The 144,179-nt window shown below is 42.2% G+C and overlaps 2 protein-coding genes, 3 long non-coding RNA genes and 1 other non-coding gene across 19 annotated transcripts in view; 5 read left to right on the top strand and 1 right to left on the bottom strand.

Annotated features, from left to right (window-relative positions):
- Positions 1-1,595, top strand: part of LOC139036353 (uncharacterized) — an 8,264-nt gene extending 6,669 nt beyond the window's left edge. For 2 of the 3 annotated variants that reach the window (XR_011489100.1, XR_011489098.1), the window contains 2 exons: positions 308-448; positions 874-1,595. This is a non-coding gene — a long non-coding RNA (uncharacterized lncRNA). Of the gene's footprint in view, positions 449-873 lie in introns of all 3 variants that reach the window. The other variant, XR_011489099.1, reaches the window with a different exon arrangement.
- A 30,673-nt stretch (positions 1,596-32,268) lies between these two features.
- Positions 32,269-104,224, bottom strand: CDK8 (cyclin dependent kinase 8). 6 transcript variants are annotated; one of them, XM_020903005.2, is made up of 13 exons: positions 103,683-104,224; positions 80,615-80,690; positions 71,464-71,574; positions 67,578-67,718; positions 52,125-52,182; positions 49,714-49,845; positions 42,826-42,969; positions 40,291-40,360; positions 39,416-39,488; positions 36,771-36,868; positions 36,027-36,105; positions 35,751-35,909; positions 32,269-33,552 (listed from the first exon to the last, which is right to left on the bottom strand). In XM_020903005.2, exons 1-13 carry the CDS (start codon positions 103,808-103,810, stop codon positions 33,427-33,429), a joined length of 1,395 nt encoding a protein of 464 aa, XP_020758664.1. In that variant the 5' UTR covers positions 103,811-104,224; the 3' UTR covers positions 32,269-33,426. The 6 variants fall into 6 exon arrangements, with proteins under 6 accessions (XP_020758664.1, XP_020758665.1, XP_070327803.1 ...); XM_020903006.2 differs by having other exon boundaries at positions 35,751-35,906; positions 103,683-103,907; XM_070471702.1 differs by lacking the exon at positions 42,826-42,969 and having other exon boundaries at positions 103,683-103,907.
- On the top strand, positions 36,099-49,288 carry LOC110143401 (uncharacterized). Its single transcript, XR_002315572.2, has 5 exons — positions 36,099-36,745; positions 37,874-38,051; positions 41,313-41,386; positions 44,653-44,846; positions 47,343-49,288. It is a non-coding gene; the product is annotated as an uncharacterized lncRNA (long non-coding RNA).
- LOC110143400 (uncharacterized) lies at positions 76,319-101,746 on the top strand. Of its 2 annotated transcripts, none has more exons than XR_011489097.1 (4): positions 76,319-76,446; positions 97,922-99,385; positions 99,553-99,613; positions 101,121-101,746. It is a non-coding gene; the product is annotated as an uncharacterized lncRNA (long non-coding RNA). The 2 variants fall into 2 exon arrangements; XR_002315571.2 differs by having other exon boundaries at positions 101,173-101,745.
- LOC139036410 (U6 spliceosomal RNA) lies at positions 80,418-80,524 on the top strand. Its single transcript, XR_011489202.1, has one exon. It is a non-coding gene; the product is annotated as a U6 spliceosomal RNA (small nuclear RNA).
- A 13,937-nt stretch (positions 104,225-118,161) lies between the features above and the next one.
- Positions 118,162-128,525, top strand: RNF6 (ring finger protein 6). Of its 6 annotated transcripts, none has more exons than XM_070471700.1 (6): positions 118,162-118,388; positions 119,038-119,124; positions 119,593-119,725; positions 121,689-121,899; positions 122,992-123,087; positions 125,715-128,525. In XM_070471700.1, the coding sequence occupies exons 3-6, from the start codon at positions 119,618-119,620 to the stop codon at positions 127,433-127,435; spliced, it is 2,136 nt and encodes a 711-aa protein (XP_070327801.1). In that variant the 5' UTR covers positions 118,162-118,388; positions 119,038-119,124; positions 119,593-119,617; the 3' UTR covers positions 127,436-128,525. The 6 variants fall into 6 exon arrangements, with proteins under 6 accessions (XP_070327801.1, XP_070327798.1, XP_020758659.1 ...); XM_070471697.1 differs by lacking the exon at positions 118,162-118,388 and adding an exon at positions 118,507-118,608; XM_070471701.1 differs by lacking the exon at positions 118,162-118,388 and adding an exon at positions 118,655-118,699.
- The last annotated feature ends 15,654 nt before the right edge of the window (positions 128,526-144,179 follow it).

The following is a 144,179-nucleotide window of genomic DNA, read 5'->3' as shown; positions in this document are numbered from 1 at the left end:
AAGCATTCCGTTTAGATTATCAAGAAAATATGAACAAGTAACTCTGCGTCTCTGGCCTGGATGCTGGATGAATCTGATGGGGATGGGGGAGCTGTTGACCAGAATGAGCCCCACTGAGTCCTGAGATGTCAACCTTGGGTCAAGCATTGGGAAGCATTGAATGACAAATGTCCCCTTTGACAACAGTCTTTCCTGAAGCAAAGGCCTGGGACCACCAAAGGGAGTAAGAGGGGCTCCGCTCACCTGGAGGGAGTGCCCTCTCTGAGTTCTAACCTTTCTGGTGACAGCCCCTCCTTCTGACCCCCAGCTCTGACCTGGGAAATATAACCAACCAACCAGACCTGGCAGAGGGACCGTTCCGATGTGCTGAGCAGCCAACCGAGAATAACTCTGTGTCTCTTTCACTATTACTTCACTGTCTAAACTCCCCCGGAATTTTCTTGAATACGTAAGTACTTCAACAAATGTGTTACCCTTTCTTCCTCAAAAGGACACTGTAAGAGCCTAGTTTCATTTAGTTCAGTCAGAAGGAAATGGCAACCCACTCCAGCATCCTTGCCTGGAGAACCCCATGGACAGAAGAGTCTGGCATGCTGCAGTCCATGGGATCACAAAGAGTTGGACACGACTTAGCAACTGAACAACCAGGCACTTACGTGAGGAATCATCTTAGGGATCTATCTGTCTGTCTGTCTCTGTTTACAATGCTTCCCCCAGCCCTGGAGGCTCCATTCTTGTGGTACAAAAAAATGGAAAATGTCCCATCAGTAATTTGAACATATATTGAAAAAATAATATTTCAGATATACTGGGTTAAATAAAATATATTAAAGTTAATTTCACCTTTCTTTTTTTGTTTGTTTGTTTTTCTAGTACCACTACTGGAATATAGAGAAGTCCATCTGACTGGGATGTTTCTATTGGGCAGCACTGGTCTGCGGGGCCCTGCATGGTCTGATCCTGCTGGCTCTCCTGGCTTCATCTTCTCCTCTTCTGCCTCACTTGCTTGTCCCCACCACACTGGGCTCCTTGATGCTTCTTCAAGGCATCCAGCAGGTTCCTGCCCCAGGACCTTTGCATGTGCTCCTCTATTACATACCCACCACATGTCTGTTCCCTTTCCTCCCATTTCCACTCCATGGTCAACTGCATAACAGTGGTGACTGCCCTGGCCTCCCTCTCTAAAAGGTCACCATCACCTCCAGAATTCCTACCACTCTCCCCTGCTTTACTGTTCATACTTAATATGTATCTCCAGCCAAAGTCGTGCTCACCTATCTTGTTTATGATCTGTGTCCCCATCAACAAGAAAGCTGATACAGGTGGGGCTTTTGTCTCTTTTGTTCCCAGCTGTACACTCTGTACCCAGAAAGAACAGTGCTTTGAACAGAGTAACATGCAATAACTATTTATTGAATGAGAAACTACAGAATGCAGGCTTTTAGCCCCAGAGTTCTCACTCCAAAGGTGAGAAGTCGAGTATATATAACAGATTAAAGATGGTACCATGGTGCAGGGACGGGGGAAGCAAAGGAGAGACCAGAGGTGTGGGGCAGGGGTCAGAACTCGGCCAGCTGAGGAGGCCTGGCCCCAGCCAAGAGGTTCTCATACCCACTCAGTCCTGCTGTCTGATGCTGGTGGGGGTGGGTGGAGGGCAGAGCTGGCTAGAAAGGGGGAAATGAAGAATTTGTATTTTTCGAAAACTTTCTATAAGATTTGTGGGGCTCACTCACTGAGACCAGCCCTTGGAGCTTTGGCTTGTCTTTACGGTGTGATTGAACACAGTGGAAGAAGAACAGCCTGGCTTGTAGGGCAAGTGGCCCAGAACTTGCTGCAAAGCCCACTTCAGAAATGCCGATTACAATTTGTGTTGCATCCCGTCCCCAGGAAACCCTGTTCATATAGCACCTCAGAATGCATTCAGCTCCATCAGTGAATGAATGAGCAGACAAAATGTGGTCCATCCATACAATGGAATATTATTCAGCCTTGGAAAGGCAGGAAAGTCTGACATCTGCTGCAACAGGGATGAACTCTGAAGACTTCACTCGGTAAGAGAAACCAGACACAAAAGGACAAACACTGTACGATTCCACTTACCTGAGGGACTAGAGCAGGCAAATTCATGGAGACAGAGAGCAGAAGGTGGCTGCCAGGGGCTGGGGGTGGGGAGAACGGGGACTTGGTGTTTAATGAGGACAGAGTCTCCATTTGGGAAGATGAAGTTTCATGCATGGATGGCAGTGATGGTTGCACAAGTATGAATGTATTTAATGCCACTGCACTGTACACTTAAAAACAGTTAAGATGGGAAATTTTATGTCTGTATATTTTACCAAATCTTATAAGAGCTTATGGGCTTCCCTGGTAGCTCAGAGAGTAAACAATTTGCCTGCAATGCAGGAGACCCACGTACGGTCCCTAAGTCAGGAAAATGCCCTGGAGAAGGGAATGGCAACCCACTTCAGTATTCTTGCCTGGAGAATCCCATGGACAGAAGAGCCTGGAGGGCTACTGTCTATGGGGTCACAAAGAGTTGGACATGATTGAGCAAATAACATTTTCACTTTCACAAGTGCTTACAAGTCTCTTGGGCTGGGGCCTGAGAATCTGTATTCCTAAGGAGGCCTCTGAGCTGATGTTACCTGCCTGGGGGAACCTCCAGGTTGTGTTGGCTTCACCAACACAAGTGAGTTCAGCACCACTGAATTCCCCACCTCACAGTTTCTGGGTCCAGTGTCCAACCAGGGACCAACGTCCTGTCTGCCACACGCAAGCTCAGTCCTCTCGGTTAGTACCAGTTTCAACAGTTCACACAAGGGGCACCCCCTAGCTCCCCACCCTGCCTTCAGGGAGGGGCCTCTCTCCTTTAAAGACCATTGGGAAGGAACCTGACTTCGATAGCAGTTTCACGAAAGCATTCACGCAGGAACTTCTCACATGTGTGAAGGGGAGTGTTCTCTGGGTAGAAGTGTGTAAGAACTGATTGTAGAAAGCTTGCACAAATCAACAAAAAATGAGTAACACCCTCACGGGAAAAAGGCCAAGGGTAGTCTTAAAGAGGCATTTGATAAAATATTAATAAGAAATACAGATGGCCAGTACGTGTCAAAAGTGATAAATCTCATGGGTAATCAAACAAATGGAAGGAAACATTACAAGAATGCATTTTTCAAATACTGGTTTGGAAAAAAAATTAAAAGAATAATAACCAGTATTGGCAAGGGTATGAGGAAAATGACTGCCTTTTCAGATTGAAGGGACCATAAACAGGTACATTGAAGGAACAATCTGGCGAGATGCAGCAAAAGTCCCTGTAAGGAACACAATCTTTATAGTATTCTCTTTCTGGGAGTTGTTTTGGGGAAGCAAGCAAACCTGTGCACCAAGATATAGGCACAAGGTGATTCACTGCAGTGTTGTTTAGCGTAGCAAAAATAATGCACACCTCCTAAATAAGTGGTAGAATACAGTAATCTATCTATGGTTGTAAAGGGGTACTCCACAGCCATCCTAAAGGATACCACGGATTCAAGTTCTCTCCTACCAGGAAGGATGTCCAGCATACGTGTGATGGAAAAGCAGTTTAGAGAGCTACACATATAATGCGAAAGAAATTTGTTTCTAAAGGACATTCATATTTACATTAAAGGTCAGGAATCCGGGTTACTGTGCTTATCCCTGGGTGGAAAGATTTAGATTATTTTAGTCAAATCTCTGACTGTTGCTTATCTGTAATATCTACTTTTTCTACAATGATTATGTATTACAAGAGTTTGTTGTTGTTTTTTGAATCTCCCATTTTGGCACATGAAGAGGAGCCCACAAAGGAAACCAGTTGCAAAGATGAAAGGTGTTTGTTGACCAGACTGAGTTCTCGTGTATCATGGGGGGCGGGGGTGTCACTGCGGGCGAACGGAAAGGCGGTAATTAGGCTGAACCTTAAGGGAAGGGGCATTCAGGGGAGACGCAGAGTAGTAGGCGGCCACCGAATGCCACGGGGACCCCAGGAAAAACAAACGCGGGATGCTGCGGGGAGAGGCAGCCCGCCTCCTGCCCCCCGCCCCACCCGCGGGCATCTCCGGACGCGCAGCACCCACGGGTCCAGGTGGGGACCTGGGCCCCCGGGGACGCTGCCCCGCGTGCGCGGGGTGCCCCAGCCTCGCCCGCCCCGAGGCCGCCCCTGCGCGCGTCCCCACCCCGCGCGTGACACCTGGGGGTGCGGCCCCTGCCACGGGCGCAGCACCCCACCCTGCCCTACCTCCCGCCCACAGGCGGGCTTGGTTCCCACGGTAACCTGGACACCGCCCCGCGCCGCGCCAAGGGAGCCGCAGCCCCGCTGGGGGCAAGGTCACGGTCACGGTCACGCTCGGCGCCGGGAGGAGGGGAGGGGCCAGCAGCCGGCTCCGCCCAGCGGCCGCTCCCCCACCCCCCGCCCCGGGGAGGGACGCGGGCACAGGGGCGAGTCCGGACTCTCACGGGCCCGCGGAGGCCACGTGGGGACGGCCATCCGCCTCCCCGGGGTGCGCGGTCTGCGCTGACCAAGGCGGGACTCGCGCCACGGCGGCCTCCGCTCCCCCGTGACGATCCCGCACCCTAAAACAGGGACGGCCGGCTGGGGACCCGAACTGCAGCTCGGTTACCCAGAACTCACCTTTTCAGCAAACTCCACCAAACCGAACACAACCAAGAACTGGTTGGGAAGCAGAAAAACCTGCCGTGGGGACAGGGATTTCTAAAGCCAGCCGTGAAAAGCGGTGGTGAGCCAGGGAGCTGGGCCCTTGGGAAGGGCCACCCCCGCTGCTCCCCGATGTCCCCTGTTTGCTGAGAGCCGCAGTTCTCGACAGCAGAAATTGACTTCTGCGGCTGGGAACGCTGGACGTCTGGGATCCGCGCGCAGCTGGGCAGGTTCTCATGAGGCCCTCTTCTGGGTTGCAGACCACAGACTCCTTGTGTCCTCACATGAGTGGGGGGGCTCTCTCATTTCAGTTCGGTCGCTCAGTCGTGTCCGACTCTGCGACCCCATGGACTGCAGCACGCCAGCCCTCCCTGTTCATCACCAACTCCCGGAGCTTACTCAAACTCATGTCCAGCCAGTTGGTGATGCCATCCAGCCATCTCAGCATATTGGGCACCTATCGACTTGGGGAGTTCATCTTACAGTGTTATGTCTTTTCACCTTTTCATACTGTTCATGGGGTTCTCATGGCAAGAATACTGAAGTGGTTTGCCATTCCCTTCTCCAGTGGACCACATTTTTTCAGAACTCTCCACCATGACCTATCCGTCTTAGGTGGCCCTACACGGCATGGCTCGTGATTTCATTGAGTTAGACAAGGCTGTGGTCCGTGTGATAAGTTTGGTTAGTTTTCTGTGATTGTGGTTTTCATCCTGGGGGTCCCTTTAATGAGACCACTCCTCCCATTCACAAGGGCTCCACTCTCCTGACTTAATAACCTCTCAAAGGTCCCACCACCTCAGACCATTACCTTGGAGGTCAGGATGTGAACATATAGATTTGGGGGGACACAAGAATTTGTGCATGATATCCCCCAAGCCAGTTTGGTTATCTGGTTTCCTGGCCAACACAAAAGCCAGGGGGCAAAGTGGAGCCCCTCCCAGACCCCTCTTATTTGGCTACACCCTGCCCCTAGCCTCCAGGAATATTGGCTGCTATGGACTCACAGGTGTCCCCTTCTTTGGAGACTTGTCTATGGTCAAACCAGATCTGACTCATCCTGGGGATGGTTACAAGCATCTGCTGTCCCCACCCCCAAGCAGCCTACAGCCAGTGACTGACTGGCGGAGGAGTGCCAAGGTTGGCTGCTTTGCGTCCAGGTGCAAGCTACTATATGCAGTCCGGCTTCAGGGCTCCCAGCCGAAACCGCACCTTTCACAGCCCCCACTGCCCAGCCCTGCTCCTTTTCTGCTGTCTTCCTGAGAGCTAGAAATGAGAGCTTAGAAGAGACTGTCCAAGCCAGTGTCCCCAAATCTGGCTGGACAGCTGCTTGTTGAAATGCAGATTCCAGGACCCACTCTAGACCTTAGGTGGTGTTAGTTGCTAAGTCTTTGAGACCCCATGGACTGCAGCACGCCAGGCTTCCCTGTCCTCTGCTATCTCCTGGAGTTTGCTCAGATTCATGTCCATTGAGTCGGTGATGCCACCCAACCATCTCATCCTTTGTCGTCCCCTTCTCCTCCTGCCTTCAATCTTTCCTAGCATCAGAGTCTTTTCTAATGAGTCGGCTCTTCGCATCAGGTGGCCAAAGGATTGGAGCTTCCGCTTCAGCATCAGTTGCTCCAGATCTACCATGTCAGAATTTGGTGTGGGAGGTAGGAATCTGTATTCTCAGCAAGTTTGCCAGATTATATGCTGCAGCTGGTCTGAGACTGGCATCTGAATGAGAGGATCTCTCCTCTGAAGGGAGGACCATACTTGTACTTTTTCATAACAATGCCTCTGAGAGATCAAGACACTGTTCGAAATGTCAGAGCTTCAGAGACTACCTTTCAGGGCTGCTCGCTCCTCGGTACGGCCAGCAGAGTCAGCCCTGCTGGGCCTCACGTTCAAGAATGCTGCTGCTGCTGGGGGTTACTTCCTGCTCTTGCTCCTGAAAGGTCAAGTGCACAAGTGCTGGACCCTGGCAAAGCCTGCACTGCTGGAATTTGGGGGGAGTCCCTGTTCAGTTCAGTGGGGGCTGGCATGGACTCACCTTGTGAGCACAGCCCTGGCCAGGGCCTGCCTCTGCCAGTGCTGGGGACAGCCCTGAACATCTCCTTCGCTCTTGAACTGATGAGGCTCTGGGTGCCTCCTCGGTGCGGGTGCCACGGGCCGGCCCGTGACAACTGTTCCTAATTGTGAAGGAGCTCAGACCCCACCTCCACTGGAAGAATGGCATAGCCTCCTCTGCCTCACAGCCTGGGTTTGCCTTCTCCTTAAAGAAAAAGGAGTTTTGACCTCCTGTCATTTAGTGTTTGAAAACAGCACCTCTCTATAATTACATATGGGCTTCCCAGGTAGTTCATCAGTAAAGAACCTGCCTGCAATGTAGGAGACACAGAGACGTGGGTTCGATCCCTGCTTTGGGAAGATTCCCCTGGAGGAGGTCATGACAACCCACTCCAGTATTCTTGCCTGGACACTCCCATGGACAGAGGAGCCTGGAAGGCTATGGTCCATAAGGTCACAAAGAGTCAGACACTACTGAGGACATACATGCACTCATAATTATAGATGGATAGATGATAGACATATAAAATGTGAGTGTAAGGTAGTTCTGTCTGTCTATCTATGTCTGACATTTATCTGACCAATTCCTAACCCATCAATAACATCTACTTTTCTTCAATCTATCACCTGATACAAATAAAAATATTTTTCATATCCATGAAGAGGCTAGTAGCAACAGCATCACCTAGAGGCACACAGACCAGTTTTACTTCTTAGCGTTTCATTTCATCCCATGATACACTGTGACTCAGAGAAACAGCTACAAATAAACATGGACAGCATTATTCTGAAGGAGCGCATAACAACTGGAGCTAGAGCCGCGGCAACCTACGTGCTGGGGGCAGAGAGAGGGAGGCCAGAGGGGGAACATCCCAGGGCTTAGATGTCCCTGGAGCTCTTTGTGGGAAATGAACCAGCGTCCAAAAGTCAGAAATCCCACGACAGCTGCTCGGGGCCACTGATGCCCATGAAATCCAACCGCCATAAATCCAGGGCCTGGGGGGGGGGGGGGTGTGTGTGGAGGGAGCTGGATGCATGAATTTGGAGGCAAAATGAGGATTTTCCAATATCAAAGCAACACACCCAGAGAGTCAGAGACTCCTTGGCGCGCTTGAAAAATCAAAGGCATGTGTAGGGTCCTGCTCACCCAGCACGCGCAAGGGCCCTGAAGTGTGGATTCCGCCCCACCCCCACCCCCCGGCAGTGGCCCTGCCCAGGAGCCCTGGAGACTCTGTGGGGCCCAGTCTTTGGTCTCAGAGAGCAGCGGGGAGGCGTAGGGACAGGACGGGGCATGCGTCATTCTGTCAGAGGCGTCACCAGCTGAGGAGTCAGCCAGGCGGGATTCCTGCCTCCTGGTCACCGAGGCTCCTTGGCCGACACCCTGAGGCTGGGCGAAGTCCCAGCCCCACAGGGCTGTGCCCTCTCCTCCTCTTGTCACCAGTGTTACAGCCTGGTGTGTGAGTCACGGCACATCACATCATCAGATGGGTAAGAGGGCGGCAATGGGGCCTTCCTTGCTGCTACTTCCTGCTGCAAGCCTCGCGCTGAGTGTTGGAGGCGGGGAAGGTGTGTGGACAGGACCAGCCAGGCAGGCTGCTGGTGCCCCAGGAGGACGCTGAGAAAAGCCCCCTTGCCCTAACATACCTTTCTCATTAGGAAACCGTGGTGTCTGAGTTCCTGCCAGGAGAGTTACTTATTCAATTAAGTTACTCCAGAAAGTACAGCTTAGCAAGGAGTAAGGAGTTGATGTAGCAATTCGGTGAACGGCCGTTTGGTCTCAGGTAGTTCACAGGATGAGCTAAACAGCAGAGCAGGTGAGCTTGGGCGGAGGGAGTCAGGACCGCGGGTGTGGCTGGGAGGACAATGAGAGAATGCGGCAACTGGTGGGCAGAGAATGCTCTGGGCAACTGGATGGGAGGGGGCAGAGGAGGCAGGGAACAGAGTTGTGGGGGGTGGTGGGCAGAGCTGGAGCTTCCCATGTGGCAGGAGTGGTAAAGAACTCGCCTGCCAAAGCGGCAGACTTAAGAGACACGGGTTCGTTCCCTGGGTGGGGAAGATCCCCTGGAGAAGGAAATGGCAACCCACTCCAGTATTCCTGCCTGGACTATCCCGTGGACAGAGGAGCTTGGCGGGCTACAGTCCATGGGGTCACAAAGAGTGGGACGTGACTGAGTGACTTAGCACGGGGGAGAGCTGGTGGGAGCAGGACAGGGGGAGTGAAATAGGCTCTTCTAGGCTTAGGGTCTTGCACAAACATAATTTTCATACAACGGTGATGTCACCTTCTATATGCAATTTCTGACTGTTAAAACAGGGTGGAAGAAATGCAAGCAGAATCAATCCAAAAAGCAGCACAAAATCACCCTGAAAAACAACTTGTTTTCATCCCCAGAAATCATCGGTTGATTGTTATGCTCAGGATCTGGACAAAAGAGTACTTTACAGCTTGCCAATCAAAGACGTCTAAGTAGGACACAGAGAGCAGGCAGAACACAGGCAGGGAGGTCACGGCAGCACGTGTAACTCTGGAATGCACAGCTGCACTCCGCAGCTGGGGGCTGGGAAGGAGCAGCGCGGGTCCCGTCAGCCCAGCCTGCCCTCTTTCCTGGCACCTTCAGAGCACCAGCCAGTTGCCGAGCCCCACACCCGGAGTCTTGAGGTGTATGAAGATGAAGATCTGGTCCTTCTCAGGAAGGTCACCATCCAGAGGAGGTTAAGGAATACAGGCTATGGAGTAGAAAGAGCACTGATGTGAAGGCTGCCATCAGAATTCAATTTCACAGCCCCACTCTGAGCAACTGTTTCATTTTCTGTAACAAAGAGTAATAATATATACCTCCCAGAGTTGCATAAACCTTGAAGGAGCTAATAAAAAGTCTTAATGCAATGATTGATCTAATAAATGTTAACTTTCCTCCTTCTTTCCACAAATGTGTCTAATACATGGCAGAATGTGATGTGTCGCAAAAGAAATGTGTTCTGAGGATTCAGAGAATAGAGGTGCAATTACTTATAGCTGGGGAAGCTCAGAACAGAGTTCATGTACTTGGTTTTGAAGATGAGTAGATTTAGAGATGGAGGAACAGGGGAGGAGGATTTCCAGGCAGAGCGACTGGCATCCAGGGACAAAGACCAGGAGCAGGTGACCACTGCCTGGGAGACAAAGGTGGAAGCTTACCAGGGTCATGCCATTGAGGGTCTTGATGCAAGGCTAAACCTCAGGGGTAATCAAAAGTATTTGAGCAGGAAGCTGAGCTTGGTCAGAGCTCTGCTTTATAATTATGATTGTTATAGCTGTTTCTTGTCAACTGGAAGGTAGGCTGTTGAGGACGAGAGGCTGGAAGCATGATCTCATGGTCTTAGACGGGATAAAGGAGTGAATATGTCCCCTAACCTGCCTGACTTAGCTAATGAGCTAATAAGCTTCGACTCCATAGCTCGGCGAAGAATGAGATTAGGTCAAACAGGAAAAACAAACGAACTATGCTTGAAGAAAAAAAAAATACCTTTACTGAAGCTGGAAAATCATGACTTCTCTATGGAGTGGTGTGTCATTGGGTTGTTGTATCTATTGCTTAGAAATGTCGTCATTGCCAGTATGAAGGCTCGTGGTGAATTCTCTGAGCTTATAGGAGCCCTTAGTCCCATCCCCAAGGGAGAAGCTCAAGCATCCGAACTCAGAAGAACTGGACAGGAAGGCTCCTTACGATTTGAGTTAACGTGACTCCACATGTAATGCGCTCCACAGTTTCTTACTCGGGAAAATGAGCCGTCCATTAATCACCAGAATGGGAGGTTCTGTGGAGACGGGAACCCTAAAGCCAGATTGGAAGCAGATTTTCTCAGATACGCTGTTTGAGGTTTGCTCTTCTTTTTTATTGTTTAATTGGATGAGGTTTGCTCTTTCCTCATATACCTATGACACATTCCTTGACCTTTCAGAATTTTTATTTAATTTTAAAAGGAGTTATGATAAAAATACATTTTATCCTAAACATGGTGGGTGTTATTAAAACATCGGTCATACACACACACACACAGATACACACGCACATGTGAAAAGGGGTTCAGAGAAAGAAATAGGCAGAGAGAAGCACAGAACAGAACGCTCTTGGCAGCTCTCAGGCCAGGACCCAGTTGTGATTTAAGAGCTGCCTGTGGGGTTTCCCTCATGGTTCAGTGATTAAGACTGCACACTCCCTACACAGGATCATGGGTTCTATTCCTAGCCAGGGGATTAAGATTCTGCAGGCTGCATGATGCAGCCAAAAAAAAAAAAAAGAGCTTTCTTTTTGTAAGAATATCGAGTCTCTCAGGTCCCCGCGTGGGCTGTTGAAAACAAAGGAATTTCACAACATTTCAGGGCTGAGTGGAGGAGAGGGCGACCAGCTGCTTCCTCACTTAACACGGAGTCCCACTGGCTCCGTTGCAAACGGCAGAAATGTCAGACCAACTCGGAGACAAATATCTGCCGAAAGACGTCCTCAGGGCAGCTGAGGACACTGGGCTCTGCTCGCCCCACGTCAGTGGTGTCTGTGACCAGCATGCCTGGCCCTCCAATGCTGAGATCTCCATCAGGGAGTCTTCACAACTCTACATGACACATCATCTGGCCCATAAGGGAAAACCTGCTTTTCTCTCCTTTGAGGATAAACAGTGTCATCAGCGGGCGGGGGAAGGACTTCAGTTCCCAGAGTAAGACAGAGCCCGAGATCCTGGGCGCAAAGCTCAAGGATGGGCCATCCTCCTCGACTGAAGGTTTCCATTAGGGAGAGCTTGTGCCACCAGCTCAATGTGAATGAACTTGACATGTGACACGCTGTGAAAAGAAGTCAGAACGGTATTGCAAAGAGGGGAATAACAGTCATAACAGAATCTGAAAAAAAACTTGAGGTGGGTGATGAGAGTGGCACTGTCCCCAGGGAGGAAGTGGGGAGGGTGACACGGTGTCTGATCTCCTTGGCATTCTTATTGGTGTTGGTGTTTTGTCGCGCAGTCGTGTCCGACTCTTTGTGACCCCATGGACTGTGCCTGCAGGCCCCTCTGTCCATGGGATTGCCTAGGTGTGGATGGGAGATTTCACTGGCTATAAATCAAAGCTTCCCACGATCCCCTCCTTCATTTGCTAGAGTGGCTCACAGAACTCAGGAAACCTGTTTACTCGTGAGATTATTGGTTTGTTTCAAAGGATATTAAAGGATGCAAACCAACAGTGAGACGAAGGGCTGCAGGAGGGCGAGCCCTCTGAACAAGGTGGCACATGGAAGGGTTTGGGCTCCCCAACCGAGAAGGTCTCTGAACCTCATCATTTGGGGGTTTATGTGGAATCTTTGTTACACAGGCACGACTGATCAAATCATGATTAAATCATCTGCAACTGAGTCAACCTCCAGCCCTTCCTCTCCCTGGGGATCAGGGGGTGGGGCTGAAAGTTCCACCCCTTTTCTGGTTTGTTCCCCTGGCAACCAGAACCCCCACTTCCAAGAGTCACCTCATCAACATAAACCCAGCAGTGGTAGAAAGAGTCTCACTATGCATAACAGGATACCCACTGCACCTTGATGGCTCTGAAGCAATTTCAGGAACTGAGGACAAAAGACCAAATATTATTATAACAAAAGATCCTCCCGTGGCTCGTATTGATCAGGAAATTCCAAGGTTGTCAGAGCTGTGAGCCAGGAATAGACGAAGACCAAAATACGAGTTGTTTGTGGTCTGCCTCTGCAGAGGCGTGAGGGCCAGAGACAGCTGGAGGGCCACGGGGCAGTGGAGGGGGCCAGCCCGGGGGAGAAGGGTCTGGAGCGGGGACCACAGGCGTACACCTGAGGGTGGCCCTGAGGACCCACTATTCCTCAAGGAACAGACGAGCTCTGTTTCCACCAGCAAAGCAAACATCTATCGAGGCACCCGCAAGCATTACTTTGCTCTTCAAAAAGCCTGCAGGTAAAATCTTTGTCCGAGTATTTTTGCCTCCCATCCTTCTCTCCCGCAGCGCCTTCGGACACCTTCTGTACAGCTCCAGACCCTCAGGGAATCTCATAAATCTCCCTTCTGCATCATGCTGCTCCACAGAACAAAATTCCTGGTTTATCTTATCTGGATGACGACAGTAGTCTTCGTTAAATACAAATTATTTTAAAGGTTACTTTCCATTGACAGCTATTACAAAATACCGGAATTACAAAATATTCCCCAGACATCCTTGAGCCTATCTTACATCCAACAGTTTGCACCTCCCCCTCCCCCACTCTGTTACCCCTCCCTCCCCTCCCCACCATAACCCTAGTCTGTTCTCAGCATCTGTGAGGCTTCTTCTTTTTCTTCTTCTGTCTTATTAGTCTTCTAATCAGTTTCTCAGCTTTTTTTATCTTGTTGTCCCTTCCAATCTGTTTTCCTCCCTGTCTCCAGAGTAATATTTACAAAACCCACAGCAGAATGTGTCTATTGCAGCTTCAAAGTATTCAGCCAGTCCTCTGTTTACAGGATAAAGCCTATGTGCCTGAGTACGTGGTATGAGACCCTACAAGCTTAACTGCCAACCACATTTTCACCTCCGGACATGCTCTTCCTGGAAACTTGGGTTTTAACTAACCACTTGCATTTCCTAGAATCTGTCTGGCTATTTCCAGCTTGCGAGGTGTTGTTCTTCTGCCCTTGCTGGCTGGCATTGTTTTCCCTCCTTTAGAGTTTTTTTAGTGTTAGTTGCTCACTCGTGTCTGACTCTTTGTGACTCCATGGATTGCAGCCCACCAGGCTCCTCTGTCCATGGGATTCTCCAGGGAAGTATACTGAAGTGGATAGCAATTCCCTTCTCCAAGGGATCTTGCTGATCTAGGGATCGAACCCAGGTCCCCTGCATTGCAGGCAGATTCTTTACCATCTGAGTCACCAAGGAAGCCCTTTATTACTTGGCAAATAGATATGTATCCATCTTTCAAGACTTGACTCAAATACTCTCTATCCTGCTCTCCCTTCTCTGGTTAGAACCAGCCTCTCCATCCTTATACAGATCTTTATCTGCTGCACAAGGGAAGACTTCATTTCCTTTGGTCAGCTTCCTTGAAATATAACTTACAATGAAGTTCACCATTTTTATTGAAACAATTCAGTGGGTACTGACAAATACACAGTTGTATACCAGCAACACTATCATGAGAATATTTCCATCTCTCCTAAAGTGCCCTCAGACCCCTCTGTATTCATTTCCTTCCTTTTAACCGCCTGGCCCTTGGCAACCCCTAAACTGCTAACACTATAGTTTTGCCTTTTGTAGAAGTTCATGTAAGTGAAATAAAAGAGTCCATAGCCTTTGTGTCCAACTTCTTTCACTTAATATATTTTAAGGATTCATTCACGTTAGTGAATGAATGAATCCATCCTTTTTCTTTTCTGAGTAGTATTCCATTGTATGGATATACCACTATCTGTTCATTCATTCACAGGTTAATGAACGTTGGAGGTATTGGGGCAGTTATGAACAAAGCAGATCACATTTGAATGCAATTTGCTGTGGAGATATGGTGGGAGTGGAGATGCTGGATCCCATGGAAAGTGTATGTTTAACTTTATAAGAAACAGCCAAACTGTTTTCCCAAGTAACTAAAATGTTTTTCATTCTGACCATTGATTCACAAGAGTTCCACTCACTCTAGAACCTTGCCACAGACTTTACTCTTAGCTCTTCTAGTGGGTATCTCATTGATTAACAAGGTTATAGCATCTTTTCACATGTTCATTTGACATACACATAGCTTTACTACTACATATATTTTAAATCTTTCATCTGTTTTATTAAAACATTGGGTTATTTGTTTTCCTTTCCTTTAGTTGTATGTGTTATCTATTGTGGTTGTTGAGTCCTTTGTCATATACATGCTTTGGAAATACTTTCTTCCAGCCTGTGGCTTGCTTTTAAGTCTTTTAGCACTCTTCTTTGAAGGAGCAAATGTTTTAAGTATTAACGAAATCTAATTTATTCATTTCTGCTTTCTGTGTGCTATTTAATAGATCATTGCTTACCTTAAGTCACTAAGGTTTTTCTCCTTTGTGTTCTAGTCAGTTTATAGTTTCAGCTTTTATTTATGTCTATGTTCCATTTCAAGCAAATCTCTGTAAATGGTACGAGGTAAATATATATATATATATATATATATATATATACACACACACACACACACACACACACACACACACATGGGCTTCCCAGGTGGCGTTAGTGGTAAAGAACCTGCCTACCAATACAGGAGACAAAATATCAGACACGACTGAGCGACCAAGCACAGCACAGCATGGGAGTCTCGGGTTTGATCCCTGGGTCGGGAAGATCCCCTAGAGGAGGGCATAGCCACCCACTCCAGGACTCTTGCCTGGAGAATCCCATGGACAGAGGAGACCGCCAGGCTACAATCTATAGGGTCACAAAGGGTTGAACACAACTAAAGTGACTTAACACATACACGCATGCACACACACACACACACAAACATACATATATATATTGCTGTCTGCTTGTTTTAGCATCATTTGTTGAAAGATTATCCTTTATCCATTAAACTGCACTGGCAATTGTATCAAAAACCCACTGGCCAGATATTGTGGATCTGTTTGGGGGTTCACTACTCTATTTCACTGAACTACTTGCCTGTTTCTACACCAGTACTATTTTGATTACTATTGCTTACAACCTGGGAATGTGAGCTCTCTAAGTTTGTTCTTTTTCAGAACTGTTTTGACTATTCAAGGTCTTTTGCATTTCCATCCAAATTCTAGAATTTGCTTATTGATCTATTAAAAAAAAATTGCTGGGATTTTGGTTTCGCTATTGCAATGAATATATATGTAAGTCAATATGGGAAGAAATGACAAAACTTTAGTTGAATATGTGAACTCCTTCTACATACAAGGTGCTTAAACCAATTTGATTTTTACAGGCCTTGATAGTTTCCAAAGCCAGTTCACACACATTATCCCATTTGATCTACCAAATAACCAGACGGAAATGTGGGCCTCACTTTGCAAATGAGAAAAGTGAACCCCAGGAGACTTGACTTGGTCAACTTGTGGATAGTGGTGGCGCCAGTTGGCCTGGTGTTTCATTTCATGTCTACAGTCTATTTAATACTTGATCTTGTAAATATTGATCTGGTATATCTAAAAATGTTGGCACGTCGGCCAAGGCAAGAAGCCCTGGCAACACTGCCAACTCAGCCTCGTACACTTTCACTCCCCCTTACTTGGGTAAAGAGGTAGCTGGACACCCAGTCACCCCTGCTTTCAGACCAGCCCTGGGGAGCTGGCTCCACCCTGTGAATCTCAAACACTCAGGGAGCTTTAAAAACACATGCCTCAGCCTCACCTCACGGTCTTAATTCAATTGTGGGGGCTAGGGCCCAAGCGTACAAAAACTTCCCAGGTGACCCTCATAAACAGCCAGGTTTGAAAACCTGCAATTCCGGTGTTTCCAGGGAAAGAGAGAGCAGGAAAGTCAGAAGATTTCTGAGACTTGAGCAAAGCCTGAGGGTCAGGGGTCACCGGCATAACCGCCCCTCCACTCAGAAAGGGAAGGGAAATGAGAGAGCCGGACAGAGGTCTTGCCAAATTCCTGAGCAGAATCAGAACGAGATACTAAACGCATGACAACTCCCCACAGGGACTGACCACCCCCCGCCATTCCTTTAAAAATATCCTTCACTCTCGGTGAATAATAAGAAATTCAGATCTCATGGGAATCAGATAAATTCATAACAGGAAACAGTTTGGGATTATTTTGTCCAATTTCTTATCTCTAGATCGGAAAACTGAAGTCCTCTGAGGCCGATGACTGCGTCAACACTGTTCTCCGCCCTCCACCCCCAGACGGGGCAGAGCCAGGGTTGGACTCCCCGCAAGCCTCTTTCCACTGCTCTGTGCAGCCTGAGCCATTCACTCACTTGTTTATGGGGCCTACTGGGGTGAGGGGCTGATTTCTGGGGTGTTAGGACCACTGGCTGGGAAGAATTGACTCACTGGCAAAGAACCTGATGCTGGGAAAGATTGAGGGAAGGAGGAGAAGGGGATAGAGCGTGAGATGGTTGGATGCCATCACCGACTCAATGGACATGAGTTTGAGCAAACTCCGGGAGATGGTGAAGGACAGGGAAGCCCGGCATGCTGCAGTCCGTGCGATTGCAGAAAGTCGGATCCGGCTGAGTGGCTGAACAGCAGCAACAAACGGCCACTGGCTCCCAACCGTGGTGCATCTAATCACCAGGGAAGTGAAAATAGAGATTCCTGATCGTAGCCTAGAAGCCAGCTCTTTGTGCGGGGGAGACTAGGAATCTGAGTCACACTGTTCCCCACTCTTCTTTGGCTCTCTCTGGGTCTGTTTTAAGTGTTTATGAATTCCAAGTTCTGAAGGGTCTGACACTGCAGTCCTTGGCAACCTCTGGGTTTAGTGATAACCTGTGAATTCACTTGTGGAAATGTCTCTGCCACCAGGGCATGGCAACCCACTTCAGTATTCTTACTGGAGAATCCCCATGGACAGAGGAGCCTGGCAGGCTACAGTCCATGGGGTCGCAAAGAGTCAGACATGATTGAGCGACTAAGCCCACAGCACTGTCCCCACTGCCATTCCGTCAGCTCAGTCGCTCAGTCATGTCCGACTCTGCAACCCCAAGGACGGCAGCACACCAGGCTTCCCTGTCCATCGCCAACTCCCTGAGCTTACTCAAACTCATGTCTATCTAGTCGGTGATAGTCGAGTCACCATCTGCAGGGATCTTGGAGCCCCCCAAAATAAAGTCTGTCACTGTTTTCATTGTTTCCTCATCTATTTGCCATGAAGTGATGGGACCGGATGCCATGATTTTAGTTTTCTGAATGTTGAGTTTTAAGCCAACTTTTTCACTCTCCTCTTTCATTTTCATCAAGAGGCCGTGGCCATTAGGAGTGAACAACACTAGATTTACAGCCTGATGCAACCAAGATTTCCCCCTCATTTTCACAAGAGCTAAGATACAAACTGAACATGGCAATCATTTTAAGGCCACAGAGAAGCTGACCAGAGCTTTGGGCTGCCACAGAAAGGGCAGGCCCTGCCCAGCACTGTGTATCTGTTTTGCAAGGTGGGTGGGCACTGCCCAGGTGGTGGGCACCCCCTGCCTCCCACCCTGCAACTTCTGGGAGCACCCACCCCCTTCCAGGCCCTGTGCAGGACTCCCAGCTGGGGCCCGTGGGTGCTCACCCTGGGTTCAAGTCCCCACACTGAAGCTGGTCAGTGGCACCTCTCAGGTCCCCATCTGTCAAAGGGGGGCCTCACCTGTAAGAGGTGTCAAACTACAGCTGAGCTCTCATGCTCAGCCATCACAGTGTCCTTGGAGCCTGCTCTTGAAGCCACCCGGCTGAAGGCCCCAGGCTCACAGAAGCAACGCATGCCTTCCTCCTCACACCAAGCCTGACGGCGATAGGTCTGAACCCACGTTCTGCCCACAGTCTGGGGGGAGACAGGTGGGAGTACGACCCATTATAATCCAGTGACCTGGTGCCGAACTAACAGGTTCAAAGATCGACGCGTGAGGGGTGGGCATCCTGAGCAGGGGGGCTATGTGTGACCCAGGACAGGCTCCTGAGGGCGTGGGGGTTGAGGGGGTGCAGTCCTGGGGCTCAGGGTCCCGGCAGGCTCCGCCGGACCCAACAAGGGCAGCTGGAGAGTGTGTATACCCAGCAGGCGGTGCTCTGTCATCCCCAGAAAACCAAGCAGACAAATGGTTTAGTGGTGGGGGTGTGGGGGGGCAGGCAGGAATGGGGTGAGAGATGCTGGGAACTCGGAGGTTAACCAGGGCTGAAACATCACAGGAGCTCTGACTGGATCTTGCCCCGTGACCCCCAGAATTACAAGAAAGGGTGCTCTCGATAACCAGGTTAACCTAAGGGAAGGCCACCTACACAAGGAAAGCATCCCAAGTGGTTAAGATGGTTAACTCTTCTGTTACATATGTTTTACCACAATGAAAAGGCGCAGTCCGAGGGAGGCGGAGGCTGGATCCTGGGCAGGACAGAGGGGAAGGCATCTCCCTGCGGCCGGCCTGACTCACCGCTGCTCACCCTCCACACTTTCTCAGGGTCACCAGCAAAGCACCCGCAAAGAGGTGCTGCCTGGGATGTGATGGTGAAAAACCTCGGGTTCTTTGCTTGATTCTGCGAGGTTCCTAGCCTAGAGCCAGAGCCTCATCTGTGGCGGGGAGAGACCTGTGTGCGGCCGCAGAGTCTGGCACGTCCGGCAGAGTTCTCACTGTCACGTCCCAGGCGGTGCCTCTGCGGGTGCTTTGCTGGTGACCCTGACTGCGCTGGGCTTTGGGAAGAGAAAGCGAAGGGGGAGCAGAGGTGAGTCAGGCCAGCTGGAGGGAGCTGCCTTCCCCTCTCTCCTTCCTACGGACTGCACCTCCTTCCTGCGCCTTCTCATTGTGGTAAAACATAGGTAACAGAAAAGTTACCATCTTAACCACTGGGATGCTTTCTTTGGGGAACCATCACCCCCTCCATCCCCAGGACTCTTGCCAAACTGTAATTCCCTCCCCGACCTCCAGCCCCTGGTGACCCCACCCTACTCTCTGTCTCTACATTTGACTTATGACACAAGAAAGAAAGCAAATTTCCGAAAGGTTTTTATTGACAAATTTACAACGTCCCAGGGTAAACTGGGTATGTATACTCAATATACTGAGTACAATTTCTCAGTAAATGAGGCAGGAGTGACTGGATCTGGGAGCCCAGCTCTCCACGGCCTTCGGCCTTCGCCTTTCTCTGGTGGGGGGGCGCTCACCCCTTTACCCCAAAGAGCGAGCAGTCAAAGGGAATTCCACTGAGGCCAGACAGGATCTCTTTGAGGTTCAAAAAGGCCAAGCCCGGTTCCTTTTTTTTTCTTTTTAATTAAATCACCTGATATATTTTTTAAAAATGAGGACTGTCAAAGCAGTTACAAAAATATTGGCATATTTTAGCATTTCACAGTTTAACAAATTAACGAGTTTGTCACACCTGCACACATACAATGCATTTAACTGTGCCAGACATGAAATAATTACTGCATTAAAAAGAAAAAAAACCAAAACAAAAGAGATTAATTCCTAGGGCCTGGTGGGTGTGACGAGTGGGGATAGACGCAATTTTAAGATTGCAGGATGAGCAGTTTCTACCCTTCGTCAGTTTCCTCTGGGGCTGAACTTGTGACTTTCACTGGGAGACAGCGTGGAACGGTCTGCACTGGACACTCCTTAGGCACCAGGGAGCCTGGGGGTGCTGCAGGCGCCCATGCACACCCCTGGTGAGCGAGGCCAGGAGACCAAAGGCCTGGCTTTCCAGCAGGTTCACAGCGGCTGCCCTGGTTCACATACTAGGGTCCCCATTTGCAACTGTCTGGAGGCCCTTGTGATCATCACATGTCATGGCTACTTCCTCCAGGAGGTCCTGGCCCTCTTTCATCCACAGGGGTGTGGGGTGACTCTGGCCTCCACTGGATGTGGCAGGACTTGTCACAGTGAGCAGAATTCACACGGAAGCCACCGGAGGGGCCAGGGGTCCGTGCGGGTCTGGCCCACACCTGGAGGACAACCTCAGAAGCCGAATCCAGCCACTCTAGGGTTTCCCAGCCCCTCCGTGGGCCTGCTTCTCGAGCCCCCAGTGTTTAAACACAGGATGAGTTTGCATTACAAAATTTCTCATTTTAGGAAAACAAGTTATGACAACATTTCTATGAATAAGAAGTTGGTTGAGAAAAACTTAAAATATTATTCAACTTGCAACACAGACCATTTCCCCTCCTCCACCCCCAGATACACAAAGGTATTCGCCTTCATCTTGGGAACCTAACTTGATGTCCAGGTGGTCTCAAGAAGAGAATGGGGTTTCAAGAGCAGACCAAGGAGACTCGAACACCATGGTTATTGGCCATCTTCCATCTTCACCCTGGAGACTGTGTGGGAACTGGACCCTCCGAAACCCTCAGAGGGTGCGGGCATGTCAGGGCCATGAGCAGAGTCATCTCTCCTGGTCAGGACTTCATCAGGACGTCTGTCCCCCTGGGCACACCTAGTTCTACTGTCCAGCTCACTAGCTGTCCTTATCTCTTGACAAAATCTAAGCTACAGCTTGAGGGAACTTGGTCCTCTGTGGGCCCTGGGGCCTGAGGCACTCTACCCGCAAGACCTGATGGTGCTGTGAGAACCTTCGTCCACCCTCGTCTGTAGGTCTGTCTTCTCCAGGCCACCCTCACCCTGGGCACTACCCCCTCACGACTGTCCCCCCTCGCCCACCAGGACAATTAGAACCACCCCGAGTGTCCCCATTTGCATGTCCAAGCCCTTTTCTGCCTGCACATGCAGTTTCCCAGGCAGGGTTGAGCAGCCTCCTCAGTGAACAGGCTGGCTGGATACCAAAGCTTTCCAGCATTCAGGCCCACCCTCTCCCCAGCCACAGCTCACCTGGCTTATGACCACCCTCCGAGGGCGGCTGCCTCCCGTCCCCGGGGCAGGGACACAAATCAAGTGCTTCCCGGTAGGCTGAGAAAGTGCGGGTTGTGTGTGAGGATAAGAGCATCATTGAGACGTAATCAGGGATGCAGGGGAGGCTTCGGCTGGGAGAAAGACAGACCTTTCTAACCCACCGCTGCTGTCTGGAGTGGCGGGCTCTCCCTACAAGGCTGCGATTGTACAGCTTGAGAAGAAGTAAATCACTTGGAAGGGAGCGTGAGAGGGCTTTGTGACCAGAGAGCACGCTTGTGACGCACCACCAAGAAATAAAACGCTACCTCTCTCTCCACATAGAGCAGGACAGTCTCATAAACGCCCAGGGGCAAGAGAGAAACACAGAAGTTAAAAGAGGGGGGAAAATATATTCACGAGAACAAAAGCGAGTGAACATTTAATCATCTACTGACACAGTTTGATTTCCAACTCGTACGTGATAAATATCAGTGAACACTTCATGTGTATAACCCTGCAGAAATGAAGCGCATGTGTAAATAATTAGTAAATGGAAGAGGTAGGATGGTAGGAGGGTCCCACACCCAGCTTGCTGGAGGACCCCACATGTGGCTTGCTGGTGTATCCAGAGTCCTTTCCACTGCAAATAGCCAAAAACCAACTCAGAAATGGCTTCAGGAGTACATCTGTTTACTGTTTACACGTGAACCTCTTTACGAAACAGAAACAGACTCATGAACATAGAGAACAGGCTTGTGGTTGCCCAAGGGGAGGGGGATGGAGGAGGGACGGACTGGGAGGCTTGGGATTAGCAGATGTAAGCTTTTATCTACAGGATGGATAAAAAACAAGGCCCTACTGCATAGGACAGGGAACTATATTCAGTATCCTGTGGTAAATATAATGGAAGAGAATATTTTAAGAAGTGAGTGTATATGTATGCATAACTGAATCACGTTGCCATACAGCAGAAATTAACACATTGAAAATCAACTGTACTTCAATTAAAATATAAATAAAAAAATTTTTTTTTAAAAAGCAGGAAAGCAAGAAAGAACTTCCTTGACTCAAAGGCAGCAGAATACTTTTTTTTTCCAACATGAAGGAACATAACATTTTTCTAGGATTGGAGACCAAAGCGACCACACCCAGATCAAGCCCTGAGAACCTGTGTGCTGTGGGGCCTCCCGAGGCGACAGGAGCAGGGGCAATTGTGTCCCTAGTTATCTATTTTGGATGACGTGAGGGGAAATTCTTAACTGTGCTTGGAAATGTCCAATGCTCTTAGTAGCTAGCAACAATAGAAAGATTTTTGATATTGAAGCAACATCCCCCAGGAAGAGAAAAAGCACTCAAAATCTATTTCAAATGACTGTAGAAGTGAAGACACTTGACCTCTCAGAATTTTTAGTTGCATCTGCTACTCCCTGCTACTTGCTGCTCCTGAATTCTGCTCACTGTGGGGGGAAAAGTCAACCAGAAACTAGTTGTCAACACTGCCGTCACAGATGAACTCGATTCACTGACAGGTAATCATCCAGTGCCCCTCTTTGCCCGCTGCCATGCAGGTCCCACCCCTCGGGGAGGCACACCAGGCTGGATTCCCGCTCCAGTGAAGCTTGCAGAAGGTAGGCTGGTGATGTGGACAGGGGGTTGCTGTGAGCTCAGGAGGGAGCCCGTTCCAGACCCTCTGGAGGCTCGGTTCGCCCACGCAGATGGTACCAGGGCTCTGGGGAGGTGCCAGCCACAGCCTGGGATTCGCCTGGCAGCCCTGGAGTTGCCGTGCATGTCTGTCACTCCCCACGCTCCCTGCTTCACACGGGGAAACCTGAGCCCCTCGCCACCCACACCCCAACACTGCCCCGAGTGCCCGGCACGGGTCAGAACACAGTCCCACGTTTCTTCCTCTAGAACGTGCATCCCCTCAGGCACAGAGCTGATGGCCCATTTTCAGCCTGACTCTGGACCACGGGTCATCCCTCAGTATAAAACGCTGTGAAAGAAATCAAGTAACAAAGGAGAGAGCTCTGGGCATCGTTTCAAGTTGGCTTGACGGTTACTGGATGAGAGGGGATGCTATGAACACATGGGCCCTGGGTGCACTTGCCCTTAAGGATGGAGAAACCAGAGCCCGAGAAAATGCCATTTGTTAATGTTTCAAAAAATTATTTCTTTAAGAACGCTTGGCTCAGCACACATGAAATCTCCTTCCGTATAAAAATGAGTAACTGGTGTGGGAGAGGGTGACAGGGCTGGTTGAGCTCTGGTTAACGTCAGTTTTCTGGCCAGTAGGGAAAGAACTGTGCTGGAGAGGAGAGCAGGGATGTGCTTTAGGGACAGGAATGCGTTGGCAGAAATAAGTTTTTAAGCCAGGGCATGAAGACATTCCTGAACCAAGCACTTGACTGCCCCCACCTTGCACTAGCCTCCAAGGCAGGGAGCTCTCTCAACTTTTCCCCAGGACCAGAGGTGTCCTCTGCCAACAAGACCAGCAGCTGCTTTTCTACATTAAAAGGAGGAGGAGGAAGGGAAGGAGAAGAAGAAACCAAATAGGGGAGCAAGAGAAGAAACACTGACTTACAGAAGGAGGTGGATATTTTCATAGTGTGGACAGGGTATTTCCAGCACATCTGGGCAAGATCTTAAACTCACAGACTGGTTAATCTAAGATTCTCATGCTTCCTAGGGATGTCTTATTGCATTACTTCCAAGTTTCATCACTTTATTTCCAATTTGTATCCTTGGGGAATGGAACAAAAAAGATTTTCTGAATCACAGGAAATGATTCCAGCTGGGTACAATTTGATATTAACTGAGGGTATCCAGGAGCCACAGATGAACTTGGCACTTTTTCACGGATTCTAAAACAGGATTCAAAGTGGCAAACATTATTCTTACCCCCGCTAATTCAATAAAGTGACAGAATGAGTTAAGTTATTAAAGATCTGACACCCTGCCAGGATTCCACAGTGCTGAGGTGAATTGAATTACTCTTTCTAAATAACATAGCGAGGGGAAATGAAGGCATCATTGCTACCATACCCAAGAACGAGTGAAGGAAACAAGTTAAGTTTTATGAAGAGATTCAGCCCTCAAGACTTCTGTTTTTGTAAATAAATAAATAAAACAAAATAAAAACCCCATCAATTTCATTAAACATATTCTTTAATCCTACATTTCTTCCTGGATCCTATGACTGCCATTTAAATTGTCTCACAAGCAGGTGTAGCTTAGGAAGGACCTGTACTCTGGGGTCAGGATGCTGGTGAGAAAAATGACATTTGCCTCTGAAAAATGCAGGTGTGCCAAAGACTCAGGAAAATGAAGCTGAAAATATGAAAAGAAAAATGAACATACTCACCCAGTCCAAACCCACGTTAAGCACATAATGTTTTTATGGGTTCTGGTAGCATATTCAGAGAATTGGTGAATTGAGTCTTCTCATATTTTATTCTCTGAATTAATTTCCACCTTCCAATGAAGGAAAATGCTTCGAAATACATTTAAGAGGGTTTATGGTGTTATATACTTAGGAAGAAAATTATGGAGGAAATTAAAGCTGAAGTATAAAGTGAGATTGTCTCTCAGTCTTATCCCTCAAAATAGAAGGAATCATCTGACAAGATTAGTTGAGGCAGGCACTGTTCTCAAATAGGGTTGTCAGACTTAACAAAGAAAAATCTGTATTCTTATTTTAACTGGGCATTTTCTATGCTCAGATAAATCTAAATTTCAGATACACAATATTTTTTTTAGTATGTTTCAAACAATATTTGGGGCATTATTACATTAAAATTTATTGGTTATCTGAAATTCAAGTTTAAGTGGACACCCTATAATTTATCTTGCAAGTCTAAAATGACCTTAAAATGATAGTTTTGGATGGTTATAGAGGTCACTTGATGGAATGATTTTTAAAAACAGAGACAAAGAAATTGAACAGGTTTAATATTTAGTAATTATCCTTGGGGTTGTGACATTCTTGATTACAGTTGTCAGGTATATACACTGTAAACAAGCCTTACATAAATCACTTATGACCCCGTGGACTGCAGCCCATCAGGCTTTTCTGTCCATGGGATTGCCCAGGCAAGATTACTGTAGTGGGTTGCCATTTCTTTCTCCAGGGGATCTTCCCAGATCAGGGATCAAATCCATGTCTCCGGCACTGGCAGGCGGATTCTTCACCACTGAGTCACCAGGGAAGTTCTAGAAAAATGTATGAACTGTCTTATCAAGGTCAAACTCACTTATATCACGATACCAATAAATCCAGTCAATCTGCCTAATGTTCTACCTGCCCAACTGTCTCTGCGTGCGGACCGTGCTTCCAGCCAAGATGGAGTAATAGGAGCAGATTTACCCTTCTCCTTTACACACTCCAAAAACTGGACAAAATACATTTAAAAACTGGTTTTCAGACATCAGTGGACAGCACAGTACTGTTTCCCTGAGAAATAGAAGAGTTTAGCTGGTGCATGAGAAGCTCCCAGTGCAGGAAAGAATCCACGTGAAGTCCAGGGGTCTTGGGGTTCTGAGCAGATAACAGCTACAGTGCATGGGAGTGGAGGAGGAGGGAATTTAAGAGCAATGGACTGCAGAGTGGGAGGGGCAAGGAGAGGCTGCTTTGGAGATCTGCACGGGGGTCCGCTCCAGCCAGTGCAGGCCTGAGAGGCCTCCGCCAGCTGAGACTCGCACAGGCTGGAAATCGTCTGTGTTCCCACCAGTCAGAGCGGCAGCTGGGCCTTCTGGCAGAAATCTCAGAAGGACATTTCTTTAGCAGTGGGGCCTAATTTGCTCTAGACTGAAAGGCATGCTAGACTTGATATACAAGCTTAGAAACAAGTATCAAAAAGATACAGTTAATTTAACAGTGTGCCAAAACAAAATTTAACCCTAAGCAAATATAACTCTAGCAACCAACAGAGCAAAATTCAAAATATCCAGCATCCAATGTAAAAAACTACTCGGTTGAGAAATTAAGAAGAAAATTCCATTACCGTGCACCAAAAAGAATAAAATACCTAGGAATAAAGTTAACCAAGGAAGTGAAGGATCTGTATACTGAAAACTATATACAATTTGATGAAAGAAAGTTAAGAAACAAAATAAATGGAAAGATACTCCGTGCTCATTGTTTGAAAGGATTAATGTTAAAATGGTCATACTACCTGAGGAATCTGCAATCCCTGTCAAAAGGCATTTTTTCCACAGAAACAGAAAAAAATAATCCCCAAATTTGTATGGAACCACAAAAGATCCCAAATTGCCAAAGCAATCTTGAGAAAGAAGAGCAAAGCTAAAGGCATCACACATTCTGATTTCGAAATACACTGCAAAGCTACAGTAATAATAGCAATATGGTGCCGTCATGAAAACAGACATAGAGATCAATGTAATAGAGCCCAGAAATAAACCCATGCACCATCAACCTATCTACCACGTAGGAGACCAGCATACAGAATGAACGCGGGAAGGACCGTCTCTTCAACAAATGGGGTCAGGAAAGCTGGACAGCCACATGCAAAAGAATGAAACTGGATCCCTACTGTCCACCAGACACAAACAAATGATCCTGGTGATCATTTTTTGGATTTGACACCCACCGAAAGCAAAGACAACAAAAGAAAATGAAAGTGGAAGTATACCACACTAAAAACCTGAAGCCCTGATATTCTGGCCACCTGATGTGAGGAGCCGACTCATTGGAAAAGACCCTGATGCTGGGGAAGATTGAGGGCAGGAAGAGAAGGGGACGACAGAGGATGAGATGGTTGGATGGCATCACCAACTCAATGGACTTGAGTTTGAGCGAACTCCAGGAGACAGTCGAGGACAGGGAAGCCTGGTATGTTGTAGTCCATGGGGTCACAGAGTCAGACACAACTGAGTGACTGAACAACAAACCCTATAAGCGCCAGCTCCGCCTCCCATCCTGTCTGGAGGGGTCCCAACAGAGCACCTGCCCAAAACAGGGCTGCAGCCCATAGGGACAGTCACTGTCCCAGTGGCTGGAGGAAGCAGCAGCCCACAGGGGCACAGGGAGTCCAGTATAACTGGGTGCAGTGAGAGCTTCTGACTGCTTCAGAGACAAATTGTACTTGTCTGTTTTTGCCTATGTAGAGTTCTCTTTTTGCCAATGCACAAACTTAACTGGAAAAGCAATTACTGATTATTAATCAAGCTGATTTTAGGGCCTATTAATTAAACCTGCATCAGTTTTTAAAATCCATTATATTGTTGAGTATGCTTTCAACAGACATCAGTAACTAGTAAAATACAAATTCTTTCTGTACTTTGTAATTTAAATGGGAAAGCACACCAAGAAATGACTTTATTGGAGAAAGCTCATTAATTTCATCTCTGGTTCCATGCCACAGGACATGTCGTATGCTCTGGATGGAGTAGACACTTCATCAGCCACGACCGTCCTGGGCTCATTCCTTTCTCTGAGGACTGGAAGCTGAGATAAAGCAAATCTGCACACAGTTGACTATGAGCAGGGCGTGGTCTCTCCAAACTTCATTTTTCCCATTTATAAAATGGGGAAAATGATACTTAACTCACAAAACTTTTGTGTGTGTAATAGGCTTCACGTAGCACCTGGTACAGGGTGGGTATTCAGTGTTACTTTAGGGTCCAGCTGAGATAATAATCGTGCAACTTTGAAGAGTGATATACTTTGCTTTACACGCTGCCTTCCAGCATTTCTACGACAGTGAAAGCATCACTGTTACTATTACAATTCTTATTGCTGACAGGGGCTTGGGAAAGCTGAATTACTTGATCAAAGCTGACATGAAGGAACCAGCAGAGCCAAGACCTAGGTCTTCTGACCGCAAGCCCTGTGTTCTGCTGCGTCACACCAATCCTCGCCCCCCAGGACACCCCTCCCACATGCTGCCTCCTCTCCTTAAGACAGTTCCAGTTCTCGACCCTCCATGCAGCCACTAATGGCTTCCACTGCTGTGTATTCTGACTCCTCGACTAAGGTAAGTTCCCTGAGGATTTGATGACGGCAACTATGGCCTGTTTCATTTATTTGGCTCCAAGTCCTCCCAGGCTACCAAACGTTCAGTAAATGTCTAATGAGTTCCATGCTTCTGACCCCTCAAAGAACATCTGGGTTATGGAAAGCACACAGCTCTCCCCACATGAGAGGAAGACTATTAACTGTTCGGTAACATTTTTCAGTGTTTTGGCCGCGCTGTGCGGCATGTGGGATCTTGGTTCCCTGACCAGGGATGGAACCTGCACCCCTGCATTGCAAGTGTAGAGTCTTAACCACTGGACCGCCAGGGAAGTCCTGTTCAGTAATATTTCAGAAAAGTTGGAGCCCTAGTCTTTGCAGACTTAAAAAAGAAAACTTTCATAATGAAAATTGAATTCAGGGGGATCTTTATATAATTTTGGCCTTGGAATCGTTGACGCACCAACTCCACGTCTGCTCATTTAAACACTCTACTCTGATTCACGAGGTGAGGAAATGACTGGTCATGAAAGGACTTCAAGTTTAACTTACCTGTGAGAACTAGGTCATATTATAAGTCTTAAGAAAAAAATCGTATTTCCATATGGAGAGGACACTGATAATAATTAACATTTAATGTATGCTTATAAATTTGGTATGTGTTAAAAGGTTTACAAATACTGGGTTTTAAGTCAAGTTTAAGGTGCAATTGATATACAAATCACCAATTTGAACTGTATTTTGATGCATTTTGAAAAATGTATAATGTGTACACAGAATCACGATACAATCAAGATTCTACCAAATGCTCACTTTTATTGCTGAATATTTTACTTCACTGAATTTATCTTGTTTTTGTTGTTTAGTCGCAAAGTCGTGTCTGATTCTTTGTGACCTCATGGACTGCAGCACAGCGCTTCCCATCCTTCACTATCTCCTGGAGTTTACTCAAATTCATGTCTGTTGAGTTGGTGATGTTACCTAACCATTTTATCCCCTGCCAACCTGTTCTCCTCCTGCCCTCAATCTTTCCCAGCATCAGGGTCTTTTCCAATGAGTCAGTTCTTTGCATGAGGTGGCCAAAGTATTAGAGCTTCAGCATCAGTCCTTCCAATGAATATTCAGGGTTGATTTCCTTTAGGATTGGCTGTTTTTTTCTCCTTGGTGTCCAAGGGACTCTCAAGAGTTCTCCAGCACTACAATTCAAAAGCATCAATTCTTCTGTACTCAGCCTTCTTTATGGTCCAACTCTCACATCCATACACAACTACTGGCAAAACCACAGCTTTCACTGTGGACCTTTACCAGCAAAGTGATCTCTTTGTTTTTGAAAACACTGTCTAGGTCAGTTTTCCTTCCAAGGAGCAAGTGTCTTTTAATTTCATGGCTGCAGTCACTGTATGCAGTGATTTTGGAGCCCAAGAAAATAAAATTTGTCACTGTTTACACTTTTCCCCCATTTATTTATCTATTCCTCTATTAACAGACATCTATTTGTGGGCTATAATATAAAGGTGTTTTGAACATGTATCTACAGGCTACTGTGTGGACATGCTTTGATTTCTGTTGGTTAAATAACTAAAGTGCGACTCCAAGGTCATATTTTAAGTATACGTTTAACTTTATAAGGAACCATTGAATTGTTTTCCAAAGTGACTGTTCTAGTTTATATTCCCACCAGTAATGCATGAGAATTCCAGTTGTTTTTTATCCCTGCCAACACTAGGTTTGTTGGTCTTTCTTTTTTTCCCCTTCTATTTATTTTTTTATTAAGGAAAAATTTATAACTACTAAGATTCACCTGCTCAGTTCTGCAGGTTTTCACGTTCACTTGTGCTGCAGAAATCAGGACACAGAACAGTTTCATCACCCAAAGAAACCCCCACATGTCCTTTTGTGGTCAACCCCGATCTCGCCTGGTGGTCCAGTGGTTAAGACTCGCGCTTCCAAGGCAGAGACCGTGGGTTCAATCCCTGGTTGGGTAACTGAGATCCCACAGGTGGCAGCCAAAAGTTGGAAGAAAAAACCCCCCCAAAACAAACCCCTTTCTCACTCTTGCTCCTGGCGACCACAGTTTTGTTTTCTGACCTCGTGCTTCTGCCTCTTCCAGTATGTCATACAGGTGGGCTCATGGGCATTCAATCAAAAGACTGTACACTTCAATTTTACACAGTGGGTGTGCTGATTATACTTCTATTGAAAAAAAAAAAAAGCTGTCTTTGTAGAGTTTATGTTTGAGGAGTAGAAAAAGCATGACACAAGTATGTGTTGGTGAGGGTCTAAGTGCGATGCAGGAAAACAAAGCCACGCCAAGGGGTCAGGATGCTGGCTGATGGAGAAGGCAGGGACAGGCTAAGTTTTATACAGAGAGCAAGTGGGCAGTGGGGGGAGAGGGGAGCCTCTGATAAGGTACAATTCGAGCTGACCTCAGAGAGGTGAGGGAGAAAGCCAAGAAGCTGGGGAAAGACAGATGCAGTGGAACAGAAAGTGTCAAAGTCTCGAGATGACACCCGTGAGGCAGGCTCCAGGGACAGCCAGAACCACAGTGGAGCTGGAGGCGGGTGACGGGGCAGGGGACACGCGGGAGGACATGCGGGGCCTGGTGGGGACAGTTAGGGGTCTGGCCGTCTGGAGGGGGTGAGCAGAGAAGACCGGGGGTGCAAGGAAGGGGAGGAGGTGTCGGCTGGGAGTCCCTGCAGGAAAAGTCGCATGTGGGGTGGACAGGGCTCACAAGCGGGCGTGCGTGTGTGTGAAGATGTGCCAAGGCTGCCGTGTGGCCCAGACAACTGGGCGGGAGGATCCCGGTCAGGCGGAGGTGCAGGCGGGTCAGTGGAGGTGGGAGTCTGCACTTGGATGTGCTCAGTCCAGAGGGAACCTAGTAACAGCTCAGATGTGCCAGTGAGGTCTAGGGTGGACATCTGGGCATTGCAGCCAGGGAGCAAGTGTGAAGAGGGGAGGCCTGGGATGGAGGGGGAAAGGACAGAAAACGGCTATGTGTCAGAGGTGCTGTACAGAGACATGGGGCCAGGGGGCCAGCCAGAGAACTGCGGCGGGCATGTGCATCACCTGTCACAGACGCAACCAAGTACAAAAACCTGCAGCCTGGGGAGGGCACCGGCAGGCCTGGGCAGCACCACCCGGAGAACCGAGGCTGATAAAGGAATGAAGGCATCCGAGACTCGTGCCCACGGAGTTTCCAGCACCCAGAAAGGAACTTGTTGCCGTGGGTTTGGCTTTTTGAAGTTCATGCAGGAGGAAAAGACAGTGGGCAGCCTTCTGTCCGAGTCACTTAGCCGCTACATTCGCCCAGGCTTTAGAGCAGTCTGGGGGCATTCTTCTTCCTGGGCAACCCTCAACAAGGGCATCAGAGCCAACTGGGGACCTGGTTAAAATCAAAGACTCTATGTTCCACCCAAGCCTACCGAATCAACCTCAGGTACCAGCCCTAAGACAGAAAGCTCTCGACGATTCTTGTGTGCATGAGTTTGAAAAGCATGGCACTGAGGGCGGGGAGAAAAAAACAGAAGACAATCAGAGAGGAAGGGAAATTCAGGTAAAAGGTCTATGGAGCTGACCCAGAGGTGGGGGCCCTGTTCTCAGATCTGTCCCTTGTGTGAGTGAAGAACTAACACGGAAACACAAACTTAGCTTCCAAAGATTATCCTTCCCGTGAGGGTCAGGCCACTCAGGATCCCTCAGTTCTTAAAATGTTCTAGAATGTATTTCAATGCATTGAGTTTTAAAGAAGAGAATATGTTAGTTTATTAATTTTCTGTATTTTGTGAAGGAGGTACTCCCTCTCAAATAATTATTTGGGATAAAACAAAATGGGCTCAGCATAACACAGATTTTGGCATTATTCTAGAAAGGGAAGGCTCATGATAATGTCTTTCAGTTAGAAAAGTGTCTTTCTCATCTTTATTATTGCACTAAGTGTAACAGAGAAATGAATTTGTATCTAAACCTTAGGCCACCACTTCATTGTGGAGGCAGAAGATACAGATGCTATCAATGAAAACACCTGAAAAGGTTTCCTTGGAGGCCACTTGTTAGGGCACATTTTTAAAATAAAACACCTGTGTGTACATAAAAATACAGCTGACTCCATATTTTGATTTATGAAAAATAAATTTATTACATAACACCTTGTTTTTAACAATGTTCAATTTTTTAAAATTCAGAATACTTGTGTCATTCATGTAAAATAGTTTGATACAGTACATTGTATGTTATAGGTTTTCTTTTTTCCTCAAAAATTCTAAGGCTCTCCTACTCCTTCTCCTTTGCTGAAGTAAGGGCACCCTAAACAACGTGCGAACAAGTTTTAAAAAAAGAGAATGAACTGAACAAAATTTTAGTAGCACTACACCAACCAGCTTTAAAATCAGGACAAAATATCTGAATCGGATGCCGCACCTTTTTAAGGAAGTTATCATTCATGCTTTTTTCATCTTAAAGCATGCTCACAAATCAGCAACACCAACAGGAAAAATAAAACACTGTCTATGACAATCATTTTAGTTTGTTTGCTGAACCAAACAGGTTTATATCAATGACAACATATTTAATTACTATCAATAGCAGCTTTAATACCAGTCAAGTCATAGATTGAAAATAAAAACAAACTCAAAAGTTGGAAATTAATCTTTGGGAGTTTTGAAACTTTCCTGGAAAAACTATGTGGCTTCTTGTACTTTCCAAAACAATCCAAGCAATATTCTTGGTCAAAGAACACTGATTAATGTAGAAAATAATCAACCCACTGATAAGACATTGAAATGAAAGGTGTACCGAAATAATCTCACGTTGAGTCTTGGTTACTTCGTTGAGTTAATGTATACTGCGTGTTTCAAGTACCAGTTAAACTTCTGTGTGTGTGTGTGTACTATTGGTCAGATAATGTTGTTACACTGGAAGAATTCACCACATATGACGACAAATGCTTGCCCCTAGCACGTTTCACAGCTTCAACTGCTACAGACTGTCACTGAAAAAAAAACATTGGTCAGTCTGAACCATGTCAAGTAAACTATGGAAGTAGCAAACCCACAACACAAACTGTGCTAGCACTTTCCTCTCAAGCCTAACTCCAGACAGCAACAATGTGGAAGCCACTACCCCAATCTGTGAAAAGCGGTGGAACTCGGCTACTGGACATCTGACTACGTGGCTGCACAGTACATTCTCATGGCCCATCCCAGGCTCCCTCTGAGAGCTGCAGGCGGCCTGCGGCACAGCGGCAGTGCATGGGCAGTGTCCGACGCAGCTCAGTACCGATGTGTCTGGTGGGAGTACTGTGGAGGCTGCTGGGAGGTAGTTGAGTACCCCATGCTGCTCTGCGGCTGTGATGTGCTTGGTCCGGGGTTGGGGTAGGCAGCATGCGGATTGGAACGCTGGAAAAGCAGAAGAGGAGGAGACATGACTCGGTGTTGCTGTGGGCTGGCTGCACCCCAGGCCAGCAAGGCTTCTGTGTGTTTGAAATGTCACTTACTTTATGGCAGTATTGTCACTTATTTTACGGCAGTAAGAACTTTAAAGGTCCTGTGCTAGGTACTGGCTTTGGAATTAAAATGACAAAACCCTTAAAATCTTTTAGGGTTAGCCTTTCTTTATGAAGGTCAGAAGTACTGCTGATAAAATAACACTAAAGTGAGTCTTACTCCTGTGCTGCGTGGTTCATTCTATTAATAGGAACGCCCTTTCATGCTATTTCGTATCTACCTGATAAATAATTTGTCTGGGACACTTACTCTTGAACTCAGTGATGTATACAAAGAAGAAATTCAAAGCTAATCTACATACTTGTTTCTTCAATAGAAAACTCTCAACACCCATGCATGACTGAAGAATAAAAAATGAACATGACAAGAAAGGAAACCAGAGAATTACTTCTTCAGCATTAGATATCTTTATGCCCTACAAATTAGTGAACCTTGTTTTTCAGCCACAAGCGATATACGAAGGCAAAGCTATAGCTACTGAAACACAGGAAGAGTGGTATTCTCAATGCTAGAGGCAGCAGAAGAGGCAGCGTTCAAACACCTCTAGTTCCAATAGGTTATATTCTCAGCCCTGCACGCCTCTCTCATGCTATTGGCTCCCCAAAACACTACAGAAGATTAACTATAATTTAATACTTTCCTCTTTCAGAGATATCTAATAAACCATATAACTCAAAATTCTGCCAACCCTAGCAAAAACAACATTTTAAAGAGAGTGGACATGTAAAACTAGTCAGAAATACTAGTTTTGAAATCACTCATAAAAACCACCACAGTAATGTCAACAAACAGACACACAGGAGCATTTCCTTGGTTTCAGTGGCAAAGGTTAGAGATCCCCCCACCCCACTCCCCGCTTCCTGCTCAGGATGCGCACCTTGTGTGCAAACACACCCGTGTGCCGGAGATGCGCTCGTCTCCCAGGTGGGGAGGGGAGCAGCAACTATGAGCTCGCAAGATGCCTGCCGTGGAGACCCCTGCTCACTGAGCTCACTGCAGGAAAGTCACCACTCAACCCCAGGGCTTGCTAGGCTGCACCCCCCATGAACCATGTGAAGAGCTCTGATCTAATTCCTGACGTGCAGCCGCAGCTCTGGGAGCCTTATCCATTTATTACAATCTCTTTCAGTAGGTAAATAATTCTCATGGGTCAAGTTTTCAGTACACTTCCACACTGAATCCAGACCAGATGGGAACAGGATCAGAACAAGGAATAGTTTTCAAAAACGGGTCTGTCTGCTGTTGTCACTGCAGAGAACGCACAGGGAGCCTCCTAGCAGGTCTGAGTCTGCGTCCTGAGTCCACCCCGGCCCGAGGCGGGAGCGAGGGAAGGGGCTCAACCTCCGCGAGCCCCAATTTCCTGCCAGTAACGCTTACCTCACAGCTACCATACTGCTTGGAGGAAGGAAGGTCTGTCCCACACGGACAGAGGAGCTGCACACCTAAGTCTTGACAAGCTCTTCCTATGACCGCGTCACCCCCTCAGCACCACCACCAACACTTAGCAAGTACTCACCGCGCACTGTGAACACTACTAAGAGTTTTAAGGACGATAATAATAATGAACACAGTGACTGGTGTCATCTATCAAACGACTGTTGGTCTAGCCGGCCACTGCCGTTAGCTCACACTGTCTCATCTCATCCTGACTACAGCCTCACACTGACCATCACCCACACCCGACAAATGAAGACACTGAGAAGATCTGAACCACCCCCCTGAGGCTGGATGGGGTTGCAGAAACGAGACCCACCACTTCCTGAGCACCCCCATGAGCCAGATGCTGAGGGTCACCACAGCCGCCCCCACAGCAGCGGCAGGATTGGTGCGCCCGGCTCATGATACAGACGAGAAACTAAAGCCGTGTCCAGGGTCAAAGAGCCAACCAACGGCACAATTTAGGTCCAATCACCCCACGTCTGGCTAAGCCCCCTCTACTGTACCACCGGGCACCTTCCACGCCCATAGCTCTTTCTGTCGATGTGTTGCCACACACGGGCGGGTCTTTTCTTAGCTACGGCGCATTTCCCAGTGCTCACAAGCCCACAGGCAGTACTGACAGGCAGGTTACTGCGAGATAGCCTGAGTACCTGATAGTCTGAGGTCATGATCAGTCCACCTGAGGTAGTGGTAGGAGGGACGACTCTCACTTTCTTCAACGGGGGTCCCTGGGTGTGACTGCTGTCTTGGTTCCCTGGGTGGCCGGTCCCATTCGTGTGGTTATTGCCCGGCTGCTGCTGCTGGTTCTTCTCAATTGGTTAAACAGAAAGACACAGCTCAACTCAGAGGGAGAACCAAAGATGCCCATGCCAGAAGTCATGGGGGCACTGAACAAAGCCAGATGCCAACTATACTTTAATACTTACTTTGTCTCCTTTGTCATCAGGTTCTTCTTCTGTTAAAAATTCTCGTTTTGGGTAAGGGATCTGACAACCGGCAAAAACACTGATCATAAGAAAAAAGAAAAAGAAAAAGGATTTCCGGTATACTAACCAGTATTTCAAATGCTGTATGTAAGTGGCTTCTTGCTTTCATCTTTTAGTCTGGACTCTACCCCTCTATCTGTGATGTAATAAGCATCTTTCATGCAACTGTGACACAGCAAGTCCCTTCTTCTAACCACTGCCATGACAGCAGGCCACTGGAGAGCTGCTCACTGTATAAATAATCAACACTACTCCGATAGGACTCTGCTTTCTTCTTTGATCCCAGTGGTCCTTTTTTATCATCACAAACAAGAGACAGATTCTGGCAGGAATGTGATTAGTCAAACAAAACTTTCTTACTCTCCATGCTACATTTAAAAGGAAAGAAAGAATGGAAACACAAATGTCCTTGGGGATGGAGTTTGCAACTGTAACTGCAAGCAGTGAGGCAGACAGTGTGTGGAACCAACCTGTCACTAACCAAATGACAGAGGCAAATGATGCCAGCACTGTGCCAGCTGTAAAACCCGAGGACACTTCAGTCATCAGAGCTCACTTTCTGCCTCTCATAAGGATTCCCCTGGGTCCCCATATAAGAGCGATGGTGACTTGAGCTGACAACTAGAGGAAAGCAGGCACCAAAACCATCTATGGAGCTGGTGAGTGAACAAACTGATCACTTACTCTGATGTAGGAAGCGGGTCTTCTAGGAAATAGGGGTCCTGCATAGCCTGCTCTGAGGTAATTCGCTTTATTGGGTCCATGGTAAGCAACTTCTGAAGCTGAAACCACAAGTCATAAACACATCACTGTTTTACTTCTCATAGTCACACCTGTGGCACATTTGTGGGAGGCATTTTTTTATATTAATAATACCTCGAGGGAGAGCATTTATTGCCCCAAATTAACTCCCCCCTCCATGTTCCCCAATTATTCCATGTAATGTAATAATTCCCATTTTAGTCATTCTAATATTCATTATCTCAGTTGGTTCTCCTATAGGAAGTAAACTCATGTCTTCTTACTCTAAACCAACGATCTTTTCCCTACATTATCTAAATTGCTATATCCAATTTAGAACAGGACTAAAATTCTTCAAGTTATTATTTTTCTATTAAAGGGAAAACTTATAATAAAATACACTAGCCACATGTGGCTATTTAGATTTAAATCCAAATGAATCGAAACTAAAGTAAACTTTAAAAGTCAATTGCTCAGTCATATCAGGTCCATTTCTAGAGCGTGGCAGCCGCACATGGCTCAGGCCTGCCCTGCTGGACAGCGTTCTGCTGACAGTGCGCACCAGCCTACAGACAGATGTGGGGCCTGGCACAGAACCAGAGTACACGGGCGTGCTGGTGAGTGGAGACGCCAAGGAGGCTGCATGGCTTCAAATCCTGACCTTACATTTATTAGCTGAGTGACTTTGAAACAAGTTACTTAACCACTTTGTAACCCTGTTTGTCAAAGGGGGGTTAAAAACAGTACCTTTTATCGTTAAGTTTATTTTCAGAATTAAATGAGTTAATATGTAGAAAGCAATTATAATGGTGTTGGGCACAAAGAAAGCACTATATAAGTCTTAGCCATTACTATCATCATCATCATAACTAATATTACTTACAGAAATGTCACACTAATGTGTGAAAATTCAGTAGCTTCTGGTTGAAATATAATTTACTGAAGGCTCTATGAAGTAGAACATTTGAGGTAACATGTTATTTAAGATAGTATCTAAACGGTGGTCTCTTGGCTTATAATCTCTGACCTAACCCCATGATTTCCAGGCTTCAGAGCACTCCTGAATCAGCCCGGGAGCACTTCCTAACAGCCCCAGATGACTCTGGTTCTGCTGGACTAGGACATGTTCTGAAAACCATGGAACATGTGGAGATGGTGGGAGATGATACAATCAAGAACAAAAGGACAGAAGATATGTTTAAATGCAGATGAAATGCTGAGATGGTGAGAGTTTAATTTCAATGAGCTGATATTTCAGTGAAGCACAATTTTATTTTGAAACTGAAAGGAAAAGCATGGGTTTGCCACTTAAAACACTCATCAACAGGTTTAATGAAATTACATTAGAGCTTTCGGATGGGACTATGCAAGACAGTTACTCTAGTAAAAACAAGCAGGTGAGTGGAAAAGAAAGTTGGTCTCTGGAGTGTCAGTGGTGGGGGTGGTGAGAGACCTCAGACTAGCCTGAATAGCAGTGAGCAGGGCGGGTGGTAAGGCAATCCCCCTACAGCGGGACTCTTGCTCTACCACTGTCACCAGCATTTTGTTAGAATAAATAAGGCCGTAACTTTGAAGGATCTAACTTACCTTCCAATTTGGGTACTATCTTAAGTATATTATAGGAAGCCATGATTTGGATAATAATACAAATGTGTGGTAATATGGTCAGTTGAGCACAGTCTTTTAAGTTGCTGATTAGATATGAAATGTATGATACAGGACATGATAAAACATTACTGCAGAAGCAGAAGAGTAGAAGAATAAAGAGCAGAAATGGAAAAAATATTTGCCAAGTGGCCTGGTACTAAAGGAAATTTTAATCCTTTCAAAGTAGAAAACTTCCCGTTTAATGAACTTACTTAAAAAATACTGGGAAAAAAGGATTAAAAGAATTTTAAGCCAAGCAAAATACAACATGCTTCCCCCAATCCTCCTTTATATTACTTTCTTTTGAAAAACATAAAACTGAAAAACATTTTTAATTGCTATAATATAAAAATGGAGATTTCATTGTAAACAAATTTGACAACAGTTGACTATAAAGTCACAAGTCACCTTGATAGTGCACAGTTAGATCCTAGGTCAAATCATTTTTCCACTATGCACTATCTACATACTGCATCTCTCATACTCTTCCAGAAAAAGCACACTTTGCACAGCATCCCTGATGGACCTTTAATAGCTAAGTTTATAAGCGGCACCTTGGGAATTAAAATTCTGTAAACAACCTTTCAAAGGACTGAAATAAAAAATAATCTCTAAACCTTATTTCTGAACAGTAAGACTGTTTCATTTTGATTCTTTGAAATTTTAAAATAACTGGTGAAAACCAATAAACAGAATTAAAAAAAAGTGACAAACTTGGTTCAATGACTGTCTTTAGAAAATTAAGTGTAATCAAACATTAAGGCTGTCAAACCTGGGTTTTGATATCATTACTAGTACACACCAACAAGAACTCTCCATTAGTATTACTATTAAAGAACTCTAAGAATACTGAGTAACCAGAGAAATTGAGTCAAAAAAGTCAGGTTGGGTTAAACAGGTGGGAAAAATACAGTTCATTAGTACTGTTCTCTAAAACTTACCAAGTGGAATGCTTTACTATCTGGTTTAACTTTATGTTTTTCCATATACTTGATAAGGCTGCAGTTGGTATACCTGAAAGAGAAACACTATGAAATATCTATATTAGATTTGAGATTAATTTTACATTGGGTAAAATTTTCTGAACAGAATTATTTTAATCATAACCAACACAGAACATACACTGAAAATGGTATTAAATCAATTTCACACTTCATTCAGGACTCCCAGGAGTCACTTTTAAGTGGATACCACTGATTAAATGCAAGAAAATTTCATGAATAACATTCAGACTGCTTAGCTTTTGTTCACATGAATGCTATCTCAACAATGATCTTAAATAACATACGGGTCAAGAGCTGAACTCAGCCTTACTAGTAAGCTTAATACAAATTTTTAAAACACTGTCATATGTCATATAGGTCTATAAACTGCATGTCCCAATCCCCTGTTCCTGCTGTGAAAACAGATGAGCCATTCCTTCTTCTCTATTAAAAAAATTGCTTAAACTTACAACCCAACCCAGGAGGAGCAGGCAGGTGGCTACCAGCAAAGGTTGGTTTGTTTGAGTCTCTTACTGCTTCAGTTGTGATACCTTTCACAGATGCAGAGCTTCCCGAAAGTAATAAATATGGAAAGAAAAGAACTGACTTCTTTCTTCATATCCAAATCAGTTGCTGCTATTAGATATTTACCTTCTTGTATCACCATTCAAACATCTTAAGAAATGAAGACTACCGCAATGCAAAACATTTATTACAGTAAATAAGTAAAATTTAACAGACTAGTCTGTCAAGTCTATCATGCTGAGTATTCAATCTTATCCTGAGTATTCTAGAAAAGCAAAAATCAACAGTCTATTTTCTTGCCAACTTACGTATTTCTTCTGAAATCTTTCATTAATGTTGAATGTTCAGGCATCTTTTTTATGTCTTCCCAATCTTTATCTGTGAAACACATTGATACAATTTTATATTGTCTATGTTCCTATTATCAAGAACTTTAATAAAGGTGACTTCACTTCTCATTACATGTCCTACATTTTAACCTCCCTGAAAGCACAGACTTTGAATGAATGGTGAGCTGCAGTAAACATCTTTAACTGTAAATGCATTCTCCATACTTTGTGTTCTCTCATTTTTTTAAACTTTTAAAATGTCTATTTTCTCTATGTTTTACTATGTTATCTCAGTTTCTATACTAAGATACCAACAAGTTATAAACAAATATTTCCATTATTAATTAGTTCTATTTTTATCTGTAAAACCACTTTCGTCCCACCTTGTCTTGGTTAATCCAGCAACCAATCTTTTCAACAATAAATGCACTATCTTCCCCCTCAGCAGCTGTAAGCTGTCCTTTTTATACGGCCCTCCTTATACTCCCCTTATTAAATACGCTGCCTTATGTGGTAATCAAGGTAAGCAGTTACAGCTGTCTGAAACACAGAGTAGGATGTACGAGCATATGAACAAGTCAGCTAGTACCTGGGCTAGTTTCAATAATAGTAACAAAAGCAACCTCAGCTACCAGACCCATCAGGTGGAAACGTCTTGGTCACTTTTGCTGGCATTAGAATTATTCAAACACCACACACGGTTTGAGAAGCCTGCTGTCCCCATTAGGGGGCGTCACTGAGAGTCCACAGGTGCCCACATTCTACCAGGTAGCTTCATGGCACCTCATCTTTTAAATGACCTCCAGAGGTTAGCTTCTCTCTCAAGTGGCTTATAAAAATATCTGCTATCTAGCCTCCAGATACCACATATTGTAAACGAAATATATACTTCTAAATGGAATTTTCTCCTTGACTACTTTCTTGTTCCAATTTCTTTATTCCTGTCAATTTCTCAAGTAGAAATCCTGAGATAATCTTTTATTTTTTTCTTCCAATTACAGGCTTACTCTAAAAAATTATACCATTATCCTTTCTTCTCCATCCAAAACACTTTACACGTGGAGTACTGCTGCAGGTAAGAGCTGGTTTCCTGACTTCAGTTACCCCTCTTAAATTTTTACATACCCCTGCCATAAAAACCTTTCTAAAGTAGAACACAAACCACAGCACTAGTTCTCAAGAACTTATCATAGATTTTCCTTCTTTAGCACATCAAATCTAAATTTTATTGCCTGGTTCTCAGATCCCCTATAAGTGGATCCCAACTGTGGAACCACACCCTAAGAACCATTTCAGAACCATCTCCTGTGGAGGCCACCCCTCCTCCAAGCCCCTGTAAGTCAGGCTCCTTCCCCGGGGGACCCCTGAAATGATGAGTGCATTCAGAAGTGGGAAGAAAAGGCCATTCTTCTCCATCTACTCAAACCACTCCTATTCTTTCAACATTCTGCTTAGAGCAGCTCAGTGTCAACTCCGAGAGGGCAAGAATCATGTCTGTTATATCAACAATATTTTACACTTAACACAGTGCCTGAAACATGGCAGGTGCTCAATAAATATTTAGTGGATAAATGAAACTCCCAACTCAACAAAGCAATCTTTGTAGAAATGTTGATCAATTTTGGACAAAGGTAGGTACTTTGCACTTACTGATAATTAAAGGGAATGTGGAATTATAACTCCCAGATATTTCTGTATTAGTTTTGAGCCACTGACCTGAGAAAAATTCCTAATAAGAAACAGCTTATTGTTTCTTACTGTTATTTCAATAAGTTAGATATTTAAATTAATATATTTATTAATAATAAACTTATTATTATTGCAATAAGTACTTGACTAGCCAAAACTATGCAGGCATTTCAAAAGGAGAGCGATGGACTTCTGTTCTGTGGCACAAGGACTGGGCTGGGGCTGGAGCTCTAAAGCACGTGACGAGACGCCCCAACAACCGCCTCTCAGTGGCAGTCAGAGCAGGCCTGCTCGCTGTGCAGGGCTGGGCCTTCACTCACATCCTGCCTGTTCTAACTGGAAAGAATGTTCTTACTGACAAGGGTTATAAAGCAAAAAATGCTATGATTCAATACGAGTTTCAAGTAGAAAGTCTTCAAAATCTGCATTCAAATACCAAACAATGACACTGTTATTAAGTGCTGTCAGACAAAAAGACATGCTCCTGAATTCTATTCAGTTGCCAATGGTGAGAACTAAAGGCACTTTTTAAACGCAGATATTGCAAATATTTTATCATTTTAAATATTAAACAAAACAAAACCAAAAACTGAAATGAAACAAAAATACACTCCTCAAATTCAAGAAACCCATAAATATTTTTATGCTAATATGTGAACTCTACATATTTTGCTATTTCTATGGGTCTTTGATTGATGCAAGTCATAAATATAGAGAATTGAGTAAGAGTAGCTTTCATCAGCTAAAAATACACATCCTTTCAATGTAGACATCTAAGTTCAAACAACAGTGGTTTAAAAATAAAAACAAAAATATAATGTGTACCTGCAGGAAATCCCATTACATTGAATATTCTGTCCAGCTGGTCATGGTGATAAGGATTACTAGTTTTGATGTCCTCTTGTCGACAGTGAAATATTGGTTCTGACGTTAGTAGTTCTGCAAATATACACCCTATAGCCCAAATATCTTTAAAAAAAAAAAAAAGAAAGAAAAAGAAAAGAAAAAAAAAGAAAGGAAAAAAGAAAAAGAAAGGAGGAAAATAAAGTGGTTCTTTCCAAAAGAAAATGCATGTTTATCTTGGCAGGGAGTGTTTTTTCATTCTTTTTCTCCCCTAATAAGTCATATTAAATCCTAAGCAATTATAAATATAAAAAATATTGTTTGTAAGTATATATTCCCACCCCATCCACCCGTTTTTCATTCCTTGTTATACCTCCATCCCACCCAGTGGTTTCAGTCCAAGTTCAATCAAACTTATATTACCTAAAATTTTTGGTGAGTTTAAGTGCTTCAAACGTTACCTTATCTGTGAAATACATACAAAGCTGCACACGGAGCATAGGAACCATAAATAAATAAAACTAAACAAACAAACAAAAAAACAAACAGAAAACTCAAACAGCCTTGGAAACTGGGCATACTTGCTGAATACAATCAGCACCATTTTTTGAGGTAAAAAATATTATTTTTTATCTAGTTTATGGACTGATTAGCTTGTAAAGTTAAATAATTATCCTCCTGTGTTAGAACTAGTTAGCAAGGTGCTGTTCCAACAGGAAAAAGACAACGCCTGGCCTCAAATATTCTAACAAAATAGCATTTCTCCTGGAAGGACTTTTCGTTCAAAGGGTTTCTTCATGCTATAGCAGTGTCAGACTTTGCAAGTTTAAGTGTTTAAAAGATAAGAAAATATGGGGCAAAATACTACCTTTCAATAGGCAGAGGCTATAACTTCATAAGAATTATTTAAAAGCCAGGCAAAGGGATTCGTCTGTATACAACAAATTTCCTTCACTTACTTTAAGATACAGGCTAACTTTCATTCATATTAAATTCCTACTAATAGAACTATTAGTAGAGGAAAGATAAATGTGCCAATTTATAATCTGAAGTTGCAGATACTCCATTTCTACCCTTAACAAATCCCTAAACCAGCAATGGCAACTTCCTTACACTCAGGACAGTGCTGTGCACACAGCAGACAGTAAACAGTGTCTCACTGATCTAACTAATACCTGTGGCAAACATAAAAACTATGTGAAGTGAAAGTCACTCAGCTGTGTCCGACTCTTCGTGACTCCATGGACTTTACAGTCCTTGGACTTCTCCAGGCCAGAATCCTGGAGTGGGTAGCCTTTCCCTTCTCCAGGGGATGGTCCCAACCCAGGGATCAAATCCAGGTCTCCCACATTGCAGGCGGATTCTTTACCAGCTGAAGCACAAAGGAAGCCCTAAATAACTATAGGAGGACAGTTAAAACCACTATTAAAGCTGATTATTCAGACCTATTAATAATGGTCACTTAAATAGAAAGTGAGGGAAAAAAATGTTAATAAATAAATAACTGGAAATTTCTAAAATCTAAAACTGGAATATACATATTTCATCTAAAATTACCACACTTGTATTTCAAAATAATTAGTTAAACCTCTATTTACTTTAAGATTACAAGCAAGACTATAAGCAAGTGATTTCAAAAATGACAGTCTGCTCATCAGTTTTCTCCCCCATCAGAGAACCAAATCAGGCCAACACCACTTCATGAAAAAGTCTCCTCAAGAAATATAAGCCAGGATATCTTCTTTGTCAGAAAGTAAACGGGAAAGTTAATTATTTTGTGATTATTCTTTTTATGTGGGAACCCCACAGAAAGGTGACCTTTGATCGTCTCGATCCAAAGGAAGAAAGTAGGCAAGCTACTAAGTGGGGTCACCAAGATGGCCTGTGGGGCAGTGTGCATCTTTAAAACCCTACTCATGGCATCCAAGAGACACTGTTACCAACTCAGCCTGGTAATGAAAAACTCCAACAAAGAAAATAAAACACGCAAAGGAAGATGAATAGTAAGTAAATAGTTTAACTACCCTCACTCGACATTGCTTTAAAAGAAAAGTCAAGAAAGTAGAAAAAATACTGAAACTTGTTTAACTTTACCCTATATAACTTCTCTCTTCATGTCTTTTCTATTATCTTTCACCTGTTATCAATTTCACCATTGTTCCCTCCTTCAAATCCTGACCCAGACAATAATTATGAATTTGAGTTCGCTGATCAGGCTGTTACTTCAGATAAATTTCTGAATCTTTGTCAACAAGTCTCTCCTACCTTGCCTATTTTTTTCAGATTTTGCTGAATTCATAAGAAAGTCCCTTCCTGCTCACCTGTCAAATTTCTTCTAGAAAAACTTTTCAAATTAAAAACACACAAACCCCATCTACTTCTCAAACTCTGTAATGCTCGTGTGTAGCTACGGAGCTAACCGGGCAAAGTAGACACCAACTGGCAGGCTATGCAGACCCAAATGGGGGGAGGGGGGATATATTAAATTTGTTTTAATCAGTAATTATAAGCCTCTACCTTAATGCAAGAGTAAATTCTCATTCTCCTCGTTTCACTCAAGTTTATACTTTAGAAAAACTTTTAAGACTGCCCTAGTAACAGTTAATTAAAGAGCTGATTCCCTTTCTGCACCCTTCTCCACAAAGTCAATCAAAAAACCCTCAACACTCAAAACTGAGTTAAACTTTGTCCCCATGAGTAACGAGCCTATCTCCGTTGACTAATCTATCATCTTCTCTCGGGCTGAATGACTCGGCTTGCAGACTCCTAGAGGGGAGTGAGTGACCACAGCACTAAGACCGATGGGCAGCAAGGCTGGGAACAGGGGGGCTCATGTGCTCAGATTTCCCCCACGCTCTCCTGATGCCTGTCAGTACCTTAGTCTTAACACGACCCACCCAACTCCACTGGCAGGTTTAAGCCTTCTCAGTGATGTCACTAAAATGAACATATTCAGCTAATAATATGTAAGTTCAACCACAAAGGTTCCTCTATCTGCTTCAGGAAGTCCAAGTGCTAGGAAAGTGCATTGACAGTGGTCTGGAGGCCTAGCTGAGAACCTCACTGCACCCTTAGCCTACCCACCTGGGGAGCAGGAGGAACGTAATGGTGCAGGAGAGACTAGAAGCAAGGTAGAAGCTTCATTTTTCACTTGTAGATTCTAGTGGATTACTAGATTCACAGTGGATTCACTGTGGATTTTATTCTTAAAAATGTATATAAAAGTGTATGATTTCTGTCTCTCAAATGAAAAAGCAATCTGTAAGATCCTATATCATTACTTTTTTGATCCAATTTTTTTTTAATGTAGTTGTTATCACTTTAGGTTTTTTTTATTATTACTAAAATTTATTTATTTTTTTTATTAAAGGATAATTGCTTTACAGAATTTTGTTGTTTTCTGTCAAACCTCACTGGAAGAAAGCATTCTCCATAACTCCTCTGGGCCAGGCCAGGCATGCTCATGGGGACTGGCACAGACCTTGGTATCAGTTACCTGCCCCCACGTTAGTCTGCTGTGCTCTTTCTACCCCAGAAGGCAGTGGAGTCTATCCAAGGGCACAGAACGTTTAGAGTTAAAGGAACCTAAGAGGTGATTTAGGCTAAATCCTTGTCTTCAGAAAACGAGGCTGTGAAGGACACATCATCCCCAGAGTGGCAGAGCTAAGGCAACAAGTCAGAGGGCTAAGCTTCTGCTGTTCAAAGATGGCAACATATTTTCCACACATATTCATTCTGTTTCTCAAATGGATGGAGATCCCTTAAGAGTAAATGACATAATTTACATTCATTTTGGTTTCTCTTAAGTTTTAAAAAGCCTAATAGTTATCCAATAACTTTTGATGTTAATGAGGAGGAAAGCCTTTTACTACCCAAATTATGCACCCATCTGAACAAGGGAATCTAATAGCTGGTGAGCCCAGCTTTGTAATGAACAGCCCTGACCTAGAACTGCTAAACTGCTCTGGAGGGTAACAGCTTGTTCAGATCTCAATGCTTACACTGAAAAATGGGTTTCTTAAGAATATAGATAAAGATAAATGATGAGCCAGAGTCACAAACCTATGTGACAGTTTATTTTTTCCTCAATTTATATCAATTCAGTCTCAAAAAAAAAAAATTCAGCCTCAAGTTTTCCATTAATAGCAGCTACAAGTTGATAATTACTTTCTTATTTGTCTAGTCTTTAAATATGTCTTACCAAAAGTAGCACTGTTTTTAAATATTCATTTTCTAGGTGGAAAAAAAAGCTACGTATATTAGTTTACATGCTTAAGCATTTAGAATACACTTGTAAAAAAGATAGCCAAATGTATGCTTAGGTAGTAATACATATTGAAAAACAGGACTAGCTTCAGTAATCTTTCCTTTTCCTTCTAATTGACTTTTCAAAAAAATAAAATATTTTATTTTGGAATAATTTTAGATTTGCAGAAAGACTGCAATAATAGCACAGAAAAGTCCCATATCTAATCATCTACCTTTATTTTTCTATATAGTAAAATGTGATCTCAAGGCAGATATAAGGATTAGTGAACATAAAAGGTTTTAAGAAAAAAGACACATTGACTTCAAGATTGCTTTGAGGGAAAGAGCACAACCACCGCTCCTTTCCCCTCTGAATACACGCTGAAGTGACAGCAAAGCCCAGGAACACAGAGCATGCAGAGAGACCATCAGGGATCCCTTGGCAAGGAACCGCTGCTCACCCGGGGCCATGCAGGCAACGGCCTCCAGCAGTGACAGCTGGGCACAGCCCACCCAGTTAGGGGTTTTCAGACACTGCATACAACTACCAGGATGGGGAAGGCAGATGGTGTGACCAAGGAAGTTCTCCCTCAAGAGGGAGAATTGTGACTAAGACCTGGATGAAGACACATGTGCAGACCTGACTGAGCAGACATACAAATAAAAACATTTCTGGAAACAGTTCAGACAAGGCCCCAGTCCACAGTATTATTGTTGGATGGGAAGCAGATGTGTCCTGCACAACTCAGGGAAGATTCTGTACTTGGAAATGTCAAATACAAAGACTATATTTTGAACTGTGGACCACCACCCACCCCGCTTCCCAATGCAGTGAGACTACCAGGCTAGACTGGGCTGAAGGTTGGAGGATTTTTCCCTTATAAAGAAGCTGAAAGTCCTCAGAGCAAAGACTCCCACGTGCTGGCATTCAGGGTTCCCCACCAATGGCCGCTCTCGGCTGGATCACTCTAAGTAAAGCCACCAGCCTCGGCGCTCTCTGATCCACGCACACTAGGGCCCCAAGTGGCGCTCTGCAACCTGAGCCTCAAATGCAAGAGATATCAAGGGTCAACTAACCGTTGAGGAATATTAACCACATGAAAGGAAGACTAAGACAAATCAATGAAGAGAGTGACTACAAAGAAAACACAGAGAAGAAGAAAGGTAGAAAAACACGAGCAGAAAAGCGGTATAAAGGATACCAGTTCAAGAAATCCGACATCTGCCTACACTCAGCTTTGGAAAGAGAGAAGTAAAACACAGAAGAGAAAATCAAGTCTACTTCAAGAGAATTTTCCACCGACACGGGATATAAACTTTGAACTGAATGGCCTGTAGGTGGTCAGCAAATCAGTGTGAAACACAAGGATGAGAAACCCTCCATTTTTCAGGAAACACAAAACCCCACAGAATCCACCATCACATGAGACCTTCCATTAGCAAGACTGATGCCAGAGCACAGTTGAGCAGCCTCACCAAACTCTGAGAGAAAATCACTTTGAACCTGTAACTTTAGTCCCTGCCAAACTGTAAAGTATGACAAACGCTTTATTTTCAGAAATACAGAACTAGAAAATTTACCTCTAAGACAGGTTACTTGAGAATATTCCGCAGCAAAGTAAGGGATGAAATAATGGAACCCAGAAAGAAACAGATCCAACCCAGATGAACAAAAAAAGGAAAATGCAAGATGAAAATCAATCCAAAATAGAGCAAAGTATACAAGAGTTGGGGATGAGTTATTCAATAAAATAAAAATGGGTTTAATACCATTCTGGAGAACACAGAACAAGCAAGCAATAAAGGCATACAAAAACAGGAAAAAAGTAAAGACAAAATATGTAAGAAAAAACTACTTGATGATAAAATTCTACCAAATAAAATGAAGCAGAATAAAGATGTCACAAAAGGATTGTGATATAGCTGTGAAAAAAGGACTGTGGTAGCTGACTATCAAGTCCATTACAATATGTAGTTAAGTATAAACAACAGTGGGCATTTTGGCTCGCAAAAAGAAAATAAATGCTGTAAACATCAACAAAGTGGTAACAATAATGATGATGATAATGACTGATATTATTAAGAGAGCTTATAAATTGAGAGGCTGGTGGGGGAACAAGTAGAAGAGCACTCATTTCCTAATTCTTCATACAGGGAGATAATCAATACTAATAAAAACTGAAAAGTGAATGACCATGTTCTCAGCCCCTACTTATTTTCATAATCTTCTTATCCCTAATTTTAAGGGAAATCTTTTAGAAGCTAGTATTTCTTTAGGAAAAAGAAATATTTGTCTGAAGTTCAATGATTCAGAAATTTCATTGTGTTTATTTTTCTTTTTCACCTAAACTTAAAATAGATAGTTTTTACTCAGAATTCATAGTATGGGCCCATATATTTAAAAATCTTTTTAGCATCTGTTTATTTATCAGAAATAGATGTCTGGAATGGTATACCCCTAATGCCAACGATGGTATTTCTAGACAGTAGAATTTTATGTTAGTTTTTGCTCTTACTTATATAATTTTCTGTATCACTTGACCTAAAAAACAGACATACGTATATTTCACAACAATAAGGCCACTTTAAAAATGTCATGGAACTTTAATTAGTTCTACTCACCAATAGCTTTGGTATAATGTCTTGCTCCAAGAAGTAATTCTGGGGCTCGGTACCAGAATGTAACTACTACTGGATCCAAATCTGCTAAAGGCTTCAAAGGTGAATTAAATAATCGGGCAAAGCCCATATCAGCTGTAAAAAAAAAAAAAATAATAGTAACAACAACAATGCTAAGTAAATTGACTTTTACAAATATAATTGATGACTCTAATTTACTATTATTATTTGGTAAGCTATGAAAAACGTGAATTCTGCGGGGAGAAAAACCAACAAAATATCTCACCCCTTTCAGAAGTCTAAATATAAGCCAAGGTTGACATCTTCATTCATTGCAAACTACTGCCACTGGGTTACAGACACACTCTGCTGCCTGAGGTCCAGGGTGACCCTACTCCTCCGGGCAGATTTATTTCCATCTGTCTTACCACCAGGGGGACAGGGCTGTGCAGCCAGCCACATGTTCATTCTTTTTACTGGTCACAAGTACCAGGGAACTAGATCAGTTAGGGTGAGGCTTCCCGTTATCTGCATCAGTAAGCATGCTCACTGGTATAAGCTGATGTACGGTATGACAATACCACTATTTCCCCCCATTTATTTGGGCTGAGTTTTTTCTTTAATTTTAAAGAATTGTGTTTGTTTTTTTTAAGTTGGAAAAGATTTTAAAGATCATATAATTCAATCACCTCCTTTTTCAAATGAGGAAACTGAGGGCAGAAGAAACTGATTTGACAAATGTCAACAACTCATATCTCAGAGCTGGAGCTGTGCTGAGATACAGTTCACAGCATTTTGCACAGTTTACTATGTAGTGCAGTTATTCAGGCAAAGCTGTTTGTCCTAACGAACCATGATCTTACAGATAAAAACATTTTTGTCTCGCTATCCCTTGGAACATCAAGTACAGTGTCATTACACAGAGCTGCCAAATACACATTGAATGAACAACCACTAGTCATACCACCTATTCAAAAATTCAAGATTCATCCACCATTTGTTTGATTTTGCTCTAATACACATTTTTAATGAAGCAGGCCTTAAGTGATCTACTTATAGAGGTTAAAAAAACCAACACAGAAATGTGGCAAAGAACTAAAACCATGAGTCGGATTACTAAACACTGATTTACAGAAGAATGTATCTTAAGTGTGACTACTTTAGGCTATTGATATCCGCCAAGCCTGTCAACATCATATATGTGACACAGAAATAATTCCAAACAAAATTATTTTTAATATATAAATTTTCCCCAAGTCTTACAGTAGCTAACACATCTGTAAATACTGTCTGGCTGGGTCTTTTAGACTGTGCATGCTTTGAACTTACATTTGAATTTGATGCCACCACGCTGGTTGGATGAAATCTGCTAAATGCACACCTAAGAACCTAACAGGTGTCTGACGCTACGTAAGGACCGACAGGGCCTGGTTCTTAAAGCAAGCCAATTGACTAGGAGCATTCTGAGATGCATCAAATGTTTGTCAAGAATTTTGCAGTTTGTATCAAGGGTATTTTCAGTCTAATTAGAAGGAGAAAATGGGACTGAAGGATTTAAAGGGGAGGGTAGAAAGAAGGGTTGGGAACACCTGGGTTTTTCTTTGCTGGTGAAATGGTACAAATCAGCTGACAATCCCAATTTATACTAAATTTGGCAATCAGAAATTCCTATTTATTTTGTTATATACTCCCATAACCCTGCTGCTTTAAAATTAAGATAATTTGGTTACTACATTTCTTCTATCCACACACAAACTAAATAAATGTCACAAACACAACTTGCAAATGACAATGAAAAAATAGTTAGGATAAATAAATCTAGCTCTATCCTTATAGGTTATCAGACCAGAAATGGGTAAAATTTTGCACTGATACATAAGAAAACAGAGCTATTAGAAAACATGCAGAGGTACAGAAAGCTCGTTAATTCTTTTCCCTTCAGGCAAAGGCTCGTTAGAACCTACCCAGCCTCAGTGGTATTCTCAGTTTGTAATCCCTGACCTAGATGAGGCTAACAGAAGGATATGTTCGGATCGACCTGGCTCAGGGAAACAGAACGGATGGTATGATTAGTAGTTTGCTGTACGCCCTTAGGACTAAAGGCGAGGTTGGCTTCTAACAGGGATAGAAGCCACTCACCTCTACAGGCTATTTTTAATGAAGGCAAAAAATTTCTAAGAAACTCACACGGCTTATTTTATAATTAGAACACTTCAGTCTCTAAAGATTGTCTGACACCTTTCGAGAGTGTGAAACATTTTTCACTTTTAATGTATACTCTTTAGAAATGGCTTCGATCACATGGAACTATATGAATAAATGCATATTATTACAGCAAAAATTAGAAGTGATAAAGCTGCCTGCAAAAGTTTTAAAAGAGTGCTACGCTGTGACTTATCAAAGATATAACATACCAATTTTTACTCTTCCTCGCTCAGGACCTTCACCCATAACTAAAATATTAGCAGGTTTCTGTGGAAACAAAATAGTGTTTTTTTTCAGTAGACAGTAGTGGTTTCTTTTAAATAGACAATATGCCAATATAACATAAATCCACCTTTAAAAAAACCACATTTACTCAAAAATTAAAATCAAACACAGGAAGTCACCAAAGAAGCTTTATGTATGTGTACGTGTATGTGTGTGTGTGTATGCCAAGTAATATGCAACTTCATGAAGGCCAAATATGGTAGTGCTTTCTCCAGGCAGAGCGAGGGCTTTTCTTGGCGCTGTTATCAGTCTGCTTTCACTACTGTGGAACATCTGGCAGAAAGTTACAATGCTCTGCTTCCTTCTAACTCTTTCAATTATATAAAACGCCCTGCAACTTTAAGGGGAAATGATCTTCAAATATAATACTGTATTATTAAAATAGCAAGTTAATTACAGGGAAGGGGCCACCTGATAGCTTTTTTTTTTTTGGAAACCATACAGTATATATCTATGTTTCAAAAAAATTATAGAGAAATCAATGTAAGAGCCTTTTCTAAATGAGTTAGCAGAGTAGTAGAAATTTTCCATGACCTGAACAGTTCTCATTTTTAAATAAAAAAGGAAACTAACATATTAAAATGAGATTTTACAAACATAATACTTCAAACAGTTTTAAAATGTCTAAAAACAGCAAGATTAACTGTCATCTAAACTCTGTTATGGTGGTATCACCACACTAACATGCAATGTAAGGGCTGCCCCTCTTGAGGAAAAAGGGAGAAGGGAAGGAAGGCAGAGGAGGAGGGAAGGCGGCAGCCACAGCCTCTCTCAGGCCGCCATCCTGCTGTCCGCCTGACCTGACTGCAGTTTTACCAGTCTGCCAAATAAGAGCGAAACCTGAGCTCAATGCCTTTCAAACGCGGATCAAAGCAATCGTGAAGATCAAATTAAAGATCTTACTGAAGGCTGTGTACAGTGGGAACCAGGTCACAGGCTCCCCTGACCATATTTAACAACAGCCTCTATGCTATTACTGACAAAATGTGACTTCCAGGATACTACTCTACCGACCACCAAAGATCAAAATTATTTCTTTATCCTCAGCGAAAAGACACTGCTAAAAAGGCAGTGTACACATTTCAAAGGTTGAAAATTCTGCAGCTTTTCAGGTGAGGAAACACGGCACCAGAGAGAGTGACTGGCCTGCCCTGAGTGCGACGGATGAGCTGGGGCGGCAGCAAGGACCCAGCCTGTCCCTGAGCAGAGCCGCCCCTTCCCAACATGCCCTGCTGAGAGTGATTTATACGGCCCGCTTAAAACGGATGTGTATCACCATAGTCATGATCATTATGTTCTGCTCAAGAAAACGTTTCCAGAACCTCTCTCATCACACCCGCTCCTGCCTCGAGACAGCAGGGCAAAGCACAAGGAAGTGCAGGGCTGATAACACTCCCCATGAGCCGCGTGGAGCTGCCAACCACAAACAGCACTGCCCATCGGTGAGACCAGATGAGGCTCTGCTCCAGGGCAAACCAGGGCTCAGGGAGCTTGTGAAATGTGACGGCAGTGGTGGGCCCTCCCAGAGGCACAGGCAGCCTGTCACCTGACCGGGGGTGGGGCTCAAGAGGGGACCTGAAGTCTGGGCTAGAACTCTCTCCTCATGGGCCACTTCGTGAACCCCATTTTGATTCTCCTCTCATCAACTCTGCCTTCTCTACCATCGCCAGGGCTCACTTCCTAAGAGACAACGCTGATCACGTCTCCCCCTTGCTTAAAATCTTCCACAGTAACAAGGGAAAGCTATTAGGAAAACAGTGGAACAGAAAATGATAGACACACTGTGATTACAACTGGGTTAAAAAAAAAAAAAGTGCCATGAGTAAGGACTAGAACAAAAAAGGTTAGTGACAGGTAGGGATGAACTTTTTCACAAGTTTCTTTGAGCCCTTTTCTTAAGGTTTAATTACTTAAATACTTCCCCTTTCACGGCTCCCCCCCAACCTGTGCTGTGAATAGGTAGAAGTCTTCATGGTGGGATGCCAGGCGCCTGGAAGCTCGGCTCCAGGACCCCTCCCCCACCCCAGGGCACGGCCCTGCCACAAGTGTGCTGCATGACAGTCCTGTTCTGTGACTAGTCAGACCTTGTTCACAACTACGTCAGTGCTGGCCCTGTATTTCTGCCACAACAACTTTCCTTTCCTCTGCGTTACTTGGCAACATCTGCTTCTCAACTCGCCTTTTAAAGATATAATATGCGAATACACCCTGATTATAAACAGGCCACATACAGTTAAAAGATTCTAAAGAGTCAGAGACTCTTGCCACCACCCATCACTCCTCCACCGCATCCCAAACACCACTCCCTCCTCCAGAGTTACCAGCTGATTATCTGGCTTGCTGTGAAGGATTCTGCTAGCACTCAAGTGCTCCTCAAAGATTACTTCCGTTTCTGACAAAAGGCACAAGCACAAAGGGGCATTTCTTTCTTCCTTCTATTCTAGATAGAGTGGAAAAACTCCCTCTTTTGATTTCTTACTCATTCAGCAGCTGGGCTCAGATCTGAGAAGCCCTGGGGTGGGTGGTACTGGTCAGCCTGCTACTAGGCAAAGGGGGGAAGAAAAACCCTCTCTTGGTCTTCATTTTATTATACACTCAATGGACTGGCCATGTCCCAAGCAGCTTGGTTCTGAGCCTTGATTGGGAACAGTTTCTCCGTCAAAGTCTTGCCTGGTATTAGGATTTGGGGCCAAAGCTCCAGCTAATAATTAAGAACTTTTTCTACGAGACAACTCATTGCCTATTGCAGGACCTGAAGTAGATCTCAGGGCTGAGGCGCTAAGCAGACTTAAATCAGTGGATTTAAGTTCAGCTGTGGCATGCTATGTAATCAGAAACAAAAGAGAACAGTGTTAAGGGCTGTTTTAATAACACTATTTATAAGCAGTGAGTCGCTCCCCATGGGATCTCCCATGCTGCCATTCCACAGGCCCCAGAGAGTGACAGTCTGATTTAGGAGACAAATTCCACACTACATTTCTTTTGAGAATGTAACCTAATGGAAAGTTCAAGAGAAAATGGCAGAAAAGCCACAGAGATATGAATACTCTTGTATTTTTGATCAGTATTAAGGAAGACTTCAAAAGACTTGATTTTTGTTTTAGTATTTAATGCCACACCGAGACAATATTATTTCCTCCAAATGCCTAATTTCTTTCATCTTTGTCTATCAGTGGGAGAATCTGGTAGCCCTAGGGCCAAACCATTCAAGTCGCTGATGATAAAACACAATAACAATCATGACTTTAGTAAATTGCAATCAAACATAATCATCTTAAAAGAATATACAGAACTTTGCTGATGACATTTTGATGAGGCACATTCCCCATTAAACTATTTGCTGCTACATACAGCAAAGGTCCAGTGTGACTTAAAAGTATTATAGTATCATGACAACATCTTCAAGAATAGTTATCTTACAGAAGTGACTACAGGATACTTGTATTGCCTGCTGAACAATGAAACAGATGGATGAAATACTTTTCGAAGTCTACTTATTTGATTATTTGAAACTATGCCTTGAAACAAGCCTTTCTCTTGTTTCCTTTCTCCCAGAAAAAAAACTAATTTTGTATTAGGTTGGTATGAAAAAACTTAAACTTTTTGGCCAACTGAAATTAAAAGAGTGTGCCCGTTTTACAGTCTCACGGCTTTTCTTCTTGTTTATGTTGTTGTGCTCCAAAAAAGTCCCCACTGCCATTTCCTAAAAAAAAATGTCTGTGTTACAGAGATAACCATTCCTGGTGAGACTTTCTGCTCTCCAGACTCTGTCACACTGGGCAACATCACACTGACGACTCTGGCAAACAGCAGAGATGGTAAACTGGTTTCATTTAAGGGCCCAACTCTGGAAGAAAACTAAGGGCTGCCGGGAACTGCATCGTGAGAAAGACAGGACCTGGGCTAGTCAGGAAACTGCCACTATCAATTAGAGGTATCTCACACAGATACAGAACTGCACAACGCTGGCATCTCTGTCAAGTTAACTGCAAAAACTTTTTATTCTAGGGATGAAGCCAGGGTCTTCATATGTTCACTGACCTTATCAAGGCAAAATGGAGACTCTGAGTCAGTAAGAAAAGCTGATTTTTAACGGATCTATGAAAAGAAGACAGCGATGCACAAGTAACCTGTCAAGTGCTGCTGGCCAAGATCTGTTTGGAACTTACACACTGTAAACACAAGCTGGTGGTGCACTTTCTGGACACCTGACAACTTTCAGCTTGGCTGTTAATTACTGTGTGCCATAATACACACTGATCTGTACTTCAAATGACACTTTTCAATTGATGATGTCTACCTGTTAAGAAAATACAATTCTGCTTTTACTTCTAGTTTTGTGTTCTGAGAGATTAATGCAGAATCTGTATCTTTATGAATACTTATTATGTATATCTTTATCTTACACTCACACTGAATTTTTCTAGACATACATTTTTATTGAATGTTTATTTATATATATTTTTTTATTTCTAGGCTGTGCTGTGCACATTGCGGGATCTTAGTTCCCCAACCAGATGTTGAATCTGGGCCCTAGGCAGTGGAAGTGCAAAGTTCTAAGAATTGGATCACCAGGGATTCCTAGGTAATGCATATTTTAAAATATATTCTTTTATATGTCCATAAATGCCAAGCAATTCTACTGTATCACATTGCTTCATTCTATAGTTTTTGCTTATTCTTTATTTAAACAATTTGTCACAATCTGATTTAAAGTATACCAAGGTACATAATTATATATTCCTAATTCCTTCTATACAATTGCCAAATTGAACAAACCATAAGTTTTTTGGTGTACATTCATTATTTCAAGCATCCTGCTATTATAAAATGTGTTTCAATCTTTTGAAATAAAACATACTTTTTTTGCCACACCCCGTGGCATGCGGGATCTTAGTTCCCTGATCAGGGATCAAACCTGTATCCCCTGTGCTGGAAGGCAGGGTCTTAATCTCTGGACCACCAGGGAAGCCCCTTGAAATAAAATATATTTTATCTGATACTCTGATTTTTTTTCTATATTTGAACAGACACAGACTCTAGATCCAGAGTTCTCAACTTTTTTTCTTCTCCTAAACATTTGAGGAATACAACAGACTTCTGAAGATGAGGAAGTATGATTAAATGCTTAAGAATAGGCTAAAAAAAAAAAAAAAAAAAAATCAAGGATCCCATCAACTATTAGTTTCATGACCTTCACCTCCATTTTCTCATTTATAAAATATGGACAAAAATAATGACAAGTTAGTGTTGCAAAGATAAATTTTGCTAATGTACATAAAAGAATACAATGCTTGAAATATTAAAAGTCCAAAATATAATGATGGCTAACACTATAATCTGTTAACAGTGACTCACAACTGAAGTGATTTAAGTAGAAACTCCTGGGGGCAGGGTACCCATGTATGACTGGATAATACCACCAAGATGATTTTTCTCTATCATCCTAGGAGATGCCCCTAATTTGTTTTTAATCATTTATCTAGATTTCAATCACTTATGCCTTTTACAAATCAAAAAACTGTTTATTATTAGTAATAGCTTCTTAAGAATTAAAGCAATAAAAATACAGATTCCTGTAGGAGATTAAAATATAGAAAAGTACAACAAAAGTAAAATTTACCTGAAACTTCACCTCACAGAGTTAGGTCATTACAAACATTTTGGTGGACATAATTCCAGATCTCTCTAAATCTACATTATTATATGTATATAAATACCTTAGAAAAGCCCTTTTGATTACTGTATTCACTTAACAGTGAACAAATAATAAATAAATGCACAGCACTACTGTATTGATCCTACTTTATTTAGCCTCCCCTACCATAGCTCCTTAGGCTACTTTTAGACCAGAAAAGCTCTAGGACATTGTCAGGTAACAGTGGTACCAGAGAAGTCAGAAGGATAACAGTTGCTGACTTGCTTACACACTTACAGGTTTCCTTCCTTCCTCATTTTTATAAAGAACTTCAATCAGAAATGAATATTAAAATTTTGTCGAACACTGAATTTTGCAAAAGTTTTACATTTATAACTACTGAGATAACCATACCGTTATTCTCCTAGCATTATTAATATGAATTCTGTCAACAGGTTTCCAAATACTGAATCATCTTCACATTTTTGAAATGAACTTCATTTTACTTGAAATATAGTAATCTTTTAATGTTCCTCTGGATTCTATCTGCTAATATTTTATCTAAGATATAAGCAAAAATGTTTATACGTGACACTGACCGACTGTATTTATTAGGTTTGTGTTTAGGATAGATTCTGAGTTACCTGTCTCACAAGTTAGAAGGCTGTTGAGGAACTGCAGGAAGGGGAATGACATGGTGTGCTTTGCTTTCTAGAGGTCATTCTGATTGCTACGTAGATACTGGACCACAGAAACGAAAGACTGCAAGGAGGGACGATCACGTGCTTGTTTTTTCAGTAATCCAAGTACCCTGGATTAGAATAGCAGCGATAGAAACGATAAGAAGCAAAGTCAAGAGACAGGAAATGGACTGCAAAAAACTCAACTGTGCAGTGGGAGGTCAGGCTACTGTAGGATCAATGAACAGGAATGAGTGAAATCTATGAGCAGACCTGGAAGTTCACTTGGGAAGTCCAAACCCACATCCTAAAAGCAAGGGGGTCTGAAAGCTTCCTGTTAAGTTTGCACCTGTCCACTGGGCAGACCCAGGGAGACTTAGCTAGGGGGACTGCATCATCCCTGCTCATCTGCCCTTCCCTCCTGGCTAACTCTTCCCACAGCGTCTTCTCCCTGAAAACAAGCACTACAGTTGACTCTTCTTTGAGAAAAGATGCTGGTCAGATGACTGGGACCAATGGCCAGTTGTGTTACTTCAAATCAGAGTTACAGGAAAGTCTTACTGTACTTCAATCTGAAATATGTTCTGAAGATAGCACTGATAAGAATCCAGTTATTCAATCAATAAATATTTATCATGCAGCTAGTATGTGCTACCCTGGGTGCTAAAGATATACCAGTAAGTGAAATAGATAAAGTTCGCACACCTAAGGTACTTGTTCAGTCCTAAGGCAACCTAATGATGGACTGGAACTAAAATGCACTGACTGAACATTTATTATGCACCAAACAACCTGATATTTCACTCTCTATCAAAGAGACAAAAATATGGGTCTGGCTCCATTTTATGTTTAAAAAAAGAGAGAGAAAAGATATATGTGACTTAAAACTCAGGTAATCTTCTATTTCTAGCCAATTTTCAGGATTACTCAAAAATATCACCTTCACTTTATTTTTTTTTAAAGCTCAATTAAATTATTTAGAATATCTGTCTTGTTTGATGAAAAATGGGACTTAAAAAAGATTCTAGCATCGTGCTGATCAAGTGTCTGAAAAGATTCATCCAGAATCTGAAGGTAGATGAGAAGACACATGCAAACTAAGCAACACAGTGTTTTTATAATCAACTTCTAATCTGCCCACATAAGCAGGTACAATGTCTGGAGCTGCACTATTTAGTAAAACAAAGTGGGCCACTTTTTCATTATTTACAAACAATAGGACACAGTTTATTATGCATGCTCAATATCTAAATTACACAAATGTGGTATATATTAAGAAACTAAAGGGACTGTTTACAATCAAATACTTCCAAGAAAGAAAACTGTCCAACTGTCATTTAAGTCAACATACTACAGAATAAACACAATATTCGTTATGTTAACCAAAAGTAATGCAAACCTCATTTTAGTTTGCCTTAACTCATTCTTATCAATAAAACCTATGTTTCATCTTCAAGCCTAAATTTTATGGATACAATTTTGTATGTTTTCCTAGTTATATAATCAGACAAAGAAGAAAATTAGAGTAAATCCTTGGAGAGTCCATTTATTCCCAGTAAATGAAGCAAATCTCAAAGTAATAAGCAGTGATTGATCCTGACAATCACAAAGCATTTTTCTTCAAAAAAAATCTCTGTTTTAAAGAAACATGCTTAATATATTTCCAACACTCATTTCTAGGAAGCTAAGCACAGAAAAGGAGCAACAATAGCAGTGAGAACAGAGGCCTTGAACACAGTCTCCTTTCTTCCCAGCTGGCCAATCAATTTGTTTCTTTGCTTCTTTCAGCATTTGGACAGTGTCAAGGTCCTTTCTGCTTCCCCTGTCCCCTAAAGAATGTACTGGCCCCTCCTTTTAGGCAGACAAAAAAGTGTGTGCATGGCTTTTTTTCCCTTAATAGCAACCATCCTCTACTGACATAAAACAAATACACTAAACAACACCGAATATTATGTGTGAACTTTAACAAAAGACTGAATAGGTATTTTCTTCTGTTTCCTTCTATATGATTATAACATGTTAACTGCAAACTATTAGAAAATTCAGAAAGGTATTAAAGGAGGAAGGTGAAACTTGCCTGAAATTCTCCCACCTATAAATAAACTCTACTTAGAAAAACATATTCCCTACAGGGCTATAGCTATTCAACATGATTTTATTATCAATGTCAAGAAATTTGCATAAAATATTAAAGTACTTATAATTAGAACAAAGTATCTTCTACAGACTTGATCTTCTCTTTTCCTAAACATATCAAGTACCTTTTCGGCAACAGTCTAAGACCAGAGGCTTTCAAACCTTCTTGAACACAACCCACAGGAAGAAAATCACTTATTATGGCCATAATTACACACACACACACACACACACACACATACAACTAAAACAAACGTTTCATGAATCAACAACCTCCCTCAAGACATATGATGTACTCTGATATTTGCTCTGTCCTACTCTATTCCATTAAAAAAATTTAAAAAGGCTGGTTGTGTTGTGTGATTTCCCAACTCACAGCTTACAACCTGCAATTTAAAAATCACTGACCTACAGGGGAAAATCCTTAAATTCAGTGATCCAGCTTTGAAAATAATTAGCTAAATAACCAGAATCAGGTCATTTAATCTCTTCTCTTCTGAGTTTTCCACTTCCTTGTACAGAGCTCAGCAGTCAATAAGAAAATGAATCTAAAAATCCCAAGCAAACCAACTAATTATATTACTGTTTGCAAACTTTAGTATTAGTAAGCAAATCTAACAAACCAGGTGATCTTTTACTCAAATAAGAATCAGATCAAAAACACCCCAATAATTCATCATGTTATAATGAGTAATTAGGTGCCTTCATAAAGTAGGCCCTATGATACTGAGTCTGAGTCAATGGCTCACTCCGAGATTCGGATCGTATTGAACAGTTGCTAGGAAACCAACTCATCCTTCACCAAACACAGTTAAACCTCTCCCCCCACCATCAAGTCATTTCAAGTTATCCAATATAATTAAAATAAACTGCAAGGTAGCAGCACTATCAGATTTTTTTTAATAAGCCAGATTAAAGCTCTGAAACAGCTCGAGCATTTTATAAACATGTTTATGCAATGGCCCACTGGGCTATTTCACCTCACATACTACACACAACAAGACATCCCCCTGGGATACTTCCAAAGGAAATCTCTGCAGACATTTATTTTCTAGGAAATTTTACTATGTCAAAAAACTGCGCAAAAAACAAAGAACCTATTTTGCAGTGAATGCTCTGTCACTGAGCTATACCCATCCCCCTCCCCTCCAAAAGAAAATATTCTGAATTGTTTTAGGGCAGAAGTGATCAACTTCAGATAACTGTGATACTCCAAAACACTCCAAATTTCATATACAGCCTTGTAATTCAGCTTAAAAGGAAAAAAGGAAAAGAATTATGAAAGTTATAGTATATCTTACATTATCCATTTGGTGCAAGAGGATGAAAATATAGCCTATGTGCCTGGGAGCTCCAAGTTAATTACCACTATGAAAAAATCTTTAAAGTAGTAATTAAAATGAAATTTGGGGGGATACTAGATTTTTTAAAAAGTGGAACACATTAATGACCATATGAGAACTGATATACACTTAATGAAAGTTAATGGCAAATAGGTAAGTCATAATAACTACTTCTTTACTCTCTATTAAATGCCTTAGGAAACAAGTCAAAAGCACAAGTCTTTAATATTTACTTAAATACAAGTCTGATTTTACTGTAAATCATTTTTATGTTAAGTCTGATATACCTGAATGAATATTTTCAACAAAAAGCACAAAATTCAGCCAACAATGAATTCACTAGAAAATTTTAAAAGAACTATCAGCTAGAAATTATAATACTGACATTGTGATTAGAAATGACCTGGCTGCTAAATGTAGGATTAAAGTGAAACATCAGCGATGCAAGTTCAGAATAGTTGGAACGTACAGAAGGGAGGCATGCCCACCCCCATCCCATTAACGATTAAATAATTCACACAGAAGGGACTTCCAGAAGTCCTGGAAAGAAAAAAGTGAGGGATGTAAATCAACAATGATGAAAACATTCCACCCTTAAGATTAAAGGGAAAAAATTGGAAAAAATAAATGACATAAAGTGAACGTTGGAACAAACAGACAAAGGGCCAAGAAATAGGTCTCCCTGGGCGGAACAAAAATCTGGAGAAGAGGAAGGGAGCGATGGATGAGATCAACAGATCACTGTCATTAGCTGAATGGTCTCTGAACTGACTGATAAGAGCTGAGTTCTTTTCAGTGGAAAGAAGAAGGCTGCTGAAAGGACTTAAAATGTGGTTATGAATAGAAAAGAATTTTTTCTGCACTGTTTCACTGCACTAAATCATAGCAGAGATAAGAGGGAGTGAAGGGAAGAAGTGCAGCAGAGTCTGTGTGCATCCCTAGATACGGAGAAGTGTCAGGTAACATCAGAGATAAGCTATGGGGAATAACCTTGGAGACCACTTTGCTTCTGTTACAGACGGGCTAGTTCGTTCATTCACCCCGTGTAAGCAATGCTGTATACATTACTGTGTATTCCACAGGCACTGGGAAGTCTACACAGACATAAGAAATCCCAGGTTTTGCCCTCAGGAACTTACCATCAGACAGAGGAGTACAATTACCCAACTAGTAAGCACCCCAGGGGTAGTTAAAAATAATGCTACACGGTTTAGAAGTAAACATTCTCACTCTCAGCTAGTGTGACTGGGGTGGTGGGTGCTGGGGGCTTTTCTGATGAGGTAGCAGGAGCAGAGCTTTAAATGATGAATAGAATTTCAAACCCTGGAGATGAAGGGAGGAGGGCATTCAGACAGGCAGGACCTCTGGGTTGACTGGAAAATAAATATAAAGAATGAGATAAAAGAAAAACAGGAGACTGGAGCCAGACCATAGTGGTGTTTTTAATCTTCAATTCGGCAGCATGCATACTGGTGAGAAGTGTTTTTCAAATTCTTAATCTATCACAGAATTTTCCCTAGGAAGAGAAAAATTACTGAGTTTGAAATTTCACAACTGCACAAGAAAACAATGACAAAATTTAGAAAGATTTATTAAAAAAAAAAATCATCTCCATTGATAAAGCCTAGATAGTGAACTGGCTGAACATCCTCAAATAGGTCACAATGGCGTCACTGATGGTCACACCCTTGCCCATGTGCTCTAACTCAATCCCAGAGGACTACCTCTCAAAGGGGAGTTCAGTCACCACTGCTGGATCAAGCCTGGCTTCTACACAAAAATGATCGAATATGACTCTGGTGCTTCAAGCTTTTTACTAGACTGGGCTCAGAAAAAAACCACCAACCAATCAGGCTAACGGACTTCAAACTTGTCCTTATTTTGAGTCACTAAAACATATCTTTACTTGAAACTTTCCTAATATTTCACACTTAGTTTCTCTTTATGGTACACACGGCAAAAGAAACCCAAAAAACCTTACTATTCCTTAATGCAACAAAACACTCTTATTTTATGTAAGCAGATAATTGGGGGGCTGGGGCGGGGGAGAATATAGACAACACAACCCTGAAATACCTTTTCCCAAGTTGCATGTGTCTCAGTTGATGCGTTTGAATAGGATGGCTATTTTGGGTGTCACCTTGGCTGGACCATAGTGCCTACACATCTGGTCAAAGAGTATTCTGGATGTTTCTATCAAGGTGTTTTTGGATGAGATTGACATTTAAATTTATGGACTCTGACTTAAGTAGGATCACCCTCCATAATGTGGGTGGGCTTCACCCCAAAACAAGAAGGAATTCTGCCAGGGGACTGACTCTGGACTCAACTGCAACTCTTGCCTTGGGTCTGCCAAACCTGCCAGCCTGACCTGCAGCTTCTGGACTGACCCTGCCTCCACAACTGCCTGAAGGAAGTGCTTAGGAGAAACCTCACTCTCTCCACACAAACCCACTCTCTCTACACAGACCTGTTTCTCTCTGGAGAACAATGATTAATACAGGTAGTAATGCCAGAATCAGGACTAGAGACTGCTAGTCAAACAACTTTCATTTCCAAGGAGAGGAGAATATAAGAAGAGCGCGGAAGGGCGTAGTCCCAAAAAGAGTAAAGTTACCTTACACACACCACTGTTTTTATTTCTTTCTCCAGTTTACTTTGAATTCATAAATTATGTCACAAATACTGCATAGATTTCCTTTCCAGCCCATTTCTTAGAACATCTGCACATGTGTATTTATTACTACATTCAGCCCAACAAGAGTTCCAGAATTACTAAGTCTCTATTTCCTGTGGAGGATGACAGACCTCAGTTACTGATTTGCTACTATATAACGATCAGCAGTGACAAAATTAACCTTTATTTATTAAGTGGTAAAGTTAACTATACATATCAAAGAACTCCATAACTCTATCATCTCAAATCAGTATTTCTATTAACAATAAAGCCAATTTTATTAACCAGAAGTTTCAGTAACACTCTGGACTATTTTCAAATGGTGTTTTTAGGGGGTCTATGTTAACTTTCTACCTTAATATGAAGCTTCATGTGGCAAGTCAGCACGTTAACCAACTGGTCCAATTCTTAACATTAGAAATCTATGTAGATCTGCTAAGGTTGGTATCCCCTCATTTCATCTAAACCTGACTGAAAAGGAGCAATGAACATAATTAACTAGTAATTATGCTGCAAATAATAATAACTGCTTGAGGGAAGATTAAAAAAAAGGTCATGTCATAAAGCTTCTAAAGAATATTCTTCAGAGTAAATACTTTAATACTACATATATGAATATCTTATGTAGCTAAAGTTGAAAAATTATATACTATCAAACTCCAAAATTTGATTTTCAGTTGGCAGGAAGGTAGGCACAATTTTAATAAAAACTATGATTATGAATCTTTCCTTCAAGAACCGAAGAGGCAGGGACCTGAACCTGTAAGATCCAGCCTAGGGGCAGAGGTTATCACTTCAATGAGAGAATGGTTCAGTGGGCCTGCAATGCACAGAAGGGTCAGGCGTTTGGAAAGAACACTAAGAAGCCAAGCACAGACATTACAGGAAACCATGCTTCAGACGGGAAAGTCAAAGGAGGCAGCAGCAGACAAATAACTGATTACAGTTTAGAAAAGACTGTGGATGAACACACTTCTAAACAGATGGCAGTGGCCTAGCAAGAGGGGCACAGTACCAAGAGGGATTTGGCTTCAGTGAATAGGAGTATTTTACCCCTGATACTGTTCAGAATTGCCAGTATCTGGTCATAATAAAGTGTAACTACTTTTAGTTTGTTTATTATTTTTAAATCAGCTGCAGACAGTGCATTCCTTTGTCACCTGCACCTGGATGCACTGCTCCACGCCCCCTGTCTCCCGGGGCACCACCAACACAGACTTCTGAAATGACCTGCTTGACACTGTCTCTATGCCAAAGACAACTGTTCAGGCTGTGTCAAGAGAAAGAACTCTCCCCAAAAAAATAAGACTTCAAAATTATTTTCATTACTTTCATTATTTTATAGTTCAGGGGCAGTTCAGGGGCTTCCTTGGTGGCTCAGATGGTAAAGAATCTACCTGCCAAAGCAGGAGACCCAGGTTTGATCCCTGGATTGGGAAGATGCCCTGGAGAAGGGAATGGCAACCCACTCCAGTGTTCTTGCCTGGAAAATCCCATGAACAGAGGAGGTATATTACATATTAATATAAAAATTAAATACTGGTTTAAAAATCAGTTTGTGTTTATCTAATGAACATACATATTTTAGTGATGAGAAAACATTTAAATTAAAAATATAACATTATCTTAGCATATTTAACTCTAAGGGAGAAAAATGCCCTTTAACCAGATTCTATTAAAAAAAAAAATGTCAGGAGCTCAAAAGTAGTAACAGTTTTTCCCTAAGCTGACTCTTCTAAAAGCTGAAATTTATTTTCATTTTCATAAAGAGACAAAGGATTTTTCATATTTATGTTCTATAAATTCACTGCTTATAAATATCCTAATTCTATTAAAAATAAAGTTTGCATAAGAGAAAAAGTTATTTCAACCAAATTTCTGATGTGTTACTTGGTCCTACTGTAAGTGCTTTTTCTAGGCTAGAGATAAAATAACTGCCACCAAACGTATTTCAAGGAGATTTGCTGAAGACAGATGAAAGAACCAGAAACTAAAACACCTGACTGAAGGCGAGACGAATGCATTAAACACAGCACCTGGCAAAGAGCACGCAATGAGGGCAGAGTGGCTCCACCTCATCAGGATGGAGAAGTTTCCTATGTACACATGTGATCAGAGACCACGCCACAGCTTCCAGCACTGTCTATAACTGCTTGAAATGAAGGCACTGCTACAAACCTCACTAGAGTCACTACATTTACAAAGAAAAGAACAACAAAAGCACAATGTAATTATGCAATATGAAAGGGGTAAACAGGAATTTGAAATTTAAATGATTTAAATAAATAAAGCTTTCATGAACAAGCACAATGTAATCAACAATTTAATGCTATACATTTTTTTTAAGGGCATACACTATTCTGCCATGTAAAATAAAAATAAAGTCAATTTCTGAAGTTTCTGAATTCTTAAGAATTTAGTGTACCTTAACATGGCAAGGCTTCTTAATAATGTATTCAATCATGATTAATAAAGGCTATTGGCTGAGAGACTGCTACTAATATAGTGGAGTTCAAAAAATGAGCAGTTGAACACTCCTCTTCTAATATTCAACTTCATATGCAGTAGGCTCCAAAGGTTGTATTTTCAAGTTATTCATAAATACACCAACTTCCAGAGTTTATCTGGCATCTAATAATCAATGTAAAGTAAGCCAATGCTTTATTTACAGACTTAAAAGCTTAGCAGAACCAGTGTGGCCTCTTTCACCTCTTAAGCATCAGCTACTATGTGTCCCGAAGCAGGAGACATCACACAAAAGCACAAGGCTGGCTTGTTTTGAGACCGTAGCATTCGTGCTTCCCCCGTAAGGTCTGCAGGCCTGCACAGCGCTAACACCTAGAGACATCGCCCAACCCTTAATTGCATCTTTCCAGCTTACACCTAACTATGTTTCAACTTACCAAATCCCTGTGCAACACCCAGTTAGCATGCAGGTAGTGGATCCCATCTAGAATCTGATACAATAGTGACTTCACCATCCCCCGAGGTAACTGAACTGGCTTCTTGTTTGCTTTAGAAGCTCTGTGAAACTTGATTATATGCTGAAAGAAAGAAAAATATCACCAGAAGCTTAAAAAAGAAAAGGAGGAAAGATAGTTTGATAAATAATATTTTCCTAACTGAAAAGGAAACACTCAGGGATTTCCAAAGATACTGAAAATATCATTTCACATTATGCTGGATAGCATAAATAACCTTAAATAACTACAGCTAAAATGTCATTTCCTGGGCATGGGATAGGGCCTCAGAAAATAAATGACAACAAAGAAGTAGAAAGTAATGTGATTTTATTTTTAAAGTATAATTAAAAATTACTTTCAGAGTTACTTGACCTGTTTATCTAGTGAAAATTTTCAAGAAACAAATATCTGCTATTCTGCAGTGAATAAAATGTGTATTAAATGAAAGAAAGAAAAAAAAGAATAGAGTTTTGGCTGGCTGACATAGCATAGGTGTGGTACCCATTTACCACAACTGGGTTATAAAGAAAGCAAATGGAAAAATATTTCAATTAAGTACACAGACGCACAAAGGAATAATATGTAAATGACCAGCTCATATCTCTGGTCATATATAATATTTAGAAATATCAATGCTTCAGACAAGGGGGGAAAAAACGGCCTTGAAACATCCAGCAGAGCTTTCTAGGTATAATGTTAGTGGACATCCAGTAAACATAATGCTACTTTATAAACAGAAAAATCATTTTACAAATAAATGTACCTCAACAGAAACAAGATCCAATGTTTCAAACTCTCGACAAATTTCTCCATTGTAATGAAAGCACTCTCAAACTGCAAGAAAATCTAGAAATCGGGCTGCAGCCAACTCTGCTGTGTGTACCACTGGGCACAGGCCTGCATCTAACATGCACAAGAGCAGACTCCTGGCCAGTATCTGACTGCATATTAGGTGTATTCTTGAACTTAGTAAAAATAATTAAAACAGGAGTGAGATATTTAATAGTATAGCTTAACCTTTCCATTTCTCTTTTCTTAAGCCATATATAGAAGTAGAAGATGGGTAAGAAGTAACTAATGACTAATGAGTGAAGGAGTTTTATTTTCCAAAGAAAAAATATAGAGCAAAGGCCTATATTTGGGAAGGTAAAGGGTATCAGTTAGTGTCTTTAGTAGTATGTAGTATGATTAATGTAGTATGTAGTATGATTAATCAATTTAGTATGATTAATCTATCCTTTAGTAGCAGCATGATATTATTTTAATTTTCTTCTCATTTTTTCGAAGTACTTAAGAACAGGCAAACAAAACAGAGCTATAGTAAGTCTTAATAATCTAGATTGTTTTGTCACCTATTCAAAGAAATGACAATCAAGTCACATCACCTTAAGAAGAACCAGTAGCTCTCAGAGCTTAAAAAAAAAAATTAAGATACATTAAAAAAGAAAATTGAAACTTGCCAGAGTAAGAATGAAAGGAATTAATATGCGTGGGAGGTAAGATAATCAATTGATGCTATATACATTTCTTTAGGTAGTATTTTCATTAGGGTATTTACAAATTACTTTTTTACCAATATTTTATAGCTACAAAAACCACAGTGGGGAAATCTCTTACCTTCATTTTCATTCCTGGGCTATATAACAAATATGCAATACGTATACCATAAGATTTCACCAACACCTAAGTAATTTTTTAAAATGACTTTTTATTCTTTTTGCCCTTTGCTGCCTTACCCCAGCTAATTCATTTCAATATTCCAATTAAAATAAGAAAATAAAATGGATAAATAGTTTTAGTAAACTGAATCATCATTTGGTTTTTATTAAAATGAGCATTAGAAGTGCTTATTTGGCTTAAATGAGTTGATAAAGCCAATGGTGACTCTATGCACCCATTCTGCTGCGCTGCTAAGTCACTTCAGTCGTGTCCGACTCTGTGTGACCCCACAGATGGCAGCCCACCAGGTTCCTCTGACCCTGGGATTCCCAGGTAAGAATACTCGAGTGGGTTGCCATTTCCTTCTCCATATACAGACATTACATGCAGCTTATTTTATGAATGGATAATTATTATACCTACACATAAAATTAAATATTACATACCAGCTTTGCTAGAAACCATGTTGAATACAATACTATCTCCTATGCTCAACTATGTCTTATTACATATCATGCTTATCAACTAGCCTGGAAATTTTCTCATAAACTTGGATTATATAATTTGATTTTATATTACATTTGAATTTGATGAGTGTTCAATACTGGCCACTCCAATTTAATGAACTTTCATTAACAGAATCTGAATTTGATTTGATTTCTTTTACAATAACAGAAGCCAACAAAAACTATCATGAACCTTGGGCAATAGTCTCATAAAAGAGGGAGAATTTCATGTGTCTATTTTCTGTTTGAAAATAGTTCTTTCCAGGTAACTTATATAAAAATAAATTGAATCAAATCACATTTAGTCATGTAAAATAGCAACCTACAAACAATACAAAAAAACTTTTTTAAAAAAATAAATCTGAAAGCATATGAAACCAAAGTAAGTTTCAATTTCTGGAGTCTGTTAAAGTTAAAATGACGAAAATGAGGATTCATCTGGAAATTAGCAAAAGAGTTTGAAACTTTCACTATTTTCAGAAGGTGAATTTCCTTTTACAGTTTTACCGGGATTTGTGCTAGCTTTATTTCAAAATTTTGTACTTCCATTTATGAACTACAGCTGAATGAAAAGATAAATTATTTTGAAGATTCTGAAATTGAGCCAGGATACTGTAATCCCTTGCATATGTTTTCTCTTTTTATTTAGTTCAATAAACGCACAGCCATGCTAATTCAGTTAAGTATAGACAGAATGCAAAATATAGCAAAATATTTAAAGAACTTATTACATATTAAACAGCAGAAAAATATATTTCACAATAGTGAAGTAGTTAATCAATTAACTTGACACAATACTGGATATTATTTACTAGTAAAAAAGAGCAGTAAAAGTATTATATTTTACAGATGGGGGAAGCTACCCCTTCAGAGTCATCAAGAGATTTGCCCTATGTCATATGACAAATAGGCCCACTAAATGTCAATCTGAGTGAGTGAATTTAAGTCGCTCAATTGTGTGAGACTCTTTGAGACCCCAAGGACTATATATATATATAGTCCATGGAATTTTCCAGGCCAGAATACTGGAGTGGGTAGCCTTCCCCTTCTCCAGGGGATCTTCCCAACCCAGGGATCAAACCCAGGTCTCCTGCATAGCAGGCAGATTCTTTACCAGCTGAGCCACAAGGGAAGCCCAAATCTCAATCTAGTTCTCCAAATAAATACAACATACTCAGGTCCCTACACAAGGTATTATCACCTTCTTGTGGAAATGGCAACTACTCTTGCCTAGAAAATCCCATGGACGGAGGAGCCTGGCAGGCTACAGTCCATGGGGTTGCAAAGAGTCGGACAGGACTGAGCGACTTCACTTCGCTACAGAATAAAAGGAAATAGGCTGTTTTTAAATTTTACAACAAAACAGTTATTACTGTTACTTTTTTTTGTGTTGTCAAAATCCACAGCTAGGAAACAATATTGAAGAGCTGTTTATACTCTTCAGATTCTTTTGTTCTCTGCAGCATGTCAAACTGATAAGAACAAAAGTAAAAATACAAAGCAACACTCTAGCCTTCATACTTTCTCAACTGTATTCTGAGATCCCTTTTATCTTAAAATAATAACTCTAATACTACGATGAACTCCTCAAATTGTCTCCAGTTAGTCCTGTTGATCCCCGACTGAAACCATGGCCCCACATCCACCATGGTGCGCCTTACCCAGAGGTCATGTTCGGCATAGTCAAACAGAAGCCACACTTTCCTGTCTGCATGAGACAGAAACACCTTTTGAAGAGAGATGACATTTGGGTGCTTAAGTTCTCGAAGTAGCTGCAAAACAAAGGGGAGTCATTAAAAATCTTTGTCATAAAACATGAAAAACCCTACACTGTTTGTAACTCAAAGGCAATACAAACCTAATGGTACTCAATCCTAAAAATCTAATAAATATCCATACAATTTTGAGATGCCCATACAAATGAATAGAAATCTGTGGACAAAAGATACTGAAAAGATATAATTGTGTAAATCTGTCAGTTTTGTTGTTATTGTTCAGCCGGCTTCCTTCTTTAATGTTTTTATTATGGTAAAATACATATAATGTAAAAATTACCATTTTATGCTACTGATGAACCTATCTGCAGGGCAGGAATAGAGACTCAGACATACAGAACAGATTTATGGACACACTAGGGGCAGGAGAGGCTGGGTGAATTGAAACAGCAGGACTGAAATATATACGTTACCATATGTAAAACAGATAGCTAATGAAAGCTGCTATATAACACAGGGAGTTCGACCTGGTGCTCCCTGATAACCTAGTGGGGTGGGATGGGGTAGGAGGTGGGTTCAAGAGAGAGGGAACATATGGATACCTATGGTTGATTCCCATTGATGTATGGCAGAAACCAACATAATAGTGTAAAGCAATTATCCTTCAATTAAAAATAAATATAATGTTAAAATATTATGTTGTAAAAAATTTTCAAATAAATAAAATTTTAAGAAATTACCATTTTAACCATTTTTAAGGGTACAATTCAGTAGCATAAGCACACTCATAATGCTATGCAGCCATCCCCACCATCCATTTTAGAACCGTTTTATCATCCTAAACAGAAATTCTGTACCCGTTAAATGATAACTCCCCACTTTTCTCTCCCTGTGAGCCCCTGGTAACCTCTAATCTACTTTCTGTCTCTATGAATTTGCCTATTCTAGGTGCCTCACGTAAGTAGAATTATTCAGTATTTGTCCTTTTGTGTGGCTTATTTCACTAAGCATAACTTAGTCTTTAAGGTTTATCCATGGTGTAACATATTTCAAAATTTCATTGCTTTTTATGGCTGAGTACGTTCCATTCCATATATACACATCTTGCTTATTCATTCATCAGCTAACAGTCACCGGTTATTTCCACATTTTGGCTACTGTGAATAATGTTGCTATGAACACTGGTGTATAGGCACTCAAATTCCTCCTTTCAGTTCTTTGAGTAAATACCTAGGAGGGGAACATAGAGATCATATGATGACTCTGTTTAACTTTTCCAGGAACCACCAAACTGGTTTTGACAGTAGTTTCACCGTTTACATTCCCATCAGCAATGTGTTGAGAGTTCCAATATCTCCACACCCTCACCAACGTTTATTTACCTTCTAAATCTTTTTTTATAATAGCCACGTCCTAATAGGTATGATGCTGTATCTGCTGTGGCTTTGATTTGCACTCCCGAATGACTCATGGTGTTAAGCATCTTTTCATGTGCTTATTGGTGTATCTTCTTTGGAGAAAATGTCTATTCAAGTCTTTTCCATAATGTCTATTCAAGTCCTCTGCCTATTTCTGAACTGGGTTTTTTGATGTTGTTATTGAGTTGTATTTCCTTATATAGTGTAGACATTAATCCTTTAGCAGTATATGATTTACAAATATTTTCTCTCATTACACTAGTTGTCTATGTTTTGACATCACACAACAATACACTTAAAACAAATCTGTAGTTTGTAATTCTTTGAAAAACTAACTATAGTTGTCCCTCAATATCAGAGGGGGTCTGATTCCAGGACACCCCAATACCCCACCCCACATGGGTACCCAAATCCGCCAGTGCTCAAGTTCCTTATGTAGAATGGTACAATATCTGCATATAACCTATGCACATCCTCCCATATACTTAAAATCAGCTTTGGATTACTTAAAATACCTAATACAATGTAAACACTATACAAATAGTTGCTGGAGCAGGTAGATTCAAATTTTGCTTTTTGGAACTCTCTGGAAATTTCTTCCCCCCAAAATTTCCTATTTGCAGTTGGTTGAATCCATGGATACAAAGGGACAACTGTAACAGCAACATTAGAAAATACAACAAAATAACACTATCACCACTGAATACCAAATGAGAATTAAGATCTGTAATTCTGTGAGATACAGTACCTATTTTCTCAGGTATTTACATTACAAAGTAAAGTTGATAAAAATTTTATAAATGTTTCATAAAATAATAAAGAGCTTATACAGATAGAAACAACCAAGTAGAACACACTTTAAGGGCTTATTAACCCTTGTCATCCCCGAGAAGGACATTCTTCTATTTAATACCTTGGATCTCCATATTTTATCTCCATTTAGCAACCCAAGTGGCCCTAATAATCCATCAGCATTCCCCCTCCACTAAGCAAAAACAAATAAAACAGCAACAATAAGAAAAAACTTCACATGAAGCCTGATATTCTGTCTTTATCAGTTAGACATGATTTACACCGTGTCCTGCAAACATGTTCCAAAGACATGACAGACCTGTGAGAAAGTCAAGGTCTTAAGAACTTAGGACTTCAGTATCTTTTATAAGAATACTGTCACCAAAACAGCTATCAAGTAAATGTAATGTTAATGTATTAGGGGCTCTGAAATGAATTCACAAAAGACAGACTATGAATGGATTATATATGAAGTCATTTATATGAACAATTATTCTTTGGAAATTGATGATTATTCTATTTAGGAACAAGATTAAATTCAAATTATATATTTCTACTTTTAGAACAAAATTTCAAACTTATGAAACTCTAGAGATTAAATACAAATTCTCTGAAATTTAAGGCCAATATCTAAAACCATTTGCTAATTAACAAACAAGGCCAAGAATCTGATACAGGAAAGCTGGGGCTTTGGGGTCACTGGGGACCAGTCAGCTGGCTGGAAGAGTGGACCTAGCACTAAGTTCATCTCAGTTCTGGGTCAGTGTTTTCTCCATTACCTCACAACTGGAACACACTTCTCAGCTGGGCAGCTATTTCAAATCCTCTCTGGAAACCAGCAGGGTGGAAATTATAATAAACAAACTCCAAAGCTTGGCAAAAGCTCTCTCAAATTATTAGAAACCTACATATAAGTAGGTTATTCTTAGGTGTCGCCTGAATCTCACCTCTGAGGTGAGGTTGAGTTCCTGTACTAAAAAGAAAACAGCAGCAACCATTTTACTAAGCTTTTCCCAGGTGCCAAGAATGGGACTAAGTAGGTGACATGCACTATCTCACTCCATCATGAATTACCCTATGAAATATTTATACTGCTCCTGTTTTACAAAGAGGAAATGGTGGTGTAAGGAGATTAAATAATTTGCTCAAGGTCACATTCATAAGTAGTGGTTAGAATCAGGATTTAAATACTTTTGAAGTTAATTAATTAATTTCTAAAATACAAATCCAACACTCTGTGGTCTAATACCAACACCTCCTAAGACCTACCCCCAGGGGCAGTAATTCTCCTTCATCCAGAGACACAGATTTTAAGTACATACTAGGCTGTGAACTGGACAGTGGCAGGCACTGTGTTTTGATTATCATGGGACTGCTAGTTTCAAGCACACTGCCTGGTACTTGAAAGGTACTCATTAAACACCTGGTGAATATATGAATAACTGAATTCATGAATAAACAAAATATATCAGCTAAAGGGCATCATCAACACACCCTCTGTCTTCTGAACTGTGGACTAACATCAATGCTTTCATCAAAAAAATCAATTCACTTCTATTTTAAAGAAAATCCATCTGATTGGTCAAATATTAAGTCTTTGAGGGCAATGATTTTACTAGTAAGTTAAGTATGATTATTATAGTAGTAATAAAAGTGTTACAGACTTAACCGAGTTTGTATATGCAAATTCTTGTGTTGAAGCCCTAAAGCCCGGCCCCCCAGAATGATTCTATTTGGAGATAAGACCCTTAAAGAGGCAAATAAGGTAAAATGAGGTCAGTAGGATGGGCCCTAATCCAATCAGAATGGTGACCTTATAGAAAAGGAGATTAGAACGCAGAGAGACGTGACCTCGTGAAGAGGCCACAACAGGGTGGCCGTCTGCAAACCAAGAAGAGGTCTCACAGGAAGCCAACTGTGCAGGCACCCTCCACCACTAAGAAAATAAGGTTCTGTTGTTGAAATCCCCCAGTCTGTAGCATTCTGTTGTGGCAGCCCGGGCAAATAGTACAGTAAATAGCTATTACTACTGAGTTCGTACAACTCGCTCTCCTGGGAGTTGGGTCACTGAGGGATTGGAGCTGGAGCCGAGTCTCTGTGAGGAGCTGCCTCTAAGTAAATATTTACACTCACGCACTTCCAAAGGGCCAGGGAGCTCTGGCAGGGCTCATTTACCCAACACCTGCCACACTCCAGGCCCTGTGGTAGGTGCTACACAAGGTCCCAGGATATAAAATGTGCTGAGACCTTCCACAGAAGTCCTCCGGCACTAGATAAATTCAAATGGGCAGGCTGTCTATGCACTGTGGCTGCCGCAGTGATGACTGGCATCTCCTGAGAAGCCAATAGGTACCCAGAGTTCACCATGCCCCAAGAAGTGACCAACACTCCTCATGCACAGAAACCCTATGAGATACCACTGCTCTCATTTTACAAAGAGGAAACTAAAACAGGGATATCAGGTAACCTGCTTTGGGTCCTACAAGCCAAGTACGTGGTAAAGCCAGGGTAACAAGTGAAGTGAAAGTCTCTCAGTCATGTCTGACTCTTTGTGACCTCATGGACTATACAGTTCACGGAATTCTCCAGGCCAGAATACTGGAGTGGGTAGCCGTTCCCTTCTCTAGGGGATCTTCCCAAGCCAGGGATTGAACCCAGGTCTCCTGCATTGCACACGGATTCTTTACCAATGGAGCCATCAGGGAAGTCCAAAGCCAAGGTAAGAGCCCAGGTAATCTGGGTAGGGTCTTAACCACTCTCTGTAACCCTGTGAGGTGGTGAGCTAAGAGAGGAACAAGGAGGATGGTAGTGGGGGAAGAAACTAGTAATCAACAATAAACTATCCAGAAAGCCTCACATATTTAAAAATTAAACCATATATTTCTAAATAACCCATGAATAAAAGAAAAAACTCACAAAGAAAATGGAAATTGTACTAAGTGATGATAATAATACAACGTGACAAAATTTGTCAAGAGAAAAATGCAGGAAAAACATAGCTTAGGGGCAAATTTATAGTCTTAATTGCCTATATTAGAAAAGAATAGTTTAAAAAAGAAAAATCAATGACCTAATGGTCCACCTTAAGAAGATAAGCAGGCCAAAAGTAAGTAGAAGAAATAATAAAAGTTTAAGAGCAAAAATCAATGACACAGAGAACACAGATTACCAAGTCCACAATGAAACAGGGACACGACTCTAGAAGCTACATTTATGAAAGATAGTAAGAGAGTATTCTTAACTTTGTGCCAGTAAATTCAATAACTTAAAATGAAAAAATTACATAAAAAACACAACTTAAACACAAAATACTAAATGTGAAGATATATGGTTTGTGAATTCTGTCAAGCATCTGAGGAAAAATAACTGCCAACTGCACGGAAACTATCAGAATACAGAGGATGAAGAAAGGCTGCCTGACCTGTTCCGTGAGGACAGCACTTCAATACTGAAGACAAAGGCATTACAAGAATGATAATCATAGACTAACATTCTTCAGAAGACCTAAAACTCCTTAACAGCACACTAGTAAATCAAATCAATGATATAAATAATCAAGCAGGGATTATTTCAAAACTGCAAAATTGGGTAAGTATTAGGAAAGTAATCAATGTAGTCAACCAATATAACAGTAAGAGAAGAACTATACAGTCATTTCAGGACATGCAGAAAAAAGCATTTGACAAAATTCACTACCATTTACAAAAAAAAAGAAAGAAGTGAACTTCCTAAAGCTTGACTAATGATATCTATAAAAAGCCTACAGCTAGCATTTAACTTGATGGTGAAACACTGAAAACACTTTCCCCCAAGACTGGGAACAAGTAGTAAGATGCTGGCTCTCACCACTATCCAACATCTTCTGAGAGGTTCTAGCCAATGCAATAGGAAAGCAAAAAAATAAACGCATACAGACAGAAAAGTAAAACTATTCCTATTTATAGATGACATAATTATTTACGTAGGAAATTCCAAGGTATCACCAAACCTACCAGTGAATTTAGAAATAAAATTTATATAATATATAGCATTTTAGGGCTTTCTCTGTGGCTCGGTGGTAAAAAACCCGCCTGCTAATGCAGGAGACATGGGTTTGATCCCTGGTCTGGGAAGACCCCATATATCACAGAGTAATTAAACTTGTGCACCACAACTACTGAAGCCTGTGTGCCCTAGAGCCTGTGCTCCGCAACAACAGAAGCCATTGAATTAAGAAGCCCACACACCGCAACCAGAGAAAAGTCCATGCGGCAACGAAGACTCAGCACAACCAAAAATAAATAAATAAAGTTATATGAAAAAAAAAAAAAAAAGGACAAAGGAAATACTCAAAAAAAATATAGGTAAGTAAGTGGGTAAATCAGGTAAATCTAAATAAATCTGATTTTAAAAAACGTATTAAAAAAAACCATTCTAAGTACAGAAGCAAAGTAGAAGAAAATATTTTAAAATAATACATATATAGTACAGAAAACATAAAATCCTTAGGAATGAATTTAACAACTATGTAAAACTTCCACACTAAAAAACTATAAAACATTATTGACAGAAATTTTGCAAAAACCTTAAAAATGGAAAATATACCTTCTTAAGATTCATGGCTTGGAAGTTTCAGTATTATTAAGATATCAGTTCTCCCTGAACTGATGTAAACCATAATCTCAGCAGGCATTTTTTAGAAATAAAAATGACTAGCCAGTTCAACAATGTATATGCTAATTCAGAGAACCTAAAATAGCCCAAACAATCCTGAATCCAAAGAATAAAGCTGGTGGCATTATACCACCTCACTTCAAGTCTTGATGTGTGTGATGCAGAGTGATCTGGAATCAGCCATGGAGAGACAAAGAGATCAATGGAACAGAATAGAGCCCAGAAATAGTCCAACACTTACAGTCATTTCATTTTTTACAAATATGCCAAAGGAATTCAATGGAAAAGAGTCTTTTCAAAAAATGATGCTACAATTGTACATTTACATGGAGAGAGGGGAGGAGACATTCAAGCATTACATCAGACTACAAATAGAAATAAAGTGAACAGATCACAGACTTACAATAAAAGCTAAAATTGCAAGGCTTTAGAAGAAAACAAAGGGAAATATCTTCACAATCAGCAAACAGATGAAGATTTCTTCAGCCAGACACAGAAAACAAGTCATAAAAGAAAAAACTAGCAAATGAGACGTCATCAAAATTAAAAATTTCTGCTCACCTTAGGTATAAGAACCAAGATCAAGTACAATAAAAATAAGGAGTATTCCTTATTGTGCTTAACTGCATTTACAATTATCAACCCAGATAAAAAGCTAAGAATGTTTCTGAAATGAATGGAGAGTTGTTTTAAAAACTTTTTGTTGGAGAATAATAAAGACAGAGGAAAGCACATGAATGCTAAGTGCACAGCTCAATGAGTTTTCACACGTGAAACCCACATGACCAGACCCAGGGCAAAATCAAGAAACGGAACATCACTAGCATCCTGAAAGCCCGCTTGTCTGTCCTTCTGCTCCCTCTCTGCCCCTCCGAAGGTCATCACTATCCAGATGCCCAACATCACTCACCATACTGCAATGGATTTTAATCCTTTACAACTGACCAGAACACAGAGAACAGCAGAAGCTGCAGAACTGACAGTTAATGAACAGATATCTTACCTCAAGATTCAAGGGTATGAGAATTTTATCAATGAAATGAAACAGTTTTCATTACAGCATACCTTTGGTTAAGAACGCCCTCCATCTCACTCCTATTCCTCCCTTGTGGGGGTAATACTTACATGGCCTCCAAAATCTGAAACCCTCCTCGATTCTCTCCTGCTGCTGCTAAGTCACTTCAGTCGTGTCTGACCCTGTGCGACCCCACAGATGGCAGCCCACCAGGCTCCCCCATCCCTGGGATTCTCAAGGCAAGAACACTTCCTCAATTCGCTAGTTATGTATATATACCCTTTTCCCAGTCACTTCTATCATAGTGTCTGTTACACTGTTCCTATAAGAGTTATGAGTCTACTTCCTCATCAGTGTGTAAACACTTAAGGCCAGGGTTCTTGACTTTTCTAAGTTTCTATACTTTTACTTGGTCTAGTTGCTGTCAATATGATACAAAATAATTGACTATTGGTTGAAAACCCAATGGTATAGAAGCTGTTAAATTGAGTAAAATTATTTAAATTAATACCTCCAGGCCGTAACAGCCTATATCTGTAGAAAGAGGGCTGAAAGCAATAAAAGTAAAGACTATTATAATACATATTTTAGAATATTCTGACTAGAGACTGAAAAGATAAGTCTGGACCCATAGTTTCCCAATAGTAAAAACTGAAGTAAAATCTCACTTTAAATGTATGAATAATTATTTGGTAATGCATTAACATGAAGAATATTTTCCTTCGGAATCAAAATGAGATTTTAATTACCATATAGCAAGGATATGCTTCCAAAAAGGGGGGTATATAATTTTACATATGCAAATGGACAGTAACAATGAAAATCAAATAATCCCATTTTAAGTTCATAAGTAATGGCAATAATTTCATCTTATTAAAATAGAAACATGAATTTTATATGAATTAACATATAATAAATACTTCTATTACACACAATGAAAAAAGAATAACTGGGCCTTTATCTATTTAGTGACATTTTTTGGAAAATATAAATTTAAATAGTTGATATGAAAAATACTTCTCGTGCTCACTTCGGCAGCACATATACTAAAATCGGAACGATACAGAGAAGATTAGCATGGCCCCTATGCAAGGATGACATGAAAAATACTTCTCAACTGTCAGTTAATGTGTTTGTGACAAATACAATTCAGAGACCTATATAATTGACATGCATAAGTCAGTTGATAATAATGATGATAAAAAAGAGCTTCACTTACTGCTATTTCTCTACATGCCGACATAGAGATCCCGGTTCCTTCTATCTGTTTTAAAGCATAGTCTTTATCATCTTTCCTGTGAAAACAAAGTGATTTTAATATATAAATCTAAATATACATGCATTTTAATATATATAAAGAAATACGAATCACATACACTTTGACACTCTTCATATATAATCACATAATTTCACATGGGAAAAACTTTTTAGATAATCCAGCACAATCACATTATTTGATGAAGAAAGTTATATTAAACCAAATAAAAAGACCTGTCCAAGGCTCTATGTTTATTTGCACAGAAGAGAAAGAAGATTCCAAAATGAAGCTCCTGACTGCCAACAAGTAACGTTCTTTCTGCTCTAATACGTATACGCTTCCCTGTGTGTGTGTGTGTGTACACATGTGTGCACATGTATGCACATGTACACAACGCATATAAAGTAAAACTTGCTTTCTTAAAACCCACTCAGATATTAAGGGGTCAAAAAAGTTAAGAAATGAATGCATCTCTCATAAAGTACAAAATGATTATGATTTAGAACATGTTATAGTTCATATCCCCAAATACCTTCAAAAAGATTCACTCAGCTTGTGTTTGCTGAGTACTCACTGTCTCCAGAACTGGGGATTGACTGGGGTTCCACCTCCATGGTGGAGCTTTAGTGAGAGGTAACTAACAGACCCACCACAGGATATGTGCCAAGGCACAACCCGCAGAGGTGACCCAAAAGTCACACTGTGGAGACCCAAGCCAAGTCTCCTCAGAGGAAATCCCAACTAACCAAGGCCTGAAAGACGGTCCTCAGACCTTCTGGACTTGGGTGTCACTGAAGACCCTGAAGAGGTTCTATCAGTATTAACCCTCTTAGAATTTAAAAATAGGAACTGTTAAAAACACAGCCTACAAAAGCACATACCCACTAGCCACCAGAGCAACGGCATCATCACCTGACACGTCACCTTTAAGAAAAAGCCACTGTACACTCATGAGAATCAGAGTGAAGAAAGGCAAAGAATATAGCACTATTATGAAAATAGTGTTGACCCTGCAGATCCTCTGAAAGGATTTTGGGGACACCTAGGGCTTCCCAGATCACACTCTGAGAACTGTGCTGTGTATGTGTGTTAAGAGGGAAACACAGTGTGCCGTTATCACCTGAAGGGAGGGAAAAGCATTTGAAAAATAGTCACATTAAATAACTGAAGATGAAGCTGGGGATACAATTAGGAGCCAGATCATACAAGTCTTTTTATTCCAAGAACAAGAGGACACACTCCATTCAGGATTTTTAAACAGGAGAATAGCAATCCTCCTTTGGGGAAAGCATCTTTGCCTACCTTTTTTGAATGCCAGGGAGGTGTGTGTGTTGGCGGGGGGGGGGTAAGGACAGGAGGCTGAGAGATCAGTTAAGTCAACAGTGTCAGAATGACTCAGGTGAGAGGTGATGCTGGCTGCTGCACAAGAGACAGCTGGAGCCACCTGAGGCAGCACCGCAGCCCACAAGATAGAATCCTGGGGGTGAGAAAGGAGGAGTCGTCACAGATGATTACTCCTGCCTCAGGGAACAGGCTAACAGCATCATTCACAGGAGGTCAGAGGGAACAGGATGATGAGCGCTCCGCTGTGTGCAGGCTGAGTCTGATGCCTGTGAGACATCTACGTGGGAGTGGCAAGCTGAACAGACCCGTCCAAAGAGAAAGCTGAAGATATTAGAGTATACACACCATCATCCAAGTCAGAAGGGCACATGAGGGGAGATCAGAGACTAGGAATGGCAAGAAAAAGAATTTCAGAAAAGGGCAGAATAGTAAACAGTACCCAAAGATGCAAAGAAGCCTAGTAAGGCGAGGACTGAGCAGTGTCCACTGAATTTAGCAATGATGAAGTCACCGAGGGATGCTGGACTAGGCAAAAATAGCTGCAGTGACGCAGCAGCAGAGTCTACACTGCAGAAGGCTGAGCAATGACTTGGGCATTAAGTCAACTGAGACGTAGGTGATTCTTTGAAGGTGATAAAATAAAGCAGCAGCTGGAGTAGTACACAAGATTAAACATTTTTTAAGATGTAAGAGACTTGAGTATGTTAAGTACTGAGAGGAAGAGCCCAGAGAAAAGGAAACAAGAGGGGAAAACAAGAAAAGCAGACACTGAAATGCTGGGAGTGCGGGGGGGGGGGGGGGGGACGGGGGACGGACACGGGACGGACGGACTAGACTGCAAGCAAGATTCAAATGCTTCTCCATCATATCACTAACAGGAAGACCAAGGAGGATACAGGTGCAGAGGGGTGGGTTCAGAGGCAAAAGCCAGGGAGTTCTCATTCTGATGGCTTTCATATTTTTCTGATGTTGGAAATGAGGTCAAATACTAAAAGCAAGGGCAGGGTGATAGAGCTGGAGTTCTGAAAAGACTGAAGGTTTGACTGAACAAAAGGGTAACTCCTTAGAAAATCAATTAATTTTATTTAACACTTTATTATTTTAAGTTATTAAGTTTGCTTGACTTTATCTTTGCTTATATAACATATTTACACCTTACTTTTAGTTGCAAAAACAAATCTCAATGACACTAGTTTTCTGAAGAGATTTGTTTTATGACAATCAGATCTACAAGTACTTTCCAGCAAAGCACACATTATATTAAAAATACACTAAGAATATCTGTACTTAATGTTCATCAAGTCTGAATGATGTCTGAAAACTTAAAGGGGACATTAAAGAGAGTGACACAAAACCAAAATGAAATTGGGATCAGAATAAATCCACCAGGGATTAGATAGTTCATGTGCAAGGTACTAATTTAAACAGATGGTCAACCCAGGAGTGTAACAGGTTGTTATATCTACTGCTGAGGATGACTTCCTAAACCAGAGCCCTCTATGGAGAGAATGAGCAGTGGGGAAGGAAAAAACCCAAAGACTAACTCATTTACCCCCTTAACAACCACCTCTGGACTTTATCTTCTTTAAAAACCGCCTTGTGAAAATTCCTTCAAAATGAACTAAAAAAATTTGAATCTGCAATCAGTTCTCTCCCTCACCCCAAGTAGTTACATGTTTTATCTTTTAAAAAAGTTATCAAAAATAAAGGTAAATGGGAGAATACTTTAAAAAAAAAAACCTTAAAAGATGTGTAATTATCAAAAAGGCAACCACCTCTCAAAACTCACCTAATTACCGTCATAATATAACGGTACTTGGTGATGTGTGGAGCACACTTCTTTAACCACAAAGGCACACTAGAGAGAAAAGAGCCACAATGCAGTCATAGCAGTCAGACTATCAATAAAAACTGCAGTACAGGGCTCTATACAAAGTGCCGTAAGCACAGGGGATGTTCAGCTATACCTTGAAGGGTTGAAGGAAAGCTCCTACAAGAGTATGCTTAAGCAGAAGGTCTTAAGACTAAAGAAGCTTGTCAGGAAAGGAAAGAGGGGTTGGGGAAAGAAATGACCAATTACATGAGACACCCCAGGAAGGGGGAACAGCATGAACAAAAATACTGAGTACAGGCAGGGTCTGGCTGCTCGGAGAAGAGCAAAGATGAGCAGCAGCTGCGTAAAGTCATGCAAACACACGGCCAGCCCTGAGATCCACCTGCTTGCAGAGGAGGGGTTGGAGTAGGACTTTTACGTCAGCTGCCTCCAAAGGATGCAGAGTATGTGTGCCTCACCTCAAGGAGTGTACAAAACAAACGAGGATGACAAGAGTACATTATTTACATTTAAAGATATGCAAACAAAGCTAGAGAAAGTGTGTCATGTGACATGACATGACATGACGAGGGTTACAGCCATGATGAACACTTGCCTTTAACAGATGGGGGTGTGGGGGTAAGTTAATGGCTGCAAAGGAGTGCTTACAAAAATGAGTAGTGTTTTGGTAAAACAGTACTGAACACATATCAAACTTGACTCACCTCCTACAGCCTACTAAGACTATGGAAAAGGCACAAACTTGTAAAGAAGAAAAATGGGAGAGAAGATGGCATAGAAATATGGAAACTAGAACAAAAGTGGACAAACAGTAACAGATGACAAGGATCCAAAAAAACTGAAGAAGCTGATAGAAAGCTGAGCACCAACTGGATTTTCGGAGTCAAATCCTCAAAGCTGAGACCTGAGAGGACAAGATCCCTCTGGAAGCAGAACTGGCTAGGCAGAAGATAAACTGAGGAGAGAGCCTAAGAAACAACAGTCAAACACAGAGAAATGTGAAAGAAAAACAGAGAAATCAGAGAACCAGTCCAGGGAATCCAAATAATTAGGAGTTTCAGAAAAAAAGGAACACAAAAGAGAGGCAGAAAACTTACAAAGTAATTCAAGAAAACTCCAGCAACTGAAGGACAGGATTTGTAACACTGCAAGGGTTCAATGAGTTCCCATCAGGAATGAAAGCCCACCCACATCAAGACACAACATTTAGGTATTTCAGAAAAGTGGAGACAAGTGGCAGATTTTACAAGCATCCAGTGAAGATGGGTAATGGGCCACCTAAAAAGGATCAATGTTATTCAGCCGCGAGAAAGAAGGAAATCCTGCCACTTGTGATAACTCGGATCACGTGTGGATCTTGAAGACACTATGCTAGGTGAGACAAATCAGACAGGGAGTATCACTTACATGTGCAGTCTCCTGTAAATAGAGAAAGCAGAAGAGTGGTTACCAGGGGCTCAGGGACTGGGCAAGTATTGTTTAAGGATAAAACTTACAACCCGAAGATAAAAAAAAATCCTGGAGATCTATGCACAGCACAGTATACTATAAACTTCAAAGTTGCTAAGAGACTATATCTTAATTATTTCCAACACAAAAAAAGAAATTATGTGATGTAATAATTCTAGTTAACGTAATAATTTTCCAGAGCTGTTCAACCTTATCACTGATGTAAACAATGATCTTCCCTTTCCAGATACTTAACCAGCTCTACATGCTCTCAGATTAGGTATCTGGCTATTTCTGAAGCAACATTAGGGAAAGACTGCACTTGAGCTCCCATGGAAATGGCCTTGCCATGTTCTGCAGTAAAACTCCTTGGATCCACAGCTCTCAATAACAATGACAGACCACTTCCTTAAGTTACTGGAAGACTGTCCAGCTAGACACCCAAATTGAGGATTCCTAAGAATCATCCAGAAGACAATCTCAGAATGAGAAACTTCTACCCAAGACCTCTGGATCAAGTGGCCTGAGAGAGAGAGCTTCCACACTCAGGAATTTCAGAACAAAATCTAAATAGTTAGAACCAAAGACTGTCAGGCTTTAATCTGCATGCTCTCTTTTTCAGTTCTTTCCCATCCTCTCTGCTGCTTTAAACTTCTGAATTGTTAACAGACACTTGTTTCTAACAATGATACCCATAATATTGCTCTTTGCACCCCGAGTCACTCCTTGCATGAGTCTTATTCCTGGCTACAATTTGCTCAGAAGTTCACTAAAATTTGCAAACAGGCCAACTGTTGAAATTGTAGCCATTCTTTTGGGTGCAAGTCAGCTCACTCTAGTTCTTGGGCACTCAAGTACTAAGCAATTCTTTCAAATACCCAACTAAAAACATTAAACAAGACAAACAGCCCCTATGATGTCAAACCTAGGATAGTTTGTCTATGCCAAAACCACACTTGGGACCTTGGTGCTTGGATTACAAATGGTTAATAATCTCTCAGCATTTGCCAGTGTGCTAGAGCTCAAATGTCATCTCCAGAGTCATCTAGTACACAGCCACTTTTACTTCAGAGGGCTCAATAACTAACCTTACAACAAAAAGTATTCATAAAATACTGACTTCAGTTAACAGTAGCTGAGGCTCTCCAAACAGTCTCCTGGTCAGCAGAATCCCAGCAGAGAGAGCTGGATTTCATAGATCAATGTCCACCAGGGCTGAATCTGGCCAAAAATAAGGCCTGAGAAAGTGAAAATAAACCCCACTGATAATCAAACTCTGATATCCCTCAGAAATTAGTGGCAAGGTCAGTAGAAAACACAAGCAGGGAATGGAGTTTTGCCCACGGCTACAGCAGAATGGCAAAAGGACTAAAAGGGCCCTTTTCTGAGCGATGACTGCTCTGACTGATGAGGACCCAGCTCTGCTTCACTCCTGCTTTGAGCAGAATACTGAAGTACCCAATTACCAAACGCCCCACCCCACGACAGGATCCAGCCCACAGCTGGTCTCCTCCTCAGTTCTTCCTCAGAATCATTCCATCCACACTCACCTAGGAAGACCCCCCTGCTCTGGGAGCCAGGTGTGCGCCCGCCCGTGCTGCAGCAGACCAATAAACTCTAGTACTGGTGCATTCCTGCGGCCTGTATCATACAGGATACCCAATTATCTTACACAAAGTTACAATGCATTAAAGCAAACTGGAACAACAGTCCCTTTCATTTAAATCAGGTCAGCTCTCAGAGAACACATTCTAGCTAGCCATGCTACATTTTGCTTAAAATTCCTTTTCAGGTTAACATGTTGGCTCTTTCAGTCATTCTGACAAATGAAATCTGCAACTTTTTGGTTAATTAATTAGTTTATTTAAAAGATTATTAGAACTACTAACCCTTGATTTGGGGGGGCGTTCCTGTGCTTGGCACTGTTACAGTTCCTAAGATATACCAGTGAACAAGACAGACCCAATAGGAGTTACTTCCACGTTTCTCGGCAGCTCCAGATGCCAAGCTCCAGGAAGTTACAAAGATTCTTGTAAACTCAGCTATGAATCTCTCTCCTCTGCATTATCGTGAGGGATTCAAGCTCAGTTTGTTAGCTCTCATACTTCAAATGCATCTTTATCTTGTTTGGAAAAAAAACTACGTAAAGTTTAAAAAGTATTTCTAAGCTTGGAGACTAGAAAGAAACTCCTGGTCCTTTCTGTCTGCTTAGTTACAAGATTACAGTAAAAGGATCAGATACCACTAAATGTATACTTGGAGTATAACACATGAATTTTGTGAGAGAGTGTGTGTGTGTGAATATTTTTTAAATGTTCAGGTGTATTCACATGCCTGATGTGACGCTACTTTTAAGAAGAAAATCTTTGGGGCCAAGCAGAAATAAATGGGCAGATATGCAAAACAGCAGGAAAGACCAGTCATTAGGGAGGAAGGATTACACACTAATCTCTCTTTTCAGTGTTGCTCATTTCTTCTAGCTCGAATATTAAGGAGAGAAAGAATGCTTATAAATTACCAGTGCCAAAATACAGTTCTTGAAGTCAAGATGCCATGATTATAACTTTATTCTTCACAGAGCTGTGTTCAAAAAAATGACACTGGGAAGACGATTTAAGAAACATGGGTTGGTTGTTTACTTTGATGGAAACCCCCACATTTAGTGATATCTGACCACATTACTGTAAATATATTTAAAATGCATATGTAAATACATGCACATATATATACATGTACACCTACACAAATAAAAACTTTCACATACATGAGATAAATAGACACATATACATCCCAAAATACATGTGTCTACGTATATGCAGAGGAAGAGGAAGAAGAAAATAATTTTTTAGTGTTGTTAAGTTACTGACTGGCCATAGTACTGTTTTAACTTAAACAGCTATGAGAATAATTATACAGGTGCTTCATGAAGAAAAAATGCACCGTGGTTATTATATAGTTTACATAGCTATGACAGATTATCCTTTATATGGCAAGTGTTGTTCAATAATGACTCAAGCTGTTGTTACATATTCTATGAACAACCAAGAAAACAGGTGATACCTTAAAAACAAAAGACTACTTGAACTTTCAAGATTTGTAGCATTCACAGATCTACAACCTTTTAATTATGCAAAATTAAAATATAGTGAAGAGGTAAAAAAAATTTAACTGTGTGTAAAAACTATGATTTAACAAGTTAACATTCTGAGTGGTTGGAAATCAAGAGAAAAGGCACAATCAACTTCAGGAAAGGAGGAGGGCTATCATCAAAAAATCCACAAACAAAAAATGCTGGAGAGGGTGTGGAGAAAAGGGAGCCCTCTGCACTGTTGGTGGGAATGTAAGTTGGTATAGCCACAACGGAGAAGAGCAAGGAAGTTCCCCCAAAATTAAAAATAGAGTTACCATATGAGTTAGCAATCTTACTCCTGGGCATATACCTGGAGAAAATAATAATTCAAAAAGATACATGCACCCCAATGTTCACTGCAGCACTGTTTAGCCGGGACACAGAAGCAACCTAAATGTTCACCAACAGATAAATGGATAAAGAAGATACAGTACACATATACAATGGAATACTACTCAGCCATGAAAAGGAACAAACTTGGGTCATCTATAGTGATATGGATGAACCTATATTCTGTCACACAGAGTGAAGTAAGTCAAAAGAGAAAAACAAATATTGTATATTAATGCATATATACAGAATCTAGAAAAACAGTTCTGATGAACCTATAGGGCAGGAATAGAGGTGCAGATGTAGAAAACAGACTTGTGGACACAAAGCGGAAAGGAGAGGGTGGGATGGATTGAAAGTAGCATTAACATATATATACTATAATGTGTACAATAGGTAGAGGGAAGCAGCTTCATACCACAGGGAGCTCAGCTCAATGCTCTGTGATGACCTAGAGGGTGGGAAGGGTGGCGAGATGGAGGCTCGAGAGGGAGGGGATATGTGTATACACATAGCTGATTCACCCTGCTGTACAGTAAAAATGAATACAACATCGTAAAGCAATTATATTCCAATTAAAAAATAAAGTATATGGGACGATATGCATAGTTCATGTATGTGTGAACACTACATCATTCTATTTATTTATTTAAAATCTTCACCACACCAAGTGGCATGTGATTGATCTCAGTTCCCCAACCAGAGATTAATCCCTCAGCCTCCGCAGCAGAAGCATGGAGTTTTAACCACTTCCCATCATGGAAGTCCCAAAAAGGAAACAAGTATCCTCAACTTTTTACATCCAAAGGGTCCTAGAAACAACACCCCTGACCTTCCACTCTGCCCAGGGCTGACTATACTTCAAATCTATCCCTTCAATTTCCAAGTTGAAAGACCCAAATCCTTTCAGTTTATATACTTGGTGCTCTTCTCCCAATCATTTTATCACATTTGCCTTTCTCCAGAGCTACTCTAGTTCTTGTCTTCCTACCACATGATGATGCTTGTCAAAAGCAAAAAGGTCTCATGATTTTGTACAGTGGTAGGATTACATTTTCCACTTTGTTTTCAACACACGGTCTAATGATACAGTGAACAGAGTAGTCCGCCCTTACCAGCATTTTCAGTTACTCGTGGTCAACCACAGTCTGAAAATATTAAACGGAAAACAAACAATTCTTAAGTTTTAAACTGCATGCTGTCCTGAGCAGCATGATGAAATCTTGCGTCTCGCCAAGGATGAGGATCACTTCTCTGTCCAGTGTACCATGCTGTGTACATTTAGTATATGAGAGAACACAGGAAATACGCTACTGTCCAAGGTTTCGGGCATCTGCCAGGAAGCTTGGAGTGTATCCCATCTGGATAAGGAGGGGACTACTGTTTCATCTGCTCAACTCCTCAACACATGTGTTTTTCTAGAGATAACTACCCCTGCAATTCTCTGGAACCCACTCACACACTTTCAACAAGAACAAGTGTATTGGTACAACCAGATCCTATCAATAAGCACCATTTACTGAGCTGGGCATCAACACTGCACTGAGTTAGAGCAATGACAAATGTCTCAACCTATAGAATGGGTCATCTGGTCACCTGAAATCAATAAATATTTACGGTACTTACTATCTACCCTGTACTGGCAAATACAGGCAAGTCTCTTATAGCATGAGTTTTTGCAACACAACATGGTTATAACATCACCAATTAATTAGGGGAGAAAAGTCTCTACACAAAGGCGTTATTACGATGCAAACTGGAATCAGCACAGAGTAAACAGGAAAAATAATAGTTGCATGCAAAGAATACGCACACACAGATGCATTGTTTGGCTGTCTGGGTGTTCTTCTGGAATGAAATTGTTTTGTTTACCCAAGCATTCTTTTATTCTTTTACCACTGGCAATGGTAGCAGTACTACCAGCAAGACTGCTCAATCAGGGACAAAGGTTGGGGAACCTCAACCTTCTGAGTAGACTAAATGGTAAAGAAGCAAAGTTTATTTCTGTCCTGTTTAGTCAACAGATGTATTCCTCTTAGAATACAAATATAAAAATAGTTATATCACAGCCAAGTCCAACAAAAGCCCTCTAGCACCCATACCCCAGTGAAAGAGCTGTTTTTATAAGAGATTTTTTGTAAGAGATTTCTCAGAAACACAACCATGACATCATAGGCAGAAGCATTGTAAGTTACTATCTGCAAAAAGACATATTTAGGAAAACTGCCTACTAATAAACATCACAAATTCTTCCTGAAAAATACAAATTAGCATAATTGGGCACTGGAGAAATAGTGGAACCACAAACAATAGAACCAGTGAGATTAATTTAATAAATACATTAAAATATATATAATTTACATAGCCCTATGAGAGCCTGAAAACTTTCTTTACATGCTTTATCATATACTATACAAAGGATCTCTGTGGGATGAATCTGTTTTTATAGACAAGAAATCCACAGTGCTCAGAAAGATTAAATGAATTGATCCAGCTGGTATACTGCATGTCAATCTCATATCTAATACTGCTATGCGAATAAAAATTAGTTAAGTGTTCTCACCCATAAGGATAGCTATATTAAAAAAAAAAAAAGGTTGGGGTGGGAAGAAAGTGTTAACAAAGATGTAGAGAAACTGGAACCCTTGTGGGTTGCTAGTGGGAATGTAAAATGGTGTGGCCACTGAGGACACAGTCTGGTGGTTACTCACAAGGCCAGCATACACATACCATATGATCCACAAATTCCACTCCTAAGTGTATATCCAAATTCCACATTTGTATGTATATCCTAGGCACATGTATATCCAAGGAACTGAAAGAAGGGACTCAGATGCACACCAATGTTTATAGCTGCCTTACTCATAATAACCAAAAAGTGGAAACAACCCAACTATCCAACAACTGATGAATGACAGACAAAATGTGATACATGCTAAATCATGGATGGGCCTTAAAAACATTACATTAAGTGAAAGAAGCCAGTCACAAAAAACCACATATTGTATGATTTCATTTCAATGAAATGTCCAGAACAGGCAAATCCAGACAGAAAGCAGATTAGCGGTTGCCTAAGGCTGGAGGGTTGGAGGGTAAGTGGAACAACTGCTAATGGGTGCAGGGTTTCTTTTGGGGGGATGAAAATATTCTAAATTAGACTGTGGTGACAACCACACAACTCTGTGAATATATTAAGAACAGTGAACTGTACACTTTAAACAGGTGAGCTGGATGGTATGCGAATTATACCTCAATAAAGCTATTAGAAAGCTTTATAAATGTATAACTTCTTGATAGGTTTCACTAATATTTTCTGCATGAAGACAACTAGTATTGAATTTCTCAACTTAATACACTGCAACTAACTCAAAAGTACTTTTTAAAACACTTAAAAATGAGTCACTATTTTAACAAATGTTATCTTACATTCCAAAACATTTCAGGGATAATCATAGTACAGAATTTCACCAAGGAAAAACGTAATTGTGCTGCATTGATTTGAAAATCAGCAAGCTTACTTAAATTTGGTGAGTTCAGTTTTACAAAATGCAATGGAAATAGAGCAAATGCTACATGATCCAAGTCAAATAAAGGTTAAAAAGTGGTAAGGTTGATTAGTATTTCTGGCTAGCATTGAAAACTTCAAGCATTTAAAGTTAACACCAGGTTGAATCACCTTTCAGAACTGAATGGTTCCATCCCTTCAAAAAAAAAAAGTGCAGAAGAGCAACAGGTGAAGTAGAAGATGTGTATGCTACTCTGACAGGCTTCTTTATGTTTTTCACGTATGCACGTCCAAGCACACGTCAAGGCTCTGAGGAGGTTAGCTAGTCTTGGCTAAAAACAGGACAACAGTAACTTTCGGTTCCAGGGTATCTGGTTTAAACTCTCAAGAAGTGCGGGACGCATCTGTACTAAAATAGGTTTTCAGATAAAAAGACGAAATGTTTGCATACTTTTTCAGCTTCTTATCTGTCTATAAGAAGTACTTTCCAACTTCTGTTGAGCAGATATTATGTACATGAAGAACACGTTTAGCTGAACTTAAGACTTAAAAAAATCTCTTCCAAATTCATAAAACACATCATAACTATCTTACAATCAGCTGCCTGCCTACCGACATAAACAATTACCACTGCTGAACACACAAAGTTAAGCAATTCCACTGGCAACAGAAGAGGTTCATGCTTTCTGTCCACAGAGGCAAGCCCAGAGGGGAATACGACTGAGACAGGGGACAAGGAACAAGGTCAAAGTCAAAATCAGTACAGAACAGGAAAAAAGCAAGCCAAAAGGGGAGAAAAGGAAAAGACTGGGTCAGTGCTGGTCAGGGAGTGAAAAGATGACCGAAGTCAAGCAACAGGAAACAGAGAGAAAGATCATTTGAGCAACAGAGGAGTACACGCAGTCAGGGCTGAACAGGTGGCTGGAGGGAGACACTACATCAAGAGCTCCAGGCACATGGGACAGGAACAGAGGTCAGCAGCAGTGTTCAGCTGGAACAGAGAAATCTCATGAATGTGAACATAAAATAACATGTGAACTTCATAATGACTGTAATTTTAAATGTCCACAAGTCTTAATTTCTTTATCACAACAAGTAATCTAAAATACCTAGGACTATGCAGGCAAAAAAAACATACAGCAAAGTTTCCAAAAGAACAATCGAAACAATTCTGACTCTACAATGCATTTAACCCTCATGATTCAAACATGTTATTATTGTATTTATTCCCATTTCTTCCTTCCACATTAAGTTTTGTTTTGGGAGTTTGGATGAGAGTGTAATTGGCGCAAACTTTCTTGAGGACATAAGACTGGATCTCAGAAGAGCCTGAAGCCCAGGCCTGTTAAAGAGATACTCCTGGGAAACTGACCTGCACTGCAGCAGTCTACCAGTGACGTGCTGGGGTCATGTATCACCTGTGCTTGGCACGCTGCTCAGTCTCTAAAACAGCTGAGAGAAGCCAGGAGGGAGCTTCCCTTGCTTCATGCACACTTCGCTCCTTGACAGTGGTATCCTCCACAGCAAACCTCCCCATGGGGAAGGCTCTGGGGACCTGGGCAGTTCTATCTCCACCCGAGAGAATGCTGTATGCAAAGACTGATATAAAGGACATTTACTGCAGTACTGTTTAAGAGCATTAAAAAACAAAGAAAAGAAAACAATCTAAACGTCTTCAATTGGATCTGTGTCTCACTAATACAGTATGTTCATAAAACAGAATGACAAGCTGCTGAAGTGAACTGCATTATTATGGCTGTGTGCATACTCAATCGCTCAGTCACAACCAACTCTGTGCGACCCCATGGACTGTAGCCATCTTCAGAACATAAAAACTGAGAAAAGCAAGGAACAAAACATACGTATACGCCATCAAAGAATTTGTGTTTAAAGATGACGACATACAGACCTTTCTAATTCCTACATGTAACCCAGCAGCCACTGATAAACGTGACTTCATAAAAATAAGAGTTACACGTAAAAAATAATACCATAAACTAAGTCCACAAGCTGGACTGCATACACAAGAAACACATCTAAGTGGACAGCTCTGCAAGAAGAAATGGGTGACTGGAGGAGAAAGAGATGAGAGGACTTAAGTTTTCACTTCCTCAGTATACTTACATTTTTTACATACGCATGTATTATCTGCTTAAAATGAATGAAATATTAAATTTTAAAGTCGACCCAGGCATACACCTGCTTCCACTTGCACATACACAGGAGGCTGACAACGACTGTCCCTAAAGAGGGGGACTGCAGTTTTCCCGCATAGCCTTACATTCTGCTGGATTATTTATCCTGAGCTTATTAATTTTATAATCTAATCTTATAACAGAAATATACCTGTTGAAAAAATACAATCTTTGACCCTAAAATTCCACTGCAAGAACTCGATACTATATTGAAGAACGGTAGTCATATTTTCTAGGAGCTTCTTTGCTCACTACAATGGCCAAAATTTAGAGACTACTTAAATTTCATCTATCACTAGAGAACTGGTTAACTGGATACATATTTACATATAAATCTGTGTGTATATCAAAATAATGTGATGCCCGCAATAATTAAAACTAAGGATTTAGAGCTATACTCACAGGCATGGAAAGATGCATAATATTCTCGAGTGAAAAAATGTAAGGTTATAGGAGATTTCATTCATTGTTTTCTCCACCACAGCCCTATCCCACTTACTACAAGTAACTGTTTACTTGCTTGTGCCCCTCAAAGTCTTTAAGTTCCCTGAAGACTTACAACTGTGGCCTGTCCACTGCTGAATCACCCATACCTGGCACAGAACCTGGAACCTGGCATATTACAGACATCCAGTGAATAGCTACCAAATAAACTATAAATACACAAATTTGCCTCCCCCCCATTACAGCTAAAGAGAAACTATAATGGAATGTCAAATATTTAAATGATTTAATTTTACATTGAAAAGAACCTTCAATGTTAAGTCAGCAGCAGAAAACAAATATAAGTACTCCTTACTGTGTGCTTAACACTTTCTTGGGAACTGTGTATAAATTGAAATTTTTTTGCAAACTGAGTCCCAGGATAAGTTTGTTAGGATAGATCCCTTACTTAAAGGACTTCTTTCATAAAGTGAAAAAACTCCAAACAAATGTATTTATCCTATATGAGCTTAAAATTTTCATGAGATTTATTGGCTTTCCTTAAAACAGGCCACATAAAAATAATTTTCAATACCTAACTCCTCTTTTCACCAAAATAATGACTTGTTTAATATAAACTATGATACCACTGTTTGACAAGTTTGGGTTTTTTTTTTAATCCCTTAGTTCTCTAGACAACCTATAAAATTCAGGTGTATCGAAACACTCACAGCAGGCATCATGATGTGAGGAACTCCTTTCCTTAGGATGACTGTTTACTAGAACTCATGGGTTATAATAAAGTTATACATTTTAAAGAGCTTGTCTGGAAAGATGAGTAACTTGAGTTACCTTGAGCAGCTGTTAAACTACATAATTTATTCACATAACAAAAGAAAATTTCAAATATGAAACAATCACAGAGCTTAAATAAAATTAAATGCCAACTTTGGTTAAGAGACTAATTATATTTTCCTTAAGTTTAAAAATAAAGGTTTGATCCCCATTTAAACTGATGCATTGGCAAAGTATACTTTAGAAAATACTTTATTTTTTGTAGTGGCTCAATTTTTCAAATACCTTTTTTCAATTAACAAAGCTTGCATCTGGCCTTTGGTTTTGTTCACGTCTGTTCCTGGTATCAATTTAGCCAGCCCGTCAAACTTAGCTTCTGTGGGTATTTTCACAAGACACTACTTTTTTATTTCAAAATTTGCTCAAGTTTTTAAGTTTAGCAATTTTAAAAGGAAAATTTTCAGATATCAATTTTAGGTACACCAAAAATAAAAAAATATTAAAATACCTCTCAACATTTGGCAATATGCCAGGAAGTAAGGGGAACACAATTACTGCCCTAGAGGAAATTTATAATATCTAACCCATGAACATTCACCAGAAAGACCCAAAGGACATATAAACAGTAATCACATACACACTGAAGTAGTTACAGAATATATCTATGAAAAGCTAACTATGTGTTGTGTGGTGATGAGTGAAGAGAGGATTATTGGAGCTGTACTTTAAGAAAAAGTAGTTAGGATTTCTGAAGCGATATGTCAGAACTGATTTCAGCTGAGGGAAAAAAATGCCCAGCAACAGGTGCTGCCTGAGAATAAGTTCAGAAGGGCAGTCTGATTTAATGGACGAGGAGCAGTTGCATGAATCTGAATTTCAGAATCACTATGATATAGACGAGTGTGTCAACAATGTCCTGGGAATAAGGTGTCCTGGAAATTAAGGTGTCCGGGTCTTGCGGACAAAGGACAAATCCTGGTTCTAAACCAAAGTCAAGGTAGAGAGACTCAAAGTGATTCTCAGCTGCTTTCAAACATTTGGCAGTTTCTCAAAAAGCTAAACAGTTACCATATGACTCTGGGTATATGCCTAAGAGAACCCAAAACAGGTTATCTACACAATAATTTGCACTTGAAGTTTCACAGCAGCATTATTCAAAACAGCCAAGCAGCAGAAACAATCCAGATGTCCACCAAGTAATAAACGGATACACAAAATGTGGACTATCCATACAAGGCAATAGTTTTCAACCATAAAAAGGAATGAAATACTGATACATGCACAACACAGATGAATACTGCAAACACTACGCTAAGTAAAAGACACAAATGGCCACATACTGTGTGCTTTCATTTACATGGAATGTTCAGAATAGGCAAATCCATGGAGAAAGGAAGTAGGTGAGTGGTTGCCAGGGCCTGGGAATAAATAAGGGGAACTGTGGAGCGACTACTAACTGAGGTGGAGTTCCTTGACAGGAGAAAAATGTTCTGGCATAGATAGCAGTGATAATGGCACAGCTCTGTGAACAGACTAAAAGCCAGTTTGCACACTTTGAAAGGGTGAATTTTATGGTGTGTGATATATCTGTTTTAAAAAGGGGATTCTCAGCATTTGTTCTGCAATACCACACCTGAACGACATGACATAACTCTATCAGTAACAGTAGCTTACTACAGCAGGGGCTGGATTTGTGACTTTGACAATCACTACCCTAAAGAATCTTGAGAAAATTATACTAAAGGGTCTTTAAGTACTGAGATCAAAATAACGAGTGAAAGTCACTTTTCAGTGACAAAAGAACTGCCTTGGGGTGACAAGAGATATTTAAAGACAAAACATATCACAGTAGTTTCAAAGAGATGGCCAAGGCCTACTTAAGCTGCTGTGAAGGAAAGGATATACAAACACTCTGAAGGAGCTAAGGACAGTAGGATTTCCATTCTCTAGCAGCAGCTAAGAACAGAAAAAGCATTTAAAAAATAAACAAAAAAAAAAACACCCAGACAACGGGGATTCATTCAACAATGTAAGACATGACAAGAAAAATGACACTAGCCACAGGGGAAAAAATATATATTTATCAACACTGATTTGGCATATACAGTTCCCTTACATGTGGTTATTTCAAGTATTTGTAAATCATAATTCTGGACACAGTTGCCAAGAGGACAAATTTTTGAAAAAGCAGTTAAGTTTGCAAATGACCGACAATAACTTATAATAATATATCATTATTTCTGTTTTCCTGGCTGATGTTCAGTATGCTGGAAGCCCCGTCCCTACCACCTCTTCACACCACCGAGAGTCCCAGCTAGAGGAATTTCTCCTCCGAACTGCTACCAACACCATCTCAGCAGCTAGAAAATTCTGGTTCCCTACTCCTAACAGAAGTGAGGCCAAAGGAAGATCACTACTATTGGGAGTCATAAGCCAAAGGCTGTCCTGCCGTGGCAGTTCACATGTGAGAGCTACTCCTAAACCAGACGCCTGGACTTCAGCGGCAGCTTGTGCTCTGATGCACCAATGTTCTTGTGGTGGCAAACTGCCTCAGAGACAATTAAGGTGCTCCGTGTGCATGCGTGCTTAGGTGCTCAGTCATGTCCGACTCTTTGCAACCTCATGGACTGTAGCCCGCCAGGCCCCTCTGTCCATGGGGTTTTCTTCATGCATGAATACTGGTGTGGGTGGCCATCTTCCCAAGCCAGGAGGGGTTATTTACCACTGTGCCACCTCCGTGCTGATAAAGTTATCCCTGTGCTGAATCGGGGGCCTCATCAGGTTCAGTGCAGACAAGGGAACATCTGCAGCGCATGTGTGGAGCACTACGCACGCAGCAGGAGCTTGAAGACGCTGGCAACAGACAGGTATAGGGAGGGAAGGCATGGGAAGAAAGAATCCAAACCCACAACCTGTGCTGGGGTCTGTAAGAGCACAACAGAAAGCACTCTTGTCGTCCTCTTGAAATGTCCTTTCTGAGGAGACCTTCCCTTTCCTTTCATGGTCAACAGAGTGCTGCCCTCTGTGAGGGGCTTCCCTGAAAGCAGAGAAGCTGGGAGCTCCATGTCTGTGTCCCAAGAGCACCTGGTATTGATTATTATAGTGCTTATTAAATTACTACAGCTTATTTACATGTTTGTTTCCTCAGCAGGTATCTTCTCAAATAATGGAGTATTCTATTTATCTTTGCACTGTCAATACCTTGGACAGTGCTTGGCAGATAGAAGGATCCAGTAAATATTTGCTGAATGAATGAGGGGATGGACTTCTTTCAATGTTAGAAGAAACTGTAAAACAATCAAACAAATCCAAAATGAATTAATTTGCCAGTCTTGCTACTAAAAAACTCGGATCTAAGAATGACACCTCAGAGTGGCCTAACCTGTGGATCTGAATTCACTGAGTATCTAAAACAGGTAAGTTCAACAACCAGCAGGTAAGAAATGCAGTGAATGTTCTGCCTGTCCCTTTCCATCACAGGTTTTAAATGTAACAAGGAATATTCCTTACCGGACATGCAAAATCCCCAGTAACAGGGATTATTACATGCTGGATTTGCCACATCTGACATCTAAAGAAATACTTAAATCAAAATTCAAGCTAGACACTGGGTTCAGCGATATTCAGAAGAAAACTATCAGAATCCCTCAGGGGAAGACAGGGTTTCAACCAAGCTCTGATCACAGTGAAGGAATTAAAGCCGACTCGCAGCGTCAGTGCAGATCAGGTGAGTCTCTCATGCTAGCCACCAAATGAGTGATGCACAATAGTGGGGGAGCCACACGAACCTGGCACCTGCACAGGTAAACGGAGGGGATGCTATGGTGGGATAAAAGACATGTTAGGTGTGGGAGCTGATAAGTCTTTGGAAGTTACCTGTCTTCTCATTGGCAGTTGATGAGAATCAACGTTAAAGCGTGAGAACAAGAAACACGGAAGTATATTACTGCCTAAGGTAAAATTTTTGTCTTAGTAGTTGTTTACCTGATCTTGCAAAAGTATTTTCTAGTCATGATTTTTACTTCTTCAAGTTACAGTACTAGGAAATCCCAAAAAATTATCAACTGAAACCCTGTAATCTTATAAATAAAGAAACAAAGGTCTACCAGGACAAATGACTCGCCCAGGGTCACACTGGTGATCAGAGGCAGAGTCTGAACTCACACTCAATTCTCCAGTCTCCCCAACTTAACAGTTCATCCTAATACACACACACACACAATAAACAGAAACACCCACATAGTTATATACTTACTTTTGCAGCACTAGAAAAAACTAAGATTCTTCAGAAACATACTAACAAAGTATAAGTTAACTAAAAAGACTAGCCCAGGAATAAGGCACTCATGTTTTCTGAATGACTCCCAAATCCCCATGACTATGCTTATATTTATCTTAATACAAAGCATGATGGTTAAGAGCATGGGTCTGGAGTAAGAGACTGCTTGTAACCCCCCAATTCCAGCTCTGATATTTAATTAGTCATGTAAACATGGACAAATTTGTTTCCCCTTTTAAACCTCCGTTTCCTCAACTGTAAAACTGAAAAAACACAACTGACTGGTGTGGTACCTATGAGGATTCAACAGATGATGGCTGTCAAGGCTTTGTCCAGGTCTTAAGATTCACTCAGTAATTTAGCTATTACTGTTACTATTTTGGCCTACTAATCTCTGTGCTGTCTACAAAAGTGCCCCAACAAATGCTTTCTGTGTATTTCCCTCCTCTCTTCTACCTCTCTCTCTCTCTCTCTCTCTCTCTCTCTCTCTCTCACACACACACACACACACACACACACACTCCCCCAATTATCCAACCCCCAAATCCCAAGCCCAGATTTTTGTTCTTTTGAACACAGAGTACAGAAGACTAAGAACCCTATTCAAGAAATTCTTTTTGCTTTCCTTTTTTGGAGATCAAACTCTTATCTCAAATTAATTTTTAAATTCTACAATGCCCAGTGCCAATAATGAGAACTTAGAATTTAAACACACAAATTGTTTTCTGGTTCTCACACTTTTCTATTCCTTTGAACAAGACAAGTTTGGTTGCCTAAATTCTGCAAAAAGGAAAAGCAATTGACTCAGAAAGAAAATGAATCCCCTTGCTTTCCACTGACTACCCTTTTGGTGTTAAGGCACAAAGGATGCTCTCAATCTCATTTATGGTGACAGTGAGAGCAAATTATTCCCAAGATTTATTGTACATTTATGTTTTAACTCTACTAGAACCTGAAATTAACAGAATTATAAAAGGTCCCTTTTCCCTGCATGTAATCATGCTTCAAAAGACTCCCCTTTCCCCACATTTCTTAAAATGCCTTGGTATACTTCGTATACTGGCAGGAGAGTGTTACTACTTCTTAAAATCAAAGATCTGACCAAGTTGTTTATTTCCTAAAACAATAATTTAAGAAGCTAACTCCTCTCATATAAATTGCTTTACTAATTAATCATGTCTAGGATGCTCGCTGGACAACAGTAAAGATACATTTACATACGTTCATTTTAATAGCCAAATGACAAAGGGGACACAAGAGATGAGATGGCATCACCAACTGGATGGACATGAGTTTGAGCAAACTCCGGGAGATAGTGAAAGACAGTAAAGCCTGGTGTGCTGCAGTCCATGGCGTCTAAAAGTTGGACACAACTGAGTGACTGAAATGAACTGACATCAAAACAAAATTTATTTCATTTTATTTAAATCTGAGTGCTCTCTTTGAAGGTGTTACTGTCTAGGATCCTAGAGTTCTCTGAAATCTCAGCTGCAGAATATATAATTTCATTTGAAAATAAATCAATACTAGAACCAAATTATCTGATCATCTTTTTATAAAAGATTAAATAGCCACAAATTTTATTTTACCTGGACTAAAATGCATTAAATTACATTTCACTGACATAAGATCAAAAAAGCTTCATAAATATAATACTGCATTTTACCAGAGTGAGGTTATAAGAAGCCAAACCGAAAAATATTCCCTTTGGAACACATAAACTGTTGAAAGTAATTTTAAAACTCTCTTGACATTTGATCCATTTTTTAAAAAAGTTTTTCCTATGAACAAAATCATTAATGGCTACTGAAAAACAAGCCCAAGGAATTATAAACAAAAAGTTAATGTTTCCAAATGCAATGCTACCTGGCTATCATTAATAAAGAAATGTTCATATACCTACATCCATCTATTTTTAAATTGTACATATTAAATTTAAATCTCCTAAAGTTATTCTTAGCCTAAATGAAAACTTGACCAGAAGACATAAAATGTGGTCAAAAGTACCTCCTGCCAGTAGACAACACTACAGTTTTTAATAAAATGTTCAAAGTTAATAAAATTTAGATGTCTTATTAAAATAGTAACTTATGAAAATAGAACTTTTTTTCAGAGAGATCAAAAAGAATTTAAGGTCACCAGAATTTTACAGAACAGATGACAGACTGGTCAAATGTACTCCAATGTCTAACCTCATGGGATCGGGCATTTTATGAATATGCCCCAAATTACATAATACTGGGGGACAGGGAGAGAGTATAAGGCTCTTAAAAACATTGTATAGGAAGTTAACAAGGATAATTTTTTAAATATGTACTTTATTACAGAGTAATACTTCAATGAGAAACATAATTAAACAAGAGTCAGCAGTATCTCCAGACAGTGATTTCTCAAATGTCACCCAACTATCCATTCCACTAAAAAGTACTTTTGAATACATGCAGCACCTACAGGATCAAGTCTTCAGCTCCCTATCTTTGCAGATACCAGTACTGCTTTGCTGCTGCATACAAGCACTGAAACTTACATTCCAAACTAATTAGAATTACTATCTTCTTCCTTAGAGTCCATTTTAAGGTATTTTAGAAAGATACCCCAGTAAATCTAAGAAAAATATTGAATACATAGCTCCTTCCTTTTCCAATATTGAGAATACTGAAGTATTTATAAATATGGCTTCCCCCCAACCCAGGTAACTTCAGCTTTATGAATGGTTTCATTTTTTTAAGCACTAATACCGTTCTGAACATATCCTCCCATCTAATCTGTTGAAAAAAGCAATTATTTTAAACGTTAAACTGCAGCTTAACCAAACTAAGAGTGATGTTCAAGTAAACCTACTTTGTTTATAATAAAATCTAAAGATTATATAAGCTTTGACGTCCTTTCCAGCCTTTTCCTATAGTGTCAAAGGTGAGAAAGACAACATCCGTTTTTACAAGAGGAAAACTAGGAGTTAACAGATTATATTTCTCAACTAAGAAATGTTTTCTCTTTTGTCAACATTACAAGACATTCATCTACTGACAAAGGAAAAATGAACAGTTCACTTGCCGGTTTAGGAAACTAAACTGGGACCATTACCAGCCACAGACTTAATTATTTCTAAGTAAGAACATTTAAAGCAAAGAGACTATTTAAAGTTCCTTGCCAACTGCTAAACTGCGGGGGGGGGGGGGGGCTCTTAATAAGACACCCCTATTAGTCACTCGCCTTTTTCCCCACCACCCACCCTGCACCAAATCCTCATTGTTCTAGGAAAACTCGCAGCTAATGATAGCGAAACATCAACTGCTACGTTTCTGCCGCAGGTGATCGATCACCGGGAGGAACTCTTCAGAACCACACGGACTTGCTGCTTTCTTCCCCACAAATAAAACCCAAATGGGGTCTTAAATGCATCACCAACCTGTGAGAGGGAAAGGATCCCAGGTTCCCTTCCGGGCTGATGGATGTCAGTCTGGAGGCGGGTAAAGGGTCCCCTAATAAATCGACCCCTCCCTCCAAGATCATTTAAGCTCACATTTTATAAGGAACATTTAAAGAAATCTGGCACCGAAGCCCTTGAAAAGTACAGAGCCCGTGGATCAGACGCTCCTCCTCCCGACGAGCGGCGCCCGGAGACCACTGGAGCGGCTCGCGGGGTGGGGGTGGGGGTCTCACGTAGGCTCGGCCCGCTTCGGGCATCAAGTCCTCCAGGAGCCCGGCCAGCGGGAGCCTGCCCACCTGCCCCGCCGACACTCACCCATCCTTCCGCTTGGCTTTGTAGACGTGACCGTAAGTGCCTCGGCCAACTTTGCAGCCCTCGTATTCAAACAGGTCCTCGACCCGCTCCCGCTCGCTGCTCAGCTTCACTTTAAAGTCATAGTCCATTGTCACGGCCGGCGGGGCCGGAGAGCTGGGGTCGCGGCGCCGCGGCGCGGGGGCGGGGGCCCTCCGGGAGGCTCCGGCAGCCGCGGCCCCCGGGAAGCCGCCCGCTCTACGCCCGGCGGCCGCAGCGCCGGCCCGGCCGCGGCGACAGGAGCAAAAGGAGGCCCCGCGAGGGCGCCGGGGACATCCAGCGGGGCGGCGGGGCGGGGGCCGGCCGGGGTGGGGTGGGGGGACACACGCCGAGGAACCCGGGGGCGCAGGAGGGCGAGGGACGGGGGCTGGGGGTGGGGAGCGCGGTCGCTGCCCTTGTCCCCGCGGGCTCCGGCTCCTGCGCTCCGGCCGCGCGCTCGGCCCCCGCGGCGGGCGGCGGCGCGGCGGGCTCTCCCTCGGAGGCTCGCGCCTAGCCGCGCTCACACACGTTCACGCTCGCTCCCTCAGTCGCTCGCTCCCTCGCTCGCTCTCCAGTCCACTCAGACAGAAAGGCAGCACCGCACAACAGCCGGCACCTCCTCAGAGAGCGGAGGGCGGGGACTCGCGGAACGCGGCCGCGCTGTCGCAAAAACGTCGCGAAGACCCGGGCCGCTCAGCCTTCCCCGCGGCCCGCGCCGCGCGCCGCTCCAGCCGAGCCTCGCTCCCCGAGGGGGCGCGTGAACCTAGCGCGGTAGCCTCTGCCCAGAGCAGCCGCCACCAGCACCACGTGGGCAGTCCCGGCGGCGGCCGGGGCTCCAAACTACAGCACCCAGAATGCACCGGCCGTCGCCGTGGCCGCCCCGCCTTCGGCTCCGTCCCCCGCAAGGCGGGGGGTGGGAGCGATGCACGATGGGATTCGTAGTCCAGAAGGAGGGGAGTCGTTTCGATGACCACTTGGGAAAAATTTTTTTTTTTTTAAACAGCGTTGTCGCTAGGGTCAGATTTGGGCCAGAAACTTAACTAGAGAAATTTAAGCGTGAGCGAGTCTAGTCTGTGTTAGAATCACATTTTGTGCCGCTTCCGAACTCCAGATTTTAAAGGGCACTATCGTTATCGAAAAAAATAAGTCTAATTATTGATCAACGGCTCATAGACTATTACTCGGGAAATCTTGTCGTTCACGATCTATAAGGGCTGCACAGTGATAGCAATGTGCTGACACTCATTACAAAGATCAGTAAAAGGGAGTCAGTTGGGAGTGGCCACGCTGCCTCTAGAAAGTGGCACTCTTGTGACAGATGACTGTCCTTTCAGAGGTGATTTTACTTTGAGTACAGCCTTCTGCACCACTGCTCCTAAGAATAGCCATTTTTAGCCATGATTACAGCAATGGATCTAAATCCATAAAAATTGTTCATAATTTTAAGGGAGGAAAGGTGTCTGCTGGAGGAATCTTGGTATTTTTATCGTTTTTTAAAAAAATATTTGTTCATTTGGCTGCACCAGGTCTTAGTTGTGGCACTCAGGCTCTTCAGTTGCAACATGTGGGGTCTAATTCCCTGACCAGGGATGGAACCTCGGACTCCTGCATTGGGAGTGTGGAATCTTAGCCACTGGACCAACAAGGAAGTCCCAGTGCTGATATATTGATAATAATACCTCATTTTGTTTTATTCCCCTTATTTAGATGTCTATGTTTCATTTTTTGATTTTATGTTAATTTTATGTTTATATTTATTTTTCCAAACTGCTACCATTTTCATGAAAGCTCCCCACATTGTCTCTCCACTTTGAACCTCCAACCAATGTTTTCACCTCTCCCATGGTATTCATCAAATTGTGTTCTTTTATTTCCTCTTTCTTGCTAGATTATTAATTCCTATAGGAAGTCATATTTGCATCTTTCCTGATGCCTAGTATCATGGCTTGATTTTGGCGTGCAGTAAACATGTGTTGAGTTAGTAAGTAAGGACATTTGTGTCGAAAATATCTATATCCATGGGATTCTCCAGGCCAGAATATTGGAGTGGGTAGCCTTTCCCTTCTCCAGCGGATCTTCCCAACCCAGGGATTGAACCCGAGTCTTCCACATTGCAGGCAGATTCTTTACCAGCTGAGCCACCAGGGAAGCCCAAGAATACTGGAGTGGGTAGCCTGTCCCTTCTCCAGCAGATCTTCCCGACCCAGGAATCAAACAGGGGTCTCCTGCATTGCAGGCAGATTCTTTACCAACTGAGCTATCAGGGAAACCAGAAACATGTGTTGAATTTATGAGTAAGGACATTTCTGTCAAAAATATCTATGTACAAATGATGACCATGATACCATTTTATGAAAAATCCTCAGAAGGGCTCTTAAACAAATTTCCCAAGAGAAAAAGAGTAACTTCACCACTGGTTTAAACAAAGTTGTTTTTCCTAGTACGTCAAATACTATTTAGTGTTTAAGTATACTGACTGGTCAGGGGGACCTGGGTTTGAATCTTGATGTACCATTAATTGGAGAAGGCAATGGTACCCCACTGCAGTACTCTTGCCTAGAAAATCCCATGGATGGAGGAGACTGGTGGGCTGCAGTCCATGGGGTTGCTCCAAGTTGGACATGACTGAGCAACTTCACTTTCACTTTTCACTTTCACACATTGGAGAAGGAAATGGCAACCCACTCCAGTGTTCTTGTCTGGAGAATCCCAGGGACGGGGGAGCCTGGTGGACTGCCATCTGTGGGGTTGCACAGAGTTGGACACAACTGAAGTGACTTAGCAGCAGCAGAAGCAGCAGCAGTATCATTTATTAGCAGTGTGTCCTTGGTCCCTGAATTCCTTTCTTTGCAAAATGGAGATATACGAAACCTCAGTGACTTCCCTGGTGGTCCAGTGGTTAAGATTCGAGCTTCCAATGCAGGGGGCTCAGGTTCCATCCTTGAATGGGGAATTAAGATCTCACATGACTCACAGCGTGGCCAAAAAATTAAAAATAAAAAAAGACCTCAGCTTAGGGTACGTGCTCCAGAAAGGTAAGCGTTCATGATTGGGATGTTAGATGTTTCTATTCACTGATGTAAATTGGAGGATTTCTAGCAGGACTTTTCCTTTGCATTAAGAATTTAATTTTTTTCCTAAATATGAATTTAGAATAGACTCTTCCTGAAGCTTATACATTTTGTATTTCTCGAATGATGTGTTTTTTTTGTGCAAGTATTTACTCATAGATCCTGAGAAACCAAACCACGATGCTAGAGAAAAGGTTGTGAAGAAGCTTGGGACTGGGCTTGCCCCCACCCTGGCCCTGTACCCACTTCCTACATCCCCTGCACATGATATTCCTAAATCCTGAAGGTCCCCAGCTTCTTCAAATGACTTTTGACTACTCTTATGACTTCATCCATTTTATGGATGAAGGTAAGACAGACACCCCTGTGCAGAAACTGAGTTTGTTTGTTTTTTAAATAATTTTATTTGTATATTTTACTTCTGGCTGTGCTGGTTCTCCGTTGCTGCGCCGTCTTTTCTCTGGTTGTGGTGAGCAGGGGTTACACTCTACTTGCAGTCCACGGGCTTCTCGTTGCAGTGGCTTCTCTTGATGTGGAGCACGGGCTCTCGAGTTGGAGCTTCAGTAGTTTCTGTGTACTGGCTTAGTTGCTCCTTCGATCCCCTGGGATCTTACCAGATCAGGGATCGAACCTGCATTGGTAGGTGGATTCTTTATCACTGAGCCACCAGGGAAGCTCCTGAGTTTTGTATTTTTTCATAAAAATAGATTTAAGAGGTACAACATGATGTTTTGATATACATGTACATGGTGAAATGACTCCTGTAGTCAAGCTAGCCATGTTTCTACTGTGAGTAATCTCAGGACAGGAAAGGAAGGCCACCTTGGACCAGGGAAGAGAAAGGCTTGCTTTTTTCTCTGCAACTATGGTGTGAGTTAGAGGTCTGGACTCTAGGTTGGGGACACACAGGGGTGTGAAGTGAGCTGGCCCCTTAGCAGAGCATCAGGATAGGGGGCAGAGGAAGAGAGAGCCACTGGGGTCCCTGAGGGGAGCTTGGCTAATGTGTCAGGAGCAGTAATGGCTAATATCCAGCTTGAGGTTTTTCTTTTCTGTGTGTTAATTCCCTTCTATCATCCCTAAGACGTAAGCCGGTTTTACCTCTGGAGCCTGTGTCCAGGCTTAAAGGAAAGGAAGAGGCAGCAGCTGGAACCTCAATTACAGGAGTGAAAAAGTGGCCCACAGAGCCAAAGCAGTGCGCGCTGGGAAACCCTTGGGGCTAATGCTTGTATTCCCAAAACTTGAGGGAAGGATCAGAGAAATCAGCTTCAGACTTGACTGTTGTTTGACCGAATCGAACATATCAGGGACCTAAGGGCTCCCATTTCGGTTTGATTTCAGCCTCGGGTCATCCTGATATCACATCTCATGGCACCACGATGACTTCCAGTGACCCTGGAGCACCTGTGGCCCTCGTTGGTCCGTGTTCCAGACAACGCACAAGTCACGCTTGTGCTTCTTTTCTTAAAATGTGGTTCTTTACATTCTAAATTTAACATCTCCAGTCTAAACATGCCTCTCAAACACCAGCCCCACATTTCCACTGCCTCCTGTTCAGCCTCAGGGGATAATGTACTGTCATCTCAAACTTAAAATTTCTGAAACGGAGCATACCATACGGTGCCCTGAACTTCCCAATTCTCCAGCACAGCGATGCCGATAGACAGACGTTCTGCTGTTTTCCTGCCAACCCTCCGAGCTCAGGCCCTCATTTGCTGTTCACTGTTCTTCGTGCTCATGCCAAGTATGCCTTTGTCCCATTCTCAAAGGCTGGATGCTTCCTCATACCATCTCTGACCTTTGCAGGCCTACCCATCCTCCAAGGTACAGCTCAAATGCCTAAGTCAGTCATGCAGCCTTTCCTGGTTCTGGCAACTGAATATGACCTTTCTCTCCCATGAACTCCTACCCCAGCCCTGATACCATTGCACTTGCTTTATAATTCACATAGAAACATGGCTCCCTCATATGTGTACACGCTAAGTCGCACCAGTCATGTCCGATTCTTTGCCACCCCATGGACTGTAGCCTGCTAGGCTCCTCTGTCCATGGAATTCTCCAGGCAAGAATACTAGAGTGGGTTACTCTGCTCTGTAAGATCCAGGGGATCTTACAGACCCAAGGATTGAACCTGGGTTTCCTGCATTGCAGGCAGACTCTTTACTGTCTGAACCACCAGGGTCACTCTCATGTCTGACTCTTTGTGACGCCATGAATCGCGGCACACCAGGCCTCCCTGTCCATCACAAACTCCCGGAGTTTACTCAAACTCATGTCCATCGAGTCAGTGATGCCATCCAACCATCTCATCCTCTGTCGTCCCCTTCTCCTCCTGCCCTCAATCTTTCTCAGCATCAGGGTCTTTTCCAATGAGTCAACTCTTCACATGAGGTGGCCAAAGTACTGGAGTTTCAGCTTCAACATCAGTCCTTCCAATAAACACCAGGACTGATCTCCTTTAGGATGGACTGGTTGGATCTCCTTGCAGTCCAAGGGACTCTCAAGAGTCTTCTCCAACACCACAGTTCAAAAGCATCAATTTTTCGGTGCTCAGCTTTCTTCACAGTCCAACTCTCACATCCATACATGACCACTGGAAAAGCCATAGCCTTGACCAGATGGACCTTTGTTGGCAAAGTAATGACTCTGCTTTTTAATATGCTATCTAAGTTGGTCATAGCTTTCCTTCCAAGGAGTAAGCATCTTTTAATTTCATGGCTACAGTCACCGTCTGCAGTGATTTTGGAGCCCCAGAAAATAAAGTCTGATACTGTTTCCACTGTCTCCCCATCTATTTCCCATGAGGTGATGGGACCAGATGCCATGACCTTAGTTTTCTGAATGTTAAGCTTTAAGCCAACTTTTTCACTCTCCTCCTTCACTTTCATCAAGAGGCTTTTTAGTTCCTCTTCACTTTCTGCCATAAGGGTGGTGTCATCTGCATATCTGAGGTTATTGATATTTCTCCCGGCAATCTTGATTCCAGCATGTGCTTCATCCAGCCCAGCGTCTCTCATGATGTACTCTGCATATAAGTTAAATAAGCAGGGTGACAATATGCAGGCTTGGCGTACTCCTTTTCCTATTTGGAACCAGTCTGCTGTTCCATGTTACATGGTAGTAATTTATTTTCTGCTGTTGTTTAGTCCCTCAGTTGTGTCTGACTTGTGCAACCCCACGGATTGTAGCCCACCAGACTCCTCTGTTCATAGAACTTCCCAGCCAAGAATACAGGAGTGGGTTGCCATTTTCTTCTCTGAGGATCTTCCTGACCCAGGAATTAAACTCTACTCTCCTGCTTGACAGGCGCATTCTTTATCACTGAGCCACCAGGGAAGCCCAGCCATTTATTTTATGTACTTAAAAAAAAATCTTTCCTTTCATGAACACCTTAATGACTGGGCCTCTAACTTACCTTAGGCCTCCACACAGGGCCCAGGACATAGTTTGCATAATTATAAAGAATTCGAATGTGCTGCATTAGCTTGGTTTCTATAAAGATTTCAATGAAACTTAATAATAATATGAAGGGGAGCAAGTCATTTTAAAACATTTGACATTTTCCTCAGCCCTTCCTCTGAGCATGTGCTTTTTGCAGCAATAGGTTTTGGTGCTTTATGATATATGAACGTTAAAAGTCTTACTGAGTCTTCTCAGCGTTGATCACTTGTCTCTGCAACTTTTAATTCCATTTTCTCAGTCAGTATCTCAATTCCAGTTCTGAGTGATTTAAATGGAAAATATCTACTCTCCCATTCTACAGCTTGGGTTCATTACCTTTATCATCAAGATGCACAAATTAAGCATCTATATTTGCGTGTAATGTTAGATATGAGAAATAGCAGGCTCAATCTGTCTAGTCTTTTATAATTTTTCAAAGAAAATACTGATGCAAAAAGTTTCTTGACTCTATAAGCATCTTGAATTTAATATAGACCTTAGAAAACACCAGAACCAAAAAAAAAAAGAACACTTTCAAAAATAACTTTCTTCCCTTCATCATATGAGTGTCATTTGCTCTTACAGAGTCATTTCCTCCACATGACTGGACACATGACCACTAACAGTCCCTGAATTTGATGTAAGATGCCTGTCATTAGAGAAGAATCAGCTTTGCTTCTCAATTCCAGTTCTAAAAATCCCAGGAAAGACGCTGGACCAGCTGGGTCAGGGGCCCGTCTTGGACCAGTGAAGTGTGGCCATGGAGGCAGGGTTATATAAGAATACAGTGCTCCTTCATTCAGAGGGATGAGGAAGATGGGGGTCAAGAGCTCACGGGAGAAAGGGGAATGCTCTAAGTAAGTACCATGAAGAAATGAAACAGGGCAATGAGATGGAAAGCGGGCCCAGGAGGAGATTACTTAGATCAGGTCAATGGCCAGAGACTCTCTGAGGTGATGCTTAAGGGGAGACCTGAGTGACGAGGAGCAGAAGCTGCCAAGGGGAGGGAGGCAGAGTGGTCCAGATGGATGGATCTGAGGGACAGCAAGTGCAAAGACCTTGAGCCAGGAGGCAAGGAGTAGAAACAAGGCTGTGTGATACGAGTGTCATGAGGAGAGAGGTTGTGTGAGGTGAGGACAGTGAGGTAGGCAGGGGCAAGCTTATACAGAACCTTTTGTTAGTTGCTCAGTTGTGTACGACTCAACTCTTTGCAACCCCATGAACTGTAGCTCACCAGGCTCCTCTGTCCATGGGATTACCCAGGCAGGAATCCTGGGGTAGGTTGCCATTTCCTTCTCCATAGGACCTTCCTGACCCAGGGATCGAACCTGGGTCTACCTGTATTGCAGGCAGCTTCTTTACTGCCTGAGTCACCAGGGAAGCCTTTTAGGCCACAGGTTTTATTTTGGAGGAAATGGCAGCCCACTCCAGTACTCTTGCCTGGAAAATTCCATGGATGGAGGAGCCTCGTAGTCTACAGTCCATGAGATTGCAAAGAGTCGGACACGATTGAGCAACTTCAGTGACTGGAAGGTTGCAAGCAGGTTAGTGACCAGGTGTCTTTACTTTGAAAAGAACAACTTGGCTGCTATGTTAAGAATGGATTGTAGAAGGCAAGATTGAGAGACAGATATATGGATAGATAGACAGGCAAATAGATAGATAGATAGGGGACTTGCTGATTGTTGGAAGGGATGTAAAGAAAAAGGAATCAAGATGACCCCTGAAGATGTTGCTGCTTACTGAGATGGGGAAGACTTTGAAAGAGACAAGTTTAGAAGAAAAGTTAAAAACTCCATTTTGGACATGTCAAATAGGAGATGTTGCAGAAATATAAGTGAACATTCCTAGTGGGAAGGGGGATATGGGAGACTAAAGCTAAAAAGAGAGATCATAGCTGGAGATAAAAATTTGGAAATCATCAGCTGTACAAATTGACTCGATCACCTGCAAAGTATTACACTGAGAACAGAGCGGATCCCCGAGCACCTCCAACATTCCAGGGCTGGGTAGAGGAGGAGCCAGAAAGGGAGACAGAGGAGGCAGCCAGAGGGTTATTTGGGGGAATCAAGGGGAGTGATGTCACAAAAGACAAAGGAAGAACAAGGGAATGGTCAATAGTGTTGGGTGTTGTCAAGGAGTAAAGCAAGATAAGGAGTATAATGTTTAATTTACAGTGTTTCTCAACCTCTTTTAAAATTATCGCCCCTTCCAAGGAATATTTTTAGACATTTTGCTTCCTGTCCACCCCTATGAAATGTTAATACCACAGATACACTGTGTATCTGTTTACCATGGCACTTTGAGGACCACAAGCCATTGTAATAGCCAAGAATTTTAGGGCCTCTTAAGAGCCAGTTTATTTGGGGGGGCCACTAAGAGCATGTGACTTATCTATATGGGTTGTTTTGGATAATAAGTGCAGTTTTGGTGGTAAGATGGGGGCAAAGCCAGTCTACATTGAGTGGAAGAGTTAAGTTTGAAGTAAGGAAATGGAACAGAGTGTAGATGCTTTTATAGCAGAATGGTTAGGAGAACTGACTGTAGCCACAAAATCAGGCTTTCATACCCAGACCTGCAACAGGGCACCTTGTTTTTCACTTCCTTGTGCTTCTGTTTTCTCAGCTGCAAAATTGGAATTATAGTAGTAACTACCTCCTGAGGTAGTTGTCATGGTTAAGGCACTTAATCATATATGTATTTAGAATGGTGCCTAGCTATGGTAAGTGTTCATGTCTGTTAGCTATTACTAGTCTCATTCAGGACATTAACTGTGAAAGGGAGATGAGTAGAGCCTCCAGCATCAGGGCTAAAACTGGGAGTGAACATAAGGTTGAAGGAAGTTTGTGAGTCACAAGAGACTGGAGGTATTTCCTTAATTCAGTGGAACCGGTTATAAGAGACTAATGAGGATGATGAATAGTTGTGGACCCCTAAACTAGCAAGAGAGACTGGACCAGAGAGGGGAGACTTGTGCTTGAATATCTCCTCTGCGGTTAAAAGGTAGGAGGAGAAAAGGACACAAACTATTGTCACAGATCTCCTGCTGCCCTACAGTCTACCCCAGAACACAGTGGTGTGAAACAAATTGATTGTTCCTTGCCTTTTTGGGGGTTGGCCGGGCTCAGCGGTCCAGTCTCACACTTTCCTACATCACCTGGGAGAGCTCTTAAATGGCAAAGGTTAAAGGGTTAAGGTCTCTTGAGGCTGGGGCTCTGGAACTTACATGGCATCACATTCTGTTGGTGAAAGCAAGACTCAAGATCAGCCCAGTTTCAAAGACTGGGCAAGTAGACCTCACCTCTTGTGAGTAGGAAGAGCAAAATACCATCCATGCTTTTCTGACTCCCCAGGCATGGATATATATGACTGTAGATTTGGTGAAAGTAGCTCCTTTAGAGATGGCTTTGGTTTTCTCCATATGGTAAAAGTTTGCCTGCTGTGAATGAGCAGACTGGTGTGGAAGGAGAGAAAGCAATGATTTCATACCTGAAAAGACTGCAGGTTGGAAACAACCTTTGGGCGGAATCAGAGATGGCTGGCAGACCGTCCTAGGACTTCCAGCCAATGTCAGGGGCCCATCTGCAGGTGCAGCCATGCAGTGTATCAGTATCCGTCTGCCCTGCTGTGAGGTTTTTGACACCAGCACTCAACAGCCCAGGTGGAGAACAGGCAAAGACAGATGTTGGATTCATCCTGGATTAGGGCCCTGCCAGCTGGGTGGGATGAAAAGATGAGCGCTGGCAAGTGAGGATTATTGGCAGCAGTGAGTGAAAAGGACAGACCATGACATTTAAGCTGGGTCAGAAGGGAAATGAAGATAGGATTTCCCCTCTTTATAACACTAGCTTGATGTTTTTAATTTAATGTTTTATATAATGCCTACACTCATCCCTTGCTTCATTAATGTCCATGTATGGTGCCAAGACCCTTCCATCAAATACCTACTAAGTAAAACAGACAGCTGAAAAAATACATATAACAGGTTTAAAAATTACTTTTCTTAGGTAAGAGATTCCCATTACAGTGGCCGGTAAGAATGTCCCAAGCTGAAAATTTTTCCCATTTGTTGATGATGAAGAATTCTTCTCTCGTGTTCTGTAACTATTAAAGAAAATTTACCTCTTTAAATTGATATTCAGGAATATAATATTGTCCTTTTATTCCTCTACTGGACACCTTTTTTCTTGAATAAGCATATGACTTTAATTTTCATTTCAAAGTATATTTTGCTACACCACAGTATAGCAAGTAATCTATAGGAACACCATTTAGTTTCATGTCAGTTTTTTGAGGTTTAATATCTTACTCTGGCTCTTCATTCCAATATGTTTCACCCTCCACATAGCTGGACCATGCTACTCAGAAAAGCCGAGTCATTTCTGGCTGGTTCCTGTCCAATCATGAGTCTCCTGTGAGGCACAGAGCTCTTTCTATCGAACACAAACACGATTAGGTCACCTCTGCAACCACCTGATACTTGATATGTAAGGTTATTTGTTTCCATGCTCAGAAACTCTGGGGCTTTTTCACCCATCATAGCCCTTCCCCTTACTAGCCCAAGGTCAAGTTCCATCAGATGATTGTCCTTCTTGCTGTGAAACCCTACATCCTTTTTAAATTTTAAAACGCTGTTCTATTTACATCATTACTCCACTCAGAAATCTTCAAGGATCCTGTGTGACCTTTCACCGCCTACAGCCTAGCTCCTTTATCTAATATTTCAGTCTTTATTTACTTTAACCTGACATGATGAAAACACCTTAAGGCAGCTTGCAGTGGAAACGTTAGAATTAGATTCATTAGCTCCATATAGCTACATTTCCCACAGTCCGAGCTCTTCTGCGTCTCCACTAAGGTTCCTAACCAGTTTCTCCTATGCTGCTTTCCATCCAATTAAACAGAGGTTTGTGACCTCGGGTGTCCATTGAAAATACCTGGTGAATCACTCAAGCAATTCTGGTGTAATTGATCTGGGCTGAAACTGAGCACTGGGATTTTTAAAGCTCCCTGGTGATCCTAATGGGCATTCAAGGTTGAGAATTGCTAGGTAGGACACGTTTATTGATTCTCTCTAAAACAATCACCATTCCCCTCCCTCCCTCATCCACACTCCCCTTCCTTCTTTACTTCTCTAAATTTTGTCACCTCTTTGAGATTCAACTCAGGTATTGCTGGGATCTTAACTCATCACCCAAAGCCAATACCTTCGCAACGTAATGCCCTTTTATTGTTGTTCAGTTGCTCAGTCATGTCTGACTCTTTTCGACCCCATGAACTGGATTTTAAATTTCAATTAAGGTTGTCATTGTAAGAAGCCAAAATCACTTAAACATTTTCAGTACATAAAACAGAAAACATACAGAAGATCCTTTTAATGATATGGTTTTAATTCTTTTATACCTTTTCATTCCTAATTGTAAAAAGTCTTGGAGCTAAAAGACACACAAAACCTACATGCCCATCGACAGATGAATGGATAAAGAAGTTGTGGTACATATACACAATGGAATATTACTCAGCCATAAAAAGGAACACATTTGAGTCAGTTCTGTTGAGGTGGATGAACCTAGAACCTATTATACAGAGTGAAGTGAGCCAGAAACAAAAAGATAAATATTGTTTTCTAACACACATATACGGAATCTAGAAAAATGGTTCTGAAGAATTTATTTACAGGGCAGCAATGGAGAAACAGACAGAGAATAGACTTATGGACGTGGGGAGAGGGGAGAAGAGGGTGAGATGTATGGAAAGAGTAACATGGAAACTTATATTACCATATGTAAAATAGATAGCCAACGGGAATTTGCTGTATGGCTCAGGAAACTCAAACAGGGGCTCTGTATCAACCTAGAGAGGTAGGATGGGGAGGGAAATGGGAGGGAGGAGATGGGAGAGAGGTTCAAAAGGGAGCGGATATTGTATACCTATGGCTGATTCATGTTGAGGTTTGACAGAAAACAACAAAATTCTGTAAAGCAATTATCCTTCAATAAAAAAATAAATTAAAAAAAAGACACACAAAAAAGGCCAGGTACTACTATAGTAAACAAGATTAATTAGGGTTAGAGTTAGGGTTTTGGCAGGTTATAAGACCTAGAAATACAGATATCCAGAGTGATCCGTCTCTCTGTCCCAGTTATCATATCTAGAACCCTTGTAGAGTCACTTTATCTTAGGATACAAAACTGAAGCAAGATACTGGATTCAGGTTCAGTACATGACCTGACTGTCTATCCACAGAAATCTGTAGAAATTTCCACATGGTAAATCACATGATTAAACTTTATATTTTTTTACTCCTAGGGTAGGGAGTATTACACTCATTAAAACTCATATTGAAATGATTTCTGCTTGAATTTTAGATGTCTCATGTGTGATTTTCTCAACCTTGTACTCACAGTTCTTGAGGTCATTGCACTAACATGCATTAATCCTGTTTGTAAAAAGTTTGTATTCTTTTTTTAGTCATGCTTCACAGCATGCAGAATCGTAGTTCCCCAAGCAGGGATGGAATTTGTGCACCCTGCAGTGGAAGCATGGAGATCTAACCACTGGTCTCCCAGGGAAGTCTCAAAAGTGCATTTTTCTCTGCTCATCCATGAAGTTGTCTGGGGGGCATGTTGTGCCAGGCCCTGTGCTGAGTTCTTGGACTATAAAAATGAATGAAACCATTTGTTCTAATGGAAGGAGTTTGGACCTTAGATGGGAGAGACCTATAAATGAACAGAAAATCAAATCATTGTAGGAACTTGCTCAGTGGTTGTCTTTTTCAATTGAAAAGGAGGGCAAGAGGCCTGGTTGGTCTCATCTTCTGCTGTTATCACTAGCACCTAATTCCTAGTGGCACCCAGTAAATATTTGTTATCCTTGGAGAAGGAAATGGCAACCCACTTCAGTATTCTTGCTTGAAAATCCCCATGGACAGAGGAGCCTGGTGGGCTACAGTCCATTGGGTGACAAAGAGTCCAACGAGACTTAGGGATTGAACAGCAAGAAGAGTAAATGATAAAACATTTACACAGAGGAAGCCAAGGGTGCGCCCATACAAGGGACATGGGCCTAGTTTTCTGTGTGTCTGGAGGTTGGTGTTACAGTGTCAAGTCAGAAGTATCAGAGAAAAAACCCTTTGACCAAGAGATACGAAATGAGTCCTGGGAGATAAAGGAAATTAGGTAAAAGTAGGGTTGGGGTTGCCTAGGAGTTCCCAAGATTGAATTTCAAGTAGTTCCCAGACACCAAGAAGAGTCCAGTCTGTAGCAGTAAGCGGCAGAGATGACTGAAGGGGCTTGCAGGCGGCATCATTTATACATTTCCATTTTTAGTCTCTATAACTATGCCAATTAAAAAACAAACCAACAACACGTCCGTCGACCCCTACGACACTGGTAGCTCATGGATTCCCAAGCTCACACCGGCTTGTTACCCAGGAGCTCAGCGTGATGGCGGGGATCAACGAGCGGCTCCCCAGTTAAGGCCATGAATGAATGAATGAGCTGAAGAATCACAGCAGTGTGAGCACCCGCGCAGTGACTGAGTCTTCTGGACCGTAGGGAAGTCGGGGAGCCCCTACCAGGCTGAGCAGGGACTCAAGAGTTTAACGAGTGGTGTGAGGCGAGTCTGGAAAGCGTCACATCTCAGAAATAAAACCAGAGGCACGACTGTGGGTAGAGTTTCAACGCGCCTTCCTAGAGGGAAGGTGAAGCAACAGGAGTAAGAGCACTCGAGAGTTGACGAGGGCTGGCAGTTTCCGACAAGCAATACGGGAAAGCGTCTGGGTGTTGAGCTACGCGGTACCCAGGCGATCAAGCAATAGGAGCCGACAGCTGGGCTTTATGCCAACCGGGGAGAGCGGCCCAGAGACCGCCGGCCCGAGGGCCGGAACGCTGGACACCGCCTCCCGGGCCCCGCCGGACGCGGTTTCCGGTCGCACCGGCGTGCGCCCCGCAGCGGTGGAGCTAGCATCTCCAGTCGCGCAGGGCGCGGCCCGGCCGTCCCGCCTCCAGAGGGGGCTACACAGTCCCGCGGCACAGCAGGAGGCCTCTCCTCAGCAGACGCCCACAGAGGGCAGCGGCCTCCAGAGGCGCGGATGCGAGCCCCGCCCGCCGTCGGGTCACTGCCTCCGGGACGCACACTTCTCTCCCGGCAGCTGAAGGGAAGCGGACCGAAAGCCGGCGAGGTGAGCTCCTAGGAACTCTCCAGGCCTCCCGCGAACTTCCGGGAGACGCCGCCCCCACCCCACCGCCCGGAGCCCCGCCTCTGCTCTGATTGGCTACCCGCGCGCCCGCTGCACCGCCCTGGCCGGTGATTGGCTCTGAGGCGCAGTCTGTCAGCCGCCTCCCTCGGGAATCTGGGTCGCCAGGGGAAGCGTTCGTTACTCGGGGACGGCTTGGGAAGAGGTTGGTGGGGCCCCCTGAGCTCGTTTGTTTATTGTTCTGGGGACCCTCCCCCCGGCGCGCGCTTCCGTCGTAACGGCCAGGAGAGGAGCCGGTATCGGAGGTGGAGGGCAGGGGTGACGAGAAAGTGAAGGTTGAGAAGTGAGCCCAAGGCCCCCAAGCCCGGCCGCCTCCGAGAGGGAGCGGGGTGGGAAGGAAGGGCCTGAGAGAGGAGCTATCACTCTGGGAGAGGCCTAGTTTCTGCTGCGGGGGAGGGCGGCGGGGTTCATGACCTAGTTGTTCGGGCATCTCATTTTCTAGGTGAGTTTCTCCACAGAATTTACTGGAGATTTTTGCTTCGGCTTTGCAGCCGAGTTTGGAGACGGCTAGCCCGTTTCCTCGCCTTCCCAGAGGCCTTAGACTGAATTCATTCACTCTCTTTTATCGCTTCAGATGAGCAGCCGTCAAAAAAAAGCACAAACAATGGAAAGACGGATACCACTGCGTATGTTAAAAGCATGTTGAAAGGAAAATAAGAAGGTATTCACTTGGATTTAATTGTGTTTAATTGTACCAGAGAATTACCTTTTTGAGGAGAAGCTCAAAAGTTTTGAACAATACTAATTTAGTTCGGTCTTGTGACAGGTTTCAAATTTTTTTAATCGTTTAATATACAAAAGTCACATTACTGCCGTACCTACCAAATAACGCCCTTTGCTAATGATGGGCTAGTCCTGACCATGCTGTACATGAAAAGAAATCGGAAACTTTTGATAATGTTCATTTGCATGTGATTACATGGTGCTACAGACCTTTTAAAAATGACGTTATCACTGTTAAAAAAAAACCTTGTAATTTAATGTTAGACTGTGAGATTGGATAGTAAAAAAAAAAAAACTTGTAATTTAATGTTAGACTGTGAGATTGGATAGTAGCTAACTCTTAAGTTACACTCGTAGGCTGATTTCACTTTGTTTTTAAAGTACCAATTCGTTGTTTGTTGCTCAGTCATGTCGGACTCTTCTGCGACCCCATGGACTGTAGCCCACCAGTCTCCTCTGTCCATGAGATTTCCCAGGCTAGAATACAGGAGTGGGTTGCCATTCCCCACCCAGCGATCGCACTGGAGTCTCCTGCATTGGTAGGCAGTTCTTTACCACTGAGCCACTGGGGAAACCCAAAATATCAATAGTTTGCTTGCTAGACACTGAGTCATTGTTATAACAGTTGCTTCACTGCCCACCTAGTCATTTGACCCTCTAGCTTCTATTAAGTTATATGCTGTCTTATACATATTTGTTAGTGACATACTGAAAATTGTCAAGGAATGGTTTGGTTTTTTTTCCATTTATTTTTATTAGTTGGAGGCTAATTACTTTACAATATTGTAGTGGTTTTTGGCATACATTGACATGAATCAGCCATGGATTTACATGTATTCCCCATCCCGATCCCCCCCCCCCCATCTCCCTCTACACCCGATCCCTCTGGGTCTTCCCCGTGCACCAGGCCCGAGCACTTGTCTCATGCATCCAACCTGGGCTGGTGATCTGTTTCACCCTAGATAATATACATGTTTCAATGCTGTTCTCTGGAAACATCCCACCCTCGCCTTCTCCCACAGAGTCCAAAAGTCTGTTCTGTACATCTGAGTCTCTTTTTCTGTTTTGCATATAGGGTTATCGTTACCATCTTTCTAAGTTCCATATATATGTGTTAGTATACTGTATTGGTCTTTATCTTTCTGGCTTACTTCACTCTGTATAATGGGCTCCAGTTTCATCCATCTCATTAGAACTGATTCAAATGAATTCTTTTTAATGGCTGAGTAATATTCCATGGTGTATATGTACCAAGGAATGGTTTATTTCAGCCACATGTATGCATGCTAAGTTGCTTCAGTGATGTCTGACTCTGTGTGACCCTATGGACTGTAGCCCACCAGGCTCCTCTGTCCATGGGATTCTCCAGAACCCACACTTAGGAATATTGGAGTGGGTTGCCATGCCCTCCTCCAGGAACCTTCCTGACCCAGAGATTGAACCTGTGTCTCCTACATCTCCTGCATTGGCAGGCAGATTCTTTACCACTGGCATCACTCAGGAAGCCCCATTTCAGGCACAAAACACCCAAATTAGCTCTTGAAGTTAGACCTGGGCCCTATCCTGGAAAATTCTGACCTGGATTGGGGATGAACTCTGGACATCTGTATTCTGAAAAATTTCCTCAAGTGAGTTTGATATGCATTCCCAGTTGAGAACTGAAGCTTTAATGACTTAGATATGTTTAAGAAATTTTAAGATATTTATGAAATAAATAATTCCTCCCTTGATTTCCTTATGGTTTAATAGTAAATTTCTCAGGAATGACATTTCAGGATAATCTAAAAGCATTGTTTGCTTCAGCAAGGTCAGGGAGTTTCACTGGCACTCAGCAGCCTCTGGACTAACCACTCCAATCTTAGGAACAAGGTTCTTATGGAGAGGCACAAAAACTCTGATGTGCTTGCAGGATCCCCAGAGCTGTGCATGTAGTATTGTCTCCTGTGAGGTGTAAGAGAGGTCAACTCCAGGTCTGTTCAGCTAACTTATTTTTACTTCAACAAAATGCAAAGAGGGTAATGTTACATTTATGAACTTTGTTTTGGGAAGAAAAGCCCTACTGGAAATAAATGTAAATGATACCCTCCCAATACCCAGTAGTCCTTTGCTTATTAAGTAAAGACTGTGCATAATTCTAGGTTAAAATCTGTATGCCAACCAACATGAAGTATTTGGACATTTGGAATATATTAGACCAACTTTACAGGAGAGTCAAAGAGTTAAAAAGTGAGATAATCACTTTGGTTTTCAAGTTTGAGAAATATGTGGTGAAACCAAATCCATTCTAACTTCAAGGACAGCTTTCGGCAAAGCAATAGGCCTAGTTGTGTTGTATTGCCTAGGAGCAGTTGGTATTGATACTTATTTTACATGTAAGATTTTCACTGCAAGACTTGGCATATGAAGTATTTGAGTACTGGGCAGATTTTTAAAATGAAAATGAAAAAAAACAAACATGAAGCCATGACTAATACCATGAATTTGTGTTTGTTGTTTGAACAGAAAGCCAGGAGTCTCAGCATGAATCGATCTAGATCTCAATCAGATGATGGTGGTGAAGAAACCTCATCCCAAGACCAGCATCACCAAGAAAATGAGAGAAGGTGGCAGCAAGAGCGTCTCCACAGAGAAGAAGCCTATTACCAGTTTATCAACAATCTCAATGATGAAGATTACCGGCTGATGAGAGACCATAATCTTTTAGGCACTCCTGGTAAGGGATAGGTAAAAGAGAAAATAGCTTTTTCAGCATTATTAAAAGTTTCAGTGTTAGGAGGGGTTTTTACCCCCATCTTCCCTGTTCCAAAATACACTGTACTGTTTTGGTGACTTCAAGAGCTTTGTAACATAACAACATAGAAAAATCACTGGCGTACTTCTGTATGTCATAAGTAGGTTAATATTGGGGCTTCCCTGGTGGCTCAGCAGTAAAGACTCCACCTTTACTCCTCCAGCCAATGCAGGAGATTCACTTCGATCCTTGGTCAGGAAGATCCCTGGAGGAGGAAATGGCAGCCCAATCCAGTATTCTTGCCTGGGAAATCCCAAGGACAGAGGAGCCTGGTGGGCTACAGTCCATGGGCTTACAAGAGTCAGACATGATTTAGCGACTAAACAAGAATATTGAATATATAGCACTGTTATACAAGTGTCAAACCAACTGGTTCATGTACATGATAGTGTTCAATATTTACATATGTGGTCCTATTTCTCTTGTCATATTTGTACAAATACTATTCATTTCAAACCTGATTTTAACTCATTTGAGGTGTTACTGTTTATTTATTTAGTTGAACTAGTAACTCCCCCAATGTCAGAGGTGCTCCATAATTTTTTTACAAATTAATTTTACAATGAACTGGTTGAAACTTGCAGGTTTGTATGTAATATATTTGTATGTTGCATATTTGCATACTGTATATAGGATTACCCATATAATGAACTAGGTAAAATTCAAGTAAAGATTTGAAGTTTTCTCTAGAAATATTCCCCTCTTAATTTCTTTTTAACTCTGACAAAAATCCACAAAATTATAGTCTGTGGTTTCCTAAGTATATCAACTGGGAGCACTTTATTAATGATTCAAATTAAATCTTATTTTAATTTAAATAAAACATTAATAAAGGAAACAACCAAAATGATGTGTATTTGCATCAAGTAAACAGTTTTTACTGTCTTCAGTTTACACGAATGAAAACAGTAGAATGTCTTTCACAGATTGCTAAAGATTAGTCTGACCATAAGTTTTCATAAAACTTAGTAATTTAAAAATTTGGATTTCAGTGAGCATTTTTCTGTTTTTTAGGAGAAATAACATCAGAAGAATTACAACAGCGGTTAGATGGTGTCAAGGAACAAATAGCATCTCAGCCTGACTTGAGAAATGGGACAAATGCCAGAGGTACTATGGACTCTTTTCCATAAGGAACAGGTTTGAATGGAGTAATTGCAGACATGAGCTTCCAGGACCTTGTCTGACGTTGGTTTTTAGTGTTTTTCAGATTTAATGTGATACTCATTCAGGGAGTATTTATAAATTATATGCTATGCAGTACAGTTTGACAGTACAGGACAGAGGTTGCATCATAAAGATGTCTTATACACTCGTTGCCTTCAGGAGCTCCTGTGTATGAAATAATATATTAATTGCCAGCAGAATTCTTTTTAATTTTAGACTGTATGGACTAGTTTTTATGTTTAAATTAATATAACTAAGCTTAGCTTTTAAGAAGTTACACAGAACAACACAGAAAGACTGAGTCAGGGAAACCTGTTTGTTGCTTTGCTGTGTTTTTGTGTTTGTTGTATCATTTTACTGAAAAGACACTTAAGTCATAATAGAAGTTCTTGAAAAAACAAATTGCTTGTTAAAAAAAATTCAAACTAAACAGAAGTGTATAGAATTAAAAGTAAAGCCAGCATTAAGATCCGCCCTACCACTTTCTTCCCCACAAGTATTTGTTAGTAGTAGTTTCACATATTATATCAAGATCATGGTATAAATTAGGGTGAAGACTATTAAAAACCTCAAGTGCATTGGCTTGGGAAGATATAAGTTTACTCTTCTTTAATGTTAACAGTCCAGGGCAGACACACTTTACTTCATAAAGCCTCCTGGGACCAACCCAGCCAGCAGAGTGGTTCTACAACTGTGCTGTCCACACAGTGCAGTAGCTACTGGCCACATGGGCCTATTTGAATTTAATAAAATTGAAATCTCAGTTCCTCAAGTCATATTAGCCACATTCAGGCGTTTAATAGTCCCATGTGGCCAGTGGCTTCTGTATCAGACAGCACAGAGACAGAGCACCTCCACTATTGCAGAAAGCTTTACTGGACATCAACTGCTGCTGCTCTGGGGTGCGCCCTTCATGATCAAGCTAAGTCACCACCACATCTAGGTTCCAACTGGCAGTTCTAGGTCCAGAAGGAGGCGCAGGCACCTGCCTGAAAATGAGCTCTCTCACTTCCAACTCCAGTTCTGTTGATGAAAACTCAGTCCTGTGAACACGCTGCTTGCCAGGCTGCTCCCAGGACCATCACAGTGCATTTACAGTGGAAGACGGGACCACAGATTTTGTGAGATATGAGTGACCTCTTTCATGCATCATCATCACTACATCCTAGTAATTAAAGAAGTGGCATTTAGAATGAGTTAATGTTTACCTGCTCTTTACTCATATCTCTTTGCAAATTAAAATGGGAAGTGGATATTAACTCTTGTTTTCTTTACATTGATATAGGCAGATTGTACTGTATGAGTATAGCTGGTAAGACTGGTCATTTGAGATATGTTTTAATGGAAAATGTACTCATCACAAATGAAATAGCTTATATTTTTAGAATATGGGTAAAGTTGCTTATTTTACTGATAATCAGCAGCTGAATAACAGGTTTAACTTTAATAAAGAACATTTTTTATGAGAGATTGCAGTAATGAAATAAGATCAAAGCAGTCCCAGTTAAATAGCTGTTTTTGAGTAGAACAGACTTTAAGGGTAAAGTCTGTGTAGTTAATATGCATTACAATGCCTTTCATTGAGTTTTGTACTTATAATAACCCACTGGTTAAAAACAGAAAATGTAAGCTTCCCACAGTAGCACTGTCATAGTCAAGTTTATCAGGGGCACAGTTATTTCTAAATTGATTCATTCAGCAGTACTAATTGAGAGTCTGATTTCTACCAAATAATATAGAGGTTGGGGATTTAACAGTGAACAAAATAAGACAAAACTTGTTTGTCTTCATGCAGCTCACATTCTAAATGAACAGAAAATGTATTTTTTTGTATTATATATAATGGCGAACATTTATTGAGTGCTTTCTCAGATATTATATCATGCCAGATGTTATATTAATCATATACTATGTCTTCTTTTATCCTCATGATAATCCCCTGACATCTATTATTATCTCAAATTTACAGATAAGGATATAGCCATAGAGAACTGAATTAAATGCTTAAAATTTCCTTTCTTTACATAAAGACATATGGTTCTAATATTTTACTCATAAAGCCACAGTTCTTAAGCTATATGTTTTTGGAAGTTTCTAAGAAACAAGATTCTTAAGGTTACCAAAATACTTAGTTGTAAAAAACAGTTACCTTTCCCAAAAGGATTCTACAAATTCAAGTGAATTATCTATGTTTTGTTGCTATGTTTTATTAATACTGCCATATGAATAAAGCAGTTTAAATGTACAGTTTTGGTAATGGTTATAGTTTTCATTTGCCTTAATATTTTGCCAATAATAGGCCTATAGAAAGCAAGAGTTAAGATTTCTTCACACCTCTGCACAAATAGTATTTAGATTTTATAATGTTAATTCACACTGTGTATTATAGTATGCTTGTAGTATACACCTTTCTTTTAGAAAGTTCATTTTCTTTTTGGCTGTTTTTCATTCATTCAAATGCACAGATGTTCTTAAATATAATTTAATAAAAACTATCTTACAAGCTTTCAATGAAAATCTAAAGATAGATTTCAGGAATTGATGTTAAGTTGATTTGCTTTGCTTTCCAGACTCAGGAATCCCTCGAGAGAGTTCAAATGAAGAATCTCTTCTGGAGTGGCTGAACACCTTTCTTCGCACAGGAAATGCAACTCGAAGTGGGCAGAATGGGAACCAGACCTGGAGAGCTGTGAGTCGAACCAACCCGCACAGTGGAGAGTTTCGGTTTAGTCTGGAAATCCACATCAACCACGAGAACAGAGGATTTGAAATGGATGGCGAAGATTCTGTGGGCATGCCCTTCTCAGATGTCAGCCAAGATCAGGCTGCAGATGGGCCCCAGAGACCAAGCAGTCCTGTGGCCAGGCGAACCAGGAGCCAGGCTGCAGGGAATCTCAGCCGCGGTGCCCGCCTTCCCAGGATGCGCCTTGGCTCCGGGGGGCAGAACTCAGCTGAAGGCTCTCTGTCTCCATTGGGAAGACTAAGAAATGGAATTGGGGGTGCATCTGTCAGTCCTGGACCTGGTGCCCCCCTCACTCATGTCAGCACCCCATCAGGTGGGAGTGAACTCAGGCAGAGGGAAGGGCAGCGGTTTGGAGCGGCCCATGTCTGGGAAAATGGGGCCAGAACCAATGTCACAGTAAGGAATACAAACCAAAGACTAGAGCCCATAAGACTACGGTCTACTTTCAGGAGTCGGAGCCGGTCGCCAGTTCAGCGGCCCAGTGGCACAGTTTACCATAATTCACAAAGAGAGAGCCGGCCTTCCCAGCAGAGCACCAGGCGGTCTGTCAGGAGAAGAGAGGTAACCCGGGTCTTACTTGAGCAGGACCCAGCAGGCAGAGGGGCCGCGTCCTCATTCTTCTCCAACTCCAGGCTCGTGTCCAGAATCACAGTGGAGGAGGAGGAGGAGGAGCCCAGCAGGCTGCCTGCGGCTGTGCGGCGACACCCGACCATCACCCTGGACCTGCAGGTGAGGAGGATTCGTTCCGGAGAGAGCAGCGACCGCGACAGCATCGCCAACAGGACTCGGTCTCGGGTGGGGCTGGCGGAGAACCGGATCTCGTTGGAGAGAAACAGCGGGGGCTTCCACCGCAGCATCTCACGCCAGGAGCGCTCCGGGATGCGCACCTATGTGAGCACCATCACCGTGCCGCTGCGCAGAATGTCTGAGCACGAGGTCTCCGAGCCGTCCTCCGTGGCGCTGCGATCAATCCTAAGGCAGATTATGACTGGCTTTGGTGAGCTGAGTTTTCTCATGGAGGCCGAGTCAGAGTCAGAGGTGCAGAGTGATGGGCCGCATGGGCCGGCGCTGCACTCATACGCGGGTCCCCCCGGTGGGGCCACTGGCCCTCCTGTGGGAGGAGCCCCCCGGGGCCGGCTGGCCCGCGTGGAGCTCACCCCGCCTCATACACTAGCAAGCGACCCCATGGTGGGCCGGGCTGCGCGGAGTTCAGGTAACTTAGTGGAGACAGGAACACTACCCATTCTTCGCCTCGCTCACTTCTTCCTGCTTAACGAGGGGGACGATGACGACCCTACGCGTGGTTTAACCAAAGAGCAGATCGACAATCTCTCCACCCGGAACTACGAGCACAGCGGTGCGGACGGCGAGCCGGGCAAGGCCTGCAGTGTGTGCATCAGCGACTACGTGGCCGGAAACAAGCTCAGGCGGTTACCCTGCATGCACGAGTTCCACATCCACTGCATCGACCGGTGGCTCTCGGAGAACTGCACCTGCCCCGTCTGCCGGCAACCTGTCTTAGGGTCCGGCCTAGCCAATAGCGGGTGATGCCCTGAGTCCCTCAGAAGCACACCGCCGTGGAGCTGTGTTCAGGCATTGTTTTCTTGAATCATTTGTGATGCGCTTACCAGGATGAAAAATAGCAGATAATTATAGTTTGAACTATTTTTGTGTGTGTGCTTTTTTTAACTTGTTAAAAAGAGTAAATTTATAGAAAGTTTAAAAAGCAAATGTTAAATTATCCTAAAGTACAGTATAGTTAATATTGCTAGAACCAAATAACCTTTAAAATATTTTTATTTTGGTAATTTTGTTCATGCTAAGCACTTTTGTATCTGCACAGTTCGGTAGGTTACAAGTCAGTATTTGTCCGAAAACTCCTGCAGGGTTTTGCTTGGACTTTCAGGTCCCATAGGCTTCATACTGTGTCCAGACATTGGTGTCTAAATAAGCCTTCCTTTAACTTTTCATTTTAAGGACAGTGTCTTCATGAAAGAGTCCCTGGCTGAATGTTTGCTCAATGCACTCAAGTTACTTGAAATGTTAAATTTATTATGCAGCACTTAAATTTAATATGTGTATATATAGGTATATAATTTTAAGGTTAAAATATTCAGTCTGAAAACTACTGGTTTGGTTCTTATTTTAAGCTGTTGGGCTATTACTGCATATGGCACAATATTTAATATTTGCAGGATCATCTCTGGGAGGAAGTGGATTAAGATATTTAAAAATAGAGATAATTTATGAAGCGTTTCTGACAATCTGACTTACTCAACAGCAAGCAATATATAACACTGAACAAATATTTCTTTTTTCAGAAATGGAACATGGACATTTTAGAGCATAGAGGTTATTTGAGTTCTGCCTTTTCATGACATTTTTGAAAGTGTAAACCATTTTTTGGATTAAATTAAGTAAAATGTACAACATGCATGGTTTCTCAAATTTAGTTTAAAATCTTAAAAAATCTGTAAAGAATCAAATGCATAAATACTATGTTAAGTTCACTTGGAGGCCAAAAAAACTCTAAATAAAACAATGACAACAAAAGTAAGAGAATGTAGAATTTATACAAACACAAAGTATGCATTGAAGATCTGTTTCTACCAATAAATATTAAAACGTGTCAACTATTCTCTGTTGGTCCACTGTGGTTTATTCACTGAAAGAAATAGATATTTCGCATCAGCTGGATGCCAGGCACTGTTACAGGTGTCAAGGATTTCATAGAGGAGAGACAGAGTCCCTCTCCTCATGGGAAAGACATATTTGCTCTTAGAAATGGAAACTCAGTTAATAAAATGAGTTACTGTTCTGACTTTCATGTTTGTTCATGTCATTAATGACAGTTTCCTGTGGTGACACTGCTGGGACAAAATCACAAGAACAAGTACCTCAAGGCCCATTCTGTGAGATTGAGGTATATCTCAAGACTTCATTTTCCTCTCCAGTTAGTGATTAAATGCATTTTGTTCAGTAAGATACATGAACAGACGTTAGGAAGAGTATTTCACACCTGGAGTGAAAAGTTTGTGTAAAGATGGTAACTTTGGAGTAAATGGTTTATGTAGGGCCCACACACATGGGACATGGGACTCGGAAATTGGATCTGAAGACTTTAAATACCATACTTAAGGACTTTTTACTTTACAGACTTGAGGTGTCTCTTGCTAAATTATATTGGGGAAGGGTGGGATCATTTTTCATGTTTTGGGAAGATTGGTGTGGTGCTGAGTGCAGTGGAGTGGAAAAAGATTGGAAGCAAAAAGTCAATAAAGGAACTATTGCTGTAAATTTTTACTACCAATTATCATCATCATCACCAGTTATTATCTAACCCAGGGTAATGGCAATGAAACTGGAAAGAAAGGACAGAAAAATACTGGGGGAAAAAAGACATTATTTCGTTGTTTCTTGCTCACTGTGAAGAGGTGGAAGGTCGTCGGTAAAGCATCTCTGAGGGCAGGAGGGAGGACACGTTATAAGCTTGGCCAGGGTAGACATTTACCTGAAACAAAACTGTGTTCACGTATCTGTCCCACTCATTTGAGTGTGAACATTTGACCCCAATATGACAGGAGACTATGGGCTTCCTAGGTGGCAATAGGGGTAAAGAATCTGCTTGCCAATACAGGAGACTCAAGAGTCTCAGGTTTGATCCCTGGGTCAGGAAGATCTCATGGAGAAGAAAATGGCAACCCCCTCCAGTATTCTTGCTGGAGAATCCCATGGACAGAGGAGCCTGGTGGGCTACAGTCCATGGGGCCACAAAGAGACACAACTGAGCATGCACACACACATAAGAGACTAAATCCAACAGTTACTGCTCAGATGAAATTTTCCTTAGGAAGTTCTAGCTCCCTGTTCTGACGAGTTCGAGTTCAGAAAATCAAGAGAACAAAGAAATGGGGAAAGGAACAAAGCAGGGGTCGGAGAAATGAGAGTGTGTAGATCCTTGGTGCTTTGCAAGTTGTGGGAGGACCTGCATGCAGAGAGATCCCAGGTAGGCACTGGATGTGAAATTCGATGGTGGGTAGTATGGAAAATTCCATGAAAGCAGCAGGAATGCCTAATGAGTGGTAAATTGGTATCCTAGTTGGGAACAAAGAAGTGTTTTCTTTAATAATTTCATTAATCTTCCAGTAAACAAGTCCCATGACAAATACAAAGGCTCATTATCTATTTATAGCATCCACTCAGCAAGGATTGTACCCTTTGTGCTTCCAATATAGAAAGGAACAGATCATTTAAAATCCTCCATTTGAATATTAGGTTCCCTGACATGTCCTTAGAGCCTCTTCTGTAAAGTGTGGCTGTCTTGCAAACTTCTGTCAGCTTTCCAGCCAGCTACCCTGGTGGCTCAGATGGTAAAGAATCTGCCTGCAATGCAGAAGACCCGAGATCAATCCCTGGGTTGGGAAGATCCCCTGGAGTAGGAAATGGCAACCCACTCCAGTATTCTTGCCTGGAGAATTACAATGACAGAGAAGACTTTCACTTTCCTACATATTACATCCTTTTCCCCTCTTGTATCGCAGAGTTTTATAATTTCAACTAGCATTGTTGTGACTTGACCATCTTTCATCCACTCTTAGGTCATTTTTCTTTAAATCTTTAATGTGACTTCACAATTTAAATCTCCCGTGAGCTCCTTGAAGTATTATTGCCAATTAACATGGATTCCCAGTCTCTGGGATCTAATGCCTGATGATCTGAGGTGGAGCTGATGATAATAATAATAGGTATAAAGTGCACAATATGTGTAATGTTCTTGAATCATCCTGAAAGCATTGCCCTTCCCCCATCCTGGTGTGTGGAAAAAATCTATGAAAGCAGTCCCCCATGCCAAAAAGGATGGGGACCTCTGATTTAACCCAGTAGATGGCAGAGTTTAGAGAGTCAGTCACAGGACTATTTGTTTGCCTCCAAACCTGTGCTCTTCCCACACCCTGCATTCACAGAAGCAGAAATGCCTTGAGACATTTTCAATCTAACTCCTTCCTAAAGATATTTTTCTTTCCTTTTTGTGTGTGTTGGGGGGCACACCCCATGTGCAACACGTGGGCTCTTATTTCCTCAACCAGGGGTTGAATACGTGCTCCCTGAACTGGAAGCTCAGAGTCTGAACCACTGGACCACCAGTGAGGTCCCTGAAAAGATATTTTTCTAATTTTGTAACTGTTATGTTTCCATGTGCAAATACATCTTTTCTGTCTCAAGGATGAATAGAGAAGGACTGCTCCAGAAAGATACCAAGCATAATCTATATTACAAGGATGAATCCAGAAAAGAGATGAATCAGTTCAGTTTAGTTGCTCAGTTGTGTCCAACTCTTTGCGACCCCATGAATCGCAGCACACCAGGCCTCCCTGTCCATCACCAACTCCTGGAGTCCACCCAAACCCATGTCCATTCAGTCGGTGATGCCATCCAACCATCTCATCATATCATCTTTCATCCCCTTCTCCTCTGCCCACAATCTTTCCCAGCATCAGGGTCTTTTCAAATGAGTCAGCTCTTCGCATCAGGTGGCCAAAGTATTGGAGTTTCAGCTTCAACATCAGTCCTTCCAATGAACACCCAGGACTGAGCTCCTTTAGGATGGACTGGTTGGATCTCTTTGCAGTCCAAGGGACTCTCAAGAGTCTTCTCCAACACCACAGTTCAAAAGCATCAATTCTTCAGCACTCAGCTTTCTTTATAGTCCAACTCTCACATCCATACATGACCACTGGAAAAACCATAGCCTTGACCATATGGATCTTTGTTGACAAAGTAGTGTCTCTGCTTTTTAATATGCTGTCTATATTAGTCATAACTTTCCTTCCAAGGAGTAAGCGACTTTTAATTTCATGGCTGCAATCACCATCTGCAGTGATTTTGGAGCCCAGCCCCTGTGTTTCCCCATCTATTTTCCGTGAGGTGATGGGACCAGATGCCATGATCTTAGTTTTCTGAATGAGCTTTAAGCCAACTTTTTCACTCTCCTCTTTCACCTTCATCAGGAGTCTCTTTAATTCTTCTTCACTTTCTGCCATAAGAGTGGTGTCATCTGCATATCTGAGGTTATTGATATTTCCCCTGGCAATCTTGATTCCAGCTCGTGCTTCATCCAGCCCAGTGTTTCTCATGATGTACTCTGCATATAAGCTAAATAAGCAGGGAGACAATATACAGCCTTGACGTACTCCTTTCCCTCTTTGGAACCAGTCTGTTGTTCTATGTCCAGTTCTAACTGTTGCTTCCTGACCTGCATACAGGTTTCTCATGAGGCAGGTCAGGTGGTCTGGTATTACCATCTCTTGAAGAATTTTCCAGTTTGTTGTGATCCACACAGTCAAAGGTTTTGGCATAGTCAATAAAGCAGAAATAGATGTTTTTCTGGAACTCTCTTGCTTTTTTGATGATCCGGCAGATGTTGGCAATTTGATCTCTGGTTCCTCTGCCTTTTCTAAAACCAGCTTGAACATCTGGAAGTTCACGATTCACATATTGCTGAAACCTGGCTTGGAAAATTTTGAGCATTACTTTACTAGTGTGTGAGATGAGTGCAATTGTGCAGTAGTTTGAGCATTCTTTGGCATTGCCTTTCTTTGGGATTGGAATGAAAACTGACCTTTTCCAGCCCTGTGGCCACTGCTGAGTTTTCCAAATTTGCTGGCATATCGAGTACAGCACTTTCACAGCATCATCTTTCAGGATTTGAAATAGCTCAACTGGAATTCCATCACATCCACTAGTTTTCTTCATAGTGATGCTTCCTAAGGCCTAGTTGACTTCACATTCCAGGATGTCTGGCTCTAGGTGAGTGATCACACCATCGTGATTATCTGGATTGTGAAGATCTTTTTTGTACAGTTCTTCTGTGTATTCTTGCCACCTCTTCTTAATATCTTCCGCTTCTGTTAGGTCCATACTATTTCTGTCTTTTTTTGTGCCCATCTTGGCATGAAATGTTCCCTTCGTATCTCTAATTTTCTTGAAGAGGTCTCTAGTCTTTCCCATTCTATTTTTTCCCTCTATTTCTTTGCATTGATCACTGAGGAAGGCTTTCTTATCTCTCCTTGCTATTCTTTGGAACTCTGCATTCAAATGGGTATATCTTTCCTTTTCTCCTTTGCTTTTTGCTTCTCTTCTTTTCACAGCTATTTGTAAGGCCTCCTCAGCCATTTTGCTTTTTTGCACTTCATTTTCTTGGGAATGGTCTTGATTCCTGTTTCCTGTACAGTGTCACGAACCTCCGTCCATAGTTCATCAGGCACTCTGTCTATCAGATCTAGTCCCTTAAATAGGAGACATTTGAAGATGCTGCATTAAGATCAGAGTTAAAAGGCTGCGTCTGAAGGCTTTTCATGAATATTATCAATCCTCTCATGCAAGAACTTACGAGGAACTTTTCATCTTCCTGCATCTCTCCATTTGAATAATCTCCAGCCAGAGGAAGAAGACATTGATCGTGTAGGAATGGTGCTCCAAATGAAGCAGGTGGTTTTGCTTCCATTGCACAGTCAGCAGGGTCTCCTCCTCAACCTTGTATAACATTGGAAATCAGAGACCTTAGATATCTGTCAACACAGGCGCGGGAGGTGATTTCCTGGGAAACCAGAGCTGCCTTTTGTTGAGAAGGCCAAATGTTCTTGTTTCAGAGAATGTGGCTGTGTGTGCCAGCAGTGGTGGTTGCCTTGATGTCTTTAGACAGGTTGAGGGTACTTTTCAGTGACTCTGAGTGTATTAGGCCCTGATGTTTCTGCCCTTGTGATAATTGTAGATCCACAAATACTTTCAGCAAGTATATAATATATATATATATATATATATATATATATATTTGGTATGTTTTATTTTGAGCACTACATCTCTGAAGACTCTTGAGTGGGGGAAGTTTGAGCTGGTTCATCACATTGCTTCTGGGATTCAATTCAGTTCCAAAGCTGGTCCTCAAATCTGTGGCCTTCTAGTACAAATGAAGATGAGGCTGCATTTACTTCTGCAGTAACTTTAACAGCATCTGCTAGAGCCGTGCAGGTTTCAGATCAGAGATGGTGACAGGGACAGTAAAGATGTCATTCAGGCATTTTTCATTATCGTTCAGGTAAACATTTTAAGGCCATATTTCTTGGGCCATATAACTTACAAAAAATGAAATAAACTAGGAACATTCAACCTCTGTTATATTTAAGCCCCAGAAACAGACTCAGAATCTCAGGCCTAGGAGAAGATGGACAATCTAAGCACATCCTCTTTTAACCCCCAGGAACCTGCCCTTCAAATGTCTCAGTTAATTGCAGAGCCTACTTTTGAAGACAAAAGATTACTTTCCTCTCCCAACACAGCGTGCTGTTAGACTGGGTCTCTGAGAAGCAGACATACTTGATAGCTTTATATATCGTGGTTGTTTCGTTTTGTCGCTGAGTTGTGCTCAACTCTTTTGCGACCCCATGGACTAGAGCCCGCTAGGCTCCTCTGTCCACAGGATTTCCCTGGCAAGAATAGTGGGGTGGGTTGTCATTTCCTCCTCCAAAGATTATACAGACAAGAGATTTACTGGGGAAGCACCTGGTAAGGATAAAAGGGTCAGAGCAGGAGCAGGTGAGGGGAACCTCCAGGCTACTTTGCATGTCTCACACCTCAGAAAAGAGGGAAGGAGCTGGCTTGGGGGAGGTGAAGCTTCAGACCACTGGGCGGTTCTGGGAGAGGAACCTCAGGGGGCATCATCAGGGCTGGCAGGGAAGGCCCCCTCTGGGCAAGGGTGGCCCAGCTCTTGTCCCTGCTCAGGTCAGTCATTACCTGGGGCAGCTGAAAGGACAGCAGCCTGGACCTGGAAGCCTTGGCAAGCCCAAAGGGTGACACCTGGAGGCTGTCGGTCGACTGTGTCCCCACTGCAGGCTCTCTTGCATGGTACACCTGCATGGTCGCCACAGACACATAGCATCCTTCGTTTCCAGAAACAGTCACAACTGGATCCTCGTTCAGTCTGAATCCTGCTTCTCTCCAAAACCACCAGTAACCATTTTCTATTGCTTAACCTCAACTGTCATGAGGTAAGTTAACTTTCCTATGGTTTCAGCTTAGCTCTCTTTCCCAGTTTTGTGTGTGTGTGCTCAGTCGCTCAGTTGTATCCGACTCTTTGCGACTCCATAGACTGTAGCCTGCCGGGCTCCTTTGTCCATGGGATTCTCCAGTCAAGAATACTGAAGTGGGTTGCCATATCTTCTTCCAGGGGATCTTCCTGACACAGGGATCAAATCCTCATCTCTTAGGTCTCATTGGCAGGCAAACTCTTTGCCACTAAGTCACCTGGATAGCCCAGAAAGCAGTAAACCCAGAGGTAATTCATACCAATGACTCCTAAGTACTAACTTACTGAGCAGTTTCCCACGTTTAAATAATTTTATTCCTCTCACTTCTACCCATAGGATCCTCTTAAGGTTTGCCAAGTCCCTCTGCCAAAGCCCAGAATTGTGCCTATTGTCCTCCATGAACAGGATGCTCTCAGAGCGGCAACTGACAGTCTTGATTAGGAACACAGACTTGGGTGACAGATGTCAGCTCAAGTCCCAAATTTGCCACATGATGGCTTGGAGGCCTTGGGCAAGTATTGTAATGCTCTGGGCAACGTTTTCCTGGTTTGTGAAATATGGATACAATGATACCCGCCTAGTGGGGTTAAAGAAGATAATCCATGTATACACTAAAATCCACCCCCCCCGCCCCGCCTCCAGCACACGGTCCTCCATAAATATTGTTAACATCGTCCCCAGTCCTGAGCTTAATTAATGAAAGGACTTCTGTTGCTGACTCATATCCAATTTATGAGCCATATGGCTTAGCCTTGGGGTACTTTTGTTCATTATTTGTTCTGTATCTGCCAGGGTGATACTGACATCTCTGTTTTTCCTTCCTAAATGTACTCTACTATTTTTATTCTTGCTCACTGACCCTTTCTCTTCCAGCTTTTCTGCAAAGTCTGTGCTTCTGAGAATCAGTTAAAGGTTTTCCTTTTTTGTTTGGGGTGGGTGTTCAGTGATGCTCTGAGGCAGAGATAAGAAACTGCCTTGTATCATTGTTAAAGCACTCCACCTCTGAGCTCTAACAATGAATGCCTCTTTTGAACTCACAGTGCTTCCTAGGTTTTCAGGAAGCTGGCACAGCCACAAAACTCTTTGATCCTTGTTTCATGAATAGCAGTATATTGAAAGCTAATGGGAATCCCCCATTCTGATTACAATATGATTCTCTCTTACTGCCAATAGTCTGGAAAGGAAGGAGAGGGTGCCAGCCCCACTCTGGAATGCTGATGATACTACTCATCAGCACATCATTCTAATTTTTCTATGACATTTCATCTGCCCAAAGAGGTTTCATGCTTCATGTCTCATTTGATATTCAAACCAACTTGAGAATAGGTTAGGTAAGAATTATTTATGTTTATTTTGGAAGAAACTCAAGTACAGAGAAATGAATAATATGCCCAAATCAATCAAAAGGCCCAGTAGCAGTACCAGAAACAGATCTTAGATTTCTGGAATTTTGTTTCATACTAAGTGACCAAAGTATGTGAATGTTGTTGTTGACACTGGTGCCAAATCCAGGAACCCCCCAGCCATGCCATCCTGTGGGGAAGAGGTATGATGAACGGTGACAAATCGGGTAAAATTAACAGTAGTAAACCATTTTTGACAGTTCTTCCTCATGGGTAATCTCTAGTTCTTCTCAAAGTCTCCTTGCCATTTCCTGCAAATCTCCTTGGAGGAGTCTCCTGTGTACTCTGAGGTCCTGCCCATTGTCTGTGGCTACAGTATCAGTAATGATGTGATATTGTGGTGGTCATAACTTAAGCCTGTCAATTCTCCTACTGCACCCAAGGGAAAAGATTCCTCTAAGGGCATGCTTTGAGGGTTAGGTTATTGATTATTTTCTACAATATGTGTGAACATTGGGTAGAGCTTGGTTTGCTTAAATTGTCTTAATCATGTTACATTTTTAAACACCCAAACCTATGCATAAATAAGGAAAGAAACCAAGACACGGTCACCTGCCCCTGAAAGATTCCATTTTGCCCTAAGGGAAGGGGAACCACTTGATCTTTGCTGCTATCAGGCCCAAGTTCCCTGAGTTGATACAGGTAGTAGAAGAAGAGGGTGAGCAGAGTTCTCCAGTACCTCATAGAGAACTGAAAAAGACTGATACCAGTATTGTTTCACTGTTTACTCAGACAGCATTGTACCATCTTCTAGTTCTCATTTTAGACCCTGTCTTCACTTATAATGCAATTTCAAGTTTCAACTCAGCATACCAAACAAACAAAATTTAAAAATAAGAATCACTGAGAATGAAATTATCCTCACAGGATACAAACTTGGTTCCAACCAAAACAATGCCAGAAACACTTCGAGCAATCATTAAGAAGGTCTTTGGAAATATGGCTGAAGTTGACCTGGAGTCAAAGAAGTCAGAATTATTCTGAGTCTTAAAGGCAAACATGCCTAAAAAAAAAAAAAAATACATAAACGATTATTTTGCAACAAAGCATTCAAATAAAAAAGCTGAAGGGGAGACCTCAAATGTTAATCATAAAATGCATCAATTTCTAAACAATGAAGAGGTGAAGTCAACAGATAATTCAGTCTACCAGGGAACATTCAATGTTATGGTGTCAGCTGCAGAGCCTCTAGAAAACTGAGTTGAAAAGAAAAAACAACAACCAGATTTTTCATTTTCTGTCAGGAAATTGGAGTGAAAATTAGTTATGTTTACTTACAGTGTTTCAGTTCATCTATATTTCAGAAGGAGCAGTACACAATGTGAATGCAAATTACACTTTCCAGAATGCACACGGAGAGATGTTTTTCGACCAAGGGGAAGAGGGTAGAAGTTAAGTGGCTGAGAACAAACGACAGGATGAACTTCACCCTCCAGAGCATCTCCCAGAGTGTACAGGTTGCCAGATCCTGGAGCTCCGCTGGAGACTCAGCTAAATTCAATCACAGGAAGCTCAGGGGTGTTTGAGCGTCCCTGGTGTCTCCGAAGGTAAGGAATCCCCCTGCAATGCAGGAGACCTGGGCCGGGAAGACCCCCTGGAGAAGGAATGGCAAGCCACTCCAGTATTCTTGCTTGGAAAATCCCATGGACAGAGGAGCCTGGCGGGCTGCAGTTCATAAGACTGGAAGGAACTGGACATGATTGAGCAACTAACACACAAAGGGTATTAGCTCCAGGGTTTGTAGCCTGTAGAGATGGTTATTTCTCGTTTCACAGGCTCTTTGCAGAGAGGGAGGTGTTGTGCTACCCCGTCGCCACAGAACTCCTAGTCTTCTCAGTGCCTTTGTGAAGACTTCTATTTAAAAACCTGCAGTAAAACACTCTGAATACACTCAACCCACAGCCCAAACTGAAAGGATTATCTGCCCAAGTCCCGTCTTCTCTGGCTGCCATGGCGTCAGCAGAAATTTACAGCATGGCTTCTCCTCTAGCCTTTATTTATCTAAATCAACTCATCCTGGAAGTCTCAACTTTTTCCAAGAAATCACCTTGGCTTACTCTGATTGAAACTATTCTTATCTTATCTTCTCTCCCTCAGGGCTAGAGTAAGATTTTCAGAGGACTGTGGGTATGAGAAGGGTCTGATGTTCCCCCCATTATAATCCAAAGCACAAACAACCCTGAAATATGAAACATATGTACAAAGTTTCTAACTTCTTCCTATAATCATTTACATGATTTAAAAACAAAACAAAACAACAACATTCTTTCAGACTTCCTGGTGGTCCAGATTTTAGGAATCTGCCTGCCAATGCTGGGGACACTGGTTCGATTCCTGGTCAGGGAGGATCCCACATGCTGAGGGGCAACTAAGCCGGTGCACCACAGCTATTGAGCCCACTCTCCCTAGAGCCCATACTCTGCAGCAAGAGAAGCCACTGCAACAAGAAGCCTGCACAACTAGACAGTAGCCCCAGTTCAGCACAAATATGGGAAGCCCGCACAACTAGACAGTAGCCCCAGTTCAGCACAACTATGGGAAGCCCGCGGGCAGCAGTCAGCACAGCCAAAAATAAATGCAATTTAAAAATCCGCTCTTTCAAGAATTTTTTGGTACCCTTGATCTGGTGGTACTCAAGGCAATGCTAATACTGTTTGTTGGATCATCCACCTGTTTTCTTCACCAGAAGTAACGTGTTATGAGGTTAAAGACCTTGGCTAATAAATTCCCCCATCTCTGAAGCCTAGAATAGAACCCACATATAATAGGTTCTCACTTTGTTTGACTAAGGAATAACAGCAAAATCGTCTAGCTGTCTTCAAATATTTCAAGAATGTCACATGGGAGTATGTAAGTGGGGATATCAGACTGGGTTTTCTTCTGCATTTCCGAAGGCAAAGACCTATGCATGGGAACACTGGCACTGGGCATACTCATCTCCTGACATTTAGAGTTGGTCATCACCTGTAGATTAGAGATGATTAGAGTTGAACATGACCCTCGGCAGCCTCATAAAGTACTAACCTCCCCGCTGTCAGTGACTCAAAACAGCATGTGTCAGGGGATTCCTTCTTGCAGAAACTAAGCAGAATAACAACCCTCCCCAGCAGATACTCATGGCCTAATCCCTAGAAAGGCAGTGCCAAAGAATGTTCAAACTACCACACAATTGCACTCATCTCACACGCTAGCAAAGTAATGCTCAAACTTCTCCAAGCGAGGCTTCAACAGTGCATGAACCATGAACTTCCAGGTGTTCAAGCTGGATTTAGAAAAGGCAGAGGAACCAGAGATCAAATTGCCAACATCCGCTGGATCACTGAAAAAGCAAGACAATTCCAGAAAAACATCTACTTCTGCTTTATTGACTACGCCAAAGCCTTTGACTGTGTAGATCACAACAAACTGTGGAAAATTCTTAAAGAGAAGGGAATACCAGACCACCTAACCTGCCTCCTGAGAAATCTGTATGCAGGTCAAGAGGCAACATTTAGAACTTGGCATGGAACAACAGACTGGTTCCAAATTGGGAAAGGAGTATGTCAAAGCTGTACATTGTCACCCTGCTTATTTAACTTACATGCAGAGTACATCATGAGAAATGCCAGGCTGGATGAAACACAAGCTGGAATCAAGATTTCCGGGAGAAATATCAATAACCTCAGATATGCAGACGACAGCACCCTTACAGCAGAAAGAACTAAAGAGCCTCTTGATGAAAGTGAAAGAGGAGAGTGAAAAAGTTGGCTTAAAGCTCAACATTCAGAAAACTAAGATCATGGCATCTGATCCCATCACTTTATGGCAAATAGATGAGAAAACAATGGAAACAGTGACAGATTTTATTTTTTTGGGTTCCAACATCACTGCAGATGGTGACTGCAGCCATGAAATTAAAAGATGCTTGCTTCTTGGGAGAAAAGCTGTGACCAACCTAGACAGTTTATTAAAAAGCAGAGACATTACTTTGCCAACAAAGGTCCGTCCAGTCAAAGCTATGGTTTTTGCAGTAGTCATATACGGATGTGAGAGTTGGACTATAAAGAAAGCTGAGTGTGGAAGAAGCAATGTTTTTGAACTATGGTGTTGGAGAAGACTCTTGACAGTCTCTTGGACTGCAAGGAGATCCAGCCAGTCAATCCTGAAGGAAGTCAGTCCTGAATATTCATTGGAAGGACTGATGCTGAAGCTGAAACTCCAATACTTTGGCCATCTGATGCAAAGAACTGACTCTTTGGAAAAGACCCTGATGCTGGAAAAGATTGAAGGTGGGAGGAGAAGGGGATGAGAGAGGATGAGATGGTTGGATGGTATCACCAACGCAATTGGTGGGTTTGAGTAGGCTCCGGGAATTGGTGATGGACAGGGAGGCCTGGCGTGCTGCAGTCCATGGGGTCGCAAAGAGTTGGACATGACTGAGCAACTAAACTGAACTGAACCCCTAGAACCTGTGGATGCTACCTTACGTGGCAAAGGGGACTTCATAGATGTGATTAAGATAAGGACTTTAAAGTGGGGAGATGATCCTGGATTATTGGCAGGGGGTTGGGGGTGTTCAGTCTAACCCCATGTCCTTAAAATCAGAAAAGCTTTCTCCACTGAGGTCAGAATCAGAGGATGATGTAAAGAAGGGTCAGAAGAGGCAATATTGCTAGTTTTGAAGAAGAAGAATGGGGGCCACAAACCAAGTAATAAAGTTAGCCTCTAAAGAAGTAAGAAAGGCAAGAAAGACACCACCAACCCAGCAAGAGCCCCCAGAAACAATCACAGCCCTGCTATCTGATTTTTTTTTGACTTGCATTCAATTTTTTTTTACTTCTGTTGGAATTCTAAATGCATAGAACTGTAAGATAATAAAGTATTGTGTTTCAATCCATCAAATTTGGTGGAAAACTAATACAATGACCTTTAAGGCTTTTTTTCAGATCTAAGTTTCCATAATGCTACCCTGGTGGAGGAGGGATTGGATTAGAACCAGGAAAACTATTTCAAAAGTGAGGGGTTTAAAATTTATTTATCTTCTCTCTTTTTTTTTTTTTTTAATTTGCCACCCCATGCAGCATGTGGGACCCTAGTTCTTCAACTAGGAAGTGTGGAGTCTGTATGAAGGGAGGTAGGGTGGGGGGTTGGCTGTTGGTGGTGAAGGTGGCAAATGCCCTAATCGTCTCCCTTGTACCATCAGCATTTCTCACCATCTCTCACCATTCTCACCTTGTCCACCAACCATTTATTCTTACAGAATCCAGTTTCCCATTAGTGGTGATGAGGCCACTTCACCTTGGAGCCGCTGCATCACCCTTAGGATAGGTTACATGCTGGCCTGCCAATGACCAGTTACACTCCCTAGAATTTGTAGACCTTGGACATTAACCCTGTTTCTTAATTTTCACTGGCATATAGTTGCTTCACAACCGTTGGGTTAGTTTCTACTGTATAGCAAAGTGAATTGTCTATACTAAACCCGTTTCTTCCAGGGGGAAACTGAAGTCTTGCTTTAGGCTACCTGCTGACTGCCAGTCCTATTTTTTGACTCCCAGTCCAGTGAGCTTGTAGTTCAGGGCACTGTGGTCCCAAGCTGGTGTCAGATATGGCTGAAACTAAACATTTTAGAGAGGGATCTAACATGTTGGTTGAGAGCATGGCCTCTGGAATCTGAGCGGTCTGGGTTTGAATTCTGAGGGCCACTTTTGGCAATGGGACCTCGGGTAAGTTACTTAACCATGCATTTACCCACAAAAATCACTGCTTCCAGAACTTGGCTTAATTCCTGGGAAGGGGAGCCCCCGGGGAGTCCCCCCCCCAAAAAAAAAAACAAGCAAAAACCACAGTGTAATTTTAATTTTTTACCCAGTCCATCAGAAGGGGACAGGGAAGGGTGGGTCGCACGTGGCTCAGAGGAGTCATAAAGTGAGACGCAGAGAATTAAGAGGTGCGGTATTTCTTGCACACTGGAGCTGACATTCACACCAACACCCCAAGCACCCTGAGAACTCTCCTCTCCTGCGATCCCCAAGGCTATGGGCCTGACCACCAAACGTTCACCCCTCCTGGGGCCGGCTCGGTTTTCCAGGTCTTTCCGCATCCCGTGCGTTTCCGGCGGGCTCCCAGTCCGAAGACGACAAAACGCAGCCTGGCCCGGGGCGGGGTGGAGGGATGGGGGTGGGGGCCAAGGCAGCGGGACCAGCCGTTCTCAAGCTTGTGGTCCGATCACTGTTCGCCCGCGAACTTTGGACTTGGCGAGGTCCCCGGGAAGCCCCTGCGCGAGGGTCGATCCGTGCGACCCACTTGCCATCTCAACCCGCCTGAGGGCCTTGCGGGAAGGCGGCGGCGGAGGAGCCCGAGCCCCAGGCGCGGCTTCGTCAGGATCTGCGGTGCTGGGCGTGCGCGCGCGCGCTCGCGCTCGGATAGGCGGGTCTAAAAGGCGCTCTGAACAACCTGCTGGAGCTTTAGCGGTTCAAAGCTGCTCAGGTTCCGGCCGTCAGATTTCCAGAACTGTCTTGAGGGCTTGCTTCCCCACCTCCACCCTCCGCGCCCCGCTTGTTTTGAAATCTCATTCTGCAGCGTATAATGGCCTGACTCTTGGACCTGCTGTAGGCAACCTAGGGCATGAAAAAGGGAAATGGAAGCTTCCCTAAATCAACTTGAATTTCTGCCCTTGATTAAAACCTGTGACTGGCTCCCCCACTGCATTTTTGGATGCAATCTAAAACCCTTACACAGGTTGCAGCCTCTGCGTGACCTGTCCGCAGTGGTCCTGTCCAAGTCCACCCGGCCTCACTTCCTCCCCGCAGGCTCCGGGTACGTGAACCGTGTGCATTTCTTTAGGGAGAGAAATCTCTGCCCAGATGACACTTCACACTTCTGCTTTGTTTCCCCAGACAAAGACTTCTCCTTTTCTGCACATCCTTCAGAGGAAAGGCCACTTCCTTGGAAGGACTTTCGCTGATCTTTCAAAACTTTATTCTCCATGGCACTTATCCCAGTATATCATTTAAAAAATAATTTAATTCCCATATTATTCGTAGTTTTGTTGGTGAGATATTCTCTACTTTTACATATATGCATGTATATTATATGATAAATTTATAAAACTCAGATATGCAGATGACACCACCCTTATGGCAGAAAGTGAAGAGGAACTAAAAAGCCTCTTGATGAAAGTGAAAGAGGAGAGTGAAAAAGTTGGCTTAAAGCTTAACATTCTGAAAACTAAGATCATGGCATCTGGTCCCATCACTTCATGGGAAATAGATGGGGAAACAGTGGAAACAGTGTCAGACTTTATTTTTTGGGCTCCAAAATCACTGCAGATGGTGACTGCAGCCATGAAATTAAAAGACGCTTACTCCTTGGAAGGAAAGTTATGACCAACCTAGATAGCATATTAAAAAGCAGAGACAGCACTTTGCCAACAAAGGTCTGTCTAGTCAAGGCTATGGTTTTTTCAGTGGTCATGTATGGATGTGAGAGTTGGACTATAAAGAAAGCTGAGAGCTGAAGAATTGATGCTTTTGAACTGTGGTGTTGGAGAAGACTCTTGAGAGTCCCTTGGATTGCAAGGAGATCCAACCAGTCCATCCTAAAGGAGCTCAGTCCTGGGTGTTCATTGGAAGGACTGATATTGAAGCTGAAACTCCAATACTTTGGCCACTGATGTGAAGAGCTGTCTCATTTGAAAAGACCCTGATGCTGAGAACGATTGAGGGCAGGAGGAGAAGGGGATGACAGAGGATGAGATGGTTGGATGGCATCACCGACTTGATGGACATGGGTTTGGGTGAACTCCAGGAGTTGGTGATGAACAGG

This window comes from Odocoileus virginianus, chromosome 8 (assembly GCF_023699985.2).
Source record: "Odocoileus virginianus isolate 20LAN1187 ecotype Illinois chromosome 8, Ovbor_1.2, whole genome shotgun sequence".
Taxonomy (NCBI): domain Eukaryota; kingdom Metazoa; phylum Chordata; class Mammalia; order Artiodactyla; family Cervidae; genus Odocoileus; species Odocoileus virginianus.
Note: the sequence above shows the minus strand (reverse complement) of the source record. Positions and strands in the feature narration are given on the sequence as shown.

What these genes read in the sequence shown, in the direction of transcription:
- RNF6 (XM_070471700.1), top strand. Translation starts at nt 119,618, where the DNA reads ATGGACTGTAGCCCACCAGTCTCCTCTGTCCATGAGATTTCCCAGGCT. An exon ending in CACTGGAGTCTCCTGCATTG is followed by an intron (nt 119,726 to 121,688) that starts GTAGGCAGTTCT and finishes TTGTTTGAACAG; the next exon opens with AAAGCCAGGAGTCTCAGCAT. An exon ending in TAATCTTTTAGGCACTCCTG is followed by an intron (nt 121,900 to 122,991) that starts GTAAGGGATAGG and finishes TCTGTTTTTTAG; the next exon opens with GAGAAATAACATCAGAAGAA.
- CDK8 (XM_020903005.2), bottom strand. Translation starts at nt 103,810, where the DNA reads ATGGACTATGACTTTAAAGTGAAGCTGAGCAGCGAGCGGGAGCGGGTC. An exon ending in AAAGATTTCAGAAGAAATAC is followed by an intron (nt 39,489 to 40,290) that starts GTAAGTTGGCAA and finishes TTTCTCTTTCAG; the next exon opens with GTATACCAACTGCAGCCTTA. An exon ending in TCATGACCTCAGACTATCAG is followed by an intron (nt 33,553 to 35,750) that starts GTACTCAGGCTA and finishes CTGCTTTTCCAG; the next exon opens with CGTTCCAATCCGCATGCTGC.